The following is a 120,765-nucleotide window of genomic DNA, read 5'->3' on the forward strand; positions in this document are numbered from 1 at the left end:
AAGATATTAAATCCCAAAAAGACTCTAAACTCCATTACCCCGAAGTAAAATAAATTTCATTAAGTAAATATAATACTTGAATTTCTATTTTTCTTTTGAATTAACATACAAATATTTTGCCAAAAGTCTTGTAATTCAAGGTATCAAAATCATCTGTCCCACTCTCTTTGTTTCCCTCCATGCTCCACAAATCAAAATATGCCACTTGTCCACTCATTCCTAATTTTATGTTATTTTATTTGACTGGTACTTGCTAGTGTTTTCAATGATGAAGTCTAAGAGAAATTTTTCTCTGGGGAGGCCAAGTCAAATGTATCATTATATTCCGGTATCCTAAACTCTCTTAATATAAATGAGTGTAACTTTATTTTTGAAAAAAAAAAAATTGCTAAAGATATTTACTTATATATTTTTATAGACCTATCACATATGATTTAAATGGTCCTAAAATTAATGACTTATACATCACAAAAGAGTCAATATTAAAAGGAAAATAAAGGAGGCAACATAAAATTAAAGAACATTTATACTTTTTTTTTTATTTAAATGAAAGGGGTCATTAATCATTACCTAAAATTTACACTATGTTTAAAATGTCTTACATTAAATTAGAGGGAGAGGGGCAGTTTTGGAAAATTCAGGGGGCCTTAGCCACTAGACCCCTCTGCCCTTGAGTCTAAGGTTCAAATTCCCAATGTATAAATAATTTTTATTCATTAGATGCTCTCTTTAACCAATAAAAATATACATGTAAAATTGGTAAGTTTTATTTTATTATTATGGTATTTGTTTTATTAATAAAAATACATAATATTATAAAATAAATACTATGATAACAAAATTACCTAGATATTTTGTTATCATCATAGTTTTTGTTTAAATAATAGGTATCACAAATTTCTACACAAACACCACTAGAATAGAACCGGAAATTGCCTACGAATGGTAAAAATAATAGATTGGTTTTGTAAAGTTGTAATTTACAATTATGTGTTTTGTTGGCTTTAATTCCGTGCTAAATTTGATTGTAATTATGTTCAATCTTTTGTACTTTGTATTTATTGTGAGATTTAATTGTAAGGGTTGTATAATAGAGAGAGTGAGTGTGAAGACTTAAGCAATTGAAAACAGAAGAGTTTTCGTGGGTAGCTCGTGACTAAGCATCTCGCGAAATGATGCATGTGCCCTGCACATGACTGAAATGTGAAGAGTCAGGACAGATAGAGACAACCGTGTTTCGCGAGTAGCTCGCGGGTAAGGCCTTCCCACGAGACACTCCCGAAACATTCTGTTTTGCCAGACTGTGCTATCTAATACACACTTTCTATACCCATACTATATATACCCACATTACCCACAAATGTTAAGGAGTGCTTCAGAGGCCACAAATCTTGAGAGTTAGAGATTGTTATACCCACAATCCTCTACACAATTACTTGTAGATTTTCCTCAACTCCTACCTCTCAATTTACACTCGCGAAACATTCTGTTTTGCCAGACTGTGCTATCTAATACACACTTTCTATACCCATACTATATATACCCACATTACCCACAAATGTTAAGGAGTGTTTCAGAGGCCACAAATCTTGAGAGTTAGAGATTGTTATACCCACAATCCTCTACACAATCCTCAACTCCTACCTCTCAATTTACACTCGCGAAACATTCTGTTTTACCAGACTGTACTATCTAATACACACTTTCTATACCCATTCTATATATACCCACATTACCCACAAATGTTAAGGAGTGCTTCAGAGACCACAAATCTTGAGAGTTAGAGATTGTTATACCCACAATACTCTACAAAATTGCTTGTAGATTTTCCTCAACTCCTACCTCTCAATTTTCATATCTTTGAGAGGTTGATAGCCCAAACACTTACCACACCCTTTCAAAGTGTTCAGTGAGGTTTTGGTGCTATTGGGAAGTATTGGAAGAAGCCAAGGATGGCAGATGCAACATGGAGCTTGTTGCAGGATCTGGAGAGCTAGACAAGACACAGTTTCGAGTAGCTTTTTTGGAGTAGGAGTTTGGAAGGCTTAGGTACATCGAGTAGATTAGGCTTGGAGGGTCTCTTGCTAATCCATGTATTCCAATTGATTGTCTAGTGGATCGATTACCGCTTGAAGGGCGGCGAAGAGGTTTTTCGTCAAGTTCTTTGGTTTCCTCTTCGATAACACATCGGCGTGCTATCTTGTGTTTGCATTCTTCTTCTCTACTCTTTTACCTTTCATTTTACTGCTGTGTTATAATGATTATGGGTTAGAGTAGTTTGTTTGTTTGTTTATCTACTCGTATTTACTCTATTCCGTACTTAGTATTAAGTTAGAGTAAAATCAATCGAGCCGTAATTTTAATTTGGGGGTCTACATAGCTCTTGTATTTTCACACATTTTCAAGCATTCAGGTTTAATACAACTTTCATTAGTGATGTCTTGCTAGGTACAAGGTATTCATATCGCTTAATCTTAACTGCATAATTGGAATCCTATTTTTTATGCTAAAGTATAATTGTAAACATCTTCTAACAATCAACTAACACATTCGCGGTGTTCTAAATCATACTTGTCTACAAAAACTTCCCAATCCATGAGTTTTTGCACTAATAGGGATATTATTTTGACTATAAATATCTGGTGGATTCCTTCTATAGTTGTCGAGGTTGCAAAAACCCAATAACATACTGGTGTTTTTCAAATACAAAAATAGCTCAAGTTAAGACAACGATATTGGAAAATTAGAATAAGAGAATAAAATATTAGTTGATTTTTCTCATTCATTAATAGAGAGTATGATTTCAAATAGACTCATCACACGCGCTTTGTGCATGCAATTAGGCTCTTTTTTATTTCTTATTTTGGATTTAGTGAAATAATGTTTAAAAGTGAGATAGAGATAGTGTCTTAATTTTTAGGATCTTTCTCTAAGTGAGATTTGATAAAAAATTGAAAGCCTAAAACTTAAGAACTTTTTTAAAAATAATAAATTACTCTTTTAACCGGTTTGTATTTTTTTAATTTAAAAACATTTAACTAAGAGATAGGTTTTTTTAGAGAGTTTAAGAATTTGTGTAATGGTATTTTAGTATGCAAAATGTTAAAACCTAAACAGAAAATCCTATTATTAATAGTGTGTGTGTATATATATAGCTAACCTCAAAATTTTACGATTAAGGTTTTGTTGTAGTTGTTGTCGTTAAGACTTAATGTAACAAACTAGAATTAGTACAACATTTCTTTCAAAAGTTCACCAGTAAAGCTACATTTAATCACAATCTACCAACTAAGCAATTAGGAAAAAAATGAAATTTACCGTTTCTCATGTCTTTTTTTTTTGGATAAGTTCTCATGTCTTATTTTCTTACCACAATGGTTGTTAGAGTCATACAAGCAAAGTTGGCTCAACATATTTAAGGGCCTAAGGAGACTATTTAAAGTAAATCTGTTTATAAAATGTTATTAGTTTCTTCCAATATCCTAACAATAATACTCATAATTAAACACTTCTTTGCAAAAACCATCAAATTTTTTTTTTAAACAACTTTAGCCTCAAATGAATTGATTTTTTTGTACTAATATCAATATGATCATATCAAAATCATGAAAAAATTAATTATTATATTGGCATATTAAATGTATTTCATTCAAAATATGACCACATTGTTATGAATATTTTTCATATACGTAGAGTATTTTAAATATAAAATATTTTTTTTAAAAAAAATTTGTAAATTATAAATTATAAATTGTGTCATTTCTATTAAATACCTCAATTTAATTTCAAAAATATTCATTCCAAACCTCACTCAAAATTCATAATTCACAAAAATAAGACTAGTCTAAGGCAGACTCAACACATTTTGGGGCTAGATGCAAAAGTAAAATGTATTGTTACTTAATATTATATATGTGATACATGAATTTTTTTTATTTTTAAATCCAACTTTTTTATATAATTTAATATATTAATTGGACTATTTTCATATATTTATATAATTCAGTAATGAATTTGCCTCAACATAATGGGTATTATTGTCTCCCTTTTTTATGCTACTTTAATCCTAATAATGGGTTTCTACCCAATGTATCTGACTTTACATTGTTTTAGATTCAAGTATGGATTCTTGTCTGTGTATATATATATATATATATACATATACATAATTTTACTAACGTACCCAAAACCCAAAAAAAAAAATCTAGCTACCATACGTATAACTTTTTTTTTTTGGGGGAACTAATTAAAAATACTATATAAATATCGGAGCCCATGTTCCCCCATGTCTAAAGTACCATCCAGCTCAACTTACTTGGTGGTTGTATACATATAACTTGGCAATCCTTTATAATGAAAGACATTATTATGTATAAAATTTAGGAGACATTTCTTCACAACACTCCCCTTATTGATCAAGAAAGCAGGGAGACGGTGACATACTGAAGAAATTAAATCCATAATTCACAATTATATAAATAACATTTAGACAATAGGGTAAGCAGCTTCGGTGGCAATGAGACAAAGACCTTCCTTATCATCCGTACCTCGCAAGAATCTCATGTATCCATCCTCACCCCAATCAGTACCCCACGAATTCTTAATAAGCCAATAATCTAAACCATCATCACTGGTACCATAACCAACTATTGTAACATAATGAACATCATCGCGCAGATCACCACAAGCTCCTGCATAAACACCACTAGAATAGAATCGGAAATCGCCTCCAGTACGAATGGTAACAGCGACAGGTTGGTTTGCTACAGCTTTCATCAGTGATGTCTCACTAGACGCAGGGTACTCATAGCCCTTAATCTTAACTACATAATTTGACGCATCTTGTTTTTGACAAGTTTCATTGATTCCACTATAAGGGTAGTTTTCCTGTGTGGTTAGGCCCCTTGTTGAAGTGTAATTGTAGCCATCTTCTGGCAACCGATAAGCACATCCATAGTATTCAATATTATACTTTCCATACGGTCCCATCTCCTCTACATAAACTGCACAATCCATGAGTTCTTGTACTGACAGGGAGAACAGTTTACCTGTAGATATCTGGTGGATCCCCTCTATAGTTGCCGCGGCTGCGAAAGCCCAGGAACTTACTGGTGTTTTTCAAATACAAAAGCAACCAAAGTTAAAGGACAAGATTATGAGATCGTTACAATATGAGAGTAAATATACATTGTTCTCCAATGCAACAATAACACAACAAATTTCACAATTTAAAAAAAAAAAAAAAAAAAAAAAAAATTGAATGTGGTAGAGAGTATGATTTTAGATAGAAGAGAATAGAGAAAAAATATATAATTTTGGAACTAATTTGTTTGAGAATCCATAGCCAACTCAAAAATTTTGGAACTAAGGCTTGTTTGCTATTGTTAATGTGACAAAATGTGATTTGTGTCAAATCACTTTCATATAGAACCACCATTCATTAACATTGCTTTTTGAAAGTGCAAGCCCTAGTTAATTAGGTGCTAATTTAGACCCCAAATTTTGATTATGGTTTAATCAGTTTTAAGCTAATCACAATTAATGAGGAATTTATGTGATTAACAAATTAGCTAAGCACGATGTGTTATCATAGAGAAAATCCAAGATTACACATGATGTATTATCAAAGAGAAAAATTGAAGAAATTGACATAAAAACCTCTGTAGTCCTCCAAGCTAGAAATGATTAACTAGTGAATGAGTTGAAATACAAGAATATACACACAAAAACCCTTCAATCCTAAGCTAGCTAATGGGCCAATGTACTTTAAGCCTTCTAAGCTCCAGCTACCGTTGGACTTATCGGAGTATTGTCTTCAACTAGCTTCCAAATTCTACAAACAAGCTAGATTGCACCTTCAAGCCTTATCGGTTGAAATTGGGCAAACTCCAATGGTTCCCAAGGGTCCAAACAATACTCACAACACTAAGGTGAAGAATAATGTGAAGGATCAAATCTTCTCTCATAGGATATGGTTATGGTGAAAGGGAGAAGGTAAAAAGAATAAGAATGATTTAGCTCTAGGGTTTAAGTATCTCTCTAACTCTACAATACGAGTTTCCTCACTACTAAAAATTGTGGGAATATGATGTATATGTAGTGGGTATTGGGAAGGTACATTAGGTAATCCAACTAACTAATTTCATTTTAGTACCAAGCCACTCACGGGACAACCTGTCTCGCAAGTTGTCTTGTGAGTTGCTCTCAATAGAATTTTGAATCCCTCTTGAGTAGGCCATATACATCACTTGTGGGTTGCTTGGTCTAGCGAGTTATCTCGCAAGTTGGCAGATCTAGATGCTCTTCATGATCTCTAAGCCCTACCCGCTTACAATAAAACCCACAAAATACATAGAAATTAAGCATAAAGAATTAAAGATACAAGGAAATTGGTACCAAATAAAAATAACACAAAAAACACTTTTATTGTACCCCAAAAAAAAAAAAAAAAAAGTGAAATTTAATTTGTCATATCTTATTGTCTTACCACAATTGTTGCCGGTGTCATACAAGACAGGCGTGACAGCTCCATTCTTTCTCCAATCCACGCTAGCAGGGAGTGTAGTCATATTTTCATACCTAAGAGAGGGTACTCTGATTTTCTTTAAATCATAATCATGAACACGCCTATCATCTATTGAATACCTATTCTGCCGAAAATCCCAAGGGAGTTGGTCAGCAAATTTATTAACGGCTAATTTGTATGGTCGGTTTGCACCATTGATATAATCAACCATATAAGCATAGTCTCGGAATATCCCAAATTTGGATTCTTTTTCTCCAGCATCTTGATAAACTTTCCCATATTTTGATATCCATTGTTCAAATCTCTCAGACATATATGGATCGTCAATATTGGTGGACATAACCACTTGGAAAACCCATATCCGTACGAGGAAAAGAGATGATATGAATTGCTTTTGGTGCATTAAGGCCATTGTCTTCAACCACTCAATATGTTCTCCAAGTGAAAATGTAATGTTTTACAATGGAGATGGCTATGATTCTTGAGTGCCCAGCGTATCTATATATATAGAGAGAGTAATGGAAAACGTATTCAAGACTTGCTTCCAGTTATTAATTTAAGTTCTATTAGTGACAGTTTTTCCTTGAGTTCATTTACTTTGCAAACATATATATCTTAATTTCGTTTTTCTTCCATTTTAATTCCGTTATTACATATTAAAGAATTAACTCAAATTAATGAGTCTTTTGATTGATTCGGACCCCATCATCTCAGCCTGGTAAAGGGATGAGTCCCAAGTTGTTAAAACCTGTTGATAGTGGGTTTCAAATTGATTTTATTTCATTTCAAGTTTGTCTATCATATCATAAGTTTAGTTAACGTTCATTTTAAATTTCAAATTTAAAAATAGATTTGGTAGGCTAAAGGCCTTGTAGCTGAATTGACAATTTCTTATGTATAAAGTGCTTGGGGTTCTAGGGGGAAAGAATTCGAGCTGCGAGATTAGCAGTATGTTGTAATTATTTCTCAAAAAAAAAAAAAAGATTTGGTAGGACTATCAAAGAGATAACACCAAAATTTTAAAAACTTCATTTTTGAGGCAATGTATATTTAAAATAATCAAAGTTAAAACTAATTTTAAAGGAAATGTATATAGTTTCATTTTGAACTAGTCTTTTGGATAAAAAATTATCAAAATTCAGAACAAAAACAATTAGTTAGAACCCCACATCCCTAAATATGCTGAGTTCTTTTATTCGAAAGAAATATTATATTTTTCATTTGACATAGCCATTATTTGTGTATTTTCTATTAGGTCAATGAATTTGTAGAATTGTATATATTTCCGTTTTAGCCATTAGTATTGATTTCCCATTTTTAGTTATTTTAAAAATTGTTGGCATGGGCTAAAAAAGAAAGAAAGAAAAAATGTGGCATGATTCTAATTGTATTTATAATGGTTTAATTCCCTTAAATCTTCTTATCTGTTAGGCCTCAAACAAGTTTTTTTTTTTTTTTTTTTTTTTGAGAATATCAAACAAGCTTTTAAATTGTCTAATGGCTGAGCTCAACTGATTAACATGCATATTAGTACGTAGCTGAACACTATGAGGAAATTTGTGATACATTAATCCTTTGCTCTCTAAACCCCGGATTTTCATTCCGCCTTTTTTTAAGAAGTGTTTTCTCCTGTGTAAGCAGCTACTGCCCCTCCTATATTGATTTGAATTTCGGCTTAAACTTGCTCTATTTTAGATTAAAGATAAAAATTGAATTTAAATTAAGCTTGGCGGCTAGATAATTTAAATTTGAAGATAAATTTGTAATTTACAAGTTTGTAATTGTAAGAGTAGTACAATAATAGAGTTTGTAATCGACAATAACTTTAAAAATTGTTTAAAGGATTTTTATTTTTATTTTTATATCCATAGTTTTTAAAATTTTTGATAAACTTATTTAATGGTAATTTAGGAAACCTTTAACTTACTATTTTTAAAGAAATAAGACATTTAATGATTTTTTTTTCTTTCTTCATTTTTTGAGAAGGACTTAATGTATTTTTCTTAAATAGTTAAATTTTCTAGGCAGGGCAAACAGTTTGGAACAAGGGAGAAACGAATTATAAGCATTTAGATAGGTTTTTTCTTTTTTTAAAAAAATATTAATAAAAGAAAAGCAATCAGAGGCATTTAGATGAGCCTACTAAAATGCTTGGGGCCTTGGGCAAAGGAAATGAATGTGACCTAGGCTAGGCCTATGTCATTCGTATATAGGTTAGGGCCAAAATTATGGGCCCGCTTTGACCTGCTTAGCAATTGGACTAGTGGCTTAAGAGTCCTAGTTCCATCCATAGATTTTTTTGAACTTTAGGCCGAGAATATCATGTAGTTCCGTCTATAAGCAATTCGGTTTCTTGGGTTCTAGTTACAAATCATTTCCCAAATCTGCCTTTTTATAGAAAATTATTGTATACTTCCAAATTATGGTAACCTAGTGCTCTTTTATCTCACATTTATAATAAATTCAATTTTGAATTTAATTAGTAAGATTCATCATAAATATAAAAATGAAGACTATTACTCTTTTTCTATTAATAAATAAGTCTAATAATAGTTTACACTCTTGAAAAGCAATCATTTATGGCCAAAACCTACTGCGAAGGACCTATATGGAATGCAGGAGATGGTACTAACATCTTCTTTTGGTCTGATAATTGGCTTCCATGTGATCCCTTAGGTCTCTAATCTAGGGTCAGGGAATTTGATGAAAGTTTGAAACTATATGACTTATGCCCTTCACTTGTTGTCCTTTGTGTTACCATTCGAGTTGGAACAAATGTTGCTTGCTTACCCTCTACCCCGAGTCACCCCCAATTGCCTGACTACCAAAATTGGGGTCATAACTCAGGCAGATTTTGTTCAGCCAAGTTTGCCTACAAACATAACCAAATTTTCCAATTCCCTTAAGCATCATGGGCCTGGTTGTGGAAAATACAAGTGCCACTTAAATTGTTATTTTTCCTATGGATCGAAATGTATGCATAATAGTTTAGCCACACAAAATGTTTTATTCCCTCACCTAATCTATAACCAAATTCCCTTGTCTTATTATAAATTCGAGGAAAATGAATAATATATAGGATTCTCGTTGCACCTAGGATAGACTAGTAGCTTAATCTCCGAATCATGTGATATTTAATTAAGGTATGATTTAAGCCTAGCATAGGGTAGATGCTTTATAGTTTATAGGAGGCTAATAGTAGAAACGGCCTTCTTGTTAGCTACTCTTTGACAAATAGCTAGGGGAGCAAAGAAACAGGAAAGGTTCAACTGTTCCAACATCCAACTTTTTGGCTGCTACTTATTTTTAGAACTATACTAGAATCCCTTTGTTGTGAACTGCTTGCTAAAATCTTTACTTTTTGTGTTGTAATTAAACAGTTTGTTTAAATATTACTCCCTTTTTATGCAACAAAAAACAAATCAAAAATCAAAAAATAAAAAAATCATCAGAAGGAAAAATGAAGTCATTTGGTTTGAACATGTTGTTATGTAAGTGGTAATATATGCATGTAACAGGACAATGCATGCTCGGTTGTGGCAGCAAAAACAGGTACTTGAAATATATGCCTAAATAGTAAGTAATGTTTTACATACAAGATAACTTTTCAATGTATATTCTACATTATGAGAAGGATTTGTCATCCTAATACATCAAAACCATGACTTAAACATCAAAATATATATATATATATATATATTCCACACTTTGGCTTTACGCTTTTGATACTTGAAGTTGAAGGTGACTCTAGTGTGGTGCATGAGGCAATCGTAGATAATGCGGAGAACGGGACCAATTTTGAGAATCTTGTGAGTGGAATATAATTATGAGGTTGTTTTGGGACCTCTCTTTCAACTTTCAAGCTTGCGCAAACCAATTAGCTGTACATGATATGGCAAAGTTTGCCCAATATATATGAGATGTAAGATGTTGAAACAATTTCTTATTGGATTTTCCATTTAGGCACATTAATTCGGACAGTCTTCCGTGTAATTTTAAACGATTTTGTTTATAAATATTGACAAAACCTTTCTGGTGATTTGTTTCTTGAATTTAGGTTCTTCTTATCTTGCATTATTTCTCATATATCTGTTTTGTTTATAAGGAAAAAGCATAGTTATATATTTTTGTTGTATTTCTGTGTAACTACGTTTTATATTTTATTAGTAATGCTTTTGGCACAAGTGGTTACTTAAAAGGTTCATTTTGCTTAATAATTAATTGTAATTAAAGTTGTGATTAGTGTTAGCATTATTACTCAACATATCCCTACTATTAGGAATTTAGGATGACACAATCTTGAAATAGTTAGCATGGTGTACAACAGGCAATTATAGAAAGGTTAAGATTACACTTTCTTAGAAAATTATACAATCTTATGTACTCTCTTCTTTTATACAATTATTAAGTCTCCACATGAACTTAATTAATAAAACCCACTACTAAAAGAGAAAATACCAAAATGCCAAAAAGGAGTATGAAATTAATGTACTTTGGAAGTTTCGTATATTTGACACTTCTTTTCAACTTTAGTGGTTATATATTTATATGGATACAATTTTCATGGATTCAAATTTTTGCAAAATTTGGCAGCAATTTTTAAATAACTTGTGAAATTCTCAGCCTTTCCATTTGATTTTTTGACAACAAACTAAATTTTTTGTATTTTTAAACATTTAATGTGGATGGTTAAATTTATCACTTCTTATCCGTTTAAACTTTAAAACAATTTATAATTTGTTATGGTGTTATCTCAAGCATTTTTTTTTTTTTATAATTACCTAATGTGTGTGAAATAGGAGACTACATACATCCCAAAAATTAACAAGGTGTAACAACTGCCTTGGACATCATTGATTTCATCATTCTTTAGGAATTAATAATTGCCTACTCGATAATTATCAGAAATTCTTTTTCCAATCCCTGAGTTGAGTATATTCCCAGTTTTGAATTTGTCACTTGGCCATTGGTACAAAGAAGCCAACATTTCCTTGCTTCGTAAAAGCTGATTTTTTTTTAATAAAATAAAATAAAATAAGATGAAACAAATAGAACAAAGAGGAAAAAGACAGATTTTACAATGTTTTTGCCTTTTCATTTGAATTTTTAAAGTCTTTCTTCAATCAACTAGGTGCTTGTTCTTGGTCTTCAAATAGTCATAATTTGCAGTTACACTCAGTTTGTACTACCAAATTTCCAGTACCTAGCTCGTTACTGAGCAGAAAGAAATGTGATAAGTAATTTGCATGACATGACAGTCGTCTCTTTCATTGTCTGTCATACATCGTTGCCATTTTCAAAACAGAACCCCAAAACCATTTTTGTTCATACACCGTTCATCCCTATTCATAACAAGAAATCAAAGTGATGTGATGCTGAAAACTGAAAAGATTCGGAGTTTATTGCACACTTTCAATAGGAAGTCGAAGGTAGGTATGTGTAACTATAGCAATGAATATTATGATTTATGAATTGTATGTGTCATTATAATTATTACAGCCATTTGATACTTGATAGTGATAAATATGGTATTTTCTAGTATCTTTAATGCAACATATGTTATGCCTTTAAAGTTTGTCCATGATTTGCAAAAGAAAGAAAGAAAGAAAAAAAATAATAAAGAATTTGACTTCCCCGAAAGATTAAACTATCATTTCCTCTAATATTTGTCAATGTCATATCTGTGTATATATACAATATTTCAAGTTTAAAATCACTATTCATGTGAGAAATGGAGCACATTATTATTGTATATCTATGCACCAATAAATGTAAAGTAAACCAGGAATCATTACCAATACCACCAAAAAATAAATAAATAAAGAAAAAAGAAAGAGGAAACAAATAAATTGAATTTCAAAGAGTGGAACTGTGGAACCACCAAATGCAGTTCATGAGGTTATTTCTATTTGTCTCCAATTCATTCAAATTGAGAAACCATGTAACCTTTAAACCAGGCAATAACTGGTTGATTCAACACCCCCCAAAAAAAAAGAGTTATAACTGGTTGAACGAATTTTTTGTTGGTTGATTAATTTTTGGCTGCAATTTTTCAGTGAAACAACCTCATGAAATCAATGGCATTAATCCTAACCAAATTTTGTTAAGAATGGATATGAAATCAAATTATAGATCCCATTATCAAATTTACCTTCTTCTTTTTTTTTTTTTTTTCTTTTTTTAGAGAGAGTTTCAACCCCATTATTAAATTTACCTAATTTCATTGCAGTTGGAAAATTGGACCTATGGCCTGCTTACAGTTTTCCACACATAGTAATATAAGGATAATGAAGTCAGATATAATAAGCCGTTATGATTTTTTTTACCCAGTAAAAGAATACAATAAAAGGATTAGTTATCATGCTTTTGAGACATACAACTAGTATTTTAATACGCTACTGAAAGTTAAACAAATTATCAGGTCCTGAAAGAAGGTCAACTTTAAATAGACCCCTTGCGCCAATAATCTCAACTACCACCCATAAGGGTGGAAAGGTTCCTATAGTCTTTAATTCTTATTTTTGAGGTGTTTAATTAAATTGCATTGTATATGTCAATCTATTTATGAGGCACATGTCCATTGTCTAAGCTTGAAGAAATGTACATTTTAGTCAAAAAAAAAAAAAAAAAAAAATCTGAAAACAATTTTTAAAAGTAATGACAATTTTTTTTTTTCATAAAAAAAGTAATGATAAAGTGATAATTAATAATCTTCCTCTAATTTAAAGTTGAAAAATGAAACCATGTATGGTGTCAGAGTTGTTTCGTTATATCTACCACCACCTACCTAACATGGAATCAAGTGAGACTGCTTTACCTAAAGCATCTTATACATACTTCTGCTTCCGTAGTTAGTACTAGTTACTAGTTAGTAGTTACCACTTGCCACTTAAATAGTCAAAGACTCAAAGTTCCAAGTCAATTGCATTGAGAAGGCCTGGCTATATTATTCACATTTTACACACAATTGTGTTACCATATCTGTCCCTAATTAAGCACTAAAATCACATCAGTATCCTTAACCAAACTCATTAACAAGTTTTACAATAATTTTATAGCAATAGCAATCAATTGATAAAGATTGGAAACCACCCATGTCGTGGTTGGATGAATATAATCTTTAGCGTATGGAAGTCATCCAAAGAAAATTTAAGTTTCTTATAGCTTACACTAGGTCCTTTTGAAACTTGGAACCAGAAAAACCATAAACCTGCCTTGAACTATAGAGAAATAGTATCAGTGCAGCCATGGAGATCAGTTCCACTATCAATGACAAATGGATGTTCTGCATATTGGTAAGCTTATTAAGCTGCATCATTCTGCTCTTCTGTCTAAATCAGGGCGATGAAATCGAAAAACTATCAGGTGTTCAAAACATAGCCTCGTCAATAACATCATCAAATGACTCGGCTCAGCAGCCAGCAGCAAGCATGATTTTTTCACAACCATCAAACATCAGTGAACATGAAAAAGAGACAAAAGAGGAAGAACATAGCTGCAATATCTTTGATGGGAAATGGACTTATGCTCCGAAAGACAGTCCTTTGTATAAGGGATCACAGTGTCCATTTCTTAGTGATCAAGTTAGTTGCCAAAGGAATGGAAGGCCTGATTTTGAATATGAAAATTGGAGTTGGGAAGCAAAGGGGTGTGAAATTCCCAAGTAAGTCAAAAGCTTTCCAACTTCAACTCTGTTTTTACTTCAATATATGCAAGTTCATTCATATTTGACAAGGTTTTTTTTTTTTTTTTTAAGGTTCAATGGTACAGACATGTTAGAGAGACTTAGAGGGAAGAGAGTGATTATAGTTGGAGACTCACTCAACAGAAACATGTGGGAATCTCTGGCTTGCCTTCTTTACTCTTCCATTCCTAATCCTTCTTCAGAAGCCCATGTTCAAGAGACAAATGGTTTCTACAAGGTTATTAGAGCAAAGGTAAGAGGACTGTTTCATCATATCTGTCTCTTCTGAGTATTTCAATAGCACCAGCGTTTATCATTTTTTTTTTTTTTTTTAAGAGAGACCAGTGTTTATCATTGATTGCTCTTAGTGTGGTTCATAAGCCTCTTTATGATAGCTGAATTCTTAAGAAGATGAAAAATATGCGACAGGTCTATAATTGTTCCGTGGAGTTCTATTGGAGCCCCTTTCTAGTAGACTTGGTAGAAAACCAAAAACGTGGTACTAAAACTCTAAAGCTAGAAAAAATTTCATCCTCAGCAAGTAAATGGCGTGGTGCTGATATAATGGTATTTAATACTGGTCACTGGTGGAAGGGGAAACTCAAAGAGTAAGCTTTATAATCTTGTGAGAATTATTATGACATTGTTGTTGAATCCAATTTCTAATTCTGTTTAAACGTTCACAAATAGCTAATATTTCAAACATGAGATAACCTCGTTACCTCACCACAACTAATCCTAAATAATAGGAACCAAATCTTATCTGAATACAATTTGAAAAGAATTCAAATATTCTTTGATCTTTTATTTATCCTAATCTTTCCTCAACTGCTGAATCATTATTTAAACTTCAAAATGAAACTCCATAAGCTGCCGCTTAATTATTTAAACTTCAAATTGAAATTTGAATCTGCAAAGCTTAGTCCTATCCCATGAACTTGGGAAAAAAAAATTTGTTGCTATGGGTGAGTTTGGTTTAGCTTTTTGAAACTGGGTTTTTTGAAAAAGTTGGGTTTTCAAAAAGTGCGATATGAAACTGGGTTTTTTGAAAAAACTGAATGTTTGGTAAAAACTATTAAAAAGTATTTTTTGAAAAAACTAAGTGTTTGGCTAGCACTTATAAAAGTGGTGATTTGAGTGATAAATTACCAAAAAGAACAATGTATATATAAGGGAGTTTATTTCATTTTTAAATCAACTACTTCATAATACTTACTCAAAAAAAAAAAGTTACTTAATAATAATAATAATAAATATATTATTGTCATAATTATTTGTTAGTACTATTACTATTATTGGTATTATTTTAATAATGTTAGTTTTTTTTAGCATCAATTATTTGTTATTCTAAAAATTTTAAACCAAATATGTTATGTGTCTTACTTTAATAATGTTATCTATTTTTAATAATATCAATATCGCTATTTTAATAATGTTTTTGTCTTATTGAATATGGTGTTATCTGTTTTGGCATGATGGTTTGAAGGGGTTTCAAAGGGTAAAGTTGGGTTTTTAATAAAACAAGTGAGCAATTTGGTAATTGAACCAACAATTCCTGAAAGTTGAAGTGACTTTTTTGCAAAAACTGGCCAAGGTCCTTTGGCTTTTTGGGGATCTTGCACTTTTTAAAAAAGAAACTTTCTTGCTAAAACAGCTTTTTAATACTCACCGCATTTTGAACTTTGAAGTAAAAAGTGCTTTTTGTCATTTGAAAGTGCAAACAAACGGGCACTATATCTAATTTGAAAGACATTTGCAGGTTCAATTATTTTTTGTATAGAGGAAAAGTAGTGAGGAAGATGGAGAATGAATTAGCATTGGAGACAGCCATGAAAACTTGGGCTCATTGGATTGATAAGAATGTGGACATGAACAATACCAAGGTATTTTTCCGAAGCATATCACCAGAACACAAAGAGGATCAGTGGTGTTACAATGAAACCAAAACCATCATGGATGAGTCCTATGTTGCAACATTTCCCAAGTCATTGGTAGAGATTGTCGAGAGAACAATTGGCAGAATGAGCAAACCAGCGAGGTACTTGAACATCACAAATCTATCTCAATATCGAAGAGATGCACATCCATCAATCTACACATCGAGGCAAGGGAAGCTGTTGACAGTAACACAACGAAGTGATCCGTTGACTTATGCCGATTGCAGCCACTGGTGTTTGCCTGGATTGCCGGATACATGGAACAGGCTAGTGTATGCATCTATGGTCTTAGACAAGTCCAGAGATATTTCTATTTCTTAACATCTAATTGTTTGATCTTGAATTGTTTGCTTGAAAAAAGTATTTTCAAATGGAGAAAATAGAAATTCTTAAAAGCGAATTGAATTGTTTGCAATTCACACCTTTTGAATTAGTTTTCAGCGGTGCTACAATTTTTTTTTTTTTTTTAAATTTAATTTTACCACTCGTTTAGTGCCAATCTGGGTAATATGTGAACTTGCTTCCGAACCATTCTGATATCGAGCTTTGATAACCTGATGACCCATCCACCGAAAATGTTGATAATGGCAATCATTATGGTAAGGTCTCGTACTGAACATAAACTCATAGATCAACCCAGTAACGCAAATTTGTCAACAGCAGTTTGGGAAAAGTCTAAACCAGTACTACCCAAAGTTTGAATTGGTTCCCTGGAACATTAATGAAATGTTTTACTCATCTACCCAAAGTAGGTAAATAATGTTTTTATTGGTTTTTCTCAACCTATATATATATATATATATATATATATATATATATATGCCTTAACAGAAGTTTGAAGTGTAAGGGATAAAGGACACAAACTTTTCAACTATTTGGCTTTGGAACCAACTACTTGTGTCGTATATGACATTATTTACAATCTTCAATTGGAATCCCAGCTAAATTTGAAATGAAACCGATTTCATAGTTGAATATTCATTAATGCTATAAGCAATCCCATATTTGTCTCTTTAGTAATCCCTGATTCAAATAAGGTAGCACTACTTGAAAATGTAAAAACATATGAGAAACAATAGTGAGATGTTTAAGACCGAGAGTAGTCTGTGCATAGGGAAGTATTAACACTCCCACTTCAGTGCCAGTAGCTGGAAGTGAATGACGAAGAGCATTAGTTCTCTACTTCACAGTTTCTCCAAGATGAGCCTATAGTATGGTATAAACTATAAAAACAAACTGTTGAGCTTGCTGAGAAAATATTTATATATAGTGCACCTATTAACATGCTTGACCAATTGCTACCCTCTATAATAGCCAAATCCAAGAATCCACAACATGTGCTTCCTCTAACCAGGGTAACACATAAAATCTAAATCTCACTAAGTAGCATGACCAACATATGAAATAAGTCGATTTTGGTAGAACACTTTCATTAAATATGAAGGAGTATTTACTAACAATGCTGAGAACAAGCACAGAGCAAACGTTTGCACATCATATTTGTAAAGTAAATAGACCTGCTTTAAACCCTACACATGGGGTAGTTGGTAGTTGGTAATTATAATTTATTTCATAAATTTCATCACCATAAAGCTAGGTCCTTTTTCCCTTTTTTTTTAAAAACCATTTTACCCACTTCATATAACTTATATAAGAGGTAGAATTTTGGCTGCCACATTGAATGTCGAGCACAGCACCTTAATCACCTTTTCAGCTTGCAATAGGAGGCTGCATAAGCAGTCACTAATTATTTACAAAGTAAATACTTTTGTATCTAGAGAAGCTCCCACTCAGTTTCATTGAAATCATTAGTTGTGGTTTTCTTCCTGTTCACCAGAGGCGTTGAACTCTCAGCCGTTGCTTTACTTATTTTTCCATCAGACCCATGCCAAACTGCCAGCTGCTCATACTCATGCTTCCTTGCCGACCTTATTCTTGAAGAAAAGGCTTCCTGAATCTTTTTCTGAAAAAGAAAAATGTGCAATTAGAAGTAATTACACACATACACACACATACACATAGCGAGAGAGAGTACCTTGTACGGCCTGCGTTTGCCTTCCTTGTGAGGAACAAAATGAAGTTCATCTCCATCCACAAGAATACAGGTTTCCTCAAGCTTTACCTTAGCATCTTGTTGGGTGGTCTCCACTCCCCGTTCAGAAACAGTACTACTCTCAAGTGCCTCCAAACTCCAGTCATCTGATCTTCCTGCAAATTTTGTAACATGTAAAAATAAGCAATATGAAACAGATCGAGATGCCTCATTGATCCATTTTCAACAACATCAACAAACTCTTCCTCCTTATCTTAATAACAAGGAGGAGAAGATTCATATAAAGCATCCAGATGAAATGTAATAATACCTGGATGAGACACAAAAACCTCCTTATCAGCAACTTCATTGTACTGTACTAAATCCAGCGAGGAACCAAAAAGAGAAATCGCCCCATTGTTTGTACAAATGTCCACAGCTGCAAAAACCATTAGTCAAAAGAAAGAAACCAGCAAATGGGAAGAAAAACAACAGCCAATTATGAACAAGGAAATAGTCACCATTTGACTCAGCTGAGAGGCCATCAGAGGATGGAGGTCTCATTTCTTTTCCTTCATTTCCAACAGAGTCAACCAAAAAAGTCATATCAGATGATGCACTATGCATTGAGTCATCATTTATATGTTCACTTGCATTTTCAACCTCATTACAACTTTCTGCTATGGAGTCAAACCTTCCAACTTCAACCAAAGCAGGGGCTGAAACTGTAACTGTCTGGTCACATGAAGCCCCCTGATTTTGATTTGAGAGTCCTGATGATGCTCTGCCCACGTCATTTATAGGTGCAATTTCCCCTGACATTTCAGTCTGTGGCAGTTTGTTATTTTCTGGAATTTCTTGGATACCAAGGTTTGACTTGTTATAGATATTCCCATCCCTATAATGTCCTGAAAATGCCTCAGAGCAAGTTCCTTTCACAGAATCCCCAGAAGATAGTTGACACAAATTATCTACATCACGAACAGCATGAAGAGATCTTGCACAGCCCACATTTTTATTCATACCAGAAATTACTTTTGAATCCTCAGCTTGTTTCCCAACATCAACCCTCAGAGGATCTTTTTTCATACCTACTTTTCGCCTTCTATAGATCCCAACATCAGAATAGCGTTCTCCAGGTAATTCAGAGGCTGGCACTTTCACAGGATCCTCTGAGGATGGGGGAGTAAAATCTTGCACGACATCTGAATAGAACCTTTTAACAGTTGCCCCAACATTCTGAACCTGATCCTCAACATATTTGACAGTGTCCTGTTCCAAAACAATAAAGATAATAATAACCTTAATGTTCAGGGAGGAATGAAACTAGCAAGCCCACCAGTTCAGATGAAGACAGTTGACTCAAACATATCCATGATAAATGGATACAAGCGATCTCATACAGATGATCATAGATCAACTCTCTTGACAAACGAATACTAAAGAAAAGAATCATATGAAGATCAAGTCAATTATGGTCAAAGTAGAAAGGATTGGTCTGGAAGTAGCAGCAGTACTTTTACAAGCAGCAGTCATAGGAGTAAGGGACTACTGCTGCTGATAAGCTGCTAGTTCTTAAGAGTCATAATTTGAACTCAGAATGTGGGGGACAGCTAAAGGCTAATTATCCAAAAAGACATACCTGGTACATTATTTCTTCCACCTCCAAGCACATAGCTTCAAACTTTTGATATATGTTCCCAACCCATTTTATACCTTTTGCATCCATTGTGATCATGCATAAACTTTGTTGGAACAGGTTTTTGGACTTCTTCCACTATAGTGTGGTAATGAAAAGGTTACAATTCTTTCAGGTCACACTGCAAGAACAGGAAAATTAGATGAAACATAGTTGAAGCTAAAAAGAAATGAATTAATCATGTTCTGCTAAGTGAACTATGATAATCTAACCACAGAAATATGTGATTACCATTAACCAAAAAAAAAAAAAATAAAATATCTTATCATGAAAAAGTGCACTATATAAACCTAATTCATAGTCTGAAGTGTATAACAAAAAAGGAAAAAATAGAATTTAAGAACTTCAGGAAAGCATAGATACATGTAGGCGGTAGCAACCATTTTCATAAAGACCCAGCTGACATAAAGTGGACAACCAGCAGAACAAATTGTAAGAATCTTGCCAATAAAAAAATATTAACAGGTCTACCAAATTTCCAGTTGCAAAGGAAAAGTATGCAACTTCAGATTGAAAATCATAGTGCATAGAAAAAAGTCACAATGGTTACTGAAAACAGAACCACAATTACTGTGTTCAAATATCAGCTAATCCATAAAAGGCAACACATTTAACTGGGATTGCTATGTTCAGAACAACTAATAGAATTTTCATAGATGACCCACAAAGTTTGAAATTTTGCAACAAGTCGTATAAAATTAAAACAAATCAGTAATTCTCTAAGTGAAACCATATCAATTCTCAATGACCTGTCCATACGCTCGTACTTTTTTTACTGATCGAGTCACGCTTCGGCCTTGACTTCCTCCCTTTTGCCAGTTTCACTAATGAAAACGGAGATTGACAAATAACACTTTGACTACGGGGAAAGATACACCTTCAACAGAGAAAAGACAACTCATATGCAGGAAAAGTCAAGATAAGCCTAACGGAACCAGAGTCGATGAACCACGAACTACTACTAACAAAGAAAGAGAGACTAATTACCTTACAACTCTGCCTATTCCGAAATCCATTACCTGCCTAATTCATCGATGCCAAGTCGGGGGAGAACCTTAAAGGCACATAGTCGACTTACCTTCGAACGAATAGGACCAAAAAAGAAAGAATACGTCCCTCATCGAGTGAAGCCTTCGGACATTCAGGACTTATAGCTTCAGGACTTAGCCCCTCAGGCCTTGCCGATTAGGCAGGAAAACTTAGATATGATTCTCAAGGCAACTTTTGAGCTCGTATGGGTATAAACTTACCCACAGGAGTGAAGCAATAGTCAAGACATGCAACACTAGCTGACAGGGATGCAGAGATAGCTTACTGTATATTCAAGGTAACATTAATGCTTTTAATTAAGTTTGTTAATGAGGGCACCATCCCCTGATATCACATATACAATCCACCAATAAGTTGCATGAATGTAACACTAGCATGCGGGAAGGGATAGCTAATTGTATTCAAGGTAACATCAATCCTTTTACTTTTACTCTTTTGATATATATATATATATATATATATATATAAGAACAATAATCCTTTTAATAAGGTTTTCTGATGGCACCATCCACTGATAAGGCTGATATTATATATACAATCCACTGTAAGTCACTTGGTGATTAAAAATGACAACAAATATTAATCTTGACGTCTTGGCTCTAAAAAATTGGTATCAAATGGACCAACATTGCAATTCCACCAGACAGGCCAAGTTTCAGCCTAATTAAGTTCAAAATAAATTGCTTGACCATTTGTCTCACAAAATAAAATAAAACATGTTCTAAACAACAAAAAGACTCCCAAAAGTTGATGCTAATAACTATTTGCAAGGATCACTTGCATAAGAAGCCAACCAAAATGATCAGATATCATGCCATTACTCTTAATCAGGATGCCTTGATTATTATTAAAAAATAAAAAATAAAAAATCAGGATGCCTCATAAATTCCTTAAAGATTGAAAGCTCAAAACTTTAGCCAAAATGATGAGGTATCATGCCATTAGCTATAATCAAGATGCCTCATAAGTGCTTTAAAGAATGCAAGTTCAAAACTTTAGACTTGCTGCAAATTTGCAAAGCCCAAAACACTAAACCTTATGAGATATTCATTCTTTTGCAGTAGGGCAGATACATGAAAAGGGTTTATAAAGAAATTTGTGGGGCAGACGTTTATTACATCACCATGCAAGAGGACTGTTGATGTCTCATATCCGATCATTATTATCTCGAAACAATATTAGCATTCATTCAAACAAAATTAAAAGAAAAAAAAGAACAAATAGCATATCTTTTTTCATGAAAAATTCAACCAACAATGGAAAAACTGTACATGAAAGCTCATTCACCAAGAACACCCACCTGAAAACAAAACTTCCGATCATCAAACCCTTCAAGTAATTTAACAAATTCAAACCGGAAGGTCAACCACTTCACCCCCAAAATCCCAAATTTTCTTCACCAATATAAATAAGACTAATTACCCAAAAACCAGAACCAAAACAACATTTTTTTTTTTTTAATCTCATCTTCAGCTATGTTTAGACATGATGATCAAAATAAGTCCACCAACAAAAAACAAAAGTTGTTTCAACAGATAAAAAAAAGTAAAGCACATGAAAATTTCAGTAACAGGATTATAGCTTACATGATATGCAAGACTGGATTTTGAATGAAACAAAGGAAATATGATCAAAAAATTAGAAACCCTTTTCCTTATTTAGCTGAAATTGAAGCTTCAAAACTTACGTGTTGTGAGAGATGGCGAAAACCCAGGCCACAAGCCAAAAGCCTGACAGAGATTTTGCATAAAACCCAAATTCAGTTCAGTTTTTATAGGACCAAACAAAATAATAGAAACAAAGCGTTTTAAAAAAAATAGAAATACTATGTCTAGGAGAGAGAAAGAGTTTTGTTTTAAAACAAATGGAAATACAATGTCTAGGAGAGAGAGAGAGAGAGAGAGAGAGAGAGAAACGTATAGACACAGTTCACTTGGGCTTCTTCAAGTCCTGTAAGATTGACACGTGTCTTTTTAAGAAAATTAGGATAGGCAAATCCTTCAAAAAAAATATTAAGATAGAGAAGTAAAGGGGCCAAAATATATTGGTAGGCCTTTCCAATTCGTTTTCACTTTTCCGGTGGGTGGGGTCCTCTCATTCTTGTTTGTTTTAGGTTTAATTCAGCTTTTCTTTGTTTAGAGTCTAAACTTGATCATGATTTATTTTTGTGTTTTTGGATTTCTTTTCCCCCACTTCTTTTCTTTTTTTGTCTGGTCAACTCCTTTCTATAATTTGTTTTTGGTAAGTTATGTTTTTTTTTTTTTTTGGGAATAATGTTAAGGGCATTACATATCTTATCTATAAATAATGGTCTCACCAATCACAAAAAAATTAATTAAGATATTTATCGATCATATTTATTTGAAAACTACTACATTTACAATATTTTTCTGATAAATCTTAAGTGACAGATTGTTACTAGTTTTAATTTGAACAAATTTTGAAATTACCTTTTTTTTTCCTCAATATCAGCCATTAACAACTTGCCATCTAATATTTGTTATGAAAATATTGTGGTCATAGTATTCCTTTATTTATTAACATACTTCTACTTTGTTTTGCATGTCCTTTTATTTTTATTAAATTTGGTAATAACTTTCAACTTTGTCTTTCTTTTACAATATAAGCTTATAAACCACATCAAGAACATTTAAACAAACATGTTATTATTATTATTATTATTACATTTATTTACAAGTTATTAAGAGTTTGGCATCCCATAATTTTTGGTAGTTTATTTGTTAAAGGTAAGATAAAAGTTAAATAAAAAAACAAAAAAAAAATGGGTGAATTTTTGTTGTTTATTTAGTAAAAGATGAGAAAAATGCCAAAAATTGGAAGCTAAACTAAAATGTCACATTTTCACAACATGAGTTCTTTTTAACAAAAAAATGTGTAAAAGACCAATGGAAAAAGTTTAACTTCAAACCTTTGGTTGAATCTCTCTCAACTCATTATATGGCGATTTATAAGATATCTATGTGTATTATCTAAACAAGTCAAATGACTCCTTAAAAAGTCATGCGACTAAAATAATCGTCACATAGTGGATTAGAAAAAGATAACTCCAAATTAGTTTGAAACCAAACTATTTTCATGCGTCTTTTACCCATTCAAGGGCAAGGTGTGTTTGGATGTCAAGATTTGAGCACATGGATTTGGATTTGGGTGATCAAAATTCAAATACCTTATTTGGATAGTTAAAAATTGGTCAAAGAGTTAGATTTGAGTCATTTGACAAATCCAACAAAGATTTTAAACTTTAAAATCTTTGAATTTGAAATAACTTTTAAATTCATAGAATTTTAGAATTCCATAAGACTTCAATATTTATAGATTTGGAATTAAGGTATTTCAAATTCATCACTTTAAAATTCAAATTCAAATCAAAATCCAAATTTAAGTATCCAAATGCAGGAAGGATAGTTGTGCATTTGAGTTATAAAAACAAAATCTTAGAGTAGGAATTTATAAACACAAAATCTTGTAATAAGCATTAAAGTATGATGCTGTTTTAGCTTTGAAGCAAGAAACTCGGATAATACACAGTTGTACAAATCGTCTAATTCCTTTGGCTTATTAGTTTCCCTTTCCCAACAGAGCTTTATGCAGGTGAAGAAATTAATTAGTCAAGCAATTTTTCAATTTAAAAAAGCAAAAGATAATTTAACAAGAGCGATGTGTATGGGTGTATATAAAAATTATACTCTTTTGAAGACATGGCTTATACTCCATGAAAGCACAAAAGCATTTTGCATCTATATTCACATGCATCCCACATCACGTCATCTTCGCAAGATTTATGTGCTACGTTGACTGATATTTCACATTTATGCCTTTTCTTTTCTTTTCTCCCTTCCTGTTCTCCAAGCATTTGGCCGCATCAAAGTTGTTGTAGTAATCCTAATAATAATAGAAATGGAATAACAATCTAAGGCAACTAGTATAGTGTAGATATTGCCATTCCATCATTGGGTACAATATACTCATGCCCAATAGTCAATACAACTGGAGCTAAGCTTGAGCAAATTTGTTTGCTATGGGAATTTTTTTTTTTTTTTTTTTTCTTTGCTGAATGTTTTCCATTGGAATCCTTTATACTTATTACGTATCTGTTTAAGAAGTACCATTAGCTAGTTTTGATCAATTCATCCTCGCTGTCTTTCCCTTCATTATGCACCACTATTGAAGTCCTAGTATCCTGGTACACAATATTCAGTTGCATTCTGTAACTTATGCTTCTTTTTGTCCTTTTTGTCTTAAACATAAGAAGGTTTCAGAGAATAATCTAATAACATTCAAACAAATCAAATAGAAATGGAGTATAGAGCAAGAACCGAAAAGGACATAGAAATTGGAAACTAAGAACAATGAGTGAGAGAGAGAGAGAGAGAGAGAGAGAGAACAAGATCTTCATACATACAGAAAAAAGGGCAGATCTTTCACAAAAAAGAGCACCTTCATAAAAAATAACCACCACTAGAATTCAACCAAATTTACTGGGAAATGCGTATAGACCACAAAAGGAGATAAAAACAAGAGTGACAACGCCAGAACAACTCCTTCAGACATCACTAATAGTTAAGCTTGGTGGTAAATCATTGGAATACGATTTACGAGTGATGGATTGGAGTGTTATAGTCGAAAAGGAAGGATGAAGACATATCTGGGAAAAGAAAGAGGCTTAATTATTGCCAGACTGCACTCAACTTCATTCTGATGTTAATGTAACTATAGATATAAGTTCATTTTGTCTACTTAAAAATTAGGATAATTTTAAACACCACTCAAAGGAAAGGCGGTTTGCATTCCCCATAAACTGGATCTTGTAAGAAACAAATAAATAAAATGACTCGCATCATCAAAGTTCAGTCTCTATCTAACTCCAAATTGTGTAGTATTTACCAGATATTTACCAGACCGTAGGAAATTTTGAAATGTAAGTACCTAAGCTATCACAAATCCCAAACCATTAAAACCAGGGAAGAATTTGAACACAAGTATAAAATATCAGTATCATAGACCATGTGACCCAGCTGCTTGAAAATCCCCAAAATCATCATCTGCTATATCCTGTTGGCTGTGACTTTCAGAAGAAGTTAGCTCTTTAGCCTCTTCTTTTGTTGATTCTGGGGACTCATCTTTGGAAGTTCCCTCAAGATTGAAATTTGGTGGCCCATTTGTTGGAGACTTCTGGACAGTAACAGCAGGAGAAAGTGGTGCTGGGGGAGGAGGTGGTGGTTTGATCGGAATTATGGACTCTTTCCGGTTACCCTTTTCCTCCGAGGAATTGTTCAAACTCTGGTCAAAAAATTTTGACTTCACACAACTACCACTTTTCTGTTGACATTAAAAAAGGGTTAAATTCAACCAAAATAATGAAAATTCGACATTATTCATTCAATATAACAGTCAAATGAAAATGACACTCACGTTGCTCTTCAGTTGGAGCACAAGAGTCTCGCCATCTTTTAAACTGTAATCTACTGAAGAAGCCTGCTGGTAATGTTGTTCCATCTCTTCTGCAGTTTTCTTTTTGTTCAGATATCTTCAAGACAATTTAGGATGAATCAGTTTTACTCATTGAAATTGATCTTCTAAGCCAGCATGAATTAAGAAACCAGCAGTTCAAACACATTTGAAGATAAAAAGCATAGGATAAAAAGGCAAAAATTGCATATAGTAGATAGGAAGATACTTCATGTGATCATGCAGGGCTGCTTGGAAATCATAAGCTTCTGTTCTTTCTCGAAACCCTAAGCCAATGAAAGCATGCCGAAGACGACCACCTGCATAACCTCAAGATGAATGAGGAGCATAATAAAAAAGATCATGAAAAAAAGAATGAAGTACAGAGCAAAGACACATATAGCATCAAAAATAGAGGGGTCAAACATTTTTCAAATGGGCATCAAGATCACTATATTTGATGTTCAGTTCTTTTATGAGGATTTGAGAGGGCTTAAAGCCTATTATTTTCACTTGGGAAGAGTACCTTAGGATGCTAAAGTACCACGGAAGGTTTTTTTTGGGCTCGGGTAGCCACCATGGGAAATATTTTAATAGTTGATAACCTGATTAAAAGGAACATTATTATAGAATATGGTTATTCCATATGTAAACTACAGTGGCAAAGCAGTTGGTTTCTTGTTATTACGTTGTCCATTGCATGCAGGATCAAGCATGTGTTAACCTTTTTTTTCTTTTTTTCCTCTGTTCTTTGGGATTCATTAGGGGATGACAAAAAAGGTAGTTGAGCAGTTGAAGGCCTTCTTTGTTGAAAGGGATGCATGGTCACCATAAAGGTTTTTTGATATTGAGTGTTGTCCCCATTAATATTATGTGGACTATTTGGCCTGAATGAAATACCTGGACTTTCAACAGAAAGGATTCAGTGAACAAGTTAAAACCTTTGTTTGTACAATCTTCATATTAACTGATGACTGCTTTGGGCAGTCTACCATCTTCTTCTCTGGATTTTCTTGATTTTTCAAAATGCTTATCGTAATTTTTAAGGTTCTCTTGTATAATTCCTGTATATTTGAGGACAGCACTCCCTTTAAATTTTTATATAAGTTCTTACTAATCAAAAAGAAAAATCACAGAAAAGATCATATTTTCTAAAAGGCAGGGTTAACAGTTGCGAAAAGCATACAAATCAACACAAATGGCTAATATCGAACTGAATTTAATATTTGATTCCTAAACCTATGACCCTACACTAAAAGGATATTAGTACAGAAAATAAAAATATTCAACTATTGATAGTAGCAGCCCCATGTATGTAGCAGGCAATGAGCGATGCCTCTTTAACAAATCTGTTTATTCTTAAAAACACCAAGATCAGGTAAAGGCAGGTTCTCATGCTGAGTGGTGGTAGGCATAGTGATTATGGTAGAAGAATCATTTTACTGTAGTGACAAGCCTTGACTCCTTTTTATTGTTTTTCCTCACCTTTTATCTCCTATTCTTTCCTCTAAAGGTTGCCTTTTCTTTTCTTTGGGTGGTGATGCAAAATGCACAAAGAAAATTTTATTTTTAGTTTTGTTTAATTTTAGGTGTCAATTGGATTTTATTTTAGGTATTATTAGTTAATTAGGTTATTCATATTTTATTTAATTTCCCAGAGTCAGGTTTATTTTTGTAATGTAATAATTGAATTTTCCAGGGTCAATTAAAATTACGATTAAGTCCTAGTAGTCTACATAAATAGACTATTGTACTCCAATGGAGACAAGTTGACAGTTTGCTCCATTAATAAAATTTTAGACAAAATTCTCTCAATGGTATGGTGTGAATTCCAACCAACCGTAGGTGCTAATCCCTAGGTTTTTTCTTTCTTGCTTGGTGACGGAGCTAAGCAAGCCTAGATACGGATTCCTTGGTCATTTTATTTTCTGTTCTTCAATTTACGGTGTTGCATTAGTTTTGGTTGGTACTGCATCAGGTGGGGTGGGGGAGGGGGGGAAATCTAACTTGAGATTCTTTTTTAAAAAAATTATTTATTTTAAAAAATAAGTATGTAACTCGAAATTCAGTTATGAATGGAAAACAGAAATTTAGACAATCATTTCAATTTTTGTAATGGCTAAATAGTCAAATGGTATAACTATTCAGTAAAAAAGAAAAAGAAAAATAAAGAAACAAGAGGCATAGTTGCTTACCAATGTTCTCTTCTATGCGAAGAACAAAATATCTGCCAGAGAAAGAATTATTATTTAGACATCCTACAGTTGCTGAATAATAATATTAACATTTAGAAAATGTAACTGCACTGTCCAACATTTATAGTCCAACAAAGATGGGCTTTAACTTCAGTGAGAAAAAGAATCAACCTGCTGCTATCAATTACAGGTTCCACTGGATGTGGCTCACCATTTCTCAAAAAAGCCCGAGCATATAGTTCACCTATTTCAGATATATAAGATTATTGTTGAACAAATAATAGTTATTTCTGAGGTATATGAACCTTACAGGTTGCTCCTTTAGCAAATTAAATATGATCTTACCTGTGGCCTTGTCTTCAAGTCTGATAATGCATTCTTCTCCCTTGCTAATAACTTTCAACATGCCCTCCCATGCCCATTTGTTGACATCCCACTCATCAGCCCTGAAAATGAACATCAGAGGCATAAACATTGATCCCCATTTTTTGACAAGAATGGGACAAAGCATAACACGAAGTAATTTAGCTTCTTTAAGCACTGAAAAACAGTAGAAATTTCAATATATCAAAGATCCTTTAGATATTAGGCATCACATTTTAACAAGTTAAGAAAAAAACCTGTAGGAAGCTGCACTTTTCCTTGGTGGAATCTACAAAACAGAAAAAACAACATAACAATAAACTTAACAGAACAATATTTCAAAGTCATCCATATCAAAACTAAAAGAGAAATTCCTAGTAATTTAAGTGTCATATAGAACTAAGAAACTGTTATGTACATACAAATTTGATTTCAAACACAAGATGATATTTGTCTCTCTGCGTCATCTGTTCTAAATTATATGGAAGTGCAGACTTAGTGAATGCAGTAGTGATCTCATAACTAAAAGCCTAAGATCTTTAACAAGTAACTCAATACCCAAAACCCTGTCTGATTCATGGAACAACCTAAACATAACTAATCTAGCAAACAATAGTCAACGTAAATAAAAGCTAAAGAATACCACATGTATCACAAGGGCATAGATTTCTTGTAACCAATCCCAAATTCATTGTCACAACAGTTGTTTTAACAACTTAAAACCTCTTCTTCACCCAACAATACTAAAAATAAACAGTTCAAAACACAATCTTGATCAGTGACATTGATAATCATCAAGAATTAAAACAAAAATCCTATTGATTCCCAAGTAACCCTTTAACAAAAAAACAACATTTTTTTTAAAAGGTCAATGAATTACAACAATGCAATTGATTTCAAAGAAAACCCATTAACAAAACTACACAGGAACAACAAACCCAGTGAATTATAAAGAAATTAAACTGAATTAAAGGAAACCCATTTACAAAATCAAAACACAAATAACAGAAAACCCAATGCTTCACGACAAAAATGCTATTGATTTCAACAAAACCCAGATTGAGAAATACAAAAAGAGTAGAGAAAAAAGCACAGATTTTGACTTACTATGTAGACGTAACATTCAGGGACTTGGAAGAGAATAAGCTCTATTGCTTCAGTTTCTTCATTCACATCCACGCTTTCATCACCCGTAGATTTCTTCTCCTCCTCTTTTTCCATGAGAGAGAGAGGTTCAAATTGATAGAAGAGAAATGAGAAATTGAATATGGGTTTGGGATCTGAAGCTAAACTTTGGGGGGACTAGATTGTAATTTGGTGAAATTCTTTTGGTTTTTTTAGGAACGTTGAGAAAGTTTTACAGGAAGGAAGAAGGTCGGTTTCAGTCACCCAAATTCTCAGAACAAGGACGAAGCAGCAAAGAAAGGAGTAGTGCCTCAGTGTTTTACACCACGATTATTTAGAGCCGTTTGATCACATTACTTTTTGTTATCAGAGACTGTGTCTCATGGGACTTGTTGATTGAAAAAAAGTCGTGCAAGGGACGGTCTGGATCTTTGATGGAGTCAATATCTGGATTTTGGTGGATTGGTTTACTTTATTTTTATAAAAATAAAAAAATAAAAACGATAAAGGTTTGCTTGATTTTCAAGGAAAAGAAAGCTTTTGATTATAGGGGAATATCCACTGGAATAGCTATGATTTGGTTGTTGGATTAATGGAATAGATGGATTGGAAGAAATAGATGCAAAACCAAAAGTTTTTTTTCTTTCTTTTTTTTTAAAAGCAAATTGATGAAGGTCTTATGGATGAGTTAGGTTAGCTAACTTCTAAATTTTTTCTTCTAAAAAAATTGTTAGCTAACTCGGGGTTTTTTTTTTTTTTTTTTTTTTTTTTTTTTTTTTTTTTTGGGGGGGGAGAGAAAACAGGATTGAAATTTTATTAAAGCATAGTTAAATCAAAACTACAACATTTGCAATGTCTGGTGGAGTATCTCCATCTCCATATAGACCCAAAAGTAAAACCTCAACTTTTGGGGTATTTTATACATACATTTTTTATAAGAAAAAAGTTTGGTTCATATTTGGAGTTATCTTATTCCAATCTACTAGTATGATATAATTTTTTTTTTTTTTTTGGGTTTTATTTTTACAAATGAGAGTATCCAAACATTTTCGAGTATCTTTTATGTATATACAATCCCCTTCTACCACATGCACTAAGTTTTTATAAGGAGAAATCCTTTAAGGGTGGCTCCAAGATGCTAGCAAGGAGGTTTTGAATCCAAATCCTATGGACATCACGAGATACTACGAAATATGTATTACTAAACTAATCTCTTGGGGTTTAATATGTGGTAGTTGAAGAGACCATTTATATAAAAATTTAGTAACATAACTTCTTTAATGAATGATGTGACCTATTTAAAAATAATAGTTTTAATATTTTGCTATATAATAGATTGGAAAAAAATAGTTTCAAACATATTATGAGCCAAATTTCTATCCATTTTATATACATTATATACATAAATATTGTATAATCCGACTCTTCTTGGACATTTAAAATAAGGGTATTGATTTAATTAAGAGTTTTTTTAAAATTTTTTTACCAAATATAAATATTAGAAATTAAAATTGATTTTGTAGAGGGGAAAAAGTTCTTTTTTTCACTCAAAATTATGAAGAACAAAATGAAAAATAATAAGGAAAACGCGTCAATTTTGCGTGCGTTTGGATTGGGCGTTTTGTCCAATTCGTGCGTCTGCGTTTTTTTAGTGGGTCCCATAGATTATATTCATGGACCCACAAAAATTAGCAAAACACAGATTTTTAGGTAAATTTAGGTCCACAGTACTATTCACACTTTTAAAAATTATTTTGCTACATTATTTTCAATAATAAATTTTCAGTTTTCAACAAATAAGCGGTATATATCCAAATACAACCTTTATTGCTTTTTCATTAGTTATTTTCAATATGATGTAACTGAGAATGAATTTTCTTTCCATGTAAAAAATGTTATTTTCGTTGCTACACGTGCCCATTAACTATCGAAAGCGGTACGAAAATGAACATCATCACACCAGAAAAATATCAAATGCGTCTCAACTAAAATTATGTTCCAAAGTCCAATAAATTTGCTTACAAGTTACAACACGCATCACTTTCTCAAAAAAAAAAAAAAAAGTTACAACACGCCTCAAGTTCTGTCCAACTAGGTAATACCCAAATACAGCTCAAGAAACAAACTTGATGCCGTAAAAAATATGTATCCTTGAGAGAGTTTTCAGTAGAGTTCTCAATTTACAAACATAATATAAAGAGCTAACAAAGCAATCTGATGCCAACTAAACAAGCAAGAAAACTCACTTGTCATTCTGTGAAGTACATTTAACAATAGGGACTCAAGGAACAAACAAAATGTTAAATGAATAACCCTCAGAAGTAGGTTCAAGGCACATATGTTCCATGATGTCAAACTTGTATATTTATGCAGTTAAGCTGTGGCCCTTAGACTTGGAGCCAATAGATTCTCAATTGGAGCTAAATGTGATGGGTTAATGAGGCACCGTTGCAGTCACTGTCCTGTGTCTTGGGTCAGTGAGAACTGTGTGTACATTAACAAATCCAGCTTCTCTCAATGTTGCTTCCAGATCATTCAGGTAGTATTCATCTAGGAATGGTTCAGTGCTCTTCATCAATGTGAACAGAACTGGAGACAATTCCTACAATAGATGAAAAACCATAAGACATAGACCCTAAGATTATTGATGAACTTAAAATTAATCAATGCCACCAAAGTATGCCGGTTTCTATGGCATGCTGAGGTTCAAGTAAACTTTCATAATGTTTTGAGCTTCCAAAATTTTTTGGCAATTTTTTCAACACTTTTTAGTCTCAAGATTCCAAATAACTATTCAAAATCTTCCAGTTAAAGATTGAGTAAACTCCTGTGTTTCGATTACTTTCCTTTCTAATAGAAAATATTGTAGAAAGAAATATAAAATTTTGTATTCTTAAATTAAGTTTGTTATGCAAAGATTTACTATACTAAACTGCCGTAATAGAAACAGAATCATATTAGAAGAATTGAGATCATACCTGAAGGATCTTTGACTTTGGCTGCACAGAGAGCAAAACTAAAATGAGTGATGTTATAGCAGTAGAACCCATTAGTAAGAATTAAGGATTTATGATATGAAAATTTACTGAATTATCTGTCAAGGCAACTGTGCCTCCTGGTCGAAGGAGACGGAATGCTTCCTTCACTAAATTGACTATTGCATTTTCAGGACATTCATGAAGCTGCATAGAAATTAGGGAGTCAGAAGCATATGTATCTGCAAATATTTCTTATGATGAGGAGCTTTACAGAAAGCAAGTCAAACAGATTTTTAGAGCACTTTATTTTTTTTTCAAGGAAATTTTCAAGTACCCATGATCTTACGTTCTGTAAACTAGATAGGAGCATTCCCTCAGTTAAATGGGTGATTATTGTACATTCTGAAATGATTTTTCTGGTTATCCACCTCATGGGGAGCATCCGTTGCAATTCTTTCAGGACGTTGGACATAGATTCTTCAGCACATCAGAATGTATTTTTGGTAATATAAATTTAGAGTTGTCTGTCAGTACTACACAAAGCTCAGGAATATTTATATCCAAGACTCAAGTTCAATTGTAAGGCTTTACTACTTGTTATCTTACAAAAGTTTATTGCGATTTGTAATGAAACAAAATAAAAATATAAAAATGAGAAGTAGACTAAGTAAGTTTTCCTCCAGAATTGCAAAGGCCAATCTCAGCACCCATAAAGGTCCACCTTTGCCAAAGAAGTTCTAAGCAAGTTTTCCTCCAGAACCTAAGATTATTCAATGCAAGCCCCCTTTTGTACATGGAAGAGTCACCCTCTATCATTATAGGGGGCATCCCAGGTATAAAAGATTCCCAAGACCTTGATGTAGAGCAATTGCTTTACCTTTTATATCACTTTTAAAAATTTGCAAATCATAAGAAAGGTATGGAACCCTCAGGGTTCAGTTTCACATGAACCATCAACAATTTCATAATCCTATGGTTTAGGTCTCCTAAAATATGTCTTTTAGAATTGTGCTAGAGTCTTACAACTATTGTACTTCACATCCATTACTCTCTGTCTCTCTCTCATATAAAGACATGCATATGGACATAATTTAGGTCAATAACTGGTAACAAACTGAGCAAGAACCGGAAAATAGCTACATATTGTAATTTGTTCTAGATGTCTACTTTTTTGTATTGAATAGGAATGAGTTACCTTTACTGAAAGCTTCCATTTAGCACGTTTAAGAATATAAGAGAAAAGGCTATCATTTAAATTGACACAACACTAGAACTACGTTCAATGTGGTTCTGAATCTTACATGGGTTTCAATAGTACGACTCTCCTAACAAGTCTAACCTAGCCTTTTTGTTTGCTATCATCCCTCTCTCAAATCTAAAAAGGCATATATGACTTTTTAGATTACACCAACAGTGCTTTAAGTTCTACAATTCTTGTTAACTACAAAAACAGGATATTCATATTTCACCAATAAAAACTAAGCAGAATTGTTGAAAACTCAAGACAGATACTAGGTAGACAACAACGCATACCACATAAGCCATGGAAACAAGGTCAAAGGAGTTGGACAACAAGCCTGTGTCTTCCCCTTTTGCATGAATCCAGATTATTGGATTCTTTCTTGGGGATCTTTTCTTTTCCTTAAATTGAGCTACAGCAAGAAAGTAAGGTGACAAATCTAGACCCTGCAGCAAATGTATCAAGACATAACTTAAGCTCAATAGTGACATATAAATTATTACAAATTTCAATATTATAGTTAATTGAAATATCACTTCCAGATTGAAAATTGTACTCACTGTGACTTTAGCTGATGGAAAGTTGTCAGCAAGATAGCCTGTGCTGACACCAACTGAGCATCCAACATCTAAGATGTCCCTGATCGTGGAATTTCCGGAGTACTGCAGATGATGCTGCTCAATTGCTTGAAGCCAATTTCCACGTATTATTTCATTAGCTTCATCTAAGGAAGAAGCATCAGGTATTGCTCGTCTTGCCATTGACATTGTTGCAGCCTCTGCTTCTGCCGCAGCCTGCCAATAGATGAGCAATGTTTTTAAGGATTATCCTGTATTTGAACTATCTTATTTTTCAAACTGATAATAGCTCATTATACAACTTCATTTACATAATTTCCTTTATAAAAATTATATTAGCAGCAAGAGGGTCTCAGTGTAATAGTAAAGGTAGGTACATATTGTCACTAACAAGAACTTAATCATTTTGACAGAACATAAGCAAATGGTAAGTTAATAAGCATCGTTCATGTAGGGACAATAATTTTGAATTTCTAATCAAACCTGTGAAATGGCATTATATGAAAAAAAATAATAATAATAAAACATGTAATTCAGTGGAAAATCCCACCAATCTTAAACAGAAATACTGTATGTGATTCACTCTAAAAGCAGGAGACACCAAGCTAAAAGAGACCCCATTTGTCCCTTGAAAGAGAATTGAAGCTTTTTTACATGAACATATCTAAGGGACACATATTTGGCCGTATGCAAACATGTTGACAAGCCCAACCAACAAACTCTGAAAAGTGAAAACATAGAGCATCAGCATAAGTATATATTATTATATATGTGATTCTCTCTTTTCCTTTTCATTCATTCATTTCATCTCTCTCCTATCCTCATAATTACTATAAGGCTGTAGAGTAATTTTAGGATTCTATTGATTTGTTAGTACCATAAAAAGTCAATTCTATGAACCCACCCTCTTGGACATAAGTCAATAGATTCAATTGAGTATTCCCGAAAATTCTAAGTGTGATGTGCGTATAAGCGCATCAAAGTACAAAACCAGGCAAGGCTTCTAGTACCCATGTTAGGTGGATGAAACTGTTTTCTGCAATATGAAAGAGTTTAGAACATTATACTGAACTGATTAGGTACTAATTTGGGTCCACTAAACTCATCCTTCAGAGCAAACAGAACTAATCCAAAACATACAAAATACAAGTGAATGTTTTCCAATTGTCAAATAGAGAAGTACAAACATATAAACAAGCTCAGAATAAAGTTCAAAATTTTACCAGCCATGAAAGGTTGCCCTCATCATATGCATGAAAAGGATTCAGGTAATCTGTACAATAAACGGTCACTTTAGATATTTTTAGAATGTAAGCAGTCACTTCATAATTAACTGGTTGAATTAGAATAAAGATGACTAGCAAGTGATAGCTCCTTCATCGCCCACTCCCTTACATTAACAACGACACTGATGATAATAATAATTAATAAGATGATAACTATTATTCCAAAAGTTTACACTATTAGGAAATGTCGAATTTAATAATTTAATCTAACACTCTCCATTTACATGTAGGCCTAAACTGTCCTTATTAAGTAAGGTTCACCATCGCATTATTTAGTACAGGGGTCACTCCACTGAATAAGTGTTGTGAGGTGTGGAGATAAGAGCCGGGTTCAAGTCTCCACAAGAGAGGGTAAGGTTCAACACGTGGGATTTTTTTTTTTTTAATTTTTTTTTTTAAATGAGGGTAAGGTGAAGATGGGGTTTGAACCCAAAATTAATAAATAGAAAATTTAATCATATAATTTAATTTAACAGGAAAGAAAAACTGATAAATGCCAAACGGAAAAGAAATTGGGCATTGATGAAATAGAGAATTACAATCTGGGTATACAAGTGAAGGGTTCTGAACGCGCTCCAACTCCTTATATACATCTGATTCTAGAATCTCCTTTGTCATTTCCCTCCATGGAATGTTCTTCTTCTCAGCTGTACTGTTTCACCCACATCCCAAAATCACTTCCAAAACCCAAGAAAATAAGTGTATGCGACTCTGAGTGTGTGTGTGAGAGAGAGACAGAGAGAGAGACCTGATGAGGACATTTCTAGCCCCGAGCTTGAGCAGAGAGTAGAGGGGCTTGAAGGAAATGATAGTTCGAACAAGACGAGAGAGTGGGGTCTGACCAGCCCACTTGGGGCTCTCTAACTGTCCCTCCTCGTACTCGTATGAAGCTGCCATTGCAACCATCCCAGTCCCATAGCCTCTTCTACTTCTTGGTCTTCTTCTTGCATGGCTTTTGACTGAGCTAAGAGATAGGTTGTGAGTAGGTGCACACAATGCCATTGGAGACTAAAGAGTCAAGAGAGACACAGACAGAGAGAGTGAGAAACAGAGGAATGGAAGTAACGGACTAACGGTAATTCTTGACTGTAACAGATGAAGACTAAGCTTATCTGATATCCTCTAGTCCATCTATGATATCACTCCACGTGGATTTTTTAATAATATTATTGAACTAATATTTATTAAAAATCCACGTGGAGTGATATCATAGGTGGACTAGAGATTATGAGGTGAAGGAGGATCTTATGGATATCATATCGCAAGTCATATAAAATTAGGGGTGTCAATATTCGACCCAACCTGCGAACACGACACGAACCCAATACGGGTTTTTTCGGGTTAGGATTGGGCCTTAATGAGTTTGGGTCATAAACGGGTCGACCCGAAAGCGACACGATAAGATCATAAGCGGGTCAACCCACGTAACCCGCAATAGACACGTTTGAGATACCAATTTATTTGTGTCAACCCGAAATGACCCACTTAACACAACCCGTTTAACTCGTATAACAAATAAATATTTATTTTATTTTAGATTTGTCAAATACCTTTTATATCTAACATATATTTTAAATTTAGAAAAAAAAAGTGAGTAATTATAAAAATTTACAAGGAATATAATTGGAAATTGAAACTTAGCATTTGACGAGTTTCAAGGATATTATATTTTTGTTAAACTATGTTATTTTATTTTTGTTAAACTTTGTTATTTTGAATTTGGATTGAAGTGAAAAGAACTTATTTCTAGATGAATGTTATATTTCTGTTGAATTATATTATTTTGAATGTGGGTTGAAGACTTGAAGTGTATGCATTACTTTTTAGGATGTAAAAAAATTATTTCTACATAGATGTTATATTTAATATTATGCAGGTTGAAATGGGTTGTGCTACATTCGTGTCAACCTAACACGACTCATTTATTAAGTGTGTCAAATGGGTTGGGTCAGGTCAACCCGCCTTATTAACAGGTCGGGTTAGGGTTGAAGGATCATGACACGATTATTAAATGAGTCGGGTTAGGGTTGAGTTATTTAGTCAAATACCCCTACCTCGACACGATACGAACCCGACACGCTAACCCGAATTGACACCCCTATATAAAATGCATCAATTATTAGTATTCTACACATTACTCAAACATTTTTTTATTTTCCTCTCAAAAAAAAAAAAAAAAAAAAAACCCTTTTTTATTTCACAATTTTTCATTATTGGTGAGGTGGCATTTTATTCAAAACCCACTTTTAAGTTTGTAATTGTTAATGAAAAATTCTATTGCACATACTTTTTTTTGAAATCATTTTATTAAAAGATGATTTCAATTAAAAATGATTTCACAATTTTTACTAAACTTGTATTTTATTTTAAACAATTTTAGTCCATGTAATTTTGTGTGTACAGTAAGTGTAGTGTAATAAGAAATGTGTGATTGTCATTACCCTATTATTAATATTATTTCTTTTGAAGTTATCAATTCAACGGTAACTTTGAAATTCTATTTATTTTATTTTATTTTTAATTTAGTGTGGATTTGAACAATCAAATGTTGAGTCTGAAACTAATTTCATTGAACCCGTCATGCATATGTATAAAAGCAGTTATGCACACTTTTTACATATTTATCTCCAATCTAATTAAGGTTGCAAATGAACCAAGTTGTTTATAAATAACTTAAGTCCAACTTAGGCTATGCTTATTTATTTAACAAACAAACCAAGTCCAAGCCCAAATTTAGACTCTATTAAACTAGTTAAGCTCAAACATGATAATGTGTTCATGGATAAACTTGTGGGGTCCCTTTTCTCAGGTTTGGCATGTGTTACCTTGGGGTTGGTTGACTTCATTTGACTTGAGTTTTTTCTAGGAGAGTTAAGCCTGAAACGCACTAAACGTGATTCGCTTTCCTAATCTATATAGTGCTATTCCTAATCTAAATGCGTAAGGCCCAAATATGCAACCATAAGATAAGAGGAGGGAGTGGGTTTGAGACAACAAATAAAACTCCAATCAATTAAGTTAAAAGAAAAATAATCTTGTGGAGTGCTGGTGAAAGTTAGCGGGTAAGCTGGGTTAATCGATCTATGCTTAATCTATTTGGTTAGGCTTAGTCTATAGAAAATATCCAAGTTAGTGAAACCAAAATTTGGTCTATGAGAGCTTTTTAGTAGAAGCTTACTGCCAAATTTTATTGTATAGTCTATTAATAAAGTGTAAGGGGGACCCATTTGAAAGAGTAAGAATTACATTTGATGGGTGCATGACTTTGCTATGAATTTTAAAGGGTGTGAAGTGATATTTTGAAATTGACTTAGTTTTCGACTCAAGACTCCCCTTTTTTATGGTGGTTTCATAGTTTGAGACTTGTTTTATGCAAGAGAAACATCTCCCTAAGCATTTGAAAGCACAAATTATCCTTGTTTTGGTCAACGGGCTTCACCTTAAGCTTTGCAGTGTAAAAATATTACTTTGTTGGGTGATTAGTAGAATAAAAGTACCATTTGCTTATGTTGAGTATTACTTGCATTGCAAACATCATCAAGGCTGTGGTGGAACCCCAAATTCAAGAGGGTAAACCCATGTCTTCAAAAGATAAGCATGGGTTGAATATCCAATGGGTAGTAACTCTTGAGACTATATTGAAGCCTAGAAACAATGCAATTCACAACCTAAACCAGGAAATATACCTTCAATCAATCATAATTGACATGGAATGGAGGATTAAAGAACAAACTAAGTGTGCAGGTACTAGAAAAGTGCAGAAAGAGTGTATTGTGGAGCATCGGCAGTGTCTCCCCCCTCCAAGTATTATAAAATATAATGTTGATGTAGCTGTTAATCCCTCAATACCACCATAGCAGTTGTGGCTAGATGTTTTGATATTGTTAAAGCTTAGGCCAAAGGCATTCCTCCATGTGTTTCTATTGTAGCTTAGACAAGTGCTATTCTTTGGGCTCTTCAACTAGCCTTGGAAGAAAACCATCAGAATGTATTGATTGAAGGGGACTCAAAGCTGTATTTTGATGCCCTGGAATACTCTGACAATGTTATGGATTTGACTATCTCTAATATCGTGCTAAACATTCTGGAACTCAAGAAGTGCTTCTTAGGCTGCAATTTGAACTGGACTAGGAGGGAAGCTAACAATGTTACTCATGGTTTAGCTAAACTTTATTCTGATTTAAATTGTGTTTTATGCTGTAATATTTCTTCTCTTCCCCATTCATTCTTGTAATTGTGGAAGGACCTTGTTTGTTGCTCCTTTTAGTTCTTAATGAAATTTGAGTTTATCAAAAAATTAAAAAAAGTGACATTTGCTTTTAGCTGCAATTAGGAAGATTCCTTCCTCCTACAAACTTGACTAGTATAAATTTCCAAAGGATAAAAAATTATACATATATATATATATATATATATATTGGCCTAGTATAACTAATAATATTTGGGATTTATCTATTAAATTCAACCTACTAATGATATTGGGTCATTGGAGGCCTTTTAGCCCGCCACAAGCCCACAAGTTGGGAGTAAACCTTGTTCATTACTTGTGATTGGATCCGCAAAGAAATAGCTATTAGGCTTTATAGAGGACTATAGAATGAGCCACTAGGTGTCACATGGCACTTCTCAAAATGGTCTTTAACACCATGTTAGAATTGATTTTAAGTTTTCTTTTATAAATTTTTTTTAAGATACAATCGAATTTCAATCTATGGTGTTTACTTCATAATAATTGGTCTTATCATCAAATTAAGACATTTATCAATGTTTGGTGTAAGTAGGGTTTGAACCTTAGATCTCTTATTCGATAACAATAGATTTTATTGGTTGAACTAACTGAAATCCACAATTAATATTAGGTTTAAGATTAAGAGAGAGGAGAGAAAGTGAGAGTGAAAACACATTGAAATTACCATGGTTTAGTCCAACATTCTACGTCCACAACAAAAAGTCATAAGTATCTACATCTTTACTTTGTTGAATTATATTATACTGAGGTTGTTGGAGAGAGACACTAACCTCATAATCACCCTGAAAAAATATTAAAGACAAGTATTCTTACATAGTTCTATGTATGATTATGTAAGCCCATATTCAATTTTGCAATTCATTTATGTTTGAGATTGGGTTTTATCATAGTTTAATCCCATAGTCTACGTCCACAACAAAAAGTCTTAAGTAACTACATATTTACTTTATTAAATTGTATTATAGTGAGCCCATTAGAGAGAGAGACTAACCTTATAGTAACCTTAGAAAAATATTAAAGACAAGTATCCTTACATAGTTACATGTATGATCATGTAAGCCCATATCCAATTTTGTTACTTATTTATGTTCAAGGTTAGGCTTTTGACAAGTATTAATAGGCTCGCTCCTGTGGGTTTTAGTTAGTTTAACTGGTAAAGTCTCTGATGGTTGTATAAGAGATTTAAGATTCAATTCCCGCCTACATCGAAAACTGATTGGTGTTTTGATTTGATAATAAAGAGCTATTATCAAGAGCAAACATCATATGTTAAAACTCTCTAAAAAAAAAAGGCTTGCTCCTAAATTGCATTTAGGCCCAGATTCGGAGGAGTAAAATGATCAACCATACCTTCTTTTTTCTTTTTCTTTTTTATAGAATCAATCATACCTTGATAAGACTTCTACAAACTGGCTTGTAATTTGTAAATTTACATTGAAAAATAAAAAGAAGGAAATAAATAAATTAAGTGTAATGATTCCGCCCCAACTGTGTAGATATTGTTTGCTTTGGGGCCCATGCCCCTCAGGGTTTTGTTCTCCCTCAAAGCACACAGCAGGTCTAATACTATATATAACGACTCAAGGAAAAGCGTCAGCCACATCTGCGTTATACCTCAAAAAGACTAGTCATAATTGAGGCTCCTTGCAGTTATTAATAAAGCCAGTTCAACCCAGTAAATACCCAATGTGGGACTCATCACACACCCATACACATCACACAATCAATCAAATTGGGGTATCACAATCTCCCCTACTTAAATCCCTAACGTTCTCGTTAGGTCCACTTTGTGGGGTAATGTCTCTGAGCCCACATGGGATTATCCGGCTGGCTCTGATACCATCTATAACAACCCCGCCCCAACTGTATAGATATTGTCCGTTTTGGAGCCTCATACCCCTCATGGTTTTGTTCTCCCTTAAAGCACACAGCAGTAGGGAAAAAGTTCTCTACATATTAAAGGAAGGTCACTTCTTATAAGCACATCCTCATGTGCTTCCCTAGGTAATGTGAGATTCTATAGATTGCAAGACCCCCTTTTTTAGGTAATGTGGGATTTCATGGATTGCAAGACCCCCTTTTTGGGTCACTACAATCAATTGTAACACCCCAAAATCATAAGTAATAAAAGTCTATTTAATCTAAATAATCCATAAAAAATATTAAATAAAAGAAACCAGCAATCTAAAATCTCATCACAAATGTCAGAGATCTAATCCACCAAAGACAAAACATCCTCAAATAATTCTCTAGTACAAAGTTTAATGCCATAAAAATCATAATAAACTCCTCATTTCCATAAAATAATTCATAACTGTTGTCTTCCACGAGTTTTTACTCCAATAATTCCTCTAATGTATCTGTAAGGGGAAATAAAGGGGGGGGGGTGAGATAACTCAATAAGTGAAATTCACTAACATTGGGGTGTGGGAACAAACCTTTCAAATAAATAATTCTTTCAACAAATTCACAACTTGTAACTCATCAATATTTTGTCATCAAACATTTCATGTAAAAGAAAATAAAATTTTTATATTGTGAGCCATCATAATATGTATACCATCATATAAACAATTTCCTAGGCTTTTCTCGTGGTCAATGTTTACGCTCCGTTAACAGTGTTGTGTTGTCCCCTTTTAGGACTAGAACCTCATTTCCATCCCTTTTTCTTAAGGAAGGCTCCTTTGGAACCTAAATGTGCACTCCCTTACTAAGGAGCTTCCTTTTTAGATCCTCAATAGCATACTCCCTTGCAAAGGAGCTGTCAAATGTGCACTGTCCCCTTTTCTGGGACCGTCCCTTGCTAAGGACTAGCTGCAGTATGATTGTCTATTGCTAAGAACTAAATACAATACTGAACTTTTAATCACGTCTTGCCATAGGTTTTCAAAACACATTTCAACATGCTCACAAAAATAATCCATTCATAATTCTCAAAATATAAAGATATATTCACACATATAAGTTTAAATAAATTTAGATTGTCCCACAAGTTTTCCATAAAACAAATAGTCAATGTGCACATCAAACATTTATAAAATATCAATTTATATATAGAATATCAACATATTTCTTTGATATAGAATAATTTAATAATCAACATTGTTTTGGGAAAAACCCCCAAAATTAGTAAACACCACTTACCTCTTAGTTGCAAAATAAAGGAAATCAACCTCCCTTGAATCACAACAATTCTGTAGAATTAGAACCTAAAGACTCCAACTCAACACCACAGTGAAGAAAGGCAAAGTTCAATAGTCGGCTGAAGCAAAAAGGAAGCCCCCATCAGTAAAATACACGTGTGACTAAAGAGGAAGAAGGCTAGGGTTTTCAAGGCACATATATTTACTTATGCCACCTTACTTGGGCTTCATATCCCATAGTATTTATCTTATTTTTAATATCTTAGACCCAAATCAATTTAATCCATTTAATTGTAAGCCTCATTTATAATTTACATATAATAATTAAATAGGTATCAAAGTTATGGAGTGTTACATTAAGGACTTTGGACTTCACTTTGGTGAGATAAGCTATGTTCGTTGTCATTGCTTGGACTTATAAGGAACTTCATATTTCATAGTGATGCAAAGTTAACTTCTCACTTGATATATAGTTTTTTTTTTTTTTTTTTTTTTAATCACAAAAGTATATAGCTTTTTTTTTTTTTTTTAACTTATTGAAAATATTTTTTAATTAAGCTGTACCTAAAAAAAATTTATACTTAAACAAAACGCGTTTAAACTGTATAAAGTGTAAACCACTTTATTACATATAAAAAAATAGGGCAGTTTTACAAGTTCATCTCAATCCTTTCTCTTCTACCGTTCTTTTAGCTATAATTTTGGTTTACTATCTTTTAATATAGTTTTTTAAGGTTTTATTATTTCTAAATTAGGTAACATCAAAATTATAGTGTTAGAAAATTTTTGGGTTAAAACTGTAGAATTTATATGTGTTTAAATTCGTCATAGAACTAGTAACGTGCAGTGGGGGGGAGGAAAAATAAAAATATGAGGTTAAATTTTTTTTTTTCTCTGTATATACTATATCTACTATGTATAGCACTATAAATGAGTTCTTTAAAAAAATTTAAAACGTAAATTGAGCCCACTATAACTCAATATGTATACTATAAATAATATATTTAGTAAACAAATTAAAAAAATAACAGCATCTTTATTTATTTTTCTAAGCCACGGATACTTGTTAGAATAATGACTATGCGTTCATTATAATGTTATAACAGTCCAATTAATCTAAGTAATTGGTATATAATACGAATCACTAATGAGATTGTGACTCTATTAAATGAATATATAACATTAGCTAGACTTTATGTGTGGGTATTAATTGAAATTTAAGGTATTTAGTCTAGCTATATAAATCCTCCCTCCTTTATTATAATTATCAAATTATCAAAAACATTCCACTTGATCTTCTTAGGAACTTCCTTCGAGTTTCAAAACCTAGGTACATTGTGAAACCTACAAGAAACTTCTAGGCAATTGTACATAAGTTTTTGTTTTTCATACATTGAAAGGAAATTTGAATAAACAAATCAATTTTTATTTAGATAAATAATTAAACCGAAATATTTTTTTTAATTTAAAAATTGTATCTTCTTTTCTTTTATATATATTTTGTTAAGCCTTATTAGATCTAAATTTATAAAATTTGTATATTAATTTAATCTTGAAATTTAGTAAAATATATTTCTCCTCCTTAAAATTCTGAATTTTTTTTGTTTATTACTTTGGCTTGTAGGAAATAATGGTTCGGTGCAAGTAACTCCAGAAGCCCCAACCTTATCCTCATTCTTTAGTACAACCAAAACACCATTTAGTGGCTACTCAGATGAAAGAAATAACTGCAAACTTACTACTCACATGTTACATGGGCTTATAATCCAGGTATGATCATGTGTTTGATATGTAGTTCAACAAGGCTTCTGCCTAATATGCCTTTGGATTGTTTTCTTTGGTAGTTTGCTGTGCCATTTTGTCAATAACGTGCCCTTTAAATATATTTACCTGGTTAATACTAACTTAGCGATAGAGTATTTTTTTTTTTAGAAATAATTACATCATACTGCTAACTCCGTAACTTGAACCCTTTCCCTCTTAGACCCCCAAGCACTTTGTACATGGGGGGTGCTAATTCAGTTACAATGCTTTTGGCAATAGAGTAAAAGAAAATATGAGTTTCCTGATAGAAGTTAAAGTTGTTTTTAATTAAATTTTCATTAATAATAAGTGTAAGTTTTATAGATTAAATAAGATTGTAGTGAATGCATGTGGGGGGTGTTTCTTGAAATTATGTGCGGAATTTTATGAATGTAAGAGTTTAGAAAACAAATTTCTTGAGAGTTAAGAGGTAGGATGAATGTCTGGCTTACCAATTTTTCCAACATTTCTATGGACTGCATATCCGACAATTATTTTATTGTTTACTTACTGCTCACATGGGTAAGGCAAGCAAAGCCAAGCCAACCCCACGCTCAGTCAAACACAACCTAAAAAGGTATGTTGGTACCCCGGGCCGTTTAGATTTTGAAACTGTCAAGCCCACTCAAAAGTCCTAATGCACCGACCGCAGGTTTAGCTCTGCGGGTTGGTAAATGCCTCACGCTATTTTGATGAACTACTTGATTGTGTAATCAAAATATATATATATATATATATATATCATATCATATCATATCAGAGGCTGGTGTGTACAATGAAGGGTCAGTTTAGTGTGTTAGCTTAGCTAGCTCATCTTCTCCCTCTCTGCTAACTCTTCCTATCCTCCACATCTCATTGCCTTCTCTCCTGTTTCTCAATGGAATTACCAACAAAGGAATATTATTCCGATGACCAGAAAGACCGATATAGTATAAAGACCAAGAAACTTTCTTACGAATTATGTCACCAATTTGATGAAATCAAACGGGTTTGTTGGGGGAAGCCACCCAATAACACTTACATTTTGAAAAATGTGAATTGTGAAGCGAGGCCAGGAGAAGTCATGGCCATTGCTGGCCCAAGTGGGGCAGGAAAGACCACATTGTTAGACATACTAGCTGGAAAGATCCCACCTAGTAGAGTTTTGGGTCATGTTCTTGTAAATGACCAGACAATGAATGCTAAACACTTTCGGAGAATATCTGGTTATGTCACACAAGATGAAGCTCTTTTCCCATTTCTTACTGTTAGAGAAACTCTCATGTATAGTGCCCGTCTCAAGTTGCAAGGCGGGCTCAAAATGGCCACAGCCAGAGTCAGTGAGCTACTGAAAGAGCTTGGACTAGAGCATGTTGCCAATGCCAGAATTGGTGGTGAATCAAGGCGTGGCATTTCGGGTGGTGAAAAGCGTAGAGTTTCAATTGGTGTTGATCTAGTGCATGATCCAGCTGTTCTTTTGCTCGATGAACCAACATCAGGATTGGACTCAACTTCAGCTCTGCAGGTTGCGTTGTTGCTGAAGTCTATGGCTACAACACAAGGTAAAACAATTGCGTTAACTATCCATCAACCCGGTTTCCGAATTATTGAGTTATTTGATCAAATTTTGTTGTTATCAAATGGAATAGTTGTTCACCATGGAGCCCTGCATCTACTAGAGCAACAACTTATACTTGCAGGTCATTTAGTTCCTCTGCATGTTAATGTGCTTGAGTTTGCCATTGAAGTGGCAGAAACCCTGGTCATGGATATTGTAGAAAGCGAAGTCAAAGACGTTGAACAAGGATATGAGCATTTAAGTAGAAATCCTAACCAACGTCATGTTGAAAAACATAAAATATGTTACTGTAACAGTCGGTTCAGGGAGGTTTTAATACTAGGTCAGAGATTCTCTAACAATATTTTCAGAACAAAACAGCTCTTTGTTGCAAGAATGATACAAGCAGTACTTGTTGGGTTTGTGCTTGGGACTATATTCACAGAGGTTAGCAATGATCCACGGAGATTTAAGCTAAAAACTCAAGTTGGTTTCTTTGCCTTCAGCCTCACCTTCTTATTGTCTTCCACAACTGATGGCTTGCCAATATACTTGCAAGAGAGAAGGATTTTAATGAGAGAAACCTTGAGAGGAGCTTATAGAATCTCTTCTTATATTATAGCGAATACTTTTGTGTTCCTTCCTTTCCTCTTAACTGTGGCTCTTCTCTACGCCACCCCAGTTTACTGGATAGTTGGATTAAGGAGGGAAATTGATGGTTTTCTCTACTTCTCACTGGTGGTCTGGATGGTTTTATTAATGTCGAATTCATTTGTTCTATGTTTTAGTGCACTAGTGCCAGATTTCATCATAGGGACATATTTAATTGCAGGGCTTATGGGATCCTTTTTCCTCTTTTCTGGGTATTTCATATCGAGGGAGGACATACCTTGGTGTTGGATTTTCATGCATTATTTGAGTTTGTTTAAGTATCCATTTGAGTGTTTTATGATAAATGAGTATGGAGGGGAGCAGGGAAAGAAAAGATGTTTGGTGAGTGTAGAAGGGCAATGCATTGAGTATGGTGATAGTTTTCTGATGCAGCAAGGTTTGAAACAGTCACAAAAGTGGAGTAACTTAGGTGTCATGCTGGGGTTCATCATTGGGTACAGATTTTTTTGTTTTCTTGTTCTATGGTACAGATCTTACAGAACCAGATGCTAGAAAGCGTCAATGCAATACAGAGAAAGTTCTTCTGGTTTCTGTCTTGTCCTCTTAAACATCAATTCATTGGCCTATAGTAATTAATGTTGGTAACTTAATGCTTGCCTCTTTATTTTTTGAGTAGACCTATTACTGTAAATTATTTTACCATTTTTTTACCAAAACTTTCTGTGACAGATTATAAGTAGTTAACCATTACTTACACATAGACCAACTATTTTTTATTTACCAATTACACTCTATCAGGTCACAATTGTGGTAAGAAGTTGTGAAAAATTATGTGGTCCTAGACTTTTTCTTATTTTTTAAGCATTTGGTAACTTATATAGTGTGCCTTTTAGGAGAAATTATACAGTCCTTTGGTGGTGGACAACGTTACTTGTCCACTATTCCATTAAAAAACTTTCATTTGTTTAAAATTGTTAAGTCAGTAATCAGTTTCTGTTTTAAAAAAATTTCTAACTCAACAATTTTAAACAAGGTGAGAGTCTTTTAGTAGAATGGTGGACCACGTCACTTGTCCACCATGAGAACCTTATAATTTCTCGCCTTTTAGGGCTGTTAGGATCCAACCGAAACTACCAAACCAATAAATCCGACCCAGCTTGATCCTATAGATTCAACCGATCCGCTCAATGTGATGTTCAATACTCGATAGTGATCACATCTTTCAAAATCTAACAACTTCCATGTCGAGTGATGGGTCGTCGCAAGAAAACCAAAATCCAACTGATCTATCATATCTCCACCCTTTATTAGGGTTTTTTCTGCCGTCCTCCATCCATGAGATTTCAATCAAATCTTGACCAAATCTAATGAGATCTTAGCCAGATCTAGTGAGATATGCTTTCTCTACCGTTATACTAACTCCAACTTGCATCTAACCACCACCCCTTGAGACCCAAGCCATCCAAACCACCATTCCTTTAGGGTCTACAACAAGTTCCATTCTTTCCCACTCAAAGTAATCAAACCAAGTTTGGGTTAAGCACAAACTCAACCCTGACCAACCTGTGGCACCCCTAGTGCCTTTAATAGCATCAAATAATAATAAATGGATGGCTTTGGACTTCACTATGGTGTGATACTAATAGAACTAGAAAACAAAACGAGTAGGATTAATTAGATTACGAGTTAACCCTTATTTTTTTCACCTACTAATATATCATCATCATCACATCATCATCATATTGTATCTGGCTTTCTTTTAATACAAATAAGATAACAAATTAAATACTCAAAAAAAAAATTTAAATAATATATAAATCCTTAAATTTATACAATTTTTTTTATAGTTCACTAGTAATATCATCACTAAAAACAAACAGAAAAAAAAAAAAAAATTACTAACTTCTGAGGACCATAATTTTCTTTTAGGTACATCATATCATTACCACAAATACTAAATGTCATGGACCAATACTAAAAATTGTTTCAGAAGCAATTGTGGTTTTAGAAATACTTAAGAGATCACATGTCATTAAAGAGAACTAAAAAACCAATTATAATTCTCTTTCCACCAAGTGAGAATATCCAACTTTACATGTTACCTTCAAATAATTAAAAAAATATCAATTTTTTTATTTAAAAAAAAAATCCCATTCATTCAAAAATAAATTGACCTTTTTTTTTTTTTTTTGGGAGAATACTAAGTTTTTTTAACAAACACACAGGAAGAGGGGAAAAGGTTTTTTAAAGAAACTTACAGTGGTATATATCCAAAATGACCTAACTCTTGGATACACAACATTAAGTATTTTTAATATACACATGGGGAGATGGGAGAAGGTTTTTAAAAAAAAACTTACAGTGGTATATATCCAAAAAGGCCTAACTCTTGGATACATAACACATGCTTTAAATCTCTTTAACTCACACTCATTTTTTAATGTGGGATTAACCCACTGTTTTTTCTTTTGAGAATATAAAGTATTTTTAACACACACACGGGGAGAGGGGAGAAGGTAAAATAGATTTCCTGCAGGTCTTTCAAGTTATTTCCCTTCCAATTGAGTTAATAGATTTAGGTCCAATTTTGCTAGGTCTAGATACTAAGGTGTGCTACTTAGTTTTTCATTATTTCTCTTCCTCTTTTATATTCCCTCTTCTTTTCAACGGGTTTTTCTCTTTTCTCAAACAAAATCTTCTCTCTTTTCTCTCTTTCAACATCTCTCTTTCAGATCCTCAAAATTCAATCTTCTCTTTCAAGTTTCAATTGTCTCTCACTTTCCTTAGACTCATATCAAACCACCTCAAAGCCAAATTAAACCACACCGATGACGCACCACACAGACTTTACTTCATTCATCATCGCAAAGCCAACGGGCCAAGAGCGATGTCACATCATTTGGATCGGTGTGGTTTGTGGGTTTTATTGGAGGATTTTTTTTTTTTTAATTTGAGTTTTTTTGGATTTGAAATTTGTAGGACGATTTTAGCAATTGTGATTGTGGTTGATGGTAGTTGACTTGATGTTGGTAGCTTGGGTTTATGGATGGATTTGGCTTAGTTTGGTATGGGTTGTGTTTTAGGTTGTTGTACAGTAATTTTGGCGGTGGTTGGTGGCAATCGATTTTGTTGTTAGTAGCAGTGGCTGGCATTTAACATAGTTTTTGGTGGGTTGCATAGCTAGATAGTGGTCGATGGGTGGTGCTAGGTTGAAAGGTTTTTGCAAAGAAATTGGAATTTTGTTATTATTGGAATGAGCTAATCAGAGAGAGAGAGAGAGGAAATCTAAAAGTTTGTTACAAAAAACTTATATACTCCAACTAACTTAAATATCTAATTAATCAACTCATTAACGTGTGGATATCAATTGCACAATCAATTAAATGCGTGTCTATATATATATATATATATATATATAGCAAGTGTTATTTTGTAAGAAATTATATAATGTATAATGTCTACAAATATTTTGTAAAAAATTATATAATATTTCACGTATAATGTTTATTATGGGTAATAATATTTAAAGAATCAATTTCGATCAATTATATTACATGCCATGAGAATCATATAATAATAAAGAATATGAACCAATTGTTTGAGTAAATTGACAAATATTTAGTGGAAAACTTTTATCTCCAAACAGGTTTGAAAAAAAAAAAAAAAAACCTTCAGTCTATTACGTGGTGATTGATAATAAAACCATTCATATCTACTTTTGTGACAATACTTTTTGTGTGAGTCATATGTGACTTGTAAATTAAATTAGTTAGTAACCCAGTTGTTACACTACAAAATTTAACATAATTAATATATATATATATATATATATATTTCTTTTTTCTTTTTTTTGTTTTTTTTTTTTTTTTAGACAAAGGTAAGCGAAATATTATTAAGAAAAACCAAAACTAAAAAATACATCACAAGTTCAAAGCAAATCTGAATGGAAAACATCTTCCACATCCTTAGGTAGAGATTTTACCCATAGATCAGTATCTGCAGATGAAATTGCTTTTTTAGCTAAACAATGAGCTAACCTATTCCCCTCACGCCGAACTGCTTTTTTTTTTTTTTTTTTTTTTTTTTTTTTTTTTTTTTTTTTTTGTCTAAGATAAGCATAATAGTTTTTAATAGAAATTTATTATGATTATGTTTGTATATGAAATTATATATACTAATATTTAAAGAAAATAAGATGCAATAAGATCTTAATGGATGAAAAAATATATAATAGAATTTAAATTCAATTTTAATTATATATATATAATACACATAAATTGTTTTATAAGCCGACACATAATAGTGAAAATTCCTCCAAACTATTTTGCTGGAAAACTTTGTATATGCTTTATTATTTGCACTAATATAACTGTAAAATTATCTTTTATATCTTGACTTGGGAGTAATTAAATTTTCTTTTATCTTTTTCTTTACTTTTTTTTCCAATTTTTTGTTAGCAATTCCATCGGGAAAGTGATATTTCTAAATTAATTCTTTCATATATAATTAATTAATGTTTATTTTACACAAATTATTAGTGCACCATTTATAAATAATTAATTCATAAAAATAAATTTATTTATCATATTATACCTTTTTTTTTAGAAACTATCCTATTATATATATATATATATATTTTTTTTTTTTTAGAAAACTATCATATTATACTTAGTTTAGTTACATAGTGCAGATTTAGACTATTATATATCGTACATGTCATTAAAAGGAATTTACAAATATGAACAATTTAGTAAATTACAGATATTTAATAATTTTGACTCATTTAAGAATACAATTAATTTTTATATTTTGTATTGCATGTGTTATTAAATTAATTTTGGCTTTTTCATGGTTTTGTTTCAATTGTTATTAATGTATGACACATTTGGTACAATGAATAGAGATTATGATAGAAAATGATGATATACTAATATCTATTACTAATAAATAATAATAAACATATAGTAATGCAATAACTATATATTTCTTTTTTTTAATAATTCGATATTTACAACGGAAGAGTGGGGATTTGAATCTTCGTTGTCATGGACACACTTAGAAGTTCCAACCAATTCAAACGTTTGGTCATAAAATTAGAAAAAAAATTAATTGTTATGTATGGTATACAAATCCTTTGTAGCATTTTTTGTATATCACTTTATATTCTATTAATCATAACTTTCTTTATATTCTTGGATAAAAGAATAACTATTACAAAGTAATAGCTACTAAGGAATAGCTATTACAAAGGAATAACTACATGGCAATTGATAGAGCCATTTATGTCTACTTTTAGTCAAATGACCATTTTAATGAGTCATATACTTGTTAAAACTAGTCACTAACCCACGCATTACACTGGAAAATTTAAAATATTTACTCTCCAGTCATGTGACTTGTTTGAAAGTGCACATAGATGGTCATATAAGCGCCATATACTAGGTTGGAGAAGATAACTTCAAACTAGTTTGGAACAAAATTTTGTTCTTATAATTACATATGTTTGTATATGAAATTACATATTCCATTATTTAAAGATAATATAATGAAGCAAGATTGTATTAGATAGTTTAAATATCTATTAGAATAATGATGTGTAAAATTGTGAGTTTCAAAAGTTTATGTGGCATAATATTATGATGTCGGCTTTGGGTTTATATATATTATAGATTATAGATAATACACATAAATGGTTTTATGAGCTGCCACATAATGGATTGGAGATTCTTCCAAATTAATTTGGTGGAAAGAATTTGTTCATATTTAATTATTTACACATATATAAGTATACAATTATCTTTTATATCTTGATTGGGTGTAATTAAATTTCTTTTGTCTTTTTCTTTACTTTATTTCCATTGTTGTTAAAGACATTCAATTTGAGTAAGAGTGATATATTTCAAAATCAATCCTTTGATATATATATATATATATATATATATAAATCTCGTGAAAGTAAGCATCATAAAATTTTATTTTTACGTAAATAACTAGTGCAACACATATAAATGTTTAATACATATGCATTTATTATATTAATACTAAGTTTAATTACATAGTACGAATTTAGAATACTATATATAGTACGTACATGTCGTTAAAAGGAATTTACAAACATGAACATGTTAGTTTAGTTAATTTACAGATATTTAATTAATTATTTCAACTCATTTAAAAATATAATTATTTTTATATTTTGTATTGCTTGTGTAATTTTTATATTTTGTATTATTTTTAAATCGTGAAATTGTAATTGTTTTTAATTGTACCTGTACACATGCATGAAATTATACATTAGTTAAAATGTAATGAGTATTACCATTCTCATACAATTGGTTGTAAAATTAGAATAGAAATAAATTTTTTTTTTTTTTTTACTGAAAAAGGTAGACAGATTGTCCGATTATTTTTTTTTATTTTTTATTTTATACCTGTTATGTGCTTATTGAAATATCAAAAATTAATACATCTACGTTAAGGATAACTATTCCTTTTTTTTTTTAGGGGGGGGGTGGGGGGGAAGGATAACTATTCCTTGAAATGAAAATGCAACGAAACATACAAGGAAGAATTTCATATTCTAAATCAATGTTTTTTTTTTTCTTTCCTTTTGCTAATATAAATCCTTTAATTAATACAAGAAAATAAATATATGCATTTCATTAATACCTAGCAATTAATCAATATACTGACATTAATAAAAAGCTTATTTTGATCAGGTGGAGACATTACTGCTTTTTCATATACATATATGGATAAGGTCTTCAGCGTAGCATCGACATAAATATCATATCAGACGTTGGCGTGTACATTAAATTAACAGTCAGCTTAGCTAACTCATCGTCTTCTACTTCCTGTTCCTGTCTTCCACAATTCATTGCCTTCTTCCGTTTTCTCAATGGAATTACCAAGGTATTCCCCTGACCAGAAAACTGAATATCGTATAAAGACCAAGAAAGTTTCTTACAAATTATGTCACCAATTCGACGAAATCAAACGGGTTTGTTGGGGGAAGCAAGTGCAACCCAATAGCACTTTCATTTTGAAAAATGTGAGTTGTGAAGCGAGACCAGGAGAGGTCATGGCCATTGCTGGCCCAAGTGGGGCAGGAAAGACCACATTGTTAGATATACTGGCTCGAAAAATCCCACCTAGTAGAGTATTGGGTCATGTCCTTGTAAACGACAAGACAATGAATGCCAAACACTTTCAGAGAATATCCGGTTATGTCACACAAGAGGATGTGCATTTCCCATTTCTTACTGTTAGAGAAACTCTCATGTATAGTGCTCGTCTCAAGTTGCGAGGCGGGTTCAAAATGGCCACAGCCAGAGTCAGTGAACTGCTGAAAGAGCTTGGACTAGAGCAAATTGCCGATGCCAGAATTGGTGGTGAATCAAGCCGTGGCATTTCGGGTGGCGAAAAGCGTAGAGTTTCAATCGGTGTTGATCTGGTGCATGACCCAGCTGTTATTCTGCTTGATGAACCAACATCAGGATTGGATTCCACTTCAGCTCTGCATGTTGCTTTGTTGCTGAAGTCCATGGCTACAACACAAGGTAAAACAATTGTGTTAACCATCCACCAACCCAGTTTCCGGATTCTTGAGCTATTTGATCAAATTCTGTTGTTATCAAATGGATATGTTCTTCACCATGGATCCCTGCATCTCCTGGAGCAACAGCTTATACTTGCAGGTCATTCTATTCCTCGGCATGTTAATGTGCTTGAGTTTGCCATTGAAGTGGCAGAAACCCTGGTCATGGATATTATAGAATGCGAAGTCAACGACATTGAAAAAGATCATGAGCATTTAGGAGGAAATCCTAACCAAGGTTTTGTTGATGAGCAAAAGCTATGTTACGGTAATAATCAATTCAAGGAGGTTTTAATACTGGGTCAGAGATTCTCTAACAATATTTTCAGAACAAAACAGCTCTTTCTTGCAAGAATGATACAAGCAGTGATTGTTGGATTTGTGCTTGGGACTGTATTTACAGAGGCAAGCAATAGTTCAAGAAAAAGTAAGGTGCAAACTCAAGTTGGTTTCTTTGCCTTCAGCCTCACCTACTTGTTGTATTCCTCAACTGAAGGTTTACCAATATACTTGCAACATAGAAGGATTTTAATGAGAGAAACCTTGAGTGGAGCTTACAGAATCTCTTCTTACGTTATAGCAAATACTCTTGTGTTCCTTCCTTTCCACTTAACAGTGGCTCTTCTCTACAGCACCCCAGTTTACTGGATAATTGGATTGAGGCAGGATATTGATGGTTTTCTCTACTTCACACTGGTGGTATGGATGGTTTTATTAATGTCCCATGCATTTGTTATATGTTTTAGTGCACTAGCGCCAGATTACATCATGGGGACAGCTTTAATTGCTGGGGTAATGGGGTCCTTTTTCCTCTTTTCTGGATATTTCATATCAAGGGATGACATACCTTGGTATTGGATTTTCATGCATTATTTGAGTTTGTTTAAGTACCCATTTGAGAGTTTTATCATAAATGAGTATGGAGGAAAGAGAAGATGTTTGGAGAGTGTACAAGGGAAATGCTTTTTGTATGGTGACACTTATCTGATCCAGCAAGGTTTGAATCAGTCACGAAAGTGGAGTAATTTAGGTGTGATGTCCGGGTTCATCCTTGGCTACACTTTTCTTTGTTTTCTTGTTCTGTGTTACAGGTCTTACAGAGCCAGGTGCTAGCTAGAAACCAGAAATCGTCAAAGCAATATTGGGAACGGTCTCACATTGTATGGTGACACTTATCTGATTTGTTGTTATCTTTACTATAGGTAGGTAAAAACTGAATAATAATAATAATAATAATAATAAAGGAGAGTTTGCCTTTGTTTTGTTTATGATTTAATAAAAATCTCCAATCCATTTCTCTATTATTAGAGCTCAGATTGACAAATTCCACAACCATTTCTTTAGACTGACTTCTTGCAACTGAGTGGGCAAAATCGGCCTCATAGCCTCCAGTGTCGATGATGAAGTAGAAATCCTTCACTGGCAAGTCTCAATAATTGCCTCAATTTCATAAGTATGGGTGTTAATGTATATTATATTATATTATGGGCTTTAGGCCCAATTACCTTTCTTGTATACCACACTTGTACTTGTACTACACTTTACTTGTACCGCACACTTACGCCTCCTATATAAGGCTCTGATGTATATTCTCTCATTAAGAAATACAATACAATCTTCCAGTATTTCTAACATGGTATCAGAGCCACTGCTCTGACCTTTTCTTAGCAGTCTTGTCTTCATTAGTGTGGCTTTCTTTTTAACAACGCTTCCGCCATCACACTGCCGCTGCAGCCTCTCGCCGTTGAACTTCCGACGTCATCCAGCCGTCGTCCTTGGGTTCCGGAACTGCAGCCGCCGTCGTTAAGGAGTTACACACTGCACAGACCACTGCTCCGCTGCAATTATTGCTCCGATTACGATTTTGAAGGTACCACTGAGATCGTCCAGCGCCGATCTACACAATCGTGGAAGCCTCGTCGCCATCGGAGACTGCACGCGCCCCCACGCGCCGCTCAAAGTTGCTGCCCCGCCGATCACGCGCCACACGCGCCACCACGCGCCAGCAGCTTCTGGCCACGCGCCTTCACGCGCCGTCACGCGCCTCCACGCGCCTCAACAGCCTCGCTGACGTCATCGCTGACGTCAGCCCTAACAGCTTGCTGACGTCACTGCTTGCGTCATCCGCTGACGTCACCTTCTGAATCTGGATTTGACCGTTGACTTCAGTTGACCGTTGACTTTGACTGGCCGTTGACCGTTGACCGTTGACTTTTCCAGGGTTGACTTTTTCTGTCCAGGTTCTCCTTACCCAGTTTTTCGCGTAGATTTCATTTCTGCTGTTTGTTTTTGCATATTGTGTCTCTAAATGGATAAAAAGGATAATTTTGTTCCTCGCCCCATCAATACTGTATTGGAGGGGAATAAAAATTACTTATCTTGGTCTCAAGCTATGCGCAGTTTTCTTAAGGGTCGCATGCTCTGGCATTATTGTACTGGTGCAATGATTATTCCTGTCAAGGGAGCAAGTGAAGAAGATGCTGTTTTTCTTGGTCGCATGATTGAATGGGATAGTCATAACCACATGATCCTCACATGGATTCGGAACACTTCCATTCCCTCTATTTCCAATCTGTTGGGCAGCTTTGATGATGCAAAATCTGCATGGGATATGTTGGCCAAAAGGTACTCCACTACTCATGGATCCATGAAATATCAGTTAGTGGTTGAATTGCATCAACTCAGGCAAGAACCAGGGCAATCCATCAATGACTATTATGATCAGCTTCGCTACATTTGGGACCAAATTGACCTTTCTGATCCAACTTGGGCATGCTCAAAGGATGCTCAGCAATATGCTTCCATCAGAGATGAATTTCGCCTCTATGAATTCCTGATGTCACTTCACAAGGACTTTGAGCCCATTCGAGGTCAGCTTCTAAATCGCAGTCCTGCTCCCTCTCTTGATACTGCTGTGAATGAGCTAGTTAGAGAAGAAGCTCGTCTTGCAACCCTTCAAGCCCAGAATAAGCTCAATGTTTTGGCTATTACTCCATCTACTCCACTCATAGAGCAACCTCAGCAATCAAGTGATTCCTCTGGCTCTCACAATCGTCGCAAGCAGTCCAACAAAAAAGTCTGCAACTATTGCAAGCGTTCTGGCCACACCATTGAGACTTGTTTCCGTCGCAACAAATCTACTGCTGCTGTTGCTAATACTGAGCCTACTCCGCCAATGGCTTCCACCTCAGCTGAGTCCCAGTCTTCTGGATCCACTATCAACCTCTCCCCCACTGAACTACAGGAGATCATAGCTCAGGCTGTTCGTATGGCTGGTAATGCATCTCTTTCCACTGCCCTATCTGTTCTACCCGGTAAGTCTCAAACTTGGCTTTTTGATTCTGCCTGCTGCAATCACATGACACCTCACTCATCCTTATTCTCCAAACTTGACCCTGCACCACATCCTCTAAATATTCATATAGCTGATGGTTCCACCATGCATGGAAATAGTTTAGGTTTTGTTTCAACCTCTAACCTTTCTGTTCCTGGAGTCTTCCATGTACCTGACCTATCCTATAATTTGTGCTCTGTGGGACAATTAGCTGAATTAGGTTATCGCCTTATTTTTTACTATTCTGGGTGTATTGTGCAGGATCCGAGGACGGGACAAGAGCTTGGGACCGGCCCTAGAGTTGGGCGTATGTTTCCCGTGGACAATCTTCATCTTCCACCTGTTGCTCCTGTTTCTGTTGCTGCTGCAGCTGCTGCAGTTTCTTCCTTACCATCTCTTGCACTTTGGCATTCTCGTCTTGGTCATGCATCATCTTCTCGGGTACAACAGTTAGCTTCTAGGGGTCTGTTGGGTTCTGTGTCCAAAGACAATTTTGATTGTACTTCATGTCAGTTAGGAAAACAACCAGCTTTGCCTTTTAATAACAGTGAATCCTTTTCTAATAGTATTTTTGAGTTAATTCATTCTGATGTTTGGGGGCCTTCTTCTGTTGCTAGTATTGGTGGATCTCGATATTTTGTTGTCTTTATTGATGATTATTCTCGTTATAGTTGGATATTTCCTATGAAATCTCGTTCTGAAATTTTACCAATATACAGCAACTTTGCCAAAATGGTTGAAACCCAATTCTCCAAACGTATCAAAACTTTTCGTTCTGATAATGCTCTTGAATATACTCAATATGCTTTTCAAGCTTTGTTACATTCCTATGGCACTGTGCATCATCTAACTTGTCCAGGTACCTCTCAGCAAAATGGTCGAGCCGAAAGAAAACTTCGTCATATTCTTGACACTGTTCGTGCTCTTCTTCTTTCTGCCAAAGTTCCTGCCCCATTTTGGGGTGAAGCTGCTCTTAATGCTGTTCATGCGATTAATCGCATTCCAAGTGCTGTCATTCATAATCAGACTCCGTATGAGCGTCTCTTTGGGTCACCTCCTGATTATCATCACCTTCGATCCTTTGGATCTGCTTGTTTCGTTCTTCTTCAGCCTCATGAGCACAACAAACTTGAGCCTCGATCTAGACTTTGTTGTTTCCTTGGTTATGGCGAAACTCAAAAGGGGTATAGGTGTTATGATCCTGTCTCTCATCGTCTTCGTGTTTCTCGTAATGTTGTCTTTTGGGAACACCGATTGTTTGTTGAGCTCTCTCACTTTCGTTCTTCCTTAACTAACTCCTCTGTTTTAGAAATCTTTCCAGACGAGTCTCTTGTTCCTTCTACAAATACTTTTGATCCTTCTTTGGACTTCTCTCCAGATATTTTTGATGCTTCTTCTATATGTGGATGATATGATCATAACCGGTGATGACCTCAGTGGCATTCAAGAACTCAAGGATTTTCTCAGTCAGCAATTTGAGATGAAAGATCTTGGACATCTCAGTTATTTCTTGGGTCTTGAAATTACTCATTCCACAGATGGTCTTTATATTACTCAAGCCAAGTATGCTTCTGACCTTTTATCTCGAGCTGGACTCACTGACAGCAAGACTGTTGACACTCCGGTTGAACTTAATGCGCATTTGACACCCTCGGGGGGGAAACCATTGTCTAATCCTTCTCTTTACAGACGATTGGTTGGCAGCCTAGTTTATCTCACAGTTACTCGTCCAGACATCTCCTATGCTGTTCATCAGGTGAGCCAGTATCTGTCTGCTCCACGATCTACTCACTATGCTGCTGTTCTGCGCATTCTTCGATATCTGAAGGGCACTCTCTTCCATGGCCTTTTCAACTCAGCTCAGTCTCCTCTTGTACTTCGTGCATTTTCTGATGCTGATTGGGCAGGGGATCCCACTGATCGCAGGTCCACTACAGGTTATTGCTTTCTCCTTGGTTCTTCTTTGATTTCTTGGCGAAGTAAGAAACAAACTTTTGTGGCCCGCTCTAGTACTGAAGCAGAATATCGTGCCCTTGCTGATACCACATCTGAGCTCCTTTGGCTACGCTGGCTTCTTAAGGATTTGGGTGTGTCCACCTCCTCTGCTACTCCCCTTTATTGTGACAACCAGAGTGCCATTCATATTGCTCACAATGATGTCTTTCATGAACGGACTAAACACATCGAGATTGATTGTCATTTTATCCGTTATCATCTTGTCCATGGTGCTCTTAAGCTCTTCTCCGTCTCCTCCAAAGATCAACTTGCAGATATCTTCACCAAGTCACTTCCTAAGAGACGCACTCGTGATTTAGTTGACAACCTCAAGTTGGTCTCACATCCACCTTGAGTTTGAGGGGGGCTGTTAATGTATATTATATTATATTATGGGCTTTAGGCCCAATTACCTTTCTTGTATACCACACTTGTACTTGTACTACACTTTACTTGTACCGCACACTTACGCCTCCTATATAAGGCTCTGATGTATATTCTCTCATTAAGAAATACAATACAATCTTCCAGTATTTCTAACAATGGGAATTCTATTTTCCACATTCTGAGATGTCTCAGAAACGAAAGAGAGGCTTGATCTTGAAAAGATGTGCTATGTACCTTGGTTTCTACTTTCTTCTCGAAATCCTGCTATTAGTCCTTTGTTTCTGGAATCTCTGCTGAGTTTGCATATTTTTCACATTCCTCCACATTCATTTGTTCCATTATTACGACATGATACCTATGCAGTTGAATGTTGTGATGGGCCATATCGTAAGAAAATTTTTCCATTTAGACTTCTCCTTCTAAGCCCCTCAACGATATTGGCCCCAAGTACGCAATATATGTACTATTAATATGGCTTTTGTTGGGCAGAAGAAACATTCTGATTGCTACTTTGCTTACCAAATGCTAACATTCAGTTCATAACTTTTAATGTTCTTTATGTGGGGAACAATCTTTCCTATGGCTGTATGGATTCTTTGGCTTCACCGAAATAGCATTGTTTTTGGTAGAACTGGGCTGCAACGCAATCTTTTAGACGAAACTTTGGCTAGAGCAGCAGAGGTAGCCTATTTGGTGAGCAGTGGGAATCAGATCACTTCTAGAAACAAAATCCAAGTGAGGTGGCTAAATCCCCCCGAGTAATTGGTTCAAATTAAACTCGGATGGTTCGTCAAGGGGCAATCCTGGCTTGGCTGGCGGTGGAGGACTGATCCGAAATGAGAAGGGAGAGTGGGTGAAAGGGTACGCCCGAGCCATTGGTATCACGACTAGTGTTGCTGCGGAATTGTGGGCCTTACGGGATGGCATACGGTTTTGTATTGCTCTCAAACTTCCTGCTGTGGAAATAGAGCTGGATGCTAAGGTGGTCATTGATCTAGTGAGGAAAAAATCTAGTAATTTCAATAGCCTAGATGCGCTTGTTGCTAATTGCAAAGAGGGTCTGAAACAAATTCCTAACGTCAAAATCATGCACGGTTTCAGAGAGGGCAATAAGTGTGCAGACAACTTAGCTAGACGAGGTGCTCTATTGGAGCAAGATTTTGTTGTATTTATCCACCCCCCTCCTGAGGTGGAGTTGCTTATTAGACTTGATTCTGTAGGCACTCTGTATGACCAATTTGTATCCTCTTCCATAGAGGCTTTTTAGTTTGTTAATGAAATTTCCTTTTCACCCAAAAAAAAAAAAAAAAAATGTTCTTTATGTATTGGTAACGTTATGTTAGCAGCTTGACCTTTTGGGCTAAATTGAGAATAATTGTCCACCTCAGTAACTACATGAGATAGGCCCACGGATTTTAGGCTTTCTTTCATGGCTCATGTATTGCTTTTAAGACCCACCTTGAACCGGTCTTAAGGCTTCAACTTCAATGGGCCAATTGAAAATGGGCCTTGAGTTGGAGACTTAATTCTTTTAATCAAAATTCAGTGGACCTTGGGACTAATTTTGAGAGCCCAATTTCACCCTTACTTAGAAAAAAAATGCTTGTGGGCTTTAGCCTTGTTGATTTGCCGTTCAAAAAATGCCTCTTTAACAATTATTAATGAATTTCAAAGCCAATAAACACAAATTCATCAATTCCATGGGAAATTTGTGACCATTACATAAGCATGATTCTTCTCCAAAAAAAATTACATAAGCATGATTAATGGTTTATTTTTCATGATTGTCTCAATAACATGTTTGCCCCTTGATCTTTCTTGATAAGCAAGTTAATATGTTGAATTGAATACAGTCCCCTTGAGTTTCTATTCTTGCAATAACAATAATATCATCTACAACATTCCCTCATCCATTTCATGGTGACTTAAACATTACATTTCAAACATGTCTCATGTGTCACATCATTTAAAATTTGTAACCAATACATAAGCATGTTTAATGATTTTTTTTCTTCATGATTCTTTGAAAGATTTTTTTGCCCCTTTATCTTTCTTAATAGGCAAGTTAATATGTAGAATACTCGCTCCTTCAAATTCCACTCTTGCAATAACAAAAAGGGCTCATAGAGCCTTCCTTCCAAGTCATAATCATTTAAATATTACAAATTAAAAGATGCATCTAGTATCGTGTCATTGAAATTTTGAAACATATCCTCATATACCGATACAATAAAAAAGTCTAAATTGTAAAATGGATAAATGAAATCCTAATTACCTACGTTCATACTTCAGTAATCATAGCCTCAATGATGCAAGACTTAGAGTAATGTTAGGGACAATAATTTTTACAACACTAATATGATTTGTTGTAATTAAAGTAACACCACTTTCCCTTAAGGTTAATACTGACATCATTTTTATTATGCATTAATCACAACTGACTATGTCTGTTGTAGGAAAGGTTGTATAAAATACTTACTGAAATGTCCGTTACACCTTGAAGAATAAGAGAGAGATAAAAGGATTACCTGGGAACAATACATCACTTCATTTGTTCACCAAGTGAGAATCAAACGTCTTTTCTATTCTTCTTTTCTCAAACACCTATCTTCGTACAATTATGCATTTTTATTCTTCTGTGCAACTTTCGATAATATTTGATTTGGAAGGGAGGAAAGAAGAATCTGGAACACTGGTGTTGCAGGCTGAACAAAAGTCACTCAATCCAGAGTTGTTTCCATGATATAAAGTTCTCTTTAATTTTACTGATTGTCTCTTATAGAGACTTGAAAGTGGCCCCCATCTATAGCTTGCCAGGACCTGAAAGACATCTCAATTTTTCGTTTGAAATACTTTCAATCAATAGCGTTTGATAATTGACAAACAAATTTTGAAAATCTATTAATTGTTAATGCATTCTTGATATCTCTCTCCAGAAAGTACCATCATCCCAAAAAGTTTCTTTTTCCTTTTCATTTTAGCAAGGTGTACTCGTACTTGGGTCATTGAAAACTTTTTTATTCTTCGATCTCCTGCTATTATCCGTAATCACCCTATTGAGAACAACAAATACACATTAGATGTATCTCTTGGAAGTCTTTGGGGTAATCCGTAATCACCCTATTGAGAACAACAAATACAAATTAGATGTATCTCTTGGAAGATAATGTGTAAAGCATTTACCATAAGGACCATAGCACAGGTAGAAGTTACTATGACTAAAAAATAACAGTATCTTCGCTTTTCCAAATACTATGCAATCAGTACCTAGATTGTATTGCTATTACATCAAAGAAAATGCAGTGAAAGGGAAACTATAGAAAACAGCAAACTTCCATTGGCTAACTTCTAATTCTGTCATTGACATCAGTAATATAAGTTGCATCAAGCTTAAATAGTCAATGACTTCTTTTACAACAATTTCATCATATTTAGCCCTTGTTAAAATGCAGGCAGCACTAGACACAGTATATAAATAAAGCAGCTGAAATAAATACAATCGGTCACCGTAGGACCACCCGTTTGCCAATGCTTACAGACATAAAAATTACTTGACAAGAGATGCAAACCATCTTTATGCTCACCAGACATCTCCTAATGAAGATGAACTAGAACAATTGAATATAGAAATCTTTTGCCTCTTGTTTGAAAAAGTGGTTCCTAATAAGAATTCCTCTGAACTATAAAATTTATCCAGTACAGATCTAAGGGCCTGGCGGACTTCAGAATGATTAACTTCCCCTTCTTTGCGATTGGTCATCACCAAAACATTCTTCATTCTGCCTCCCAAGGTAGCAATCTCTGCTCTTATTATTATCAGATGGAGACCATTGAGTGCTTGTTTCAAATCAGACAGAAGTCCAGGTTTAAAATCACAGCATAAAGATGCTCTAATTGAATAAGGGTCTCCATCAAATCCATCCTCTCGTTCAACTATTACTTCGTCAAAATCCATTGGTATGACAAAACCATCACTAGCTTCTTCTGCACTCCTCTTTAGTTCTTTCATATGGCTGATTACTTCAGCGAGCAATGACGCTTTGTCCATCTGTGAGTTTAGATTGTCAATTCAACAAACACAATACAAGCAAAAAAATTAAATCACTACAGTGACATTCACTGGCACCAACAACTGAGTCTCATAATTCATAAAAGCAAGAAATTTCAGACAAGTATGTTATTTTACAATCAATTTCTACTCTTGGCTCTCATTGACTAAATGGCTACATGTAGGAAGGCAAGGAGGTGAAATTCAGCTTACTAGCATGAAGTCAAATAATGAGGTCCCTGTGACTTTCAATGTTGTGACAGGGATCTAGCAAATTTATTAGTACTATTTAAAATGAAAAAAATAATAATAATAAAATAAAGACTAAGGTATTTTCAGGAAACAAAGTATATACTTCCCACATTGCGTGTGAAATGGCCATTGAATCATGATGCCATGCATACACAGCAAGAATTCAACAAGGAAAAAAAGCAAATAGCAATCTGGAAATGAACGTGAATCAAATAAACAAATTGAAGAACCACAACAATAACCACTACGCGAATCAAATGATCAAATTCACGTGAAATTATTAGATCTACCAAAAGGACTATTGAAGTGGTACTTATATTTTCTTGTGGTGATTAGGAAGCTAACTCACATAGGTGGCATTATTTCATTGGTTGGGTGGAGCACTTCAACAATCTCTCGGTGGACCTAATAATTTCTCCGAATTCACTTCCATATATTAACTACCCTTAAATTGAAATTAAATTACAGCCCAGAAACTTAATATGCAAGAATAGTAAAAAATATTATAGTACTACTAGTTCAAGCTAAAAGCCTAAAATCATACTTTTGCACTTAACAATCACTAACACTACAACCAATTCTTCCAATTTCATCAACACAAAACGTTTTTTATTTTATTTTTTCTCTCAAATTAAGTACCCAATTCTTATAATTTTATCCCCAAGTTACACTAAACTAGCATTATCATACAAACTGAAACTCGAATATTATCAAGCAAGCAATAACAAGAAGAGTATCATCATATATATAACCTTCTTAGCGCCCGGTACTAGGCCCCGAAGCGTATCGAGATGCGAATTAATCCGGGCTCTCCGCCGCCTCTCGGCCTCACAGTGACTCTTCAAAGCAGCAATGGTTCTCTCAGCAGTACCCCCTTTACGCTCCAACTTCATCCGAGCCTCCACAAGCTCACTTCTCTCACGGTCCAAAACCAAAGACGAAGATGAATCAGACCCATTTCTTACCATTGAAGAATTTACCAAAAGCTCATCGTTCATCAAACCGTCAGAACCAAAGGCCATGGTGTTTGAACTCCAAGCAAAAGGTTCCATGTCTAGGAAAGCAATAAAGGGTATGAATGAAATTTCATAAACAGTGGTTTAGCTGGGGATTGAGAGTGTGAGAGTTGAAGGGGATGTGGTTGTTTTGCTAATTGGTGTAACTTCCATTAATAGGCGAAAGGGTATGGTGTTTAATGGGAAAGTCTCAGCAGTTTCTTGTTTGCCATGTGGGGTTTGGACAGTTTTGAGGAATCCAAGGCAGTATGAGAAGCTAGAAAATTGGTAGGCTTCGAAAGCGTAGTCAGTCAGTCAGTCAGTGACCACTTTGAAGCGGAAAGACAGAAAGGTGAGAGTTTATATGGGATTGAGATTACTTTGAGGGGTCTTTACGTAAAAGGAAAAGTGAGAACTTTGCTTTGCTGGGTCCGAGTGAGCCTTTAATGGAAGGTGAGGCACAGTTTCTTTCTCATAAAAAATAACTCAAAAACAATATAAAAACAATAAAATATAATAATAATAATAATAAATATGAAATATATATATATATATATATTTATATATATATCAATCTTCAAGGGTTGGATGAAAGATAAAAGATAAACCTCCTTCAACCCAATTTTTGTTTTTAGTGTCAATTTCACTCTAACTTATTTGATAAATTTTTAGATTTTATGTAGAGTTTTATAAAATTTTACTTTTTATTATTATGTTTTAAGTATAAATATACTTTAACATACTATCATAAAAAAAATAAAAAAATCAACAAAAAGCTAAATAAATTAATACCAAATACATATTTATTAATATCAAATTTTTGGGACAAAGATATTTGTCATAGAATTTCAATTCATGATGTCTGTTTTATAATGGTTACTATTTATCATCAAGCAAATATACCAATCAATTATTGTAGGTGGGATTCAAACTTCACATCTTTTATTCGACAACAAGAAATTTTATTAGTTAAGTCAATTGAAACTCATTGGTATTCTTCTTGTAACATTATACTATAGTCAATGTTTTCACAAAAAATAAAGATTTTTCACATAATCCTATTTCAATTTAATGGTGAAGGCATATGGTGTATCAAGATATATAACACCCTTCTCATCTAAGGGTGAGTTCCACGCATATAGGGTCTAAAGTCTAAATTTCTATTAACTATATAAAAAGCGGCCAAACCGCTACGGTGCTTGCGCACTGTTCATTCAACGTATCTCATTGTTCATCTACAGTGGAAATTTGGTAAGGCACTTTGCCACTTTTTTTTTTTTTTTTTTTAAGTTTTCGAGCAGTAGCTACAATACCAAGTTGCACTGTAGCTACAGTAGTTACAATTTTTTTTCTTCCGTTTGTACTTTTTTTTTCTTTTATATATATTGTTATACTGACACAACAAATTTCACAATATTTTCACAATTACTGAGGTGTCAATTTTTTATAAGTTAAAATAAAATAATAAAATATGAAACTGTGACCAACTACAGCTGAAAATAAATGTTTTGTGAAAATGTTGTGCCACTTGTTAGGTGAATGTGTAAAAGTTACAATACTTTTGGTTTGTTCAAGTGGCACTGTAGCTACAGTAGCTACAGCGTTTTTTTTTTTTTTTTTTAAGTCTTCCATTTGTACTTTTTTTTTCCTTTTAAATATTTATAAGAATACGCATATATATTGTTATACTGACACAATAAATTTCACAATATTTTCACAATTATTGAGGTGTTAATTTCTTATAAGTCAAAATAAAATAATAAAATATAAAATTGTGACCAATTACAACTGAAAATAAATGTTTTGTGAAAATGTTGTGACACTTATTGGGTGAATGTGTAAAAGCTACAGTACTTTTGGTTTGTTCAATATGTACTGTTCATCGCTTTTTATTTTTTCCCAGTCATCGATTTGTGCTCTTTTTTCTCTAGTATTTTTGCATGGTTTATACAGTATTTTTCACTGTTCATCTACAGTTCCATTTTGGTTAGCCACTTTGTCTTTTTTTTTTTTAAGTTTTGAACAGTAGCTACATTTTTTTTTTTTTTAGTCTTCCGTTTATACTTTTTTTTTTTCTTTGATATATATTGTTGTACTGATATAACAAATTTCACAATATTTTCACAATTATTGAGGTGTCAATTTCTTATAAGTTAAAATAAAATAATAAAATATGAAACTGTGACCAACCACAACTAAAAATAAATATTTTGTGAAAATGTTGAGACATTTGTTAGGTGAATGTGTAAAAGCTACATGTACTTTTGGTTTGTTCAATAAGTGCATTTTTTTTTTCCAATCATCGATTTGTACTCTTTTTTCTACTAACTATATAAGAAGAGGCAATGCCTCTACAATGCCCCTTTTGATGCAGTGAGCCATTTTTTTTTTCCTCAAGTTTTGAACAGTTGCTATAGTGCCACTTTGGTTTGTTCAAGTGGCACTGTAGCTATAGTAGCTACATCTTTTTTTTTTTTTTTCTTCAGTCTTCCGTTTGTACTTTTTTTTCTTTTTAAATATTTATAAGAACCCGCATATATATATATATATTGTTATACTGACACAAAAAATTTCACAATATTTCCACAATTATTGAGGTGTCAATTTCTTATAAATCAAAATAAAATAATAAAATATGAAACTGTGACCAACTACAACTAAAAATAAATGTTTTGTGAAAATGTTGTGACACTTGTTGAGTGAATGTATAAAAGTTACAGCACTTTTGGTTTGTTCGATATGTACTGTTCATCGCTTTTTTTTTTTTCCCCCAGTTATCGATTTGTGCTCTTTTTCCCTATATATAAAAAGAGCAAATAAGTTCATGAATAGTGTTATGAATAGTATTTTTGTTTAGTGACTTGTCTTTTTCCTCCTTTTTTTTCCTTCAAGTTCACCAACTTGGTTTGAGCTTGTTTTTTTCTTTTAAAGGGTCTTTATATGTTTACTTTCTACTTGTAATGTAAACTTACATTGTATACACACAAAAAGTAGCAAATATTATATATGTGGGGCTAGAGAACTTGGCGACCCCGGCCCACTTTGTGCTAGGCCAAGGCCCGCGCCGAGGAGAGAAATGTCTGAGGACATACGATGAAAATCCAAATGGCCTAGAAATGTTGCCGAGGACGATTCTGTCCTCGGCATTCCAGACTCCAGTAGGAGAGAACGGCACGCCATCAAAGGCAACCTCCCAGAGCGTTCCCCAAAGAAAGGACGAGTACAGTAGGACGCACACGGGGGTATGGTGTAGGAGCAGTTCAAGGAAAAACTGTCACCTCCGCATTTAATGCGCCCAACTAACGTCCTGGTCGCATTAATGATGAAGGGACCCCTGAAAGTATGGCATTGGTTGCCGCAACTCACAGAGAGTGTGGGAAGGTGACTGATGGGACGAGCACTCGAGTAATAGCCTGCACAATCAACAGATGGAGGGTCAAGATCGACCGGAAAGAAATATATAATGGGAGAGACCCCCCAAGAATGGGGGATCGCGAAAAAGGGACAGGAAGAGAGAAAAATGAGAAAACAGCAGCAGTCTGCATGGTCTTGAAGAACCACGGGGACCTAGCATTGAAGGTAGAAGAAGAAAAATATCAAGTTCCTCGGACGAAACACCCGGGGACAACATTTCAAGCTTAAACCCATTTTCTCATTGGTCCGCCCACACCCAACTATGTATAGTGATTGTGGTTCAGACTAACACCTAGTTCTTAGGCCCACTCTCTAAAAATTCATTGTATTAGGCCAGTTGGGCTTAAGACATTTCGTCCAATAGGAAAAGCGCTCAAAACCAACACCCTACAATTGGTGCCGTTTGTAGGGAGAACTTGGGTGTTAGTAAGGACAACGATCTGGCATGGTAGGGTCAGGCTCCCATCGGCTCGAACCAGCCAAATCCCAACAGCAGGGTAACTTCCCCAACCCCGAGCGCGACCGAAATGAAGAGAACGGAAGGTTTCGAGAGGGAAGCGTAAACACCACCCAAACCAGCAGGAGCCACTCTCGCGCGGGCAGCCATGTGCTTCAAAGACAAAATAATAGCCGGGCCCTGCAACAGGAGGAAGTTAGGAGCCATATGTCTCAGAAACAGAACGATAGGCAGTCCATGCAGCGAGAGATAGACGATTTGAAAAGAAAGTTGTACCATGCACAGCAAAGGCAATCTCGTTCCAGACTTGACGCGCCCTCCGATGATGAAAATGACGACGACTATAGGCGAAGATCGAGGACTCCCCCAAGCGAGACCTTCTCCCATGAAGAAGAACACTACCGGAGGCGTAGGCGCAGAAGCCCATCTCCTAGGGGCTTGGGAAACAACGCCATGAGTAAGGCACTGGATCAACTCTCCAAGTCGCCTTTCACGCACCACATAGAAGGGGCCATACTCCCTCAACGGTTCCAACAACCAACCTTCGCCATTTACAACGGTAGAACAAACCCGGTAAAGCATGTGAGCCAGTTCAACCAAAGGATGACTGTCCATTCTAGGAACGAGGTGTTGATGTGCAAGGTATTCCCGTCCAACTTGGGACTAGCGGTGATGAGGTGGTTTAATGGTCTGAAGACGAACTCCATCGACTAGTACAAGCAGCTAACCTAAGCTTTTGGCTCCCGCTTCGTTACGAACTGCAGAGCCCCTCGACCTTTGAGTGCTTTATTGTCATTATCCATGCATGACGGAGAAACCTTAAAGGCCTACTCAGACAGATATTGTGAGACGTACAATGAAATGGAAGACAACTTTGACGACATCACCATTATCACTTTCAAAAACAGTCTCCCAACCGATCACGTTCTACGGAAGTCTCTGACTGACAAGCCCGCCACCAGTATGCGCCAACTGATGGATCGGATCGACAAGTACAAGCGAGTGGAGGAAGACCAGTTACGGGAAGAGGAAAAGAGAAGGTTATCCCTCATGAGAGGAGGGATTTCAGGTCGGAGCGGTATGGCAGCAATTGCCCGAAGAGGGACTTTGTAGGGCAACCCGGAACAACCAATGCACAGACTGTCAACGCCGTATTCCAAGAACTAGTGCATCGGGTTTTGGAGAAAATCAAGAACGAACCATATTTTAGGTGGCGGAATAAGATGGCGGGAGAACCCTCGAAGCGCGATTAGAACCTTTATTGCCAATACCACCAAGACCATGGCTACACTACGGAGAACTGCAAGAACCTTTGGAACCACCTAGACCAGCTAGTCTGGGAAGGGAGACTGAAGCACCTTCTGCATCATTCCAGTGGTCATTAAGGCCATCAAGAGGCCAAGAGGGATGCTGCCCTGAGGCCACCCGCAAGAACGATCAATGTAATCGTGGCTGCGCTAGGGAGAACAGGCACGCGCCCTGCACAAGTGTTATCGGTGGCTCAACTGCCTACCGAGGAGTCCCAACTAGGGCCAAAGAGGGCTAGGATGAGCTTTCGTCCCGTTTTGAGCTTTTCAGAGGAAGATAAGATCAGGACCATCCAGCCCCATGACGATGCACTGCTAATCACCCTCCGAATCGGGGACTACGATGTGAAAAAGTAGTGATGGATGGCGGCAGCGCAGCTGAAGTTATGTACCCCAACCTATATAAGGGGCTAGGGTTAAAGCCGGAGGACTTGATGCCCTACAACTCCCCTTTGATGAGCTTCGATGGGAAGCTTGTCATTCCAATGGGCATGATTAAGTTGCCCATCCAGATCATCCCGGAAATAGTGGAGGTGAACTTTGTCGTGGTGGACACCTACTCTCCCTATACAACCATTGTCAGTAGGCCTAGCTCCATACCCTAGGGGCTATTGCTTCCTCGTTGCACCAGAAGGTGAAATTCCCGTCAGGAGACCAAGTATTGGAAATCTGTAATTGCCAACCCACAGCAAGGCAATGCGTGGTAGCAGCCATCTTGCATCGGCTTGACGCGGAGTCCTCGACCTCCGCTGAAGAGAATTTATAGCAACTAAAGACCTCGGTTTTGCCCCCAAACAAAAATGCTAGGGAGGCGAAATGCGAAGACCTGGAAGAGGTGGTTATTGATGGCGACCCGGAGAAGTTCTTCCAAGTAGGGGCTCGGCTGCCTCTCCAGGAGAAAGAGAAGCTGATTGAGCTCCTTAAAAGGAATATTGACGTATTTGCATGGGATGCCTGCGACGCCCCCGGGATCGATCCAACCTTCATCTGCCATCACCTCAATGTCAACCCGGCCATCATTCCCAAGAAGCAACCACCCCGTCGCCTGTCAAAAGAGCATGCCAACATGATTAGAGACGAAGTGGCGAAGCTCAAACGTGCTGGGGCTATCAAAGAAGTCTTTTACCCCGAATGGCTGGCCAACACGGTGGTGGTCAAGAAGAAAAGGGGGAAATAGCGGGTCTGCATGGACTTCACAAACCTAAATAAGGCATGCCCTAAGGACCCATTCCCAATACCTCGAATAGACCAACTAGTGGACGCAACAGCAGGCCATCCTCGGATGAACTTTTTAGACGCCTTGCAAGGCTACCACCAAATACCACTGGCGCGGGGGGATCAGGAGAAAACGGCATTCATAATGCCAATCGGAAATTACCACTACAAGGTAATGCCATTTGGCCTGAAGAATGCGGGATCAAATTATCAAAGTATGATGACAAGAATGTTCGAACCACGGCTGGGCAAGAACATCGAAATCTACGTCGATGACATGGTGGTGAAGAGTAAAGTGGTGACCGAGCATTTAAGGGACCTCGGCAGCACCTTTGGCGTCTTGAGGAAACATAAGCTACGCCTGAATGCTTCCAAGTGCTCATTTGGCGTGGGGTCAGGCAAGTTTCTGGGCTACATGGTTACCCACAGGGGAATTGAGGTTAACCCTGACCAGATCAAGGACATAAACGGCCTGAAATCGCCACAAAATGCAAAAGAGGTCCAAAAGCTTACTCGGATGATCGCAGCCCTCAATCGATTCATTTCCAGATCGGCGGATAGATGTAGGTCGTTCTATCTCTTGATCAACAAGTGGAAGGGGTTTGAGTGGCCCGAGGACTGTGTGGTGGCTTTCCAGCAACTCAAAGATTACCTATCCCGGCCACCTATCATGTCCAGTCCCGAGGCCAATGAAGTTCTGTAGGCATACATTACTGTAGTCCCCCATGTTGTGAGCTTGGTGCTAATACGGGACGACAATGGCATCCAAAAGCCGGTCTATTACGTGAGTGAGTCACTGCATGAAGCTAAGGTCAGATACCTACCCCTGGAAAAAGCCATACTGGCTGTGGTCCACGTCATGCGAAAGCTTCCCCATTATTTCTAGGCCCACACAGTGGTTGTTCTAACCCAACTACCCTTGAAGTCTGTATTGCGAACCGCTGACTACACTGGAAGGATTGCCATATGAAGCACAATTCTGGGAGCTTTTGACATCAAATACATGCCCCGGACCTCTATAAAGGGCCAGGTCCTGGCAGATTTAGTAGCCGAATTCGCTGAACCCCCAGTAGAGACAGTGGCAGAGGAATAGAACATGGATGAAAAATCGGTTGGAGTGATCTCTACACCAAGACCCCCGTGTTGGAAGGTGTACGTTGATGGCGCGGCAAATCAAAGGGGATCTAGAATGGGGCTAGTCCTAATATCTCCCGAGTAAGCCATCACAGAGAAGTCCTTGAGACTTGGGTTCTTAACCACGAACAACGAAGCCAAGTATGAAGCCGTGCTACAAGGAATTGCCATGGTACAGAAAATGGGAGGAAAGGCAGTGGAGATGTTCTCAGACTTGAGACTGGTAGTGGGCCAGGTAAAGGGAGAATTAGAGGCAAGAGATGCAAGGATGCAAGAGTACCTAAGCCGGGTCAAACGCTTACAGCTGGGCTTCAACTCTTTCAGCTTGTCGCACGTCCCTAGAAGCGAAAACACCCATGCAGATTCGCTGGCCATGCTTGCCACTTCCTCGGCAGGAGACCTGCCTCGAATTATTCTCATCCAGCACCTGGACAGAGCGAATGAAGTGGTCAAAGGAATGGTCCATGTTCATGAAGTAAGAGTGGGCCCTAGCTGGATGGACCCTATCATGAGGTTCCTCAAAAATGATGTCTTGCCCGAGGAAAAGTCGGAGGCGGAGAAGATACGAAGAAAAGCTCCTCGGTTCTGGTTGTCCGAGGACCACAAATTGTACAAACGCTCATATTCCGGGCCATATTTACTATGCGTCCACCCTGAGACATCAGAACTGCTGCTTGAAGAGCTGCACGAAGGGATCTGCGAGAGTCACACAAGAAGAAGATCTCTATCACACCGAGCCATTACCCAGGGATACTGGTAGTCGAGGATGCAGAAGGAAGCCCTAGAGTATATTAAAAAGTGCAACCAGTGCCAAAGGTTCGCCCCGAATATTCATCAACCTGGCGAGACCCTCAACCCTCTGTCTATTCCGTGGCCATTTGCCCAGTGGGGCCTGGATATCGTAGGACACTTCCAAAAGGCAGCAGGAAATATGAGATACCTACTGGTCGGTACAGATTACTTCACCAAATGGGTCGAAGCCGAGCCTCTGGCCAACATCAAAGACGTGGATGCTAAGAAGTTCATCTGGAGAAACATTGTCACACGATTCGGAGTCCCTCGCATCCTCATCTCAGACAATGGACTCCAGTTTGGCAGTAAGGCCTTCAGAAGATACTGCTGCGAGTTGGGGATCACTAACAGGTACTCAACTCCAGCCTATCCTTAGGGAAACGGGCAAGCCGAGGCTATCAACAAGGTCATAGTCAACGGACTTAAGAAGAGACTAGATGACGCCAAAGGAAGATGGGTGGAAGAGCTGCCGCACGTCCTATGGACCTATCAGACTACATCACGGTGGTCGATAAGGGAGATGCCTTTTGCCATGACCTATGGGGCCGAGGCCGTTATCCTTATAGAGGCAAACTTCCCGACTCTGAGGACAAGTTCATTCACCTCGGATTGTAACGACGAACTACTAGGGAAGAACCTAGATCTGATCGACGAATGAAGAGAAAAGACAATGGTCCAATTGGCCTATTACCATCAGAAGCTCAAACAGGGATATGATGCCAACGTGAAGCTTAGACCACTAGCACCAGGGGACTTAGTGCTGAGGAAAGTTGTGGGTGCCGCAAGAAACCCATCATAGGGAAAGCTCGGACCTAACTGGGAAGGACCATACCGGATTACTTTAGTTGCGGGAATAAGAGCATACTACCTAGAAGACTTAGATGAAAAAGCTGTACTCTGTCCATGGAATGTAAATAACCTGAGAATGTATTACTATTAATAAAAGCATTTGTCCAGTTCAGATTTTAAGTTCATCTTGATTACACGTCTCGCATTCTGGCAATAATCTAAGTGCTAGACAGAACCAAGGTCTTGCATGGTCCTCGGACTCAAGCCTATGGGGAAACTAGTCACTCCAAGAAAATGTAAGTGCTAGACAGAACCAAGGCCTTGCATGGTCCTCGAACTCAAGCCTATGGGGAAACTAGTCACTCCAAGAAAATGTAAGTGCTAGACAGAACCAAGGCCTTGCATGGTCCTCGGACTCAAGCCAAACTAGTCACTCCAAGAAAATGTAAGTGCTAGACAGAACCAAGGCCTTGCATGGTCCTCGAACTCAAGCCTATGGGGAAACTAGTCACTCCAAGAAAATGTAAGTGCTAGACAGAACCAAGGCCTTGCATGGTCCTCGGACTCAAGCCTATGGGGAAACTAGTCACTCCAAGAAAATCTAAGTGCTAGACAGAACCAAGGCCTTGCATGGTCCTCGGACTTAAGCCTATGGGGAAACTAGTCACTCCAAGAAAATCTAAGTGCTAAACAAAACCAAAGCCTTGCATGGCCCTCAGACTCAAGCCTATGGGGAAACTAGTCACTCCAAGAAAATCTAAGTGCTAGACAAAACCAAGGCCTTGCATAGTCCTCGGACTCAAGCCTACGGGGAAACTAGTCATTTCAAGATTTGTAAAAGCTGTGGATACGGCCTAAGCGTACTCTTGGCACCTTGGATTATACACTTAGCACCCTAGAGATATGGGTAGACACAAACTAAGCGTCCCTTTGATATCGATAAGGCAATATTGAGGGATTTAACTTCAAATATATTACGTGCACGACCGTTCACATCCGTTAGGATAATTAATTCACAAGCCACGAAATTTTGCAGTAATAGTAATATCGGTAAAGGCAATAAACACATGATTCAAAAGGGAAAAGAAGAAAGGAATTTCATATATATAGTCAAAAAATTCAGTTACAAACGAATTCCAAGACTCCTAAAACAGAAGCAAATTAACTAAAAACTAAGCTGAAAAGAAAACCAACAAAAAAGGTGGCCTGAGTCTTTACTTCTTCAACTTTACTTTTGCCCCTTCCTTGGGAAGCCGAACAGGATTGGCCTCGAGACCCTGGGAGACATCCCCTTCCTTGGGAAGCTTAGCAGGATTGGCCTCGGGGCCCTGGGTGAAATCAGTTAGGGAAATGGACTGAAGGGGTTGAATTAAGAAAGGTGGCTCCTCGGTGTGAGGGTCCTGAGCGTTGACTATGGACCCGGTAGCCTCTTGGGGCGCTTCAGGGTTAGAACTTCCACTCGTTCCTGTCACCTTAGGAAGCTCGCCCCCCTTGGCCAGCTCGTTAGCGGGGGACACGGTCAGGGCAGCCTCAGGCTGGGCAACCTCAGCCTCCTTCGGAGCACTCACCATCTCAGAACTAGTCTCACAAATGGCCGGGGGATAGTACGCCTTCTCTGTCTTCCACAGATCAGACGAGGCCTCCACCCCAGCTTGTTTAAGGACTTCATTCCAGACCTGGAAGTAGTAAAGCAGGCATACCCCAGGGATTTGAGCCTTAAGGACGGCCTGGGTATCAGCCACCCCAGCGTCATAGGCCTCCTCCTCAGCTTTGTCCTTGGAGGTCTTGGCCTCCGTCTTGGCAAATTCAGCCTCCGTTTTAGCCCTTAGAGCTTCATCCCTGGTCCATTCCGCAACGCCCCTAGCCATCTCTGCCTCGGACGACTTCTTCTTTAAATTATCAATCTGCTCCTTTGCAATCCTCAGCTGATCTTCAGCTTCAAGTAGGCGCTTCGTCTGGGTCTCAGCCTGCTTTTGGGCGCCAGACAGGCCTGCTTCAGCACTGTCCCTCTGCCTGGTCATCTCCTTCAGATCCTCCCTGGCCTTAGTGAGGTTAGTCTCGGAGTTCTTAAGGGCGCGAGCAACATCTAGGCACTTGTTACGTTCGGTCTCCAAGGACCTACTCTGCCTCTTAGCCTCATTCTCCAGCCTATAAGCGGCCTGGACGGCCTGCCAATTGGAACAAACACACTGTGAATGGGAAATGAGGAACAAAAATTGACGGAGTCACAAGTATCAGAAGCCTTACCATGACCAAGTACCTTTTCATGTTGAGGAAGACCTCCTGACTCCTCGTATTCTTCAGCTCTTTCATATCAGTGGGAAGGAGCAGGGCTTTCTCCAACACGTCGGCCATGTAAGCGCCTTCGCTGCCTTGAAAGTCCCTTAGGGTGGTATTTTCCATTAATGGCTCCCCGTGGAGCATTGGGGCAGGGAGCCAAGCCTCGGGCGCAGATTGAGCATCGATCTCCTTACCTTGGCCTTGAGGCCCAATCTTTAGCTGCTTTTGAGCCTGTAGGGCTTCGCCCTCCTCTTGAGGCATGTGAGACTTCCCCTCATCCATCGGCTCTTTGCCCTTAGAACTCCTCTTCCTCTTTGAGTTGGTGGGCTCAGGCCAAGGAGGTAAAGTCGATTGAGGGAAAGCAGGGTGTTTGGGTCGGGGAGATGGTGTCCACGAACGAGTAAGGGAAGACTTGGTTTGAACAGGTTAAGGCTGTGGCTGAGGAGGGGGAGGTTTGGATTGCGACTTCCCTGATGCCTCCTTCCCCGGCTGGCCCTCAATTAGGTCAAGCAGGCTTGACTGGGGTTTCCTTTTAAGACCCATCTCTGCCTGAAAGGATGTCCTCGCTAACAAGAAATCCTCCTCGGAAAGGTCGGGGTCACCCAAGTCATCAACGGGATCCGCGGGCGAACTAGCCTGGTCAAACGCACCGAATCCTTCTTTGGGCAAACTCGAACCACTTTCAGCTTCCGCAGCTTGGTGAGATGAAGAAGAGCCGACCAACAGGATGCCCTCCGGAACAGGAGACCCCTCGGGAATCAGAAACCCATGCTCAACTACAGTGATTCTCTGAAGCTAGGGATCGTTTGCTCTAATCACGTACTTCAGATCGACGAATGACCTCTAGATAGGATCGTACCCCAAGATCTTATGAGCGGCCTTGACTTGGTTGTCCGCCTCGTTTACAAAGACTGTCGCCCTGAGGATAGTCTCCAAATCCTTCTTGTTGGTCAGATGGAAGTGCCGCTGAGAGGCGTGTGGATCTGCAAAAAGAAGGCATATTCACATCAGTAACCAAACCGTGCAAGTCATGATGGCAAAAGATAAAAGAAGGGGATCATCACTCTCCTACTCTAAATACCCCACCTAGCTCCCCCTCCACCGTGGGGCAAAGGAGGCCATTGTACCACTCCCCAGACACGATGAGGAAGTCCTTGTTTAACCCTTTGCTGGACTCGGGGAGGCACTGAATAAGCCAAACCCTATCATCTCTCGTCTTCAAATAGTAGGACCTGCCTTTCAGGAATTGGAGGTTGTAGCACCAGTTCACGTCGTGATGAGTTAGCCTTAGCCCAATTTTCTCGTTTAAGGCATCCACACAACCTATGATCCTAAACATGTTAGCAGCACACTAGTGGGGACTAATCGGAAGTACCTAAGATAATCCCTCATCACTGGCCCCATGGGGATTCTCACGCCCCCCTTTATAAAGGCAAGTATGGGGATCACCACCTCACCCGTTTTTCTCCTAAAGTGCCACTCCCCTTCCTCACAGTACCTCAGACCCACATTGGGGGGTATCGTATAATCGGCGATGAATTTTTCCATCGCCTCTTCGGTCTCAACCAACTTTTTTAATTTACCCATTTCTAGAAACTGCCAAAGAGACAAGTCCGTTCAAATGGGAATTTATACCTCCCATTAAAAATAACTGTGAGGATTTTCCCGCCCAAAAAGGTGAGGAAATCTCAGCCGTCAAAATCACCATCGCACCATTGAACGTGGGGAGCACGGAGCCGCCAGCATTCATTAAAGGCACGCTTCATATACCAAGGCGCCAGGAACGTGTCTCGGGCATACGAAAAGACTCTAGCATTAATGAAGAACAGGACATGACAAGCCATAACAAAAGCCTGATGTTACCAAAACCCTCCTCTCCGTCCGAGGATCCGGACAGCAGGATTTTGAGGGGCTATTGTGGGGCCAGAAAACTTGGCAACCCCGACCCACTTTGTGCTAGGCCAAGGCCCGCGCCAAGGAGAGAAATGTCCGAGGACATACGATGAAAATCCAAATGGCCTAGAAATGTTGCCGAGGACGATTTTGTCCTCGGCATTCCAGACTCCAGTAGGAGAGAACGGCACGCCATCAAAGACAGCCTCCCAGAGCGTTCCCAGAAGAAAGGACGAGTACAGTAGGACGCACACGGGGGTATGGTGTAGGAGCAGTTCAAGGAAAAGCTGTCACCTCCGCATTTAATGCGCCCAACTAACGTCCTGGCCGCATTAATGATGAAGGGACCCCTGAACAGTATGGCCTTGGTTGCCGCAACTCACGGAGGGTGTAGGAAGGTGGCTGATGGGACGAGCACTCGAGTAATGGCCTGCACAATCAACAGATGGAGGGTCAAGATAGACCGGAAAGAAATATATAATGGGAGAGACCCCCCCCCAAGAATGGGGGATCGCGAAAAAGGGACAGGAAGAGAGAAAAATGAGAAAACAGCAGTAGTCTGCATGGTCTTGAAGAACCACGGGGACCTAAACTGAAAGTAGAAAAGAAGAATATCAAGCTCCTCGGACGAAACACCCGAGGACAACATTTCAAGCTTAAACCCATTTTCTCATTGGTCCGCCCACACCCAACTATGTATAGTGATTGTGGTTCAGACTAACACCTAGTTCTTAGGCCCACTCTCTAAAAATTCATTGTATTGAGCCAGTTGGGCTTAAGACCTTTCGTCTAATAGGAAGAGTGCTCAAAACCAACACCCTACAATATACATTTGCAAAGAAAAAAAAATTTACAAATTTTGCAAATGTGTACAACATTTACCAATTTTATGTGTTTACAATATAAATTTACATTGTAAGTGCAATGTATATTTCTATATATATATATATATATATATATTATATAAAAAGAGTGAATGAGAAAAGTTACAGTAATTTCGCTACAGTAGTTATGGTTTGTTTAACTTTCTGGCCTTTTTTTTTTTTTTTTTGAATGCATAAAGTTGTAGTATATTTGCTATATTATTTTTGGTTTGTCCACAATAATTTTCACAACACTTTCATAACAAATCAAATATGGTAAATTGTTATTGGTTCCAATTTAAACTTACCAATGAAACTACTTTTTTGCTCACCAATAACTACTTGTAGTAACCTAATACTTATGATTTGTTGTGAAAATGTCATGAACATAACATTTTTTTGTGTGAAAAATGTTAAGATATCTTGATCTTGTTACAATATTTTCAAAACTGCTGAACTGTCAATTCTTTACAAGTTAAAATAAAATATAACAAAATTATAAAGGTATTATGAAAATGTTGCGTCATTCTGTTGTGTTTTTAGAAATTTTTTGTTGGTTTAATCAACTTTGTTAAGCCAAAATTCATTATTCCACATACAATTTTTTTTAGTTTGACTTTTTGTATATTTTTTCTTTACACACTATTTTAAGTAAAAACACATAGTTTTGCACGCAAAAATAAAAACAAAAACTTAGGAAAAAAACATTTTTCATCCTTTATGTTTGGGGTAGTTTACAATTCTTCCTTAAACTTTAAAATTATGTAATTTTTCCCATAATATTTTGGAAAAGAGCAAATATGTCATATTATTATTCTCTTAGTTAAACCCTAATAAAAACTTATGATTCTTAAAATATTTTATTGTGTAATGTCCAAATTACTCTTGCTAAATTTTAACATCCTAAAAATTTTCTTTACATATTTTGAGTTTTAAATGATAAAAAATCTTTAAAAAGATAGAATGATGATATTCAATGACACAAGCATTTTTTTTTTTTTTTTTTAAATCTAAGCAAAACTCAGTTATTTATTGTTGGAAGATGATAATATTCGTTATCATTCTTAAAAATTTTTAGAGAATAGATATATTGTCTTTAGCAAGTAAGTACTAAAAAACTATTATAGTTAAATAAATATTTATATGTTAAATAACTACACTAACTTTGTGGTTGATCAAAATTCTTAAATGAATGAGATTGACTTTTTTCAACATAATTATCAAAATTCTTAAAATTAATGTATCTTTTGATTCATATTTTTGTTTTATAATACAAATAAAATCTAGAATTGACTTTAATTACTACAGTATTTTTTTTCCATAGCAAGCACGTGCTTTGCACGTGCTGCCCTAACTAGTAATTTATAAATCATGAAAATTTGCCCTTTTGACCTGGTTGGACCTAGGTGAGGACTCCTAAACCTGTTGGGTTGGACAAAGATTTGTCATTCGTTTAGGACCCCTTGGCATCGATCATAAGATGGATCTATAATCTTGAAGTTCCTTCCGTCCATTCATCTCTTCATAATTGAAGCTTAAACTAAGTCTTAGTTAAGAATGGTGAAAATTGAAAAGCACAAAAAGGAAAAGGAAGTTCTTCGAAGGGACCATGTCATGTCAAATTTAGACCATCTATCTACCCTAGAAGCAAGAGCTTGGAAAACGGGAGCTAGTTTTTCAATTGGAATGTTAGAAACTAGAATGAGGGAATAGAAGCAAGCATTTTTCGTTTATCAAATTCATATATGTTAAAAATCACTAACAAAGCAATTTATCTAGTGGGAAGAAAATTTTGATTGTTGCCTATTGCACCCAAACATCGTGTTTGTCTTATGCTTTAGATCAAAAAAAGAACCTCCCAAAACCCACCATTTTGTTAAAGAGAGAGAGAGCCTTTAACATTAATAAGGACTACCAAAAATAAGTTCTCCATCCGTGGTTTTTTAACATTTTTTGAAACTAGTAGAGAGAAATAACCTTTAACTAACATTAATAATGACCACCAAAAATAGGTTCTCCCTCAGTAGTTTTTTAACATTTTTGGATAGCATGTTTAGTTAATCATGTTTTATAAAGTTTTGGGTTTCAAATGACAAAATTAAAAAAAAATATATATATATATATATATATATCAAATTTTAATTTGTTGCAAGAGAGAAACTTCCAGTTTTACTCTCTTTTTTTTTTTTTTTTTTCCTTTTTTTGTAAATTGTATTTTTTTCACCTTTTTTTTATTATTAATAATTCGATAGTTGGATGAGAACAATTAATTTGAGAACTTCCAAAATAGATTCTGTAATTGACAACTATGTCTTTAATGTTTAATGCTTTCATCCCTAAGCACCTTCCCAAGAAGAAAAATCACATGGAATTACCTTCATCTATATATCTAATTAAAGGCAAATCTTAGAAAAAGTCTAATTAGATTCTAAATTGGAGTTTAATTTTACGCTACATGTCCTATCTAATTTTAAAATTTTTGTGTTAAGTGAATTATTATGTGCAAAAATTGAAGAGTTTAAATCCAATTATGTTCTAAATTGGATTTCAATTGGAGTTCAGTTTTGCGCCATGTGTCCTATTTTTTTTTTTAATTTTCGTGACAAGCGAATTCTTAGGTGCAAAAATCAAAGAGTCTAAATCTAATTAAATTATATATATATATATATATATATTTAAATGAGAAACTATTACATATGTTAGAAATTCATGGCATAAAAAAGGTGTAGTTTTAATTTTAATACTTGGTATAATTTGAACTCACATATGTGTAATGTATATAATTGTTATTATTTTTAAATATACTAACTCATGCATATGCACGGAGTTATACACCAGTAGAAAAGGGGGAAATTGTTAAAATACTTAGGAAATAATTTCTTAACCAATTTAACGATCTTATTTTCTTTCACTTACAAAAGGGATTGAGGATAAGGAGCCCTACAACCAATAGATCATGATAAAGTCATGATCTATGCAACTATAAAAGAGAATAGCACCTCAAGTGTATACATGGATTGCAAAAAGTTCCGAGCTGTAATATCTCATAAGAACACGTAGGGTTCCACATATGATGAAATTTATTTCCTTGGAAACCCAATTATAACGTAAAGAGTAAAACAAAAAAAAATGCAAGCAGAATTGCAAAACTGAGGGAGAGAAAGCGAGAAAAGTAATATTTCTATTACTGTTCACAATATATATATATATATATATATATGTATGTATATATAATGATTGTCGAGCAAAAATGAACTTGGAACACACGCAACTAATTTATAGAGATGGGATGGCTAATCAGTGTTATATAGCCCTTAATACGATAATAGAGTGATTTATATATGGTTTGCCACATAAAAAGTTTGATAGTTCTCTGTAATATGCAAGGAAAATCGAATACAAGTTCAACAATTCCCCTTGGGATTGGGCTAAGGAAGACGAATTTATTAGATGAATACTTTTTGTTATTACAAAGTTCTCTCTCTCTCTCTCTCTCATCCCCCTTTTTTGTTGGAATCCTTCTTCTTATATAGTGCTTGCTCACTCCCAAGTGCAGGAGATCATAGTAATATAATTCTCAGAGTACTGAGGTCGAATCACAAGGAGCAAGATAAATTTTAAAAAAATATAATTAAACAACAATTTGGGTGAAGAAGAAAAGTATTTTTGCTTGGTGATTGTTAACAAGAATAATAATAAAAACTTATTTAAATCAATAATGTAAATACCAGGGCATCGAGGTGTTTTCCTATATCAATATGAAATTCTTTGTGATCTAAGAAAATATATATTTCATAATTAATTTTTCTTATACAATTAAAAACTTATGATTCGGTTGAATTGAGACAATTCAAGAACGCATGATAACCTAGATTTATAATGCGATTAGAATAGTTTTCAGAAAAATTCATTCACTTTAAAACGTGATTTCTATTTGAAACTATTAGAAATTCATCTAAAAAATAAGAAAAACATGATTAAACTTATTGAAAGCATGGAATAACTAATACATCAAAAGAAATCTAATTGAACAATCAAATATGTTATTGTCTAAAATCTTAAAAAAAATCGCATTGAATATTCATACCGTATAGAAGAAACATAATCCCTAACCCTAGCAAAGAGTTTAGGTTGCCATTAGAGAAAGGAAAATACAATGTTTTTTTTCTCCAAAATTCATTCTGCTCAACCTCCATTCAAAACCCTTACGTCAAAGTGTCCAAAGAAAATAAAACTTTTAATATTTTTAATTTTCGTCCAGATTTACAGAAGTAACTTGTGAGTTAATTTTTGCCTTCAAAAATTGTGAGTTGTAAAAAACTCAAAACTGAAAAGTTGTAGATATTTAAGTCATGGTTCCAATCCATCTAGTCTTATGTCAATTGGATTTTTGAGGAGAGAGATACGCCTAAAATACTAATCAGTGCTCAAATCTGATTTTTCCTTTCCAAATTCTACCTCTTTGATTTCTTTCCTTATTTGAAGCTTCCAAACATGGTAGACAACCCAAGCACTCCAGTTGCACCTCCTTAGACATCTAAGTATGGTCCTTTAGCTCCACTTTAATTCTAGTTTGGCCTTCATTCTCTCACAAACTCTTGTAAACTCATCTTTTTCACATGATTTCCTGAAAGTAGAAAATTACACGCAATGAATGACATCTTATTCAAGAAATTATGTAAAGATAAATAATAGGGATTAATGCAAATCATGACTTAATTATACAAATTAAGCATAGTAATAAGGAGATAACGCCCACATAAATATATAACAAGTATACATTTTAAGGCGTTATCATATAGTCATCTGGGATTCATCCTAGTCTTCCATTTGGACGGCCAGGGATCCTCCCCCAGATACTTGTCCCATCAGAACCTTAATAGAAAGTTGATGTGGTAGGTTATGAGCTATGGTGACACTATTTTAGGGGTCATTCATTCATTAATGTGACCAACTAAGTGGATACAGAGTATTGAATGTGGAGGTGATGGGTGTCTTACCTATAATCTTCCTTTAGTTACTTAGTGCCCAACCTTCCTTCAGTTCCTCGTCCAAGGGCTTGATGGGTTTGTGGCTAGATCCCGAACATTCGAGGAGTGCACACGTACCTTCACGCTCCTCAGACTTCGAGGATGTGACCCTTAATTTTGGTCTTCTTTTATGTCTCCTCGTCCTCGGCTTTCCTTCCTCCAACAATGACATTATTTATAGATAGATATTGGGGAGGAGGAAGATAGAATTCAAACTGGCTAGCAAAGACATCAAACACCACAAATGGTGACAGTATTATTAATTAACCATGGATCTAATGGTCTGTGATATACCAAGAACAACCTCCCATCTTCAGTTGTTGATGCAGAATTTCTTGTAGAAATACACCTTCCTGAATCAAGGACCCCCAAACATTACAATCACTAATTCCAAAAAAGTTTTGTTGTACACCATCATTTCTTTCTTTACTTTCTAGCTAGAATGCAGAAAATGATTTGCAATGATTGGATTTATATAGGCTTCAAAGAGTGTGAGAAAACCTATAAATCACATTAATTTTATGATACAGCAAACAATTTTTATAATAAAAACAAAGGCATGACTCACCGTATGATATAATATATTCTCCTTCTATATTAAGTAAATGTAAGGAATACACAACAATACTATCCATATATTTTTTGTTTTGATACATTTCAAAGTGCAACATCATCCGGATTATTTTTTAAAAAGCAAGGCAATGCCAATATCATATTTTGTGAAATTAACAAGTTTTCCATCGGAAGTAAATTTAACAAACAAGAAATTAACTTTAGTACCCGCAATCAGTTTTCCTTTTTCCATATTTGAAATTATATTACCAAAGATGCTTATAGGTTTTTTTTTTTTTTTTTTTTTAAATTTTTATAGGCTTTATTAGTTGAATTAATTGGAATTCACAATATAAATTTTTCTTTATACTGTAATTAAATTTTCTTTTTTGAATAAAAAAATATTATTATTGAATTTTCATGTGATAGATATTGCGCTATACAAAAGCCAGTAATCAAAACGTTGGATGATTATTTGTTCCGTCATGGTCCTAGTTTTGATAACAACCCAACCTTAGGGTACTTAAACATTTGAAACCAATAAACATTGAAAGATATCCAAAAAACTAATGTGAAAACAATAAATTATATACATTTAAATATGATGTCACCTGTTGGGTTATAAATTGACCCAGTTAATTGATTCAATTACCCAAGTTAATTAATTAAGTCAAATTACATGCAAATCGTGGAGGCACACACAAATCACCAAATAAACAAAGTGCAAAGGAAAATAAATTGATACAGTAATTTGTTGACTAATGGGGAAAACTTCTCACAAGGCAAAAATTTCACAGGGTAATTTTTAGGTCACCACTTCCAAGAACTATTAATCAAGAATCAAGCAGTTATAGATACAAGGAATCTTACCACTACCCTGGACTATCCCAAAGTGCCAACCTATAGTTGAACCTTCACTCCAATCCCCAATTGGACTTGATTTTGTAGAAACTTCTTCCCTTTGCACGAATCCCAATACGTGACTAACTTTTTAGCAACTGACGTTTGTTACTGGATGCTCACTTCAATACACGTTGAAGATCAAGAAGCACTTGATTATAAAATCCTAAGGAGCACAAGAATGCAGTAGCTTCTCCAAAAGTGTATGAGTTCTCTAATTGAGTCTATGTGTCTTTGATGACTTTATAATAAAGTTTTTATATCCTCTAGGAGTTTAATGAACAAAACCCTGGTGAAAATAGCCAAATACCACGTTTTGGCAAAATTTGTGGCAAACTAGCACTATTTCGAAAATATTTAGCAATCTACCACTTTTAATACTCGAGTTTCACAAAATCGAGTTCTAAATAGTACTCGAGTTCAATGAACTCGAGTTCCTAGGTGAGTCGCTAGTAGGGCTGTCCACAGAAAACCGGTACCCGACCCACCCGCAAAAACCGTTTGATTTGGCCCGAGTACCGGTCGACCTGACGTTGGTGATGGTCGGCGACGGGTCTCCGCCTCCAGAACCCGTAACCGATGGGTCTGTTGGCGGGTTTTTCCCCCCAAAATCCAAAAAACCCGAACCAACCGGCGAAAACCCATAATCCGGTGAGAAACCCAGATTCCGCGCGAGCAAAACCCAGATTCCGGCGTTATTTGATAATTCCGGCGAGTTTTGAGATGTATTTTGGCTAGATCTTGACTAGATCCGGTGAGATTTCGCTAGATCTAGTTGAGTTTTTGGCTAGATCCGGTGAGATTTTGCCAGATCTAGTCGAGATCTTGGCTATTTTCAACGAAAACTCAAAGGATTTGGCCGATTTTCATCATTTTCTAGCCGGATTTTCTTTATTTTCCATATCTCGACTCCGACCGAACCCGACCACCACTCGTTGATGTTCCAACCCGTCCGAACCGACTTCTCTGACGGTTGGCGGCAGGTTGAAAGTTTGCCCACCCGATCTGGTCGGGTCGGTTCCGGGTTGGGCACAAACTCGACCCGGACCGACCCGTGGACAGCCCTAGTCGCTAGCGTGGCATTGCTAACCTGAAATTTGAGAGATTAAAAAAATAATGTGGTACTCGATATTGCAGAAATCGAGTACTTGTTTATAGTACTCGAGCTTAACAAAGTTGAGTACCTTGTTTTCTTTTTTTCTACTTTTTGTTTCGTACAAAACTTTTACTTATTTCATCTTCAATTGCTTGTGATCGTTGTGTCCACCATGTTGGGTGCATCATAGCACCGTGGGTCCAACCCACACTTGATAAAACACCTCATTAAAGAGGTGGTTGGATAAGCCACAAAAGTCAGCCTATTTTCTTCTTAGGCAGTGACTTAGGTGTGTTGGACACGCTAAGGAGAAAAAGAAGAAAAGAATGGGGTTGATGCACTAAGGCTATTCGGCCTAAGGGAGAGCTGAAGGAAAAAGAAAGTGGCTAAAGCAAAGTAAAGGCAAGTGAGTTGCATTTATTGTGATTTGATGTCAAGAGTGTGAAAGGAAGAAAAGAAGGAAAAGATGAAGAAATAAAAGGAGAGGCCATTCAGCCAGTGAGCAAGAAGTGAAGTCCCTGAGAAAGTGAGAACTAAGTGCAGTCTTGAAGAATTGCGTGAGTAAGTGAGCAAGCAACTCCAGTTACTTTGTGCTTAGCTAATTGCAACTCTAGTTACTTGCACATGAACTTTTTCAAGTCCAGACACTGTACTTAGTCTGGTGGACACAATGATCACAAGTAGTTGAAGATGAAATAAGTAAAAGTTTTGTACGAAACAAAAAATAGGAAAAAAAAAAAAAGTACTCGATTTTGTTAAGCTCGAGTACTATAAAGAAGTACTCGATTTCCGTAATATCGAGTACCATATTACTTTTTTAATTACCCAAATTCTAGGTCAGCAGTGCCACGCTTATGACTCACCTAGGAACTCGAGTACTATTTAGAATTCGATTTTGTGAAACTCAAGTACTAAAAAAGTGGTAGATTGCCAAATATTTCCGAAACAATGCTAGTTTGCCACAAATTTCGCCAAAACGTGATATTTGGCTATTTTCGCCACGAAACCCTAATAATCCAAGTCATCATGAGTCGAAATTTCAATCTAAGAATTTTGTATTTACATACCTCGATAGATCGAGAGGTGTCGAGCTAGTGTCGAGGTCCTTCATTTAATCTCAATAGATGTTAGTATCGAGCTTGTGTTGAGTGTCGATGTTCACTTTTTAAGCTTGTTTTCATTTGTTTCTTGGTGCAATTTTTATGTCTTCAATACTATCACTTGTCTTGATTACTCAACATAATTCATGATGTTCTAAAAATATCTTAGATCTACCCAATTACAGGTAAAGTGAATTTTTTCAAAGGATATGCCAGTACATGAAAAATATGACCCTAACATCACATAAAATGCATCTAAGGGATTAGATGTTTAAGTTTATAAGTTAGCTTATGTACAATTTTTTAAATTCTCTAATTTTTCTCTCTAAATATAAATGTATTTTTATTTAGCTTTTAAAAAAAAATTCTAATAAGTCAATAAATTTAAATTATCTCACATGAACACCATATAAGGATTTGATAAAATGTAAACTTAGATTCCTCTTGATTTTAACCAAAATTTAAATTAATTGTCATGTGAGTGAAATTATGTGGTTTATTATGTTTGGGTAAGGAAATTAGGTATAATAAAACAATTTTTTTCCAGATAGATATAGATGATAAGGGAGGAAAGGATGGATTTCGAACCACAAATATGGAGTTGTAGAGAGGGAAAATTCCCGACCTATCACAAGCTGACACATCACATTATCAAGTCCACAAAATACAGCCAATTACAGAACACCATGTATTGCTGCTAGGTTTTGCTATCACTATTCAGAAGCCAACAGAAATTTGCCAAGTGTCATGCAAGAGCCAATCACGCATCAGCGCACGTGTAAGCGATGACTCAAGCAGCCTCGCACGTGTAAGCGATGACTCAAGCAACCTCGCACGTGTAAGCGATGACTTAAGCGGACCAATCAAGCTGTGACATGTGTCACCAATCAAGCTCCGCCACGTGTCGCTCACCCACCCCAAAACTCCTATAAATAGAAGCCTTCCTGAGACATTTGAGGGGACCAAAAAAAATTTAGAAGTGAAGAAGCTCTGCAAAGATCAAGCCTCAAAGCCTTCAAGAACTTCAACCCCAAAATCGGAGAACATTCGAAGCAGAATCATCCAAATCATCTGCCTAGATCCTAAAGTTCACAGGAATCCGGCCAAAAGTGTCTGAAAACATCAATAAATCACAAATCATTGAAGCTCAACGGATTCAAGCCTCTAAAGCTCCGAAGAACTTCCACCACAAAACCTTCGAAGACGAAGAACGCACGAAGAACACGAAGAACGCGAAGAACAAAGGATTTCTAAACAAGCTCATAGCCAGAGATTCATTGTAATTCCGGCTTCAGTAATCTTCAATCCATCCCTCAACCAAATTGAAGGATATTTTGTGTTCAAGTCAAATCCACATTACCATAAATCTAATCAATAAGTTTTGCAAGGAGATCGAATCAGAGGATCACTCTTTTGTAATTCCAGAGAATTGTACCACACAATCATCAATACAAAATTCGCATTTGTGAAACTATTTTACTTGTTTGATTTATTTCGAACCGAGAAATTTAGTCGCTTACAAATTCTGGCACGCCCGGTGGGACCTCTCTGCCTCTCATCTCTTCCTCCTTCAGAAGAAAAGAAATTCGACGTCATTTTGCTACTAGCTTCAATGGCCTCTAGCAAGAATGTTCGAAAGTCAGTGGTTGATGATTCCAGTGCTGATGAGTATGTCGGCCCAATCACTCGCAGTCGGTCCAAAGCTCTTGATCGACTCCAACCTCAACCAACCCAAGAAAGCCAATCTCCTGCTGTCACCTCTCTGGACTTTCTTGCAAATAGGAAAGCTACCACTAAAGATTCATCTGCCTCGAAAGATTTGGAGACCAGTAATGAATCATCTCCAACAAAGACCTTTTCTATCAACTCTTCACCCGTGATGAGAAACTTAAGGAGTAAAGTACCATTGACTCATCCTGTTTCATCATTTTCCCCGTCATCTATAGAGGTCATGCCAGTAATGATGACTAATACCTCTACGATGGAAGAAAAGATGGCTGAAATGGAACAAAGGGTCATCCTTCTTACAAAGGCACTTGAAGAAAAGGATGTCAAAATTGCAACCCTAATGAATAAGCTGGAGGTACAAGAGACGGGTGAATCAAGTCTTGGCCTTGAGCAGCCACCTGGCTTTACCTTCAAAGGAGGAAATGCCAGGGGTGATAAAGAAAAAAGAGGTGAAGGCACTTCTCAACATGGACATTCCACCTCGATGGCCTCGATGTCTGTCCAACAACTGCAGGATATGATTACAAATACCATTCGAGCACAATATGGAGGTTCTTCCACAAGTTCTCTCATATATTCCAAACCCTATACAAAGCGCATTGATAACATGAGAATGCCAAATGGGTATCAACCTCCCAAGTTCTTGCAATTTGATGGCAAAGGAAACCCCAAGCAACACATTGCTCACTTTGTAGAAACTTGCGAGAACGCAGGGACGCAAGGAGGCCTCTTTGTAAAGCAGTTTGTCCGTTCATTAAAGGGGAATGCCTTTGATTGGTATACAGACTTAGAGCCCGAGTCAATCGATAGCTGGGAACAACTTGAAAGGGAGTTTCTCAATCGATTCTACAGCACACGACGCACAGTAAGCATGATGGAGCTTACCAATACTAAACAGTGGAAGGATGAGCCCGTCGTTGATTATATCAATCGGTGGCGTTCTTTGAGTCTAGACTGCAAAGATAGACTTACTGAAATATCTGCTATAGAGATGTGCATCCAAGGCATGCATTGGGGACTTCTTTACATCCTTCAAGGAGTAAAGCCTCGAACATTTGAAGAGTTGGCAACTCGTGCGCATGACATGGAATTAAGTATTTCCAGCCATGGGAATACGAAACCTCCCGTACCTGAAGAAAGGAAAGAAAGACGGGAAATAAGGAAAAACGACAGGAATGCAAAAAGTAATATCAAAGACTCAATGAATGTCGATCCTGCCCCAGTCAAAATTTCAACAAGAAATGTGAAGGCCAATGAAAAGAGGCCCGAAGGAGGTCAACAGCGTGAGACGCGTCGCTCATCACTTAAGGAGTGGGAACAAAAAGTCTATCCTTTCCTAGACGCTGATATGCCTGAAATGTTAGAACAACTGCTCAAATTGAAATTAATTGAATTGCCAGAATGCAAACGACCGGAAGAGATGAGAAAAGTTGATGACCCGAACTATTGTAAGTATCATCGCATCATAAGTCATCCAATCCAAAAATGCTTTGTTCTTAAAGAACTCATCATGAAGCTGGCCAAAGAAAGGAAAATCGACTTGGATTTTAATGATGTTGCTCAGTCAAACCTTGTCACATTTTCTTGTGGGTTACCTAGTTCCATGTCTCCAACTACTAAGCAAGGGGCAAATACCACGCTCATCCATTTTGGTTCTTTGGAACCGGTTCAAGTTCAACTCTCACAAAAAGCACCTGATTATAATTCAAATGATGATAAAAGGTCAACGATGGATGAGGAAGAAGGTTGGACAATAGTTACTCGCAAGAGATGGAAGAAGAAACGAGCATTCCCTCTTCATTTGATCACCCGAGAGTCCAAAAGAGCACAAAACCAGATTCAACCCCGGTCAAAAAGAATGAGTGATAAGAGGCAAAGGAGACTGGGAACAAAAGTATATGAAGATTCAGCGCAAACTCGAAAATCTCGAAAGCTCATCACATTGGAAGAATTCTTCCCCAGAAAATTCTTTCAAAATGACTCAGCCGAGGCCGTCCACACAGTTTCTCGTTGCGAAATCCAGGACGAAAAGGAGGACGTTGACCATGATGATCCAAAAGAGACCTTGTCATCTTTAGAGGAACTCCAATCTCAGGTTGATGAAGTTGAACCCTTGCAATCCTCCACATCACCAAAAGAAGTGCTCACCCGAGCTCTTGAGGAGCCAGAGATATACGCTCCTCATACCAATATGCTTCAACAAACACAGGGATGTTACGCATGTTCTCCGGATTTGACTTTCACTAATGAGGATCTATTGTTAGGCTCTAAGCCCCACAATCGCCCACTCTATGTCTCTGGTTATGCTCGTAAACAAAGGATCGAGCGTATCCTTGTTGATGGAGGTTCAGCCGTTAACATACTTCCAAAAATGACCATGAAACGACTGGGTTTTACTATGGAAGAATTATCACACAGTCGTTTGGTCATCCAAGGTTTTAATCAAGGAGGACAACGTGCAATCGGCCTAATCCACCTAGAATTATCCATTGGAGAATTGAAAAGCAACGTCTTGTTCCACGTCATTGACGCTAAGACAACCTACAACATGTTGTTAGGACGTCCTTGGATCCATGAAAATGGAATAGTGCCATCAACCTTGCATCAATGCTTCAAGTTCTTTCAAAATGGAATAAAAAAGGTTGATGCCGATTTAAAGCCTTTCGCAAAAACCGAAGCTCATTTTGCTGATGCAAAATTTTATGCAAAAGAAGACATTTCTAGTGAGGTTCTTCCAGTTGAGATCCCGTCTATGAAAGGTAAACAAGATGAAAAGGATCATGTTAAATTCATCGCCAAAAAGGACATCTCTTCCCCAAAGACAGGTCCAGAACCATTCCTCCGGTATATACCATTATCACATCGCAAGAATGGACAATCACCATTCGCGGAATGCCTTCAACTTACGAAAGACATGGGGAGACCTGCAAAGCTCACGATGGAGGATGTAGCCATATTGAAAGAAAATCATGTCATGCCTTTAACTTCATCCATAAATCCTTTGCCCTCGAAGCCGTTAAATGGATTCGTGAGATCTTCGCAAAGTCCGATAGAGCATGGTATTCTACCAAGTGAGCAGACGAAAGAATGGTTCGACCCAAAGGCATATAGGCTGTTAGCCAAAGCAGGCTACGATTTCTCAAAACAAGAAGACTTAGGGAAGCTAATTCCAGAAGCCACCGGAGAAAAGATGCATGGCCTTAGCAAAACACAAAGGAAAATGCGGCTTGAAGGGCATAAAATCCCTATCCCAAAGACCGGATTAGGTTATACTCCCGAACCACCAGCTCAGATATGGATCAAGAGAAGAAGAGATCCTTCGAGTTCTCAATACATAACGGTGGAGGTCGGCGAAAGTTCAAATCAAAGAAAAGACCATTCTTCGCCCCATGTCTCAGTGTTTGATCGCATCGAGGCCTCGTCATCACGAATCACAGTGTTCGACAGGTTAAATACAGCTTGCGTAACACCAAATCGGGACACTCTTGCTTGTAAATCAGTCTTTGATCGACTGGGGGCAACGAAAAGGCCTATTGATAGTCATTCTCAAAGTCCAATAAACTTTGACGTTCAAGGGGAGAAGAAAGCCAATGATGAAATCCGCAGTAGCATTCCTTCACGCATGAAACGTAACTTTACCTTGGAGATCAACACTGAAGGATCGCTCAAAGTCAAAAGACGAACGATTGTACATACAAGTCAGTCACTCGTCCATGATGAGGAAATTGAAGAGGTATCATCCTCGTTTCATATTACAATAGAAGAGGGTACATTGTCAGATGCTGAAGCAACCAATGAAGAGGTCGATGAAGCTCCTCCAGCCTTGGAAGATGGAGGACAAGCTACAGTTGATGAACTTAAAGAGATCAATTTAGGAACTGTTGAAGAACCCCGGCCAACTTTCATCAGTGCGCTTCTTACCCCTGAAGAAGAAGAAGGATACCTCAAGCTCCTAGTAGAGTACAAAGATGTGTTCGCTTGGACTTACAAGGAAATGCCTGGGCTCAATCCAAGTATTGCTCTACACCATTTGGCAGTAAAGAAAGGCGTGCGCCCAGTCAAACAAGCTCAAAGACGCTTTCGGCCAGAGCTTATCCCTCAAATAGAAACCGAGGTCAATAAGCTCATTGAAGCAAACTTCATTCGCGAAGTGCAATACCCGGAATGGATTGCTAACATCGTCCCTGTCAAGAAGAAGAATGGACAAATCCGAGTGTGCGTTGACTTCCGTGATTTGAATAATGCATGTCCCAAAGATGATTTTCCATTACCCATCACTGAGGTCATGGTTGATGCCACTACCGGTCATGAAGCTTTATCTTTCATGGATGGATCTTCGGGTTACAACCAAATTCGAATGAATCCTAAGGATGAGCAGCTTACAGCTTTCCGTACCCCTAAGGGAATTTACTGTTACAAAGTGATGCCTTTTGGACTAAAGAATGCTGGTGCTACTTATCAACGGGCCATGCAGAAGATCTTTGATAATGTACTTCATAAATACGTGGAGTGTTATGTCGATGATTTGGTGGTTAAAACAAAAAGGAGGGAAGACCATCTGGCAGATCTACGATCCGTGTTCACCCGCTTGAGAAAGTATCAGCTTAAGATGAACCCTCGCAAATGCGCCTTTGGCGTAACATCTGGAAAATTTCTTGGTTTCATTGTGAGGCACCGCGGTATTGAAATTGACCAGTCCAAAATTGAAGCAATCCAGAAAATGCCAGAGCCCAAGAATCTGCGAGAACTTAGAGGCTTGCAGGGAAAATTGGCCTACATACGACGATTTATCTCGAATTTGGCTGGTCGATGTCAACCTTTCAATAGATTGATGAAAAAGGATGTCCACTTTGAATGGGATGAGGCTTGCAGCAATGCTTTTGCATGCATCAAAAGATACTTACTTAATCCTCCAGTTTTAGGTGCTCCTATCCCAGGAAAGCCTTTGGTGCTATATATTGCGGCCCAAGAAAGGTCTCTAGGTGCTCTTATGGCGCAAGAAAATAAAGAGGGGAAAGAAAGAGCCCTTTATTATCTAAGTCGAACTCTCAATGGGGCTGAATTAAACTATTCTCCTATTGAAAAGATGTGTCTCGCTCTTTTCTTTGCCATAAACAAACTGGAGCACTACATGCAAGCATATATGGTCCGTTTGATAGCAAAGGCAGACCCGATCAAATATGTCCTCTCCAGGCCAGTGATTTCGGGTCGTATAGCTCGATGGGCAGTCTTGCTTCAGCAATATGACCTTGCATATGTTCCACAAAAGGCTGTCAAAGGACAAGTATTGGCAGATTTCTTAGCTGATCACCCAGTTCCCTCTGATTGGGAATTCTCTGATGATTTCCCGGATGAAGATGTGTTTTACATTGAAATAATGCCACCATGGGTGATGTTTTTTGATGGGGCTGCACGTCAAGAAGGAGCGGGGGCAGGTGTAGTGTTTGTTTCTCCACAACGGCAAATACTTCTTTACTCGTTCTCATTAAGCGAACTCTGCTCTAACAACGTGGCCGAATATCAAGCATTGATCATTGGTCTACAGATGGCTATTGAGATGGGCATATCGCAACTTGAGATCTTGGGAGACTCCAAATTAGTTATCAACCAAATCTTGGAGCAATATGACGTCAAGAAAGAAGACCTCATCCCCTATTGCAAATATGCGAAGAAGTTGCTAGCAAATTTTGAAGCCATCACATTGGAGCATATACCGAGGAAGGAGAATAGACAGGCCGATGCTTTAGCTAATTTAGCTACTACCTTAGCATTATCCCAAGAAGAGACAACCAAGGTCGCTATTTCCCAAAGGTGGGTGGTACCTCTCGTGGTTGAAGAAGAAGAAGAAGAGCAAGCCAACATCATTTCTGTATGCCTTGTCGAAAAAGAAGATTGGCGACAAGTGATCATTGAATATCTTCAACATGGAAGACTCCCGGATGATAAACGCCATAAGACTGAAATTCGGCGGAGGGCTGCTCGATTCATTTACTATAAAGACACTCTCTTCCGCCGTTCATTCGATGGATTGTTTCTCCGTTGCTTAGGAGAGGAGGAGGCTAAACAAGCCTTAGAGGAGGCTCATTCTGGAATATGCGGCGCACATCAGTCAGGTCCTAAGTTACATTATAGGATCAAACGAATGGGTTACTATTGGCCTACAATGGTGCAAGATTCTATGGAATGTGCTAAAAAGTGTGAAGCTTGTCAGTATCACGCAAACTTCATCCACCAACCGCCAGAACCTTTACACCCAACTGTAGCTTCTTGGCCTTTTGATGCATGGGGACTTGATGTAATAGGGCCATTACCAAAGTCATCCGGTGGCCACTTGTATATCTTGGCCGCAACTGACTACTTCTCTAAATGGGCGGAAGCTGTACCCCTTAGGGAAGTGAAGAAAGAAACGGTGGTCAATTTCATTCGAACTCACTTGATCTATCGGTATGGTGTCCCTCGGTATATCATAACTGATAATGGCAAACCGTTCTACAATAGGCTGATGACAGAGCTATGTGAGAAGTTTGAATTTAAACAATACAACTCCTCCATGTACAATGCCCCGGCAAATGGACTAGCTGAAGCGTTTAACAAAACACTTGGCAGTTTGTTGAAAAAAGTGGTATCCAAGACAAAGCGAGACTGGCACGAAAGAATCGGAGAAGCATTATGGGCATATCGAACAACATTTCGAACGCCTACTCAAGCAACGCCATATTCTCTTGTCTACGGAGTTGAAGTCGTCCTTCCTTTAAAACGCCAAATCCCATCATTACGGATCGCCATTCAAGAAGGATTGACTGGAGAAGAAAATGCCAAGCTCAGGTTACAAGAATTAGAGGCACTTGATGAAAAAAGGCTTGAGGCCCAACAACGCCTTGAATGCTATCAAGCTCGTCTTTCAAGCGCATTCAATAAAAGAGTCAAACCACGATCATTCCAAGTTGGTGACTTAGTCCTCGCCGTTCGAAGACCTATCATCACAACTCATCGTACAGGCAATAAGTTCACTTCAAAATGGGATGGACCGTATGTTGTGCAAGAAGTCTACACCAATGGAGCTTACAAGTTGATTGATAATGATGGTGTAAGGATCGGCCCCATCAATGGGAAGTTCCTCAAACGCTTCTATGCTTGAAGATCGAGGAGTGCTCCTCGGTAAGAGCTTAAACTACCCACCATAACGCTGCAAGGGTACATGATGTCTTCCCATTACCTTTGAAAGCGTACAAATAAAGAAAAATTAATCCCCCTTTATGACACCATTTGCGAGTGTGGCGTAGTGGTTGGATGCCTATGTCGCCCTTGAGGCCAAGGTCTCGGGTTCGATTAGTGGTAATACCCGCTATGCGCAATTGGTACCCATGAAATACCGTGGGGCGTAGGGCGAGGATTACACACGTGAGCCCTCCATTTTTGCCAAAGAAAACAAGATTGATCTAGACTTCAATGAAGTTGTCAGGTCAAACCATGTGACCATTGCTTATGGTGTACTTCCAACTCTCAAGCAGGGGGCAAACACTAACCAAGCTCACAAGTTGATCAACAATGACGATGCAAAGATCGGCCCCATCAATGGGAAGTTACTCAAATGCTTCTATGCTTGAAAGTGTACCAATAAGGAGAAATTAATCTCACTCCATGTCAACAATTGCGAGTGTGGCGTAGCGGTTGGACGCCCGTGTCACCCTTGAGGCCATCTCGGGTTCGATCAGTGGTGATACCCACTATTACACACTGCGCCCCCCCTTTTTGTAAAAAAAAAAAAAAAAAAAAAGAAAAAAAAAACACAAAAAAAAAAACACAAAAATCTTTTGAACTACGTGATGACTTGATCCCTCTCAAGGGTACGTAGGCAACTTAGTATCCTTTGCTAAGTTCAGTCACGCATTAAAAAAAAAAAAAAAAAAATCATTAAGAAAAAAAAGAAGAAGAAATTATCAAAGAAAAAAGAAAGAAAAAAAAATCATAAAAAAAAAGGATCATAAAAAAAAAAAACAAAAAAAAAAGGATCATCAAAAAAGATCATCAAAAAAAAATCATAAAAAAAAAAAAAGATCATAAAAAAAAAAAAAACAAACAAAAAAAAAGGATCATCAAAAAGAGATCATCAAAAAAAAAATCATCAAAAAAAAAAAGATCATAAAAAAAAAAAAAAAAAAAAAAGGATCATCAAAAAAGATCATCAAAAAAAAAATCATCAAAAAAAAAAGATCATAAAAAAAAAAAAAAAAAAAAAAATCTGTTGAACTACGTGATGACTTGATCCCTCTCCGAGGTACGTAAGCAGCTTAGTACTTGTTGCTAAGTTCAGTCACATGAAAAGAAGAAGGATGGCCAGTCTAACTTAAAGAGTTTTCCAACAGTTATCAATGTGCTTTTAAGGTCCTTTCGGTTGGCAAGGCATTGTTCAATAGGATGATCAAAGATCGACGCAGTAGAAAATGAAGACTGAAATGAGGTCTTCATGGCATTGCTCATTTTCTGTGGCCATCCTCCTACATCTCTGAAGTATACTTTGTATCATTTATCCCCAGGGGGCATCTCCTTGTACCTTCCATCTCTAGGCTGTATCGTCTTTTTTTCTAGGTTGTGCCATTTCATAGCTCTGAAATTAGAACCACATCATCTCCCTTCTGAGTGGTGTTGTTTCACATCATGTCTCTGAAATCTGGATGACGTCAATTTCTTCCGGAATGATGGTAGATTATATATCTAAAGTCGGTGTGGCATCATCTCCCTTCTGAGTGGCGCAGCTTCATATCATGTCTCCAAAAGTTGGACAATGTCACCTTCCTCCGGCATCTGAAGTTGGTGTTGCATCTTCTCTCCTCCAAGGGCATGTCCATGCAATGTCAAAGTCTTGGCGGCATTCTTCTTAAAACTTCAAAGTCTTGGCATCTCCTTGCATCTTCAAAGTCTTAATGAGAGCTCTTTGCAATGTCAAAGTCTTGGCATCTCCTTGCATTTTCAACATCTTCGAAATCTTGGTAGCATGCTCTAGCGTCTTCAAATGTTATGCACCCTTGATGTCTGAGCTATGTTGCCTCTAAAAATTTGGTGCGACTTCAATGCGAGTGCAAGTGCTAAAAGGAAGTGTTGTTGTGGCTTCATGGCAAAAATGAACGTTGGCATGGCTTCGGCGAAAATGAAGTGTTGACGTAGCTTCATGGCATGGATGAATGTTGTCACGGCTTTGGCGAAAATGGAGTGTTGACATAGCTTCAATGGCAATGTGCAGTGTTGACATGGCTTCATGAATGTTGGCATGACTTCTATGCAAATGAAGTTTTGACGCGGCTTCATGAATGTTGTCACGGCTTCGGCGAAAATGGAGTGTTGACATAGCTTCAATGGCAATGTGCAGTGTTGACATGGCTTCATGAATGTTGGCATGACTTCTATGCAAATGAAGTTTTGACGCGGCTTCATGAATGTTGTCACGGCTTCGGCGAAAATGGAGTGTTGACATAGCTTCAATGGCAATGTGCAGTGTTGACATGGCTTCATGAATGTTGGCATGACTTCTATGCAAATGAAGTTTCGACGCGGCTTCATGAATGTTGTCACGGCTTCGGTGAATGAAGTATTGACGTAGCTTCAATGGCAAAGATGCAATGTTGGCATGGCCTCGGTATAAATGAAGTGTTGACGTGGTTTCATGGCAAAGATGAGTGTTGTCACGGTTTCGACATGGATGAAGTGTTGACGTTGCTTCATGACAAAGTTGAATGTGGGCACGGCTTCAATACAAGGACAGATGCTAGCACAGCTTCGTGGTAAAAAAAACTCTTGATACGGCTACGTTACAAAGACTCTTGAAATGGCTGCGTTGAAAAGACAAGTGTTGGTGCAGCTTAATTGCCAAGGAAAGCATGCTACATAACAAAAATAAGCAACAACAAAGAGCTTATCAGAAGAAAATCTCATGGTACGTCTAAAAAAAAAAAAAAAAAAAATCAAAGAGAGAACTTCATTTCCAATATCTAGCCTGAAAAAAAAAATCAGTACGAATAAAGCAAGTCATAAATATATATATATATATATATATGTAAATATAAATAATAAAAAAAAAAAAAGGAGAAGAAGAGAAAGGCATAATTTCTCTAAGCTTAGAGAATTATGCTACTCATCAGAGATGCTGCTTGTACAAGTTAGTGCATGTCTTGAATGGCCTTATATAGAGATTTGTGGAGCTCAAAGTCAGATTTTACAAACACTAAAGGTCAAAGAAGTCTGCGCCAGACCTTGAAAAGAAAATGGTGCTCATAAATGTATCATACTGTCAAGAAGAAAATATTACGCTAGACCTCAGAAAAGATGGCTTATAGACCTACAAAAGTACACATGTCATCTAAAAAACTACACAAGACTTGGGATGAAAATCTAGCCCACATATTTTTCAAAGCTGCCGACCTTGAAAGCAGAAACACATGCTCCACTGTCAGAGCCGCCGAAGACTATAGATCCAAGAAACCGACGTCACAGAAGTCTTCTACAGCCTTCGATCCACCAAACCTGAAAATTCCAGGCCCAGATGCGCCACCACGAGCGGCCACAAACTCCTAAACGACCCGCGGCTTTCACACTCGAATCTGTGCAAATCCAGACACCGTTTCAGGAAACTAAGCGTACCACTCGATCCAGCGTGCCCCGATATGCAAAACCCAAAAATTTCAAGCCCAAAAACGGCTGCACGCGCAACCACGCGCCGCTATAAGCTCGCAATGACCCGCGGCCTTCACACTCGAATCTGTGCAAATCTGTTCATAATTTAACAAAACTGAGCCTACAGAGATCTTCTACGGCCTTAGATCTACAAAATCCCAAAATTCCAGGCCCAAACGATAAGCCACGCGCCGCCACGCGCCACCAGAAGATCCGGCAAACGCTGACGCGCCGACACGCGCCTCCAGCTTCTTTCACGCGCTCACACGCGCCGGGAGGTTTCCTCACGCGCTCACACGCGCTGGCAGCTTCTCTAGCGTTGACGCGCTCCGTGACGTCATGGATGACGTCGTCATCATACAACCGGCTTGACCCGTTGCCCAGATCCGACCTGGACCGACCCGGAAATTTGACCCGGATCCGAACTTAAAAAAAAAAAAAAAAAAAAAAAAAGAGAGAAAATACTTTGACCAAATGGACCTTTGACCTTGACCAGAAAATCAAAATTTTCAAAACGGACCTGTCCCACTCAATTTTTCGAGTACATTCCGATTTTGGGACCCGTTTCTTCATTCGAAGCTCAGAAATTGTGCAAACGTCCAATTTCCAAAAAAGTTGACTTTTGTGCGAATGTTGACCAAATGTCAAAATTTTTGAGATGGACCTATCTTGCTCAACTTTTCGAGTACATTCCGATTTTGGAGTCCGTTCTGTCATTTGAGACTTGAAAATTGCAAAAATGACTCAATTCCAAGTGTTCAAAACTTAGGTCCTCAAGAACAAAATTTGAGATTCATCCATTTAATTGGGATCCTCGCAGGGTTATTCTCCAGATTCCATCAAGGCTTGCCTTTCAAAGTACAAATGAACTCTCACAAGTGTGTCTTAAAATTACACTAGGTCATTAGTTCAATCTACTATTCCCGTTCGGTGCCTACCAGTCTCCAACTTACCATTCCCGTTCGGTGCCTACCATTCCCACCTACCGTTCCAACCTACCATTTCCACCTACCGTTCCCACCTACCGTTCCCATCTACCATTCTCACCAAAAATTCTCAACTACCATTCTCAACTACCTACCTACCATTCTTCATCTCTCTACTATAAATAGGAGGGCCGGGTTCATCAAAAACTCATCCAGAAAAAAAGAAAAAAAAACACTGAATCATGAAATGAAGATTTGCCTCTTTCAAATTTTCAAATCCTCCTTTTCACAACCATTTCTCACTATAACCTCATCATTCTCAACATCTAGCAACCAATCTTGCTTCATAATCGGTTTGAGACCAACCCTCCCATGGTTCGGTCGAAACCCTATTTACAACATCATTGCAGTTTTGAGATCCAAACAAACTTTGTTTCTCCACTTAACGACCACCTTTGTCCATAAAATTTCTCATAACATAGCCTGTATCATTGTTCCTTGTAGTCTCAGATCTACCTAATCAGGAGATCTAAGGCCAACTGAATCTCTTGTACCCTAGCTCAAGGAGCTTCCTAACTGCTTTGGGAACTCCGTAGTCCTTCTCAAGTTGTTTGGTCTTACAGCAAAGGTAGAGGTTCGGAACAAACAGCAACTTGTTTGGTTTCCAAACCAGGTTCACAAGTTAGCTCCATCTTTCATTTTTCTGTGCTTTTCCAACAAGTGGCAGTAAGTGAAGATGGTAAAAAAGTGTTGGGGTATCCTACAAATTGTTTTCCATCAACACTTAAAACAGCCCCCAAGGCGCTAGCTCATCAGAATTCAGCCTTTGGTGCCGGTAAATGGTCACCAAAGCTTTATTCCATGTCCCCACTACTATGGGACCCAAAGGTCATCGTTGCTGGTACCTCAAAACTCATTTTCTGAAATTACTCCAACTTAAAATCAGCTTGAAGGATTTCAGAAGATACTCTTCTGAAATTACTTCAACATAACGTCCGTCAGCATGGTCCTATTACACAGGCGCATTCGATTACTTGCTGTCGGACCCCATGCAACACACAGTCAGTCCCATATTCAAAGTTGTACTTCCCATAAACATCTACACCAGAAGGGTCCCAGCATACAGGGCCAGTACCATGGTGGTGTACGCTTTGCTCGTTTGCTTTGCTTCATTTCCATCTGCTTCATTGCCTCTACCAGCATACCCAGAATACATAAGCTTCTGAAATTACTTCAACTTAATTTGGGTGATACAAATATGCAGGTGCATTCAGCCATTTTCCCACCTGTCCTCGTTGAAATCCAACGCGTGATCTTCTGAAATAACTTCACCAGAAGTTCTTAAGAACACGAGGTTAGTTCCATGACCCTGCATGCTGTATCCAGCCACCATTCTCTCATCTTCCCCATCTTCAACATCTTGTGATCGCCGCCAACGATCCAAAATACTCTTCTGAAAGTACTTCAACTTAATCTTATCCTCCTGAAAGCTCCACCACCTTCAACAGCTCCACCACCTTCAACAGCTCCACTACCTTCAACTACTTCACTTAAAGAGTCAAGTACCAAAAATCCATTTTCGAAACTCATTCCCACACCACAATCATCAATCTGTGTGCGTGAACGAGTCTCGAGGGGGCATTTGTAGAGAGGGAAAATTCCCGACCTATCACAAGCTGACACATCACATTATCAAGTCCACAAAATACAGCCAATTACAGAACACCATGTATTGCTGCTAGGTTTTGCTATCACTATTCAGAAGCCAACAGAAATTTGCCAAGTGTCATGCAAGAGCCAATCACGCATCAGCGCACGTGTAAGCGATGACTCAAGCAGCCTCGCACGTGTAAGCGATGACTCAAGCAACCTCGCACGTGTAAGCGATGACTTAAGCGGACCAATCAAGCTGTGACATGTGTCACCAATCAAGCTCCGCCACGTGTCGCTCACCCACCCCAAAACTCCTATAAATAGAAGCCTTCCTGAGACATTTGAGGGGACCAAAAAAAATTTAGAAGTGAAGAAGCTCTGCAAAGATCAAGCCTCAAAGCCTTCAAGAACTTCAACCCCAAAATCGGAGAACATTCGAAGCAGAATCATCCAAATCATCTGCCTAGATCCTAAAGTTCACAGGAATCCGGCCAAAAGTGTCTGAAAACATCAATAAATCACAAATCATTGAAGCTCAACGGATTCAAGCCTCTAAAGCTCCGAAGAACTTCCACCACAAAACCTTCGAAGACGAAGAACGCACGAAGAACACGAAGAACGCGAAGAACAAAGGATTTCTAAACAAGCTCATAGCCAGAGATTCATTGTAATTCCGGCTTCAGTAATCTTCAATCCATCCCTCAACCAAATTGAAGGATATTTTGTGTTCAAGTCAAATCCACATTACCATAAATCTAATCAATAAGTTTTGCAAGGAGATCGAATCAGAGGATCACTCTTTTGTAATCTCAGAGAATTGTACCACACAATCATAAATACAAATTCGCATTTGTGAAACTATTTTACTTGTTTGATTTATTTCGAACTAGAAATTTAGTCGCTTACAGGAGTAACACAAAACATATCGCTATCCTTGAAATGAATTAATGCCAAAAGTTTGTGAGTTTCTCTTGAACTTGAGTAACACAAGAGGTTGTGAGGAAGGATTGTCCCTTGACTTTTGAAATCGTGAAATTCCTATTTAAAAATTAAGTTACCTACTACAATGAAAATTTAAAAGAAGTGGACACCAATACGCATGTCATTTCTTACGTTTCAGCATGCCTCCAAAAATAGATAACCAAATCCCTTTAACAAAAAGGTTTTTTTTTTTTTTTTTTTGGCAAAAACAAAGTCCTCTTTCATTTTGCATTTAGAAAGAGAGAGAGAGAGAGAGAGAGAGGGGTTTAGGTTAGGACCAAGAAGAGCTCGATGATGTTTATCTCAAGAGCTAGGGATCTATGCTGGTGTTGATGCATTTGTGTGACTAACCTAAATCAAGAATACTTACAAATTAAAATAATAGACGTACCTTTTGCATAATTTAGGTTGTATTTGGCATTGACTTAAAAAAATCAATTTTTTTTTTTTTTACCATTGAGCTTATTTTTTTCTATTATTCATGGATTTCATTATACTTTTTGGTACTATTCTGGGTCCCATTATATTATTTCAGCTACTTTTACTTTCAATAAAAAGTTTTCAGTTTCAGCTAATAAACTGTTCTCAAACGGACTCTTAAAGCTCCCTTTATACGGGGTTGGATGAGACCTCCTAGTTAAGTGTTCTACCAAAAATCTTCCTCTAATTGCCCAACGCACCTAGAATTTTTGTTAATCAAAATTATTGTTTGCCAATAAACTAGTTTGGAGAGAAACTCTACAAACTTATTATATAACTTTATATTGAGTGTGAATTTTGAAAATCTAACCGTTAGATTACATGTTCTTATTACATCCTTAATGCTTACAAAATTTCAAGGAGATCAAAAATTAATTGCTATGTTATCAAATAAATGTTATAATTTCAAGTTTTTGTGATTTAAAGTTGTATATAAAAAATAAGTTAATTGATCAAATAATAAATAACATCCGATTTAAACGAAATTTGATACGCATGTTAAGAATATAAAGAACATGAAATTCAACGGTTAGATTTTCAAAATTCACAACCAAAAAAGAAATATATAAAAAGTTTGTGGAGTTTTTTTCCAAACTAATTTGAAGAGAAACTTTGTTCAACTTTGAATATATGGGAGATTCTTTAGGGAGTATATGTTTAGGGATATAAAGTGATGTATATTATTTAAATTATTATTTTTTGGATAGATTATTATTTAAAAAATATTTAATATAATTAGATTATAATTTTTTTTATAAGTTTCATATTTTTATTAATTAAAACTATTACTCCAGTATACTCTATCCGTGTGGACTATGTCTTATTTAAAAATTTATATATTTTATTTTATTCTTTAAATTTTAATAGATTAATATTTAGATTTAATTTTATATATACATACATACATATATATATATATATATATATATATTTAGCTTGATCTTGGAAGAAAAAATTATAGCTTGGCCATTGTTTTAAACAATTAGTGTCCGTTTGGGACAAGTTGAAAATTTCAGCTTATTTGTAATTTCAGCTTATTTTTACTACTATTCATGGGTCTCACTGTACTTTTTGGTACTATTTATGAGTTTCACTGTACTATTCAACTAACTTTTACCTTTATTTACAGTACTTTCAGTAAAAAAGTTTTCAGTTTCAACTAAATAAACTGTTTTAACGGACACTTAAAAATATTTACAATATTGAGGAAAATTATGTATCATAATTGCTAGGTGTGTATGACAACCCTATAATAATTTATAAGATCAACACTGTTTATTCCCTTTCCTCCATCAAATTAACGTAGGTGGCTTCCCCAATATACAACCTCCATGCATAGTCAAGACTCAAGAGCCACGAAGTTCAATTGGAACCTCATTAGAGCATAGATTTGATTTACATATTCTATGATATCCAAGATTGATTTTATTTGTCGGCCCATCTCATTTTGTTAATGAAGTATGATGTATTCTTTTGCAGGCATTTCCAACGCATTCAGGGCCCGGCCGCCCCACTTTTGGCATTTTGCTTGGTGGAGATCTGTGTTACTTGAGTTTTTAATTTGCATTTTTGTATATATAAGATCATGGACAATTGTGGTTGTTGGACACATATTGATGAACCAGGCAGCTCATCACTTTTTTTTAAAAAGCCATTAATCCCTTAACGGTCGCCATTATGTTTACATTAGCATACTGTAAATCAATTCATTATAGTGACAAAACTGAAAAAGCTCTATATATTTGGACAAATGCACACTGATCCACTTTGATCCACACTTTTTCATTGGCCTTGCAGGCTGCCTTGTCACCTTTCACCTTCGAGGTGGTCCTCAATTTTCCACTGGAGCAACTTTTCAAATATATATAATATATATATATATATATTTTTTTTTTTTGATAGGAACTTTTCAAATATATTAAACTTAGGATTAAAGTGGGCTCTTGTATATTTTCTTTACACCGAAAATCTGAAAATAGAGTCCAAATTCCAAACCAATTTTTCTCATAAAACTATGGTTTAAATGACCCAATTACATTGTCTTAGTTCTGCCTTGTTCATTTGGCTTGAGCTTATTTGCTCAAGTTTTAACTTTTATCTTTTATGTACAATTTTGTAAAACTTCACATTTTCTCACTTTGTCAAAGTATAAATATATTTTAGCACATTTTCAACAATTTTTTTTTAACAAAAAGCTATATGGGTTGTTCCCAAATGAACATGAATTAGTGGGATGAAAGTGGTCCTTATATAGTCCACAGTTTTGTACGAAGGAAGATAAAAGTATAAAACAAAATTAGTTGGTTAAAGTTTTATATAAAATAAAGCTTTAAAAAAAAGATTAATTACTATTTAAATCCTGAATTATATATGTTCAGTTTTTTATCCCTAAACTATAGATCGAATAAATTTAATCCCTGCACATTTAAAAATTGCTAGTGTCCTATCAAAAAAAAATTGCTAGTGTTGATTTTTATCTCCACTTGCCATCAAAGTTAACTATTGAAATCTTACAAATCATACATCCTTTGTATCAAAGTTTATGGCAAGTTAACTTCAATAGGAAAAAAAATGTAGGAGCATGGGTAACATAAAGTTGTTTTCAAAATTTTAGAAATTAAATTAACACATCCGATATTGTTTACATTTTAGGAACATGATTAAATTCTAAAATATAATGCAGTGACCAAAATGGCAAAATCATAGTTTACCTTAAAGAAAACTTGTGTTAAGTGTGTGTCTATACATATGTATATATATATATATATATTTCCCCCTTATCTCTATCTCTATGGTAACCAATAAGCCCTTGAGCTACTAGTTGACCAAAACCATAGCTATGACTTAGAGCTACGACTTATGAATCTTCAATTTGTCAAATGTCAATAGATCATCAAGAAAGCCTATCAATAAACCCATCTTTAGGATTTTGCCTACTCAATAATATAATCAAGAGCAAGATTTAGATGCAGTTTTTAAATGTTGTTCCTTAAATTCTCCTTTTAAGATTCTGTCATGTGGATTTTTTCTCATGGGATGAAAGTGTATTTTTTAGTTAAGTGGACACATGACTGAATCTTAAGAGGAGAACTTAAGAAATAGCATTTAAGGTATTATATCTAAATTTTGTCTTATAATCAATTTGTTGTGTTTTTCTTTTAAAAAAATCGTACTTTTCCTAGACAAATATCATTGCATGTTCAAAGTAGGATTTTAATTTTTCTCCCTTTTATTTTTGGATATGAAATGAATTTATTTTTTATTTTATAATAGATTAGAAAGCTTAAATTGAATTTAGTTGGCTGTTAGGTTATGTGGCAATTAAAAAGATATACAGCAATGAAAACTTAGACACATATGAAGCCCATGCTTCTCCTTACCACTGCCACCATAACATGCCACGGTCAATCTAAGATACAGATGTGGTTTCCTCCTGCATCAAATGTTTGTATTAATATCCCTATTAACTCATACGCTTGAATGGAAAATTATCTTGTACCTAAATGTATCCTCACACTTACACATTAATATGATCAAGGATGGAGTATGAACTATGAATTTGACTCCAAGCCCAATGAGAATAAAACTCATAATACACACAAACATATAGATAATGGGCTAGACTGATGTATATACTAACAGTATAATTGAGAATTTCACAAACTTTTCTATAAAAAAAAAAAAAAAAGAGAACTTCACAACCATTATTATGTATAAAAACCAAAAAGAATAAATTAATATAAACATATAGACTAAGTAACTAAATTGAATTTGCTTGTACACAAATTTTCATATAAAAATGGCAAATTTTTACATAAAGAATTTTCATTTTTTTAATCAATTTTCTAAAGTAACAGCTATATTCTTTTATTTTATATGTTTTTCTCTCTCTCTTTTTTTTTTTTTTTGAGGGAGATATGTTTTTCTCTTTGATTAATTAAAAGTGCCGTTTCTTTATTTTCCTGTTTTTCTCTACCCTTAATTTCCTTTTATACGTTTTGAACCCTAAGATCAAATTGAAAGTTGACACAATCAATTATTGATGGACCAAATTAAACTTTATCTTATAATTGGAGGACTCAATCAATATTTTAACCTTCGTTCTATAACTCAGAAAAGCACAAACAAAAAGAAAAAAGTGGCAGAAATTGGCAATAGACCATGATGGACAAGAAGCCCAGAAATCATTCATATATAACAAACTCCAGCGATTTTTAGGCCTACTTGTGCATTGGTCTCCCGCTTATATAAATGGGTTAGGATCGATTTGGATCAGAATCCTCCTTTTGTCCCAATGCAAACGACTGAAGTAGTTTTCGTGTATACAAGTTAAGTGGCCCAGAGAAGTTGCTAACAAAGAGCCTAAAGTCTTGTGGGCTTAAAAATTAAAATCATTGAAGTTACCACAAAGACAGCCTTAAGGCCCTATAAGCAAAGTATTGCAATCGGTCAATCTTCATTTTTTTTTATAAATAAAATAAAATAAAATCTCATCCCATAAAAAATATTAAATTACTGATTTGGTCTTCTATTTTTTTTTTTTTTTACTAAGGTCTTTTAAATTCTAACTATTGGACAAATTTTAAATTAGACTCTCAGCCAAGAGTTTTGTTAACATCCTCTCCTCTCCTTTCCTTATGTTTCGTTTGAGAGTTCATAAGAAAATGGAATGGAATGAAATGAAATGATCATAAGGGAATGGAATGTATTTAAGCAAGAGAAATGAATGGAAAAAAATGGAATTAAGTAATCTTGATTTAATGTTTTAAAGTAAAGGAATGAAAATGAATGGAATGTAATTGGAATTATTTTATGATAATATTACTATTAGACTCCTATTTTAAAATAAAGAGTTGAATATATAGGGTTATCTTGGGAGTTTTAGTAAAAAATTTATTAAATCTAATTTCATTTCCTTTCATTCCACCCAATTTACGGAGGAATGAAAATTTGAAGTGTTAAGGGAATAAAGAGTAATGAATGTTCCCTTCTACTCATTCTATCTTACTTAAACTCTCAAATAAGGGAATAGACTTTATATTTCCTCCATTAAAACTCCTAAACAAGAAAAGGGAAGAATATTCTAAAATTATTCTTTTTTTTCCTTTCCATTCCATTTCCTTCACTCCTCCCAAACGAGGGCTTAAGGAGAATCAATGTTTGAATTTTTCCATCTCTCTTATGTGTATGTGTGTATATTTGTTTGTGAAAAAAAAAAAAAAAAAAAAAAAAAAGTGTCCAAATATTTCCTCCCTTATTGTTGTAATTATTGAATTATATAAAAATAAAAAAATTGGTTTCCATTATTTTTTGAGAAGAAATATAGAACCACTTTATTAGTCAGTGAAAAATTATGTTGTTACATCAACATAAACTAGGTAGGAAATCTCTGATGGAATAGATTCCATCCAAACAGATAAAGGGGAAGAATTCCTTACTCTCTTAGCTAAAGTATGAGCTACACCATTGCTCTGCCGCCAAACATGAGAGAAAGTGCAGGTTTGAAACAAACCCATTAAAGACTTACAGTCTTTTACAATATGTCCAATACTAGACCGGTTTGGACAATCACCCACTAAAGCTTTGACAATAATCTCTGAATATCCTTCAAATATAGCCTGTCTCAAGCCCAACTCCTCCATAAAAATCATTGCTCTCCTTGCAGCCAATGCCTCAAGCAGTTCCACAGTTGAAGGCATTTATATTTTTTCTGCTAATGAGCCCATTACTTGACCCAAGTCATTTCTTACCACAACTCCGATCCTAGCTTTTTCCTCCTCCACAAAATATGCTCCGTTGTAATTCGCCTTGTAAACTCCCTGTTCTGGTGGTGTCCAATTGTGAGGCTGGATTTTTTCCTCTTGGGTTTGGCTTCAGCTTTCCCTTGAAATTCTGCTAGTAGTGCTGCTGCTGCTTCATGAAGCTTCTTAGGTGGCAGACTTGGCTCGTTAAAATGACATTTATTTCGTCTGCCCCAAATGGACCAGGCTAAAGCCGTGAACAACTCAACATTCTCCTCTTGTTGCCTTACGAAGAACATCAAGAAGTCTGCAAATGATCTCAACATGTGGTGTTGGCTTTGTAATTTATTAAAGTCGAGGTCCCAGCACCATTTCACGTTATCACAGTCCCAAATAGCGTGGATGACCGTTTCATTTGCTCTTCCACAGCTGCTGCACAGAGGTGAGTCAACTACTTTCCGCTGATATAAATTTACCAAGGTTAGGAGGGACTCCGTGCATGCTCTCCAACAGAAATGTTTCATTTTAATCGGAATCCACAAACTCCAAACACCGTTCTAGAAGTTCTTCAACTCGGTACTGTTAGACCTTGATGCAACGCCACTGTTCTCCACCTCTTTAAGCAACTGGTAGCCCGTTTTTACTAAGTAACTACCATCTCGAGTCCGCGGCCATACCAAGCAATCCCCCTACGTCGTTCTACATAAAGGAATGGCTTTGATTTTGTGAGCCATTAATGGAGCAATCTTCTGGTCAATCATTTGCTCATTCCACTCATTTATTTTCCGATCAATGGGTAAACAAATATTTAAGTCATCTTCAATGTCTTGTGTGTATGGTATGGCCTTTGTTGGAAAACACCTAGGAATCCAATTGTCATGGAACACCCGAATCTTAGACCCATCACCCACTCTCCACAACATCCCTTTCTCAATAACATGACTTGCTTTAAGGATGCTTTGCCAAGCAAATGATCCCTTCTTACTTTTTGCTTCAAACACTGAACCTATGGGGAAATATTTTGTGCTGAATACTTTATACAGTAAGGAAGTTTGCTATGTTTGTAGCTTCCACACTTGTTTAGCAAGCATAGCCTTATTAAATCTCACCAAATCTTTGAACCCCATTCCTCCCTTTGATTTCGGTTTGCATAAAACTTCCCAACTCTTCCAATGGATTTTTCTTTGACCACCACGTTCACCCCACCAAAATTTTCTGATTTGCATCTCTATTTCCTTGCACAAACCTACTTACAATTTGAAACAACTCATTGCAAATGTAGGGATTGCTTGTACCACCGCCTTAAGCAAAATCTCTCTCCTTGCTTGAGATAGGATTTTTTTTTCTTTCCAACCTTGGAGCTTAGCCCACACCTTCTCCTTAATAAAATTGAGGCTCTCCTTTTTCATTTTTCCCACAACAGCAACAACCCAAGGTATTTTTCATACTCCTTGATTGCTGGGACCCCTAGGAAATTTAGAATTTCCTCCTTCTTGTCTTCCATCACTGCTTTGCTAAAAAAGAGCGTTGTCTTTCCTCAGTTTATTTGTTGTCTGGACGCCCACTCATATAGTGATAAAATATGTTGGATCCCGGCTAAATAATAAGCTATCATTTGCAAAAAATAGGTGAGTAATCTTTGGTCCATTTTTGTATAATGAAAACCCCGAATTAGATCATCCCTTGCAGCTTGTTGAAGCATTCTATTCAATCCTTTTGAGCACAATAAGAAAAGATATGGTGACAATGGGTCCCCCTAGCGGATTCCCCTAGTAGGAGAGATTTCACCTTTGGGTTCCGCATTTACTAAGATTGAATAGGACACAATGCTTATGCATTCTTGAATGAGGGTCAGCCAAGTATCACAAAAGCCCTTTTTTTTCATAATTTCAATAAAAAATCGCCACTCTACCCAGTCATACGCCTTACTCATGTCTAACTTTAGGGTCATGAAATCTGCTTTATTTGATTTTTGAGTCTTCATATGGTGTAATAGTTCAAAGGCCACCAAAATATTATCTGAAATTGCTTTGTTAGATTGAAAAGCACTTTGTGACTCAAAAATAATATTTGGCAAAACTTTTTTTAGCCTATTAGCAACAACCTTGGATGCAAGTTTATATATGACATTACAAATAGCTATAGGGCAAAAATCAGACACTACATTAGGGCTTTTTACTTTGGGGATTAAAGTGATAAAAGTGTGATTAATTGAGGGAGAGATAGAACTTGAGTTTAGGCAGCTTAGGATTGCACTTGAAACATCTTCCCCAATAGATGGCCAGAATTTTTGGTAGAATAATGGAGGTAAATCGTCGGGTCCCAGTGCCTTTAATAGTTCCATTTGTCTCAGTGCTTCATCAACCTCAACCTTAACAAACTCCGCAGCTAACATGGCATTTTGCTCCTCGAAAATCATAGTAGGTACTGCCCTTAAAACTTCCTCCATATGTGATGGTGGGCCAAAGTGAAAAGATGTTGATAAGAGTCAATCAGAATGTTTGAGATCTCCCCTTCATCGATGCAAATGATTCCTGCTTCACTTTTCAACTCTTCAATTTTGTTCCTCTTGTATCTGTGGGATGCTCGATTATGAAAAAATTTAGTGTTCTGGTCCCCTTCATTCAGCCACAAAGCCCTTGATCTCTGTTTTCACATCTTTTTTCCTCCTTGATCAATAATCCATTTATCTTCCATCTTAATTGGTTAACTGCTTCCATTATTCCTCCCCTAGTTGCCCTTAGTTTTGCTTGCTTCAACTATTGCTTTTTTTCTTTCAAGGCATGGATAATACTCCCAAATGAAACTCGGCTCCACTGTTTTAATTTTGCTTGACACTCCTTTATTTTACCTTCCACTTGCATCATTGGGTTGCTTGAAAAATTTCGTCTCCAAGCTAGATCAACAACTTCACTGCATCCGGCATCCTCAAGCCACATCTGTTCAAATCCCTATGGTTTTCATTGCTTAATTTGAATCCCTTTTAATCGGATGATTAAGGGCTTGTGATTTGATGACCCACATTCTAAGTGCACAACCTTTGTAGCAGGGAACATGTTTATCCAATCAGTGGTGGTGACAGCACGATCTAACCTCTCCCAAATAGTGTTGCCCCTTCCTGTCCCCCTATACCAAGTGTATTTTCCTCCCACAAAGCCCACATCTTTGAACTCATATTCGTCAAGCACATCTTCCATTTGTCTCCTTGGTCTGAACTTGCCTCCCAATTTTTCATCTATTTTCGTGATTTCATTAAAGTCTCCCGCACACAACCATGGAAGATTAAACTTATTTTTTAATTTCCTCAATTTTGCCCAAGACTCATGTCGATTCCTTGTATCCAGCTCACCATAAAAACCAGTAAATCTCCATTCATCTTCCCTTCCTTTATTCACTATAGCATCAATATGGTTGGCGGAGTATGTGACTATGGAAAAATCACACTCCTCCTTCCAAAAAATAGCTACCCCGCCTCCTCTACTTATTATTGATAATTCGATCAGACCTCCAAATTTATACCGAACCTTAATTTCTTCTAGCCTAGCTTTGTCAAGCCATGTTTCGGCTAAGAACACAACTAAGGGATCTTGTACCTGGATCAAATCCCCAAGCTCCTAATCTGTCTATGAGTTCCCAAGCCCATAACAGTTCCAACATAAGATATTCATTGCTCCTAGCATTGCTGATTGTCAACCACTGTCAATTCAATTTTCGTGTTTTGATCATCTTGAGAAACTTGTTTCTTCTTCTTGGGTAACTCAGTATCAAAGAGTTTAGCACCTGAGCGTTTTAGTGCTGTCAGAGGAGGAACTATACTGATGGTGTTTACTTCCTTTCTCACTATTCTTTTCCACGTGGAGTTGGAGTTTGCCGCTGCTACCTGACTTTTTCCTAGCACGTGAGTCAATTAGGCACTAAGGTTTCCTTCATCACTTATCACGTGATTTAATTTCTCCTTATTAGGCTTCTCACATGCAGCCAATCCATGTTTTGCTTGGTTTGACAAAACTCCACAATTATCGGTTTCCCCATTCATGGCAAAATCTATTTCCTTATTTAATACACATCCACAATTTGAATCCTTCTCCAATTCAAATCTCATTAATTATGCATCAATCTCCTTTATTTTCTTCTCATAATAATCTCCTTTATTCATGGTTTTCTTATCCAGCTGCATTATTCTAAAATTTCCACCCGTTGCAACCCTTGTCTGTGTAACATCTATAACGTCCTCCTCATTTATCGGAGCACTAATTTCACTTGATCTATCATCCATCGGACTGCCTCCTTAAACCCCCTCTTGAGCCGCCGTGTTTGAGCTTCCATGGGTCAAGGAGTTAGCTTTCTATCTCCATTCTCTTTCAATGCCAAATTCCTTCTTTTTTGCTTTGTAAAATCCCGGTACTATTATCACTGAATTATTGTACGCAGGTAGAGGAGATGCTTGTAGCCAAGGGCTATACTCTTGGGTCTTTCTCTGTTAGAGTCTCGCTGCTTTCTATCCATCGTTCACAATCTCTATCAAAATGATGCAACTGACCGCACCAATAACAGACATTTGGAAGACATTCATATTTGAATGATATCCATCCCTTCGACCCGTTATCAAGTGTGAAAATTCTTCCTTTGCAAAGTGGAAGGGTTGTGTTTACCGTTACTCTAATCCTCATGACATTGCCACGATCCACCTCCATTAAGCTAGATTTCTTGTTAACTTCCCCCGCTGCTTCATAGAGTTTTTCTACAACTTCTCTACTCAAGTATTTTATTGGAATATCATGAACTTGCACCTAGAGAAGGACATGATCAAAGACTAAATCCTTAACTGGGATGCTATAGTCATACTGCTTAATCATCATAAAGTGCTTGTCGAAACTCCACGATTCCCCCTCCATAATTTTCTCCACCTCCTCCTCATTGTCAAAAATGAATAAGATGGTGTGATTTCCCACATTACGCACCTTGAATCCATTCTTTGGCCTCCAAATTGGATTAAAGGTTCGTATTTTGGACTCTGTATTTGGAGCTCATTTGGTCAAAAATTTTGCTGCAATGGTGACATTCTTCGAACTTTCATTCTCATTCAATTTCACCTCGCCACCATCTCTATCATCCAAGGACAAGTTGCCTCATCTCTTAACTAGATTTACCATGGTTCACGGCCTATTCACTATGTGTTTCCCAATTCCCTAATCAAGAAAATCCCCACCAGAATCCAAGTAACAAAGTTACTGAAGGAACTTCCACTACCTTACATGAAGGCTACAGCAATTCTACAGTATCAGAAGTTCAGAGAGCAAACCTCCCTTCGTGATACAGAGAAACCCTTTGTTCCATTATTAATTGTGTCAATTTAGTTCCTTAACTTTTAAAATTAAGATCCCCTAAAAAAAAAAAAAAACATTTAAAATTAAGTCAATTTCATCAAGTTTCCTATATTTTCAAATTTTAATGTAATTTAATATGAAGTTGACCTGATATTAAAAATTTTATACTTTCCATAATAAATTTTCAATGTGTTAAATTGATAGAGAATCTAAGAATCAATTTTTTTTTTTTTTTATATATATAGAAAAAAGAATCAAACTGATTTGGATTTGAAAGTTTAGGAACTAAACTAATAAAACACTATTGGTGTGTGTGCGCGTGTGTGTATATATAATTAAGGGATCAAAATTGAAGTTGAAGGGTATAGTTAGTAACATAATGCACACACTCATTCAATGAATAGGCGATTGCTTGCTTTTTTAGAATGATTAGGGTGTCCACTAGTTAGGTCTTATTTAAATGGATGGGTTTGGGTGGGCAAATGAGTTTGAGTTGATTTTGTCACCTCTAAGTCCTATGGAGATGGGTTAATTTAGGCCATGAGTCTTGGGATAATTTGTTTACTTGTATAAATGGAAGCTAAAATAATTATTAACATTTATCATCAGTTAAAACTTAAAAGCAATCTAACAACATCATCACTCATTAAAAAAAAAAAATACATTACTAGTGATTGCAAAAAATTGCTCTATGCTTTCCAAAATTACCAATTTGCCACATTGACACAACTTAAAAGAAACAAATAGACTCAACAATACATTAGCCAAGAGAGCTTATTGCCAACCAGAAGATTTGTTGTTTATTGAATGCCTTTTTATTTTATTTTATTTGTCCAACTAAAATTTTTTAGTTCAAGACCAAACTAAAATGTTTTAGTTACTTGCCTAATTGCCTTTCAAGGATAGCAACACACAACCCATTGGTATCCTTAGAGCAACCACATTAGCTTATGGAAAGTTTTGCAAAATAGAAAAAGTTACACTTTTTACACATTTTGGTAAAACAAAACACTCACATCAGTGGGTGTAAAATTGTGCATTTATGCACAATTGCTACAGTAACCGTGCATATATGCACAGTTACTATAGCATGTGTATTTAATATTTTATTATTTTTTCTCTCTCCTACCTCTAACACTCATCTCAACTCTCTCTTTCTCATTTTATCATAGCTCTCTCTCTCTCATCTCAACTTTGCTCAGCCTCTCTGATCCAACAATCTGATGAGACTCTTATAGATTTATAAATAGAGTTTCAAAATCGGAGAATTTTGACAGGGATGGAGTTTTCGTTGATTTCTGTGATTCACGCTTCATCGAAAATCGTGGTTCTCGATGGACCATGATTTGACGATCCAAGACCTTGACTCAATAATCCGATCCAGCGATCCAAGGCCTTGACTTAGGATCCAGCGAGTTCTAGCTGGAGCTCTGTTACCTTCTTGCTGTTTTGATCTATGGCTTTTGGGTTTTGATCAGATCTATGGCTTTTGGGTTTTGATCCATTTTTTATTATTTGTTTGATTATTTGTTCTGGGATTTCATATGGCTAGGTTGAATGGGTTGATGATGGTGGTTGCTTGATGATGGTGGCTGATGATGGTGATTGTACGGTTGTGTTGGGTCTGTGAGAGAGCTGATAATGTTAAAGAAATGAATATTTTATTTAAGTAAATGTGTATAATAGACAAAATGATGTAGGTGTTTTGTAAAAAGAAGAATGTAAAATAGAAAAAGTAGGTTTTAGATGTGTAAAATGAATTTTTTTTTTTTTTTGCATCAACTGATGCAGTTGCTCTTAGAGCACTACCATCAGGTGTGTCAAATGCCAAACATTTGGCATTCAACACACCAAACACCACTGTTCAAGCCTCATGAGGTGCTCCAAATGTATCAAAATTTTACAACATGCTACAGTGTCGTTATAAGTTTGGCACGGTACGGACCAATTTAGCACATCTATTTATTAATTTTTTATTCATTATTTCTCTTTCATCCCAATTAAAATATCACTTTCATCTTCTCCTTCAACCACAGATTCACCCGCCTCCATCTCCACTCTCCCATGCTCTTTTCTTCTCCCCTTTTCCCTTTTGCTCTATTCTCTTCCCATTCATGAATCATGAGCTACCACTGATTTCTTCTCTACCATCTCACAAATTCCATCATCACTGATCTATAAAGTCTCCTTCACTGGGTTTTTTTTTCCCCTTTTGTTCGCTCTCTCCTCGCTGTTCTATCTCATACATCAAATTGGTTTAGCTTATCTCAAAGCAAATCATTTTACTGTTTCGTCTAGCATCTCAGCTTATTGTGTTTGTATTTCAAAGTCGCCGATTTACTATTCAATCTCTGTATCGCTAATTCAATCTCAGTTTCACCGATTCTCTGAAGGTTTCATCGATTCGTCAATTCTCTGAAGGTTTCATCGATTCACCATTTCTCTGAAGGTTTCATTGGTGTCTACTTCGTATAGGTAAGTTCTCCGTCTTCTCTGTGATTCTCTTGGTATTTCGGTGTTTTCTATTCTCTCTATCTTCTTAGTTTATATGTGCTGTGTGTTGTGTTATTTTTTTTTTTTTTCAATTCTTTTGCATTATCGAATGATTACTTGGATGCAAACTATGAGACACTATGGATTCTAAATTCTAATTCTAGCATTTAGGCTATGAGACACTACGAATAATCTATGAGACACTATGAAATTCTAATAGTCCATGCTCTGTGTGTGTGTTAAATGTGAACGTATCAGTCACAATTTCACAAAGCCATATATATATATATATATATATATTAGTAAATCTTTTGCAATAATTCCTTTTTTTGTGCATTCAGATATGCATTTGATTTTTTATTTTTGGGGGGCTCTCTTTGGACTACCTAATTATTTTTATCTACATATCTATTTAGAGCATGGACTGAAGACATTATTCATCGTTCATTGATGTCTTACGGGGGAATATTAATCTTAAAGACGAACTTTTCGGTGTGTTTGAAAATAGTCCCATGTTAGTCCAAGACTCTCCACTGAATGATGAAGTTGCCACTTCTAAGAAAAAAACAACACGTGGTATCAACTTCAGTCCTGAGGAAGACAAGCTGCTTGTAGCAGCGTGGCTCAATACCAGTGTCGATCCTGTGTATGGTAACGAGCAACATAGAACAACATTTTATGGCAAAGTTGCAAAATACTTCAAGGATCACAAGACTGATTCTACACGTAGTCAACATCCCTAACAAGTCGATGGGGAATGATTAATAGGGAAATAGTTAAATTTTGTGGGTCCTTAGCTAAGATTGAAGCTAAGAATGAAAGTGGAACCACTGCTGAAATGAAGGTATAAATTTTGCAACGGTCTTTAATTTTTTTAGATTTACATCACAAATGAATTGTTTGAAGAAACTAATTATATCATATTTGTTTAATTTTTTTTAGATTGAGAAAGCAAGGGAATTGTTTAAAGAACTTTACAGTTCCTTTTTTCAATATGAACATTGTTGGCTAATGTTGAAGGATTTTCCTAAGTGGGCATCTACTATGCCTAGGGAAGATTCAAGAAAAGAAATGCCTCAAACTCCAGATTCAATAGATCAAGGAGGGAGGGTTGATGACACTATGGATTTCGAGAGGCCAATAGGTAGAAAAGCTAAAAATGCTAATCGAAAGAGAAAAAATGATGGGAAAGATATTGCAACGAAATATTTGAAAAAGAAAATGAAAATTCTTGAAGAATCTGTTGTACAAGAAAAAGAGAAAGTACGTATCAAAGCAGAAAAGGTTCGCTTGCAAGAGTTGAAAGAGAATGAGAGAATTATGATTCTAGACATAAGTGGCATGAACGAAGACCAAAGAACTTTTTATGATGGACTCCAAAAGGAAATCTTTGCAAGACAAAGATCAAGTCGTTCGTTGGGTTGAGATGATGTTGGGGATGTCTTGTCTCAATTAGACCTTATTTTGGTAGTAACTTATATTAGGCCTCGATACGTATTTTGTGGCATTTTTTGGGTTTAGCTGATTTTAGGCCTTCATATGTATTTTGTGATTTTAGCAAAATGTCTTGACTCTTTTATTATGTGATTTCGTTGTAGATTCTATTAGGCCACTACCATCTAAGTAATCCTAAAATTTTAGTTTATATAAAATGTCGTGTATTTTCTATGTTTGATTTTATATTACTATAGAATTTGTGTTGCCTATAATTGTGTATTTTCTAGTTATAAATCTTAAATTATCATTAATAACTATTCTAAATACTTGTAAAATGAGGAAATTTTGGCAAGTGCTAGTCTGAGCAAGTTTGAGGGTTCAAATCCTAAAACAAA

The 120,765-nt window shown here is 36.1% G+C and overlaps 10 protein-coding genes across 12 annotated transcripts; 4 read left to right on the forward strand and 6 right to left on the reverse strand.

Moving 5' to 3' along the window:
- Window positions 1-4,485: 4,485 nt before the first annotated feature.
- On the reverse strand, window positions 4,486-5,016 carry LOC126696345 (vignain-like). Its single transcript, XM_050393102.1, has one exon. It carries the CDS (start codon window positions 5,014-5,016, stop codon window positions 4,486-4,488), a length of 531 nt encoding a protein of 176 aa, XP_050249059.1.
- Window positions 5,017-6,313: 1,297 nt separating this feature from the next.
- LOC126696346 (senescence-specific cysteine protease SAG39-like) lies at window positions 6,314-6,938 on the reverse strand. Its single transcript, XM_050393104.1, has 2 exons — window positions 6,488-6,938; window positions 6,314-6,327 (listed from the first exon to the last, which is right to left on the reverse strand). Exons 1-2 carry the CDS (start codon window positions 6,936-6,938, stop codon window positions 6,314-6,316), a joined length of 465 nt encoding a protein of 154 aa, XP_050249061.1.
- A 6,720-nt stretch (window positions 6,939-13,658) lies between these two features.
- LOC126695669 (protein trichome birefringence-like 42) lies at window positions 13,659-16,580 on the forward strand. The gene is made up of 4 exons (XM_050392497.1): window positions 13,659-14,189; window positions 14,283-14,463; window positions 14,640-14,818; window positions 15,970-16,580. Exons 1-4 carry the CDS (start codon window positions 13,774-13,776, stop codon window positions 16,466-16,468), a joined length of 1,275 nt encoding a protein of 424 aa, XP_050248454.1. The 5' UTR covers window positions 13,659-13,773; the 3' UTR covers window positions 16,469-16,580.
- A 967-nt stretch (window positions 16,581-17,547) lies between these two features.
- Window positions 17,548-22,785, reverse strand: LOC126695670 (uncharacterized). Of its 3 annotated transcripts, XM_050392499.1 has the most exons (7): window positions 22,616-22,785; window positions 20,242-20,277; window positions 19,822-19,999; window positions 18,701-19,451; window positions 18,511-18,618; window positions 18,183-18,355; window positions 17,548-18,110 (listed from the first exon to the last, which is right to left on the reverse strand). In XM_050392499.1, exons 3-7 carry the CDS (start codon window positions 19,915-19,917, stop codon window positions 17,922-17,924), a joined length of 1,317 nt encoding a protein of 438 aa, XP_050248456.1. In that variant the 5' UTR covers window positions 19,918-19,999; window positions 20,242-20,277; window positions 22,616-22,785; the 3' UTR covers window positions 17,548-17,921. The 3 variants fall into 3 exon arrangements, with proteins under 3 accessions (XP_050248456.1, XP_050248455.1, XP_050248457.1); XM_050392498.1 differs by lacking the exon at window positions 20,242-20,277; XM_050392500.1 differs by lacking the exons at window positions 20,242-20,277; window positions 22,616-22,785 and adding an exon at window positions 22,229-22,549.
- Window positions 22,786-25,718: 2,933 nt separating this feature from the next.
- On the reverse strand, window positions 25,719-30,460 carry LOC126695672 (uncharacterized). Its single transcript, XM_050392502.1, has 8 exons — window positions 30,063-30,460; window positions 29,213-29,244; window positions 28,938-29,038; window positions 28,764-28,836; window positions 28,593-28,624; window positions 26,627-26,717; window positions 26,362-26,476; window positions 25,719-26,268 (listed from the first exon to the last, which is right to left on the reverse strand). The coding sequence occupies exons 1-8, from the start codon at window positions 30,174-30,176 to the stop codon at window positions 25,945-25,947; spliced, it is 882 nt and encodes a 293-aa protein (XP_050248459.1). The 5' UTR covers window positions 30,177-30,460; the 3' UTR covers window positions 25,719-25,944.
- Window positions 30,461-32,048: 1,588 nt separating this feature from the next.
- LOC126695671 (uncharacterized) lies at window positions 32,049-37,251 on the reverse strand. The gene is made up of 8 exons (XM_050392501.1): window positions 36,911-37,251; window positions 36,702-36,814; window positions 36,100-36,149; window positions 34,859-35,092; window positions 34,592-34,744; window positions 33,167-33,262; window positions 33,059-33,079; window positions 32,049-32,682 (listed from the first exon to the last, which is right to left on the reverse strand). The coding sequence occupies exons 1-8, from the start codon at window positions 37,162-37,164 to the stop codon at window positions 32,515-32,517; spliced, it is 1,089 nt and encodes a 362-aa protein (XP_050248458.1). The 5' UTR covers window positions 37,165-37,251; the 3' UTR covers window positions 32,049-32,514.
- An 8,983-nt stretch (window positions 37,252-46,234) lies between these two features.
- Window positions 46,235-48,058, forward strand: LOC126696347 (ABC transporter G family member 10-like). Its single transcript, XM_050393105.1, has one exon. The coding sequence runs from the start codon at window positions 46,235-46,237 to the stop codon at window positions 48,056-48,058; it is 1,824 nt and encodes a 607-aa protein (XP_050249062.1).
- A 6,346-nt stretch (window positions 48,059-54,404) lies between these two features.
- On the forward strand, window positions 54,405-56,258 carry LOC126693992 (ABC transporter G family member 10-like). Its single transcript, XM_050390030.1, has one exon. The coding sequence runs from the start codon at window positions 54,405-54,407 to the stop codon at window positions 56,214-56,216; it is 1,812 nt and encodes a 603-aa protein (XP_050245987.1). The 3' UTR covers window positions 56,217-56,258.
- A 678-nt stretch (window positions 56,259-56,936) lies between these two features.
- Window positions 56,937-58,846, forward strand: LOC126695673 (uncharacterized). Its single transcript, XM_050392503.1, has 2 exons — window positions 56,937-58,417; window positions 58,699-58,846. Exons 1-2 carry the CDS (start codon window positions 57,412-57,414, stop codon window positions 58,734-58,736), a joined length of 1,044 nt encoding a protein of 347 aa, XP_050248460.1. The 5' UTR covers window positions 56,937-57,411; the 3' UTR covers window positions 58,737-58,846.
- Window positions 58,847-64,134: 5,288 nt separating this feature from the next.
- LOC126695674 (transcription factor bHLH30-like) lies at window positions 64,135-66,492 on the reverse strand. Its single transcript, XM_050392504.1, has 2 exons — window positions 65,872-66,492; window positions 64,135-64,867 (listed from the first exon to the last, which is right to left on the reverse strand). Exons 1-2 carry the CDS (start codon window positions 66,169-66,171, stop codon window positions 64,400-64,402), a joined length of 768 nt encoding a protein of 255 aa, XP_050248461.1. The 5' UTR covers window positions 66,172-66,492; the 3' UTR covers window positions 64,135-64,399.
- Between the last annotated feature and the right edge of the window lie 54,273 nt (window positions 66,493-120,765).

The sequence above is a fragment of the Quercus robur genome, chromosome 8 (assembly GCF_932294415.1).
Source record: "Quercus robur chromosome 8, dhQueRobu3.1, whole genome shotgun sequence".
In the NCBI taxonomy this organism is placed as follows: Eukaryota; Viridiplantae; Streptophyta; class Magnoliopsida; order Fagales; family Fagaceae; genus Quercus; species Quercus robur.

What these genes read in the sequence shown, in the direction of transcription:
- LOC126696345 (XM_050393102.1), bottom strand. Translation starts at nt 5,016, where the DNA reads ATGGATTGTGCAGTTTATGTAGAGGAGATGGGACCGTATGGAAAGTAT.
- LOC126696346 (XM_050393104.1), bottom strand. Translation starts at nt 6,938, where the DNA reads ATGGCCTTAATGCACCAAAAGCAATTCATATCATCTCTTTTCCTCGTA.
- LOC126695669 (XM_050392497.1), top strand. Translation starts at nt 13,774, where the DNA reads ATGGAGATCAGTTCCACTATCAATGACAAATGGATGTTCTGCATATTG. An exon ending in AAGGGGTGTGAAATTCCCAA is followed by an intron (nt 14,190 to 14,282) that starts GTAAGTCAAAAG and finishes TTTTTTTTTAAG; the next exon opens with GTTCAATGGTACAGACATGT. An exon ending in ACAAGGTTATTAGAGCAAAG is followed by an intron (nt 14,464 to 14,639) that starts GTAAGAGGACTG and finishes AATATGCGACAG; the next exon opens with GTCTATAATTGTTCCGTGGA.
- LOC126695670 (XM_050392498.1), bottom strand. Translation starts at nt 19,917, where the DNA reads ATGATCACAATGGATGCAAAAGGTATAAAATGGGTTGGGAACATATAT. An exon ending in TGGAAGAAATAATGTACCAG is followed by an intron (nt 19,452 to 19,821) that starts GTATGTCTTTTT and finishes GTTTTGGAACAG; the next exon opens with GACACTGTCAAATATGTTGA. An exon ending in GGTTTTTGTGTCTCATCCAG is followed by an intron (nt 18,356 to 18,510) that starts GTATTATTACAT and finishes CAAAATTTGCAG; the next exon opens with GAAGATCAGATGACTGGAGT.
- LOC126695672 (XM_050392502.1), bottom strand. Translation starts at nt 30,176, where the DNA reads ATGGAAAAAGAGGAGGAGAAGAAATCTACGGGTGATGAAAGCGTGGAT. An exon ending in CCTGTAATTGATAGCAGCAG is followed by an intron (nt 28,625 to 28,763) that starts GTTGATTCTTTT and finishes TTTCTCTGGCAG; the next exon opens with ATATTTTGTTCTTCGCATAG. An exon ending in GCCCTGCATGATCACATGAA is followed by an intron (nt 26,477 to 26,626) that starts GTATCTTCCTAT and finishes ATTGTCTTGAAG; the next exon opens with ATATCTGAACAAAAAGAAAA.
- LOC126695671 (XM_050392501.1), bottom strand. Translation starts at nt 37,164, where the DNA reads ATGGCATTGTGTGCACCTACTCACAACCTATCTCTTAGCTCAGTCAAA. An exon ending in GCTAGAAATGTCCTCATCAG is followed by an intron (nt 36,815 to 36,910) that starts GTCTCTCTCTCT and finishes TGGGTGAAACAG; the next exon opens with TACAGCTGAGAAGAAGAACA. An exon ending in CAAAGTCAAAGATCCTTCAG is followed by an intron (nt 32,683 to 33,058) that starts GTATGATCTCAA and finishes CATCTATTGTAG; the next exon opens with GAATTGTCTCCAGTTCTGTT.
- LOC126696347 (XM_050393105.1), top strand. Translation starts at nt 46,235, where the DNA reads ATGGAATTACCAACAAAGGAATATTATTCCGATGACCAGAAAGACCGA.
- LOC126693992 (XM_050390030.1), top strand. Translation starts at nt 54,405, where the DNA reads ATGGAATTACCAAGGTATTCCCCTGACCAGAAAACTGAATATCGTATA.
- LOC126695673 (XM_050392503.1), top strand. Translation starts at nt 57,412, where the DNA reads ATGGATAAAAAGGATAATTTTGTTCCTCGCCCCATCAATACTGTATTG. An exon ending in TGCCCTATCTGTTCTACCCG is followed by an intron (nt 58,418 to 58,698) that starts GTAAGTCTCAAA and finishes TGTATTGTGCAG; the next exon opens with GATCCGAGGACGGGACAAGA.
- LOC126695674 (XM_050392504.1), bottom strand. Translation starts at nt 66,171, where the DNA reads ATGGAACCTTTTGCTTGGAGTTCAAACACCATGGCCTTTGGTTCTGAC. An exon ending in TAGTACCGGGCGCTAAGAAG is followed by an intron (nt 64,868 to 65,871) that starts GTTATATATATG and finishes CTAAACTCACAG; the next exon opens with ATGGACAAAGCGTCATTGCT.